At 45.0% G+C, this 110,105-nt stretch overlaps 6 protein-coding genes, 1 non-coding gene and 1 pseudogene across 13 annotated transcripts; 4 read left to right on the top strand and 4 right to left on the bottom strand.

Annotated features, from left to right (window-relative positions):
• Positions 1–10,437: 10,437 nt before the first annotated feature.
• Positions 10,438–10,544, top strand: LOC123825713. Its single transcript, XR_006786940.1, has one exon. It is a non-coding gene; the product is annotated as a U6 spliceosomal RNA (small nuclear RNA).
• A 1,207-nt stretch (positions 10,545–11,751) lies between these two features.
• On the top strand, positions 11,752–41,018 carry SGF29 (SAGA complex associated factor 29). 3 transcript variants are annotated; one of them, XM_045848976.1, is made up of 10 exons: positions 11,752–11,947; positions 23,215–23,303; positions 30,528–30,603; positions 31,307–31,379; positions 38,162–38,226; positions 39,216–39,345; positions 39,415–39,561; positions 39,706–39,741; positions 39,845–40,007; positions 40,815–41,018. In XM_045848976.1, the coding sequence occupies exons 2-10, from the start codon at positions 23,229–23,231 to the stop codon at positions 40,929–40,931; spliced, it is 882 nt and encodes a 293-aa protein (XP_045704932.1). In that variant the 5' UTR covers positions 11,752–11,947; positions 23,215–23,228; the 3' UTR covers positions 40,932–41,018. The 3 variants fall into 3 exon arrangements, with proteins under 3 accessions (XP_045704932.1, XP_045704933.1, XP_045704934.1); XM_045848977.1 differs by lacking the exon at positions 11,752–11,947 and adding an exon at positions 12,088–12,215; XM_045848978.1 differs by lacking the exon at positions 11,752–11,947 and adding an exon at positions 12,093–12,197.
• Positions 41,019–41,147: 129 nt separating this feature from the next.
• LOC123825516 (sulfotransferase 1A1) lies at positions 41,148–44,323 on the bottom strand. 2 transcript variants are annotated; one of them, XM_045848975.1, is made up of 8 exons: positions 44,227–44,323; positions 43,387–43,535; positions 43,166–43,291; positions 42,979–43,076; positions 42,328–42,454; positions 42,130–42,224; positions 41,482–41,662; positions 41,148–41,346 (listed from the first exon to the last, which is right to left on the bottom strand). In XM_045848975.1, exons 2-8 carry the CDS (start codon positions 43,532–43,534, stop codon positions 41,234–41,236), a joined length of 888 nt encoding a protein of 295 aa, XP_045704931.1. In that variant the 5' UTR covers position 43,535; positions 44,227–44,323; the 3' UTR covers positions 41,148–41,233. The 2 variants fall into 2 exon arrangements, with proteins under 2 accessions (XP_045704931.1, XP_045704930.1); XM_045848974.1 differs by having other exon boundaries at positions 43,387–43,570; positions 44,227–44,317.
• Positions 44,324–45,651: 1,328 nt separating this feature from the next.
• SLX1A (SLX1 homolog A, structure-specific endonuclease subunit) lies at positions 45,652–49,331 on the bottom strand. Of its 2 annotated transcripts, XM_045849007.1 has the most exons (6): positions 49,143–49,331; positions 48,092–48,143; positions 47,665–48,003; positions 46,109–46,236; positions 45,852–45,939; positions 45,652–45,778 (listed from the first exon to the last, which is right to left on the bottom strand). In XM_045849007.1, the coding sequence occupies exons 1-6, from the start codon at positions 49,328–49,330 to the stop codon at positions 45,749–45,751; spliced, it is 825 nt and encodes a 274-aa protein (XP_045704963.1). In that variant the 5' UTR covers position 49,331; the 3' UTR covers positions 45,652–45,748. The 2 variants fall into 2 exon arrangements, with proteins under 2 accessions (XP_045704963.1, XP_045704964.1); XM_045849008.1 differs by lacking the exon at positions 45,652–45,778 and having other exon boundaries at positions 45,864–46,004.
• Positions 49,332–49,723: 392 nt separating this feature from the next.
• On the top strand, positions 49,724–50,488 carry BOLA2B (bolA family member 2B). Of its 2 annotated transcripts, none has more exons than XM_045849009.1 (3): positions 49,724–49,859; positions 49,949–50,046; positions 50,346–50,488. In XM_045849009.1, exons 1-3 carry the CDS (start codon positions 49,797–49,799, stop codon positions 50,443–50,445), a joined length of 261 nt encoding a protein of 86 aa, XP_045704965.1. In that variant the 5' UTR covers positions 49,724–49,796; the 3' UTR covers positions 50,446–50,488. The 2 variants fall into 2 exon arrangements, with proteins under 2 accessions (XP_045704965.1, XP_045704967.1); XM_045849011.1 differs by having other exon boundaries at positions 49,794–49,859; positions 49,987–50,046; positions 50,346–50,396.
• A 2,013-nt stretch (positions 50,489–52,501) lies between these two features.
• CORO1A (coronin 1A) lies at positions 52,502–58,019 on the bottom strand. 2 transcript variants are annotated; one of them, XM_045849283.1, is made up of 11 exons: positions 57,863–58,019; positions 56,140–56,338; positions 54,844–54,966; positions 54,618–54,747; positions 54,347–54,531; positions 54,068–54,187; positions 53,780–53,884; positions 53,521–53,666; positions 53,353–53,410; positions 53,025–53,240; positions 52,502–52,722 (listed from the first exon to the last, which is right to left on the bottom strand). In XM_045849283.1, exons 2-11 carry the CDS (start codon positions 56,335–56,337, stop codon positions 52,618–52,620), a joined length of 1,386 nt encoding a protein of 461 aa, XP_045705239.1. In that variant the 5' UTR covers position 56,338; positions 57,863–58,019; the 3' UTR covers positions 52,502–52,617. The 2 variants fall into 2 exon arrangements, with proteins under 2 accessions (XP_045705239.1, XP_045705240.1); XM_045849284.1 differs by lacking the exon at positions 57,863–58,019 and adding an exon at positions 57,202–57,373.
• Positions 58,020–92,198: 34,179 nt separating this feature from the next.
• Positions 92,199–95,498, top strand: LOC123825452 (annotated as a pseudogene).
• Positions 95,499–99,281: 3,783 nt separating this feature from the next.
• On the bottom strand, positions 99,282–101,024 carry LOC123825451 (peptidyl-prolyl cis-trans isomerase A-like). Its single transcript, XM_045848822.1, has 2 exons — positions 101,007–101,024; positions 99,282–99,812 (listed from the first exon to the last, which is right to left on the bottom strand). The coding sequence occupies exons 1-2, from the start codon at positions 101,022–101,024 to the stop codon at positions 99,282–99,284; spliced, it is 549 nt and encodes a 182-aa protein (XP_045704778.1).
• Between the last annotated feature and the right edge of the window lie 9,081 nt (positions 101,025–110,105).

The following is a 110,105-nucleotide window of genomic DNA, read 5'->3' as shown; positions in this document are numbered from 1 at the left end:
TTAAATTACCTCCCATAAGAGAGCCAGTCCTGCTTGAATCCTGAAATAAATTCTCCTACAGAGATGCTGGTGGCCAAGGGAACATTTTCTAAACAAGGCTCCCTCTGAAAGGCTGGACTCCTGCCAAGACTGCATTGTCCTCCCCCACATTTGCCACGTCCTCCATGTCACAGCACTGCCGTGAGCCTTCTCTGGAGTTCTGCCATGGGACCAGGACCATTAGCCATGGGAGGATGTAGGGTACAAGAGTGTCAATGAAGAGGTTGAAGTGCCGAGAGCCACATGCAGGAGACCTCTAGGTGTGTGTATAATCAGCCATGAGGAATTTTGTTTCTTTCTGCTAGTGACTACTTTTGCCTCATTCCAGGAGATTGCTAGACACACCCAGTATGGTCAGCCTGGAGTAAACATAGGGGCTAGAGCAGCTCTCAGGAGGGCAACCTTCCCTGCAGGAGAGTTGGGATGGGGGAAGGGTTAGGGAGAGGATCAGGGCAAACTTCCTGGAGGCTATGAAATTTGAACAAGAATGACAGTGAGAAGGATAGCAAGACAGGCCCAACTCCAGGAGTTAAACCATCCAAGTCAGGAAAGCCTGGACAGCCTGAGGAATGTGCAGAAGTCTTTGGCCCAAAGGGTCAGGAACTTACCAGCTGAAGGCAGGATACATAACCAAGGCATCTTCTTGACTGCAGAGCTAGCAGATTCAAGAAGCCTGAATGAGGTGAAGCAAGATGTGACAGTATGACCCCCAGTCCAGAGAAACCCTCAAATCTGGCAGCAGCACTTGCAATTATTCTTGGTGTGATATCATCACCTTGAATATAAATGAATGTAGTCTTTCAATAGATGATTTGGCAATACTGATAAGAATATTCAATCCACATGCCCTCTGATATTGTGGTTCCACTTACAGGAATCTCCTACTGAAATGCTCCCCACCTGTTATTGCTGAGAAAACCAAAACAACCTACGTGTCTATCAGTAGGTAACTGATGATCAGCATCCTTCTGTGAAATACTCTGTAGCCATTAAAAAAAAAGCTATGTCTCTAGTTCTGATGAGAAAGTTGTTTATGATATATACTAGAATTTTTTAAAAGCAGATTGTAAAACATTATGTACACTATAATCCTAATTTCTGCGTTAAAATTATTGAACTAATATAGATTGTGAGCAACACATTGTTTTCAGCATAATATAAAGGCCATATATGTATCTTGTTCACTAAAGAAGATAGATGTCCAGATGAAACAATAGTAAAAGAATCTGGAATACTAAATTTTATTAATAGAAGTCTCCCTAGAAATCAGAAAACCCACCTCCATTTAACAGACAAGGAAATAAGAACCACAGAGGGTAACATTGGCCACTCTACTAATGTTTAGGGCATTAACCATGAGGCAGACACTTGCTTGGTGCTGGGATATAAAAGTAAGCAGAACGTGGTACATGTACTAAGGGCTCATTGACAGTTAGTGGGTGATAGTGCATATTCAAGTTTCAAAGTGCACCTAATACAGGATTGTGAGTAATTCCCAGAGAAGGTCATGTGTGAGCTGTCCTGAGGAGGATGAGCAGAAGTCAGGTAGACTGGAAGGTCACATAACAGTGTTCTATGAAGGCCAAAGTTGGAGAAAGCATAGTGCATGTAGTTAACCAAAAGAGTTGGAGGATGCCCTGGCTGGTGTGGCTCAGTGCATTGAGCACCGGCCTGCGAACCAAAAGGGTCACCAGTTCGATTCCCAGTCAGGGCATGTTGCGAGCCAGGTCCCCAGTGTGGGGCACCTCCAGTGAAAGTCAATCATGCACTGTTACTCTTCCTCTCTTTCTCCCTCCCTTCCCCTCTCTCTAAAAATAAATAAATACAATCTTTTAAAAAAAGAGTTGGAGGATAAGGGAATTCTGGTCCTGGGTTTAAGGCAATAGTCTCCTGTCCCCCAGTTCAGTGTGATTATTAAAATACTACCTGTCTCTCTAGGTCTATAGACAAGTATGTGATGATTCAGCATATATATCAATTAAGAGTCTTATCTTCTCAAGTCTTGAATCCATCTCCAGCTTGTACCACTGGCATCTGGGTGCCCAATGCTGTCACTTCTGTGTTTACAGGCTCACCAGGAGCAGTCCTCACTCACTTTCCCTGCTGGGCAGTCCGGCATGTGCTCAGTGGAGTAAACATGAAGAGGTTGTTGATGTCCTGCTCTATGTCAAGAAAATGAGTGGACAACATCTCATTAATTTTTTAATTTTTAATTGAGTTTATTGGGGTGACATTATTACCAGATGGGGTCTGGCCCTGAAGTGGGTTAGCTCTGGGCCAGCCAAGTGTTTGTGGGTTCTTAATTTCATGTACGAAGGAGTTCACAACATGAGTCTAGGTGATTTTGAGAATACATTTATTAAAACTGGGGACAGTGGAATTCAGGAAGTGCTTAAGGTAGAAGAAGCAACAGGAGAGAGTGTAGGTGGGGCTGCTTTTAGCTCACTGGAAAGTCAGAGGAAACAAGGGACCTTGGAGACAGGCTCTAGAAAGAGCACTTTGAGTCCTGTGTCTTGAGGTGTTTTATCTTTCTCTGGCCACCAGGAATCCTAGGGGAGGTATCAGGGGAGGGTCTTAGCAGAACACTCATTAGCTTTCCAGGTGTGTCCTTTATTATGTTGATTAATCAAAATGTGGGTATTGAGGGGTCAGGGTTATTTACTGGTTAATTTTATTTCTTTTTATTTTTTATTTTATTAATTATGCTATTACAGTTGTCCCATTTTCCCCCCTTCATTCCCCTCCACCCTGCACACCTCCTCCAACCTACATTCCCCCCTTTAGTTCATGTCCATGTGTCATAAGTTCTTTTTTTAATATATTTTATTGATTATGCTATTACAGTTGTCCCATTTCCCTCTTCACTCCCCTCCACCCTGTACACCCTGTCCCACCCACATCCCCCCCTTTAGTCATGTCCATGTGTCATACTTATAAGTTCTTTAGTTTCTACATTTCCCATACTACTCTTACCCTCTCCCTGTCTATTTTCTACCTACCATCTCTGCTACTTATTCTCTGTACCATTTTCCCCTCTCTCCTCCTTCTCCTCCCCTGTTGATAACCCTCCATGTGATCTCCATTTCTGTGGTTCTGTTCCTGTTCTAGTTGTTTGCTTAGTTTGTTTTTGGTTTTGTTTTAGGTGTGGTTGTTAATAATTGTGAGTTTGCTGTCATTTTACTCTACATGTTTTTTATCTTCTTTTTCTTAGATAAGTCCCTTTAACATTTCATATAATAAGGGCTTGCTTGGTGATGATGAACTCCTTTAACTTGACCTTATCTGGGAAGCACTTTATCTGCCCTTCCATTCTAAATGAAAGCTTTGCTGGATAGAGCAATCTGGGATGTAGGTCCTTGCCTTTCATGACTTGGAATACTTCTTTCCAGCCCCTTCTTGCCTGTAAGGTCTCTTTTGAGAAATCAGCTGACGGCCTGATGGGAACTCCTTTGTAGGTTACTGTCCCCATATCTCTTGCTGCTTCTAGGATTCTCTCCTTCATTTTTACCTTGGCTAATGGAATTATGATGTGCCTTGGTGTGTTTCTCCTTGAATCCAACTTCTTTGGGACTCTCTGAGCTCTCTGGACTTCCCGGAAGTCTATATCCTTGGCCAAATTGGGGAAGTTCTCCTTTATTATTTGTTCAAATAAGTTTTCCACTTGTTGGTCTTCCTCTTCTCCTTCTGGTACCCCTATAATTCAGATGTTGGAACATTTCAAGATGATCTGGAGGTTCCTAAGCCTCTCCTCATTTTTTTGAATTCTTGTTTCTTCATTCTTTTCTGGTTGGATGTTTCTTTCTTCCTTCTGGTCCAAATCATTGATTTGAGTCCCAGTTTCCTTCCCATCACTGTTGGTTCCCTGTATATTTTCCTTTATTTCACATAGCATAGCCTTCATTTTTTTTATCTAATTTGCAACCAAATTCAACCAATTCTGTGAGCATCCTGATCACTAGTGTTTTGAACTCTGCATCTGATAGGCTGGGTATCTCTTGGCCACTTAGTTGTATTTGCTGTGGAGCTCTGATCTGTTCTTCCATTTGGACCTTTTTGTCTTGTCATGCCTGTTTGTATGAGGGGCAGAGCCTTAGGTGTTCACCAGGGCTGGGCAACCCAGTCGCTGGGTTGTGATATTGTATGTGGGGGCAGGGTCTGAGAGGAAACAATGGTGCTTGCTCCACTCTCTGTTGGACTTCAGTCCCACCACTTCCCCCAAGGAAACTGGGACTTTCTGGTGCTAATTCCCATGTGGGTGGGCTTGTGCACATTCTAGGACCCTATGGGTCTCTCCAACAAACTCTCCTGTGAGGCTGAGAGTCTCTCCCTGTGCCTCAACCCCCACAGGTGTTTTCAATCGGTGTTTTGAGGATTCATTTCCGAGAGCTGGGGCCCTGGGCTGCATGGTCTGTCTCGTTCCCCAACTTCACCTGGTTTGTCTGTGCACTAATGTGGGACTGCTCGGTCAGCCAGCAGCCCTGGGCGCCTTACTGTGTCTGCCTGCTGCCACCCCGCGCCCGGGGTCTGTCGGCCACTGCCTTGTGCACCAGGGTCCACAAGCCTTTGCTGCGACCCCTCTCTGCCTGGCACCCAACTCCGCCCCTCTACCAGACTGGACGAACGTGTCTAACTTCTTGATTATTGGACTTGTATACAGTTCAATTTTCTGTCATTTCTGCTTTTTTTTTTGTTTCTAAATTTTTGTTGTCCTTAATTTGGTTGTGTGCTGATGCACAGTGTGTCTACCTATGCCTCCATCTTGGTTAGTTTTATTTTTAAGGAACGTCATCAAAGAGGGCCCAGAGGGCAGTCTACCCCAGGACAGTCTGGAATTTGTAAAACATTTGCTCCTAAGTGTCCTTGCTTAGGGAAGATAAAACCTTGTGGTTCATTAGCTGGATGTAAATTGTTCAAATTGTTTGGCATTGCTTGATTATTTTGTCTGTTCTCCTTATTCCACTTGTCAAGAAAATCCCCTAGCTTCTTACTATCCTGCCTCAACATTGGTTGATAAAATTATAATGTTTCAGGCATACAATTCTATAGTACATCATCTGTATTTGTATTGTGTGGTCACCACCCCAAGTCAAGTCTCCTTCCATCACCATTTATCCCCCCTTTACCCTCTTCTACCTCCCCCCATCCCCTTTCCCTCTGGTAATCACCATACTGATGCCTGTTACGATGAGGTTTTCTTTCTTTCTTTCTTTCTTTCTTTCTTTCTTTCTTTCTTTCTTTCCTTCATCCCTTCGCCTTTTGCTCACTAATTGTTTAATTTATTGATTTTAGAGAGAGGAGAATAGGGAAGAGAGAGAGAAAGAAATGTCGACTTGTTGTTCTACCTATTTTTGCATTCATTGGTTGATTCTTGACTGGGGATCAAACCCGCAACCTTGGAGTATCAGGATGATGCTCTAACCAACTGAGCAGCAGGGCTTTTTTATCACTAATTTTTTATGAAGATTTCCTGGATAATCTTTGACTGTATAAATGCCAATCCAGGTTTCATATGCTCTAGTTGATTTCAGTAGACCACACCTGGATGGTGATATGCTCCTGGAGCCCCCTATGGAGGACTGGTCTTCAAAGGTGTTATCCTGAGGAATTTCAAGAGGATTGTTGGGATCTGTCAGGGTGATCTTTGAGTGCTTCTTCATGGCTTATTCAATCTGAAAATTACTTCATCCTTACAGAGGAAAATCCATTGAAATAATCTCTTGCTAGGGATGACTAGCTCCTTGCAGGCTAAGTGGGTGGTGGGAGAGTGGGGTGCAGCTGTGAGGGGAGAGCAATGGGATGTGTACCAAAACTCTCACTAAACATCTGTGGAGAATTCTGGTTATATCCTAGAATAGGGTTGTAAAGAACTTTGACTTTCTCCATTACAGATGTTAGATCTCTGCAATGTTTGACTTTTTCACAGTGTATACCTATTTTAGAAGTAGGTGGAAAAGGCAATTTTTAAGTATATTTTATTGACTATGCTCTTACAATTGTCCCACTTTTTTCTCCTTTATCCCCCTCCACCCTGCATTCACCCCCTCCAACATCCGCCCCCCACCTTAGTTCATGTGCATGGGTCATACATATATAAGTTCCTTGGCTTCTCCATTTCCTATACTATTCTTTTTTTAAAGATTTTATTATTTATTTTTAGAGAGAGAAAGGGAGGGAGAAAGACAGGGAGAGAAATACCAATGTGTGGTTGCCTCTCACTTGGCCCCCCCTGGGGACCTGGCCCACAACCTAGGCATGTGCCCTGACTGGGAATCGAACTGGCAACCTTTGGTTTGCAGCCCATGCTCAATCTACTGAGCTACACCAGCCAGGGCTCCTATACTATTCTTAACCTCCACCTGTCCATTTTGTGCCTACCAAATATGCTTATTCCCTGTGCCTTTTCCCCTATTGCTCCCCCTCCACCTCCCCACTGATAACCCTCCATGTGATCTCCATTTCTGTGATTCTGTTCCTGTTCTAGTTGTTTGCTTAGTTTTTGTTTTTAGGTTCAGTTCTTGATAGTTGTGAGTTTGTTGTTATTTTACTGTTCATAGTTTTGGTCTTCTTTTTCTTAGATAAGTCCCTTTAACATTTCATGTAATAATGGGTTGGCAGTGATGAACTCATTTAACTTGACCTTATCTGGGAAGAACTTTATCTGCCCTTCCGTTCTAAATGATAGTTTTGCTGGATAGAGTAATCTAGGTTGTAGGTCCTCACTTTTCATGACTTGGAATACTTCTTTCCAGCCCCTTCTTGCCTTCAAGATTTCTTTTGAGAAATCAGCTGATAGTCTTATGGGAACTCCTTTGTAGGTAACTGTCTCCTTTTCTCTCTCACTGCTTTTAAGATTCACTCATCTTCAATCTTGGGTCATTTAATTGTGATGTATCTTGGTGTGTTTCTCCTTGAATCCAACTTCTTTGGGACTCCCTGAACTTCCTGGACTTGCATGTCTAGTTCCTTCGCAAAATTGGGAAAGTCTTCCTTCATTATTTTTTCAAATAAGTTTTTAATTGTTTGCTCTTCCTTTTTTCTTCTTCTAGTACCCCTATGATTCAGCTATTGGAACATTTAAAGTTGCCCCAGAGGTTCCTAAGACTCTCATCATTTTTTTTGAATTCTTGTTTCTTCATTCTATTCCAGTTGAGTGTTTACTTCTTCCTTCTGTTCAAAATCGTTGATCTGAGTCCCGATTTCCTTCCCTTCACTGTTCATTCCCTGTATGTTTTGCTTTATTTCATTTTGAGTAGCCTTCACTTCTTCCTTTATTTTGAAACTGTACTCAATAATTTCTGTGAGCACCCTGATTACCAGCATTTTGAATTCTGCATCTGACAGGTTGACTATTTCCTGGTCTCTTAGTTTTTTCTGGAATTTTAATCTGTTCTTTCATTTGGGCCATATTTCTTTGTCTTAGTGTACCTGTTACATTGTCAGGGGCAGAGCCTTAAGTATTCTCAGGGTGGGCAACCCACTTCACTGTGCTGTGGTGCTATATATGGGGGAGGAGTCAGAGAGGGAACAATGTCACTTGCTTGGCTCTTGCCCCATTCTCAGTCACTTCCCTTGCTTCCCACAAGCCAACTGTGCACTTGCAGGTGCTGATTCCTGAGTGGGTGGCTTTGTGTACATTCTAGGATACTATAGGCCCTTCTAATAGACTCTCCTGTGATTGGGAGTTTCTCCCACCACTGTAACTCCCTGAGGTTTTTAAAGCCAGATTTTTGAGGCTTTAGTTTTCCATGCTGGAACCCTGGGTTATGTGGTCTGTCTTGCTCCCCAGTTGTTTCTTCCAGCTTATTGATACACAAATGTGGGATATCCTGGTGTGCCAGCCACTTCCTTGTTGCACATCCTCACCACTCCAGGTTCCCATCTCTGCCCCTCCTATCAGTCTGGATGAATGTTTCTTTAACTCCTTGGTTGTCAGACTTCCATAGAGTTTGATTTTTTGGCAGTTCTGGTTAGTTTTTTGCTTTTAAATTTGCTGCTATCCTTCTTTTGGTTGTGCAAGGAAGCGAAGCATATCTACCAATGCCTCCATCTTGGCTGGAAGCTGCAATTTTTAAGAGTTAATTTATTTCATCCCCTTCCTCTACTGGGTTCCATGCATACTATGCCACCTTCTGATATGGCTTCTGCTGAGTGTGTTAGGGACAATACCATTAAATGTAAATAGTTACAATTTTCCCCACCTACCTTCCATGGGAGGTCAGATCCTAAAAGAGAGCCTTCTTTGTTTTCCTCAAGTGGATGATTGGTGGGCATGAACAGGGACACGCTGAGAGAAGTGTAGCTGGCTTTGTGAAGATGGTGCCTGAAGCCACTATGCAAAAAGCCAATTCTGAAGAGAGAGAAAGTAAAGAGGAGGGAGTGATGTGAGCACTGCCCTCAGCAGCAGAAGTCTGTGAAGGGAAGGATTTGTAAAGGGATTGTTAGGAAGTTATGTAACATCCTCCTCATATTCTCAAAAAAACTTCAGTGGAGATCCCTGTGACTTTTCAAGGCTCTTCAGGAAAGCATTTCAAGTGTGATGATCTGAAGCAATGAAACTTAATAGACTAGGAAGTCCCATATTTCTTTGCTGGTCTGTGGCTCTCTCTCAGGAAAGGACTGCTGCCCAGACCAAGGAAGTTCTGGTCAGCACTAAAGTTCTAACTCTTCCCATATGACTAAACAGGCTCCTGGTTTATACCTCAGTCTCCGGTGAGCAGCATCAGGAGTCATCCATCCTGAGATGTTGCTGACAAAATGGAATTTCTGGTCCTGCAGAGCTGTGGACCAAATTCTATAGCAGTCACTCTACCAAGACACTCTCCCCTCAATAGCCCTCCCTGGGCAAAGATTACATCTTCATTTACTCTTTCATTTAAAAAATATTTATATTATCTTCTGGGCACTAGGCTAAGTACTAAAGGTACAAAAGTACTAAAAAATACTAAAGTACTGAAGATACTTCATCGAGTTTATAATGTAACATAAGAGGTAGGACAGACATAAATCAGATTATGTCACAAATGTAAATTGTCACAATTGCAGGAAATCTACACTTGCTTTGAAAGATTATAACAGAGGGTTTGGCCCAGGCAGGAGGCTCTGAAGATGAGAAGGAGATATGGAGGGAAAGTGCAAGGAAATGTGCTCCAGGCTGCCTTTGCAGAAGCCATGTAGGAGAGGAGGGACGTGGCGGGTAGGAGAGACCTGAAGAAGACTGGAAAGGGAAAATGGATAAGAGGAGGCTTTGGGGAAGGATGAACATGAACACACTTGCATTTTAAGATTTCCCTAGGCAGAATAGATGAGGGGAGACAATTTAAGAGACTATTATTCAGTCCTCTTAGTGGAGATATTGCAATACATCCTAGAAAAATCTCCACACGGGCCACAAGGGAGCATGCACGGGGTGTTCACTGTCACAAGTCCATCATCATGGGTCTGAATAACTAAAATGTTATGAAATATTACACAGGTGTTCCAAGTAACAGACTAAATATACACACAGCAACAAGGACAGGTCTTAAAAGCATGGTGCTGAGTGGAAAGAGTAAGCAATAGAGTGAGGTTCATAGCACAATACCACTTAGGTACATTAAAAATACATGCACACTAAACAACACACATGTTTTCCAAAGACACTCCCACATACCACTGGGGAAGCTGGCAAGAGTAGAAAAAAAAAGAAATAAAAGACCATAAACATATAAATCAAGAGAGAAGCAATTGCAGAATGATACTGTGCCATAAAGTGAGAAATGACCCTTGGCCAGGTGGCTTAGTTGGTTGGAGCTTGCCTTACACCAAAAGGTTGCAGGTTTGATTCCCTACTTGGTCAGGGCACATACCTAGGACCTAGGCTGTGGGTTTGACCCCTGGTTTGTGCACATGCAGGAGGCAATCAATTGATCTCTCGATCTCTCTCAAAAAAAAAATCCTCGGGTGAGGGTCTCTTTAAAAATGAGTAACTCAATCTCTGCATCCAGGATTTTAAAAAATGAAAAGATTCTGTACTTCTTTTGCCAAGAGGGAAGGCACCTTGTCCTAGGGTGGATGTGGTAGAGATGAAAAGTGGATCTGCTATGGTATACAAATGAATACATGTAATGCATTTCAGCAGTGCCTGATAAGTACATAGTAAGTGTCCAACAAACTCAAGCTGTTCTTATTTTTATATTGCAGACACTTAGTGATGAATTGAATATGTAAAGGGAGGGAAAGGGTGTTTTCAAGAATTAACTCCGGGTACTGGATTGGACCATTGTTGCCGAGTGGGAGGTGAGAAAATGAAAAGTGACGACCCACAATTCTTTTTGAGGAATTTGGATGTGAAGGTGAGGACAGAGCTATCCCTAACATACGGACAATACTCTAAAACATTTTTTAAAAACTAATCAAGTAGTGCTCACTTTGGCAGCACACATACTAAAATTGGAATGATACAGAGAAGATTAGCATGGCCCCTGCACAAGGACGACATGCAAATTTGTGGAGCTTCCACATTTTTAATAGAACCAGAGGTGTGGAAACAAGGAACAGACTGACAGGGACCAGAGGGGAGGAAAGAAGCAGAAGGGCCTAGTTAAAAACAAGTATACATGACCCTTGGACATGGACAACAGGGTGGGGATTGACTGTGGGAGCAAGGGTGAAAGGGGTGGGCAGGGCAGGGCAGAGCAACCGGGGAAAATTGGGGCACCTGTAATAGAACAACAAATAAATAAACAAACAAACAAATAAATAATAAATATTAATCAAGTAATACAGTTTTATTGTAGGAACAACAGAAATTACAGAAAGATTCAAACAAATTATTTTGAGTTCCAAATATATCCTGTGGAGCAACTAAGGTCCATATTTGACATTGAGGGAAAATAGCTCCTGAGGCCTTTACAAATGCAAACTTTGCGAAATTGCTGGTGGCATAAATCTCATAAAATGCAGAATATAGAGCTGAGGCTAAGTAAATGGTCATCCCATTCATTGAGATAGACACCACAGAAGGAAAAGAAAGTTTGATGGATGAAAATGATGTGTGAAATTTTGGGCTGAAACAGTTTGTGTTGAAGTCTCAGATTCTTCTAATAAATACAAAAATATGGAGGGGATATTATGTGCCAGACACTATACCAGGTACTGGGAACACACAGGTGAACAAAACAGATGATCCTAACCTCACTGAGTTGGCCAGTGTATCAAATAACCAAACTGATAAATATGTCGTCATAACTTCGGTAGGGGTTATGTAAGAAACTATAAGATATTATCACACAAACTATTATAGTTAAATGTTTGCTCATATCCTTAATATGTTCCTGCGGAGGTTCACTAAAAGCACGATTTCTGGGTATACGGATTTGCTTGGTTTTTTAAAAATTATTTTAAAAATTTAATAAATGGACTTCTTTTTAGAGCAGTTTTAGGTTTGCAGCAAAGTTGAAGGAGAAAACAGAGTTCTCATACACCCATTGCTCTTCCTCAATTAACAATATTCTTTTTTAGTTTTTAAAAAAAGTATTCTTTTTAACCAGTGTTACCCCAAGAAATTTAATAACAAAGAAAAATCATTCTCTTACAGAAGTTTTGAGGAATAGGAAAGAATACTGAAAATCTACAAGGACCCTGGTTTGTTAAAATAAGAGTCGGCTTTAGAGTGTGAAAGTGTGTAAAGCAAAAACTACATTTCCCAAGGGGCAGCGCGGCACGTCACGGAAAAAGAACGGCGCGCGTAGAGGGGTCGTCCGCGCAGCGACTCTGCTAGTAAAAGGGAAAAAAGCGCGGTTCTCGACGTGCCGGGAATCTTCGAAAGCCAGCGCGTTATTATCCACAGGCTTTGGAAAGCATTCCAGGGGCAAGCCGACGCGTGCCCTCGCAGTTTCCATCGCAACGAGCTTGTTCAGCCTGTGGTTCGGTAGGTGGGGATGGGTCGCTTTGTGAGACCCTGGGGGAATGGGGGGGAGAGGAGGGCTAGGGTCCTCCCACTGCGCCCCCACTCCTCCACTCCTGTAAAGGCAGTGCGCGCGCTCGCCCGTCTCCCTGAAGAGAGGCGGGGCTCGGGGAAGGAGGGCCCGCTCGGGCCTTTGGGGTCAACCCGTGCGCCGGCAGGTTTCGCGAACTTGGGAAGCAGCCACAGGCGGAGATTTCTGCGGAGGCCAGCGAAGGTGGGGTACTCAGCCCAGGTGCGAGACGACGAGGGCTGAGGATGGGCTCTAAATTCTGACAGTTTTTATCCTGTTCTCAAGATGTGCCCCTTTTAACAAAATAACCTCATTCTCCCTCATGATACCTCCAGTTGCCTTTTCTCAACTCTGTCCCCATTTGCAGCCAAAGCTTCAATCTGTTCATTAGTATCTTTTCTCCAACGAGTCTCTTTCGGCCCCAGTCCAGTCAAGCCTTGGCCCACACCGCTCCACTGAAATAGGTCTTTGTCAAAGCAACCAGTGAACTCCAGGTCGCCAAATTCACTGTTTGATGCAGCCGATCACTGCTCCTTCTTGAAACACCTTGTTCGGATGCCGTGGAGAACATTCACGCCCTTAGCCTCAGCTCTCTCTGGCCTCTCCTTTGCTGGTCCTTGCCCCTCTTCCTTGAATGATTGTACTGTCCCAAGGTCTCATACTAATCTCTTCCCTGCTTTCACTTCCCAGGAGTTATATATTTCAAGGTTTTATATATAAATACCATCTGTTTTGACAACTCTCAAGTTCCCATTTTCAAACCTAGTGCTCTTTCTTGAACTCCAGGCTTTTATTATTGTATATCCAGCTCTCACTGTGCATCTCTTAAATGACTGACATTTTGAGTTTTACCCTTCACCTTCCCCAGTCTTCTCGTTCTTCCTGTTTCTTAGGCCAGAGACCTAGAGTTATCCTTGGTGTCTTTTGCTTCTCCTCTTTCCTCATCCTCCAGCAATCTGTTAGCACATATTTATCCCTGAAGCTTTGAAGTTTCACTACTGGGTGTTTAATTGTAGATTTTCTCTTTGACACTTGGTTGGTCTTTTTTGCCTGAGAATTTGTGTTTTCAGTTCTTTGACACTCTGTCATTATTGAGATTTATCTATTTATCTGTATTCTGTCCTATATGTCCCTTTTAAGAGTTTATTTCACCTACAGATAAGTATGGAACTGTTTAATGTCTCTATCTTTCTAGTTTCCTAAGAGCAAGGCAGAGAATGTCTCTCTCACTGCTATCCCACATACCTGCCATCAAGTAGGTACTTCATAAATATTGTTAAATGAATGGATTTATAAAGGGGAAGTAACTCTTTTCCAGAGGTGGAAGTAGACAATCCCTCTTAGAATATGTTGGTAACAGCTAATTTTTTTTTCCTGAATTTAGGAAGAAGATATTGAATAGCCCAGCCTCACAGTTGTTGCTGTGTTTATAGTTTGAAAGACTGTTTAGGAGGTTTGCAGGATTCAGTTCAGTACTCTGTTTTGAGGACTTAGTAGGTGCCAGGTCCTGTTCTAGTTGCTGGAAATATAAAATAAGTAAAACTGCATCCCACTCTGCTGAGAGCTCAGAGTCTGGCAGAAGAGACAAGCAAGTGAAACAGTCTTTCAGTATATATGTGACAAGTGCAAGAATGAAAGTTTGTGTGTGGTACTTTGGAAGTTTGTTTGTTTGAAATATTTTATTTATTTTTAGAGAGAGGGGAAGGGAGGGAGAAAGAGAGGGAGAGAAACATCAGATGTGTGAGAGATATATCAATTGCCTCATGTATGCCCCCAGCTTGGGACCTGGCCTGCAACCCAGACATAATGCCCTGACTGGGAATCGAAGCAGTGACCTTTTGGTTCGCAGGCAGAGCTCAGTCGGCTGAGCCACATGAGCCAGGGCTGCTTTGGAAGTTTTGATTGCCCTTGGCATTGGGGCAGATGAGAGGAGCCTGGGTGGCTATAAGCAGCTTTGTTCTTTACCCCAGTGTACCATACAAATATTATGTTCTCTGTGTGTCATGGTATGAAAAAGTTGGCAAATACTGCTATAAAAGTGTTAACATTGTTGCCATTTGATTTGGACCCTTAAAGATGAGTAAATTTGCAAACTTCATGGGGGAGAAGAGGAACGATTAAAGGGCATTTCAGGCATTAGTTTTTTGTTTGTTTTTAAGATTTTATTTATTTGTTTTTTGAGAGAGGGAAAGGTAGGGAGAAAGAGAGGGAGAGAAACATCAATGTGTGGTTACCTTTTGCACACACCCACACTGGGGAGTTGGATTGTAGCCCAGGCACATGCCCTGACCGAGAATCAAACCAGTGACCCTTTGGTTCACAGGCTGGTGCTCAATCCACTGAGCCAGCCACACCAGCCAGGGCTCAGTCCATAGGAGTTTTTTGTTTTTGGTTTTAAGATTTTATTTATTTATTTTTATAGAGAGGAAGGGAAGGAGAAAGAGAGGTAGAGAAACATCAATGTGTAGTTGCCTCTCGTGTACCCCCTACTGAGGACCTGGCCTGCAACCCAGGCATGTGCCCTGACTGGGAATCCAACAACTCGTTGGTTCACAGGCCTACGCTCAAGCCACTGTTAGTCCATAGGTTTTTTAGTGACCAACTTTCTGGAGCTGGCAGCTGAGACATGTGGTAGTCACGGACCTTGTTTTTTTTCCTAATTTCCAAATTTGTATATAAAGATTCTTACAAAGGTTTAAAAAATGAATCTCATTTAGATTTTTGATGAATCATTTGCATTGGAAAAAATATTTTATGTCAGTCAGGATTTGTGTTTACTATATCCATGGAGTAGAAGGTAGTATGGTGAACAAAAACCAAGAGAGTTGGGTGTTGTTGATAATAAGGGCAGTTAGAATCCTTTGAGACTTAGGTTGTACAGTCAGAGAACTCTGAATTTGAATCCCACTTCTGCCACTTTTTACTTGCATTGCCTTGATAAAGTCATTCATCTCTCCGAGATGTAAGCTTCCATAGCACTAAGTGAACAGTATGTACTTTGCAGGATTGTTAGGAGGGTTACATAGGATAATCCACATAAAAGTGCTTAGCATATGGTAGATACTTAGTAAGGAATAGCTGTCATTATTTTTATTTTTCTACCTCTTTTTTTCAGGTGCCACAATAAATCACCATCAGTATAATCTAATAACCTAACTGGTAATTGGCAGCTTACTGTAGACAAATGCTTCTATTTGCTCACTATATCCTTGACCTCTTTTGCTATTGAATATGTGAAATTGTGACAAAACTTGAAATTGGCCCTGGCTGGTGTGGATTGAGTGCCAGCCTAAAACCAAAGGGTGGCCAGTTCCATTCCTGGTCAGAGCACATGCTTGGGTCGTGGGCCTTGTCAGAACGTGAGAGGCAACCACACATTGATGTCTCTCTCCCTCCTTCTACCTCCCTTCCCCTCTTTCTAAAATAAATAAATAAAATCTTTAAAAACAAACAAACAAACTGGAAATTGAAAGGAAGAGTGTAGATTTTAGAGTTTTCAGTCGTGGAATCCCAGCTTAAGTATCAGTATTTCAGGAATTACCCAGCATAACTTAACCTATCTGAACTTCAGTTCTCCCAGATACAAAAAGGGTGTGCGTATGGAATTGCTCAAAGGTATTTATTTATTTATTTATTTATTTATTTGAGAGAGAGAGAGAGAGAGAGAGAGAGACGTTGATTTGTCGTTCCATCCTTTCATTCATTCATTGGTTGATTCTTATGTATGCCCTGACTGGGGATCAAACCTGCAACCTTGGCATATTGGGATCACACTCTAATTGACTGAGCTACCTGGCCAGGACAGAATGGCTATAAGGTTTAAATGGGAATCACCTGTGTAAGCTCCAGTAAGAAGCATGGTAGGTACTAGGGGAAACAAGTGTCATTTTCTCCTTTACTTTTTAAAAACCCGAGTGATAAATGTAGATGCTTATTGACAGTGGCTGGATTGATGGTATGGGAGCTGAGTGTAGGGTTTTAGACACCTTGCTCCCCTTTGATTCAGAACAAAGCTCGTGTTGTCTTAAGCCCTATGGAATTAGTTTTAAACTGTTAAGTATAGGATGTTTGGATTTGTATGAGACCTAGGCTGCTAGTAGGGACCAGAGTGCTATTTTAGGCAGGGTGTTTAGCAATTAATATGTGCTTTCATTCTGCAACCTTTGTTCCTAAGTATTACCTCTTAGTAGTCAAACTTCTCGGTTGCAGCTATGAAAAAGCGAACCCAAACACCAGCCTAAGTGAAAAAAGGTACTTATTGACTCTGATTTGAGAGTCCTGGGTATACCAGCTTCAGACATGGCTATCTCCAGAAGACTAAACTATGTCAGCAGTGTTTTCTGTCCTCCACGTTGGTTTCTCTCTCAGGCAGGCAAAAGCCTCTATCAGTTCCAGGCTTTCAGGCTACTCTCTTAACCAACAACTGAAAGAGGGTATCTCTTTGCAGATAGCTCCAGCAAAAGATCTGAAATTGATTTTGGCCAGACTTGGGCCACATATTTCTTCCTGAACTAGTCCTGGTGGTCAGGGAGAATGTAATACTTTCAATTGCTTGCTTCAAAAAAATATATAATAGTACTCTTAAGAAGAACAAAATAGAATCCAGAGTCTGTAGTACATCATTCACAATGTGCAGAACACAATCCAAAATTACTAGTATACTCCTCCTTGGAGCCAAGGTAAGGGACAGTTTCCCAAAAGGAAATTACAGCGCTGTTACCAAAATCCAGAAAAGGTGCCAGGCAAGAAGCTCAGGTTGCTCCAGTAATGATGTCAGGCCAGCTTTCCTGCAGATACTGAGTATAAACTCTGCACAAGATATTGGGTGAAAACCCCACTGTTTGAAGGCACTGGAGAGTAGTCAGAACAGGCAGTAACTGAGCAGGAGATCCAGAAGAAGGAAATGACACTGGTGATTTCCTGTTTGTTTATTGTCGGTTTTAATGCCTTGTAGGCAATATGACAAAGGTGCGTTTTAGAAAAAAGATAGCCATAGAAAAGGAGTTCCAAATCTTTGTATAAAAGTAGTTTTGCCCAAATGTCCGTTTTTGGGGGGTGCTCTGCCCACAGGGCCCCCCTGCACCACCCCCCGCCAGCCACTATGGATGGGAATAAGTCTGCTAAGACATGATCTGCTTGGGGAGGAAAGATGGCTGATCTCTCAAAGGAGAAGGGCCAGGAGCCTGTTCCTCAGTGGGCTTTTATTGGGTTCAGTTTGCACAGGAATACAGGTAAAGCTCATCAGTTATTGTCAGGCAGTAAGGCTCAAACAATAGATACCATACAGAGAACTACAAGGGCTTATTTTCAGTCAGGTCTGTTACCTAAAGGGCTACAAAACTTTGGAAAGCAAACTCATTTCCTGCTCAGATCCTTATCAGAAAATTGAGAGCATTCTTAGCAAAGCAGGTGTCACAGGATTTTATATATTCTTTCTCAGGCCTGATCTTGGGGGCAACCTGCCCTTTCCAGCCCAGGGCTGTACCACCCTCTCACTGTTTCAGGCTTAAATCAGGCAGGGGAAGTAAGGCAGCCAAGAGATTAGGAGACTTCTTACAGACAGAATGAGGACTCAGGCTATGTCAAAGCTGAGGGGCGAGGATCCATCACCCGCTTTTGCTGTAGCCCCCCAAGTCCTTCTCCGAGGGCATCTTAGGTCATCCCTCCCTTGAGGAATCATACCTGTCATTGGCTAACCAGTCATGCACTGGGGCCCAGGCAGGGTGAAGTAAAGGGGACAGAGGCAGCACCCCTGCCAGGGAGATAAGCTGTCTCCTTAGTGGCTTATGGTCCCAAGGTCTCTCACTCAGCCTTACCCATGGGCAGTTACAGCTCCTGAAACCAGGAGTGGCAGTTCCCAACATCCGTCAACTAATGAAGGGATGAACAAAGTGGCATATGTCCATACAATGGAATTTTATTCATTTGTAAAAGGAATGAAGTACTGATACATTCCACAACATGGATGAACCTTGAAAACATGATGCTGAGTGAAAGAAGGTAGTCACAAAAGCCTGCATATTGTATGATTCTGTATGTGAACTGTCTAGAATAGGTAAGACCATAGAGACGGAAAGTAGAACAATGGTTGCCAGTGATTGAGGGGCAGAGGAACAGGGAGTGACTGCTGATGGGTACAAAGTTTTTTCTTGGGGTGATGAAAATATCCTAAGATAGTGGTGATGGTTACACAATCTTGTGAATACACTTAAAAAACAACAACAACAACACTGAATTAAACCCTCTAAGAGTGAATTAGCCCTGGCTGGGTTGCTCAGTTGGTTACAGCCATCCCCCAATGCACCAAGGCTGCAGGGTCCATCCCCCATCAGGGCATGTACAAGAATCAACTGCTGAATCCGTGGGTGAGTGGGATAACAAGTTATTGTCTGTGTCTGTCTGTCTCTCTCTCTCTCCCCACCCCTGCTCACTCCCCTCTCCCTTTTTCTTTCTAAAATAATTCTTTTAAAGAAATACCAGTTTCTAAAAAATAAATAAAATAAAACCCTGTTAATCAAAAGATACCACTAAGATGAATAGGCAAGGCACAGGCTAGGAGAAATAATTTTAAAAATTCACATTTGACAAAAGACTTACATCCAGAATATATAACTAACTCTTAAAAATCAGTAATAAAAAGATAACCTAATTAAAAAAAGAGGCAAAAGACCTGGACAGGTGTGCCATAAAGGAAGCCAAATAAGCACTACAGAAGGCACTCAACGTCGTTAGTCACCAGAGAAGTACACATTAAAACCACAATGAAACACTACTTCACACTGGCTAGGATGGCTAAAATTGTTTAAACTAAATAAAAATGACAACACTGTATGTTGGCAAGAATACAGAACAAGTGGAAATTCATACATTGTTGTTGGGAGTGGAAAATTGTACAACTACTTAGTTTCTTATAACACTAAATGTATACCTCAGACCTAAGTATTTTTAAAAAGATTTTATTTATTTAATTTTAGAAGGGAAGGGAGGGAGAAAGAGAGGGAGAGAAAGAAACATCAGTGTGTGGTTGCCTGTCACATGCCCACTACTGAGGACCTGGCCCGCAACCCATGTGCCCTGACTGGGAATTGAACCGGCAACCCTTTGGTTCTCAGGCCCATGCTCAATCCACTGAACTGTACCAGTCAGGGCCAAATCTATGTATGTATTCAAGAAAAATTAACATCTGCCTCAAAAAAGACTCATATAACTGCTCAGAACCATTTCATATATAATAGCCCAAAACTGGAAAGAGCCCAGGCACCATTTAAAGAACTGGTTAAACAAACTACTTTGCTCATACAATAGGATGCTCCTTGGCCGTAGAAAGGAATCGATTCCTGATGCATACAACATAGGTGAATCTCAAAACATGTTAAGTGGAGGAATCCAGGCACTAAATAATTGGATGGCATGATTACATTTATATGAAGTTTTAGAACAGGCATAACTAATTTTAGCGAAAAATATCACAACAACCCTGGCTGGTGTGGCTCAGTGGATTGAGCACCGGCCTGCAAACCAAAGGGTTGACAGTTCAATTACCAGTCAGGGCACATGCCTGGGTTGCAGGCCAGGTCCCCAGTAGGGGCGCATGAACAGCAACCGCACATTGATGTTTCTCTCCCTCCCTTCCTTCACCTCTGTCTGAAAATAAATAAGTAGAAGCTTTAAAAAGAAAAATATCAGAACAATCGTTTCCTCTCTGGGTAAAGAGGAAATACAAGAAAATCTTGTATTGGCCTTCTAAGTCACTGGAAAGAGAGTGCTAGGAGCCAAAAAAAAGTTTAGAGCATTAACCCCTGTCTGAATGCCTGAAATCTTGCAGGAAATGCTGGCCTCTTGTGTTTTAAGGATAATAGTAAGATCAACCTGGGAACCTTGGACTCTGCTAATAGGCGGCTTGACTAGAAGCTGTCTTGCCATCTGGGAGCTGCTTGGCCTTTCTGTTGGGTGCACTTCAGGTCAAGAGTAGTTCCAGTCCCCAGTACCTTGTGCCTATGTGGCACCTCATTCCTACTTGGCTTTGTACCAGCAGACAAGGCGTTGTCAGAGTAGAGAGCCTGAAAAACCTTTGCCTCTACTTATGATATGTTTTCTGAGAAAATTAAAGTCGTAACTGACTGGATCTGGAAATAACCGTAGGTTAGTAGTTTGTTGTAAAGTCAAAAAATGAGATGGTTCTCCCAGGCAGGGCACTACCCAGTAGGCCAAGTGACCCTCCAGAATCTTGTAATTCATCTCAGCACTTCAGACTTATTTCACGTTGGACAGAAATGAGGGGAGATAAAAGCATGTTAAAAGTCACAAGTCACCATTTACGTGTGTGGGGAACCCAGTAACTGGTGTGGGGCTGAGTGTTAGAGGGCCTAGAAATGTCTCTTCAAAAACGGGGCCCTCCTTTCGCACTGCTGTCTGAGGGCTGCAGATTCAGCCCTGCACGGTTTGGTATATGACCCTCTTCCCCCCAGAACATGCAGGTCAGCTTTTTCACTTTGGTTTGCTGAATGTTTCAGCCTCAATCTCATGTGTCTATGTGTCTCTGCAGCTACCATTGACAAAAGGTTTTTCTTGTATTTACATGTGATATCACTGGAGAAATAAATACCAAAGAAACAACAGTGATTGCCTCTAGGGGTGGGAGGTATTGTACTTCTTGAATTGTTCAAATATTTTTTTACTATGTGCATCTGTTAATCTACTCAAAGGTTTTTTTCCCCTTAAGAGAATCAGGACTTTGTGTCCACCCACAATGAGACAGACTAAATTGAGATTTAGATTCTCAATGATGAGATTCTAAACTAAGACTGTGGCAGGTGTGGTGGAAGAGAGGGGACTGTACTTGAGATAAACTTATGAGGCAAAATCAGTAGAATTTGAATGGAGCTTGATCAGGGAGATGGGCAGTTGGAGATGAGCAAGAAGGAAGAATCGGTGACTCCGGGACTGCCCCTTGGGAAGCCGGCCTGACAGTGACGGACACCATTATCCCCCATCTAGAAGGCAGAGCAGTGCAGGGCGGAAAGTGTGAGATGTCTGAGGGGCCTCTTGGAAATGCGTAGAGAATGAGAAGAGGATCCCAGGGTGATCTTCCACTGGGGTGGGAGAAGAGGACAGCAGAAAGGTTACATGGGCGGTTAGAGAAATAGGGAAGATTGAAGATGTGGAACCGCAAACAGCAGAGCCTTGACAAGTGGCGTGTGGTCTGGTGTTCAGTGTAGAGGAAGGTTCCAGGAGCCAGCCGATCAGTGGGGACTGAGGGAGAGCCAGACTGTGATGAGTTGAAGAATGAATGGGAGTAGAAGGAAGAATGGTGGGTACTGTGTGCCAGCTCTGTGCTAGGTACAGAATGTAAAGTGATCCTTACCCTCAGAGATTGGACGAGGTAGGGGAAGAAACAAATATGCACAAAAGAATTTTAATGTCATTAGGTAGGCACAGAGGTAGAGAGATACGCAGGGTATTATGGGAACACAGATAATTTAACCCAGACTAGGACTAGTAGAATAGGTGAGTCAGTAGTAATCGCGTCTTAGAGAATAAGTAATTAAATCAGGCAGGGTATTGGGGGTGATCTGGTTGTGGGAAGGACATCCCAGACAGAGGGAGCAGCATGAACATAAGGCACGGAGATATGAAATTACATGGCATGTGGTCAAAAGCAGAACAGTTCAGTACTGCCAGAATATAAAGTGTGAGGCAGACAGTGATGAGAGGTGATGGGGTCACGGGAGAGACAGGGGTGGAAGCCCCGTCATGCATCCTGCAACCTTGCCACTCTAACCTTTTCATTAGTTCTAGTAGTCGTTCAGTGGATTCAGTGGGTTAGGGTTTTCTATTACAAGGTCATGTCATCTGCAAATACAGTTTTACTTCTTTCCTCCTATCTGTACTATTTTATTTCATTTTATTGCATATTTGCCCTGGCTAGAACCTCCAGAATAGTGTTGGCTTGTTCCTGATCATTGGAGGGTTGGGGTCAGGGGTGGGGTGGGGGGAAGATTTCAGTCTTTCACTGTTAAGTATGATGTTAGTTGTGGACGTCCTTAGATGCCCTGTGTCTGATTGAGGAAGTCCCCCTGTGTTCTTAGTTTGAATGTTACTTTTTTAATAAACAGAAGCATAGATTTTAAGATACGAACATTTAAATGCATGGAGTTCACAATTTATTATTGTGGAGGGGCTCACTCTGTTCAGTGTGACTCTGACCTTTGTGGGTAAGGAGATGTATTAACTGTATAACCTGTCTAAGAAGATAGGGTATCATACAAAATTTCAGCGCCCTAAAATTTTTCCTCTTACTGTTTTTCAACCTTTATTTTTAGGCATATGTCCATTTTTACCTAGTTATAGTAATTACTCTTTTATTACCTCTTACTATTCTTTTTCTAATTACCTTTTATTGCCTTTTACTTTCATCAATACATTTGTCTTTCCTTAAGTCAGATTTTATTTTTTGCTAGTTAATTTCTCTTCTCTCTATCATAAAAAAGGAACAGTGCTTTGTGACATAGAAAGTGTCCTTATATAAAATTTTACTTGAATCCCCATTTTATAGATTTTTTAAATTGGAGACCAGAATGCTTAAATCATTTGTCAGCAGAGCGGGGCTAGGGCATGCTGCTTTTCTAAGCAACCTAGTAAGCGCACCTTGATTTGGTTGAACATGTTGAATACAGACATCATTGGATTGGGGTAGAATTTCAGGACTACTGGCTACTACATTAGTTTCCTGGGGCTCCTATAACAATTATCCCAAACTGGGTAGCTTAAAACAGCAGAATGTATTCTCTCACAGTTCTAGAATTCCCAAATCAAGGGGTTGGCTTGGTTCCAAAACCAAGGGTGAGTTCCTTCTTGGGTGCTCAGAAGGAAGCTCTGTGCTGTGCCTCTCTCCCAGCTTCTAGTGGTGGCCCGCAGTCCTTGGCGGTCCTTGGTTTGCAGCTGCCTAACTCCCGTCTCTGCCTCTGTCCCATGGCTGTCTTCCCTCTGTATGTGTCTCTCTTTGTCTTTTCTCTTATAAGGACACCAGGCCTGTTGGATTAAGGCCCACCACTACTCTAGTATGACACACATCTTAATCACATCCACACAGACCCTATTGCCAAGTAAGGTCACATTCACAGGTACCAGGGGTTAGGACTTAGACATATCTTTTTTGAGGAAGCAGTTTAACCCATAACAGCAACTAATGAGGTTCTCTTCTCTTCCCCCTCTGTCCCAGGCGCCCCATATACCATGGCCCTTGTGTCTGCTGATTCCCGCATTGCAGAACTTCTCACAGAGCTCCATCAGCTGATCAAACAGACACAGGTAAAAGGCCACCGCCCTCCACTCCTGGAGGGGAAATGGCTGTGATGCTGACATGTGGAGAGCTGGGTGGGGTCGTGTCCAGAGAGATTGGACATGCAGGAACCAAGATGATGTCTAAAGGGCGGGGGGGGGTATGACTCCCGTTTCTGTTGGATTATTTATCATGTGGAGGATCTCGTGATTCTTTGTTTAATAACAACTATACAGTTAACCCATTTAAAGTATATAATTCAGTGGTTTTTAGAGTAGTCAGCGAGTTGTACAACTATCACCATGATCAATTTCAGAACATTTCATTGCTTGACAAATGTGCACTGCACCCAATAATAGTTACTCCTTTTCCTTACGCCCCTTTCTCAGACAAAGGAAGTCTTATCAGGCAATGTAATACAAGGATTTAAAGGTTCTCTCTCAGAAGTTGGCCAAGGTCCACGCCTTTTTTGGAATGTGCAGGGTTTGAAAACCCAGACCTGCTGAGTTAATCTTTTTATTTTTTTATTTTTTAAGATTTTATTTATTTATTTTTAGAGATAGGGGAAGGAAGGGAGAAAGAGAGGGAAAGAAACATATCATTTGTCTCTCTCACACACCCTGATGGGGGACTAAGTCCACTACCCAAGCAGGTGCCCTGACTAGGAATTGAACTGGTGACCTTTTGCTTTTCGGAATACCCCCTACCCCTAACCAACTGAGCCACACCGGCCAGGGCATGAGTTAATCTTTTAGTGTACAAGCCACCCTCTGGCCCTTGACCTAGACTCGCTTATAGCATATTTGAGCATTTACTTTTTTAATATTATCTAAGATTTTTCTTTTTTTTATTTTAATTGTTGTTCAATTCCAGTTGTCCCCATTTTCCCTCCATTACTCTCCCCTGCCCTGCCCACCCCCCACCTCCCACATTCAATCCTCCCCACCCCGTTGTCTTTGTCCGTGGATACTTTATACATGTTCCTTGACGAATCTTCCCCTTCTTTCCCCCATTTTCCCCCTCCCCACTCCCCTCTGGTCACTGTCAGTTTGTTCTTTATTTCCATGTCTGTACTTTTAATGTGCCATGTGTATCTCAGATACAGCAATATCAGTATGGATATGTCTAACATTTGGAGGAGCCAGTGTGGGGAAGAGATAGACTTAAAGAAACCACTAATCTGTACTTAGAGCTATTGCATACAATTTATATTGTTGAGCTAATTAGATTACTCATTTCCCTCCATCTACCACTATCTGTACATTGTGATAAATTTGTATAGAAATATCTAGTATAGGGCTCCAGCTGGTGTGGCTCAGTGGACTGAGTGCTGGCTGCAAACCAAAGGGTTGCCAGTTCAATTCCCAGTACGGGCACATGCCTGGGTTGCGAGCCAGGTCCCCAGTAGGGAGTGCCCAAGAAGCAACCACACATTGATATTTTTCTCCCTTTCTCCCTCCTTTCCCCTCTCTCTAAAAATAAATAAAATCTTTTTAAAAAATAAAAAAGAAAAAGAAATATCTAGCATAGAAATTAGCTGATGGTTAGTGAAGTCCAGTTCTTCCTCAGTACACTCATTTGCAATGAGTATTACATTTTGAGAAGGCTTGGGCTCAGTCTCCCAATACATTTGGTTATCAGTATCAGTGTTATCATCTCACTTATTGATGTAAGGTAATTGAATCTTACCAACAATGCCAGTATGTTACACCACATTGAAGAATGATCATGGTAAAACTCAGTTTCATTATAGAATAAATCAGTAGGAATTACAGAGCTATGTGTTATGTCTTCCCAACAGAATCAGCCCTGCCCATCCACCAGATATTGTTATGGACAGGCTTTATTAGAGTTGGCCATAATTCAGTCATTTCTGGATTCCATGTCAGCTGGGGATAAAGCCAATCACCCTGTCTTGGCTCAAAGGCTTGTGCTGAGACTGGTTTCCATTGTATGCTGTTGTGTATCAGCACAACAGCCTACCCCGTTCCTAAGGAAAGGACAGGTGATAGAGTGAAAGTCCTATCTCTGCCACCTATACTTTAGGATATTCTTATTTTGATCAATTCTTGGGTTGCATGTACTCATGGTACATCAATGTGACTTACAAGTGCCCCTAGAGGGCTTCCATAGATCTGGAGGTCCATAGCATCCCCTATTTGTGTCCCTTTAGGTTCAGCAAATAGCATAAAGAGCCATTGCCCTATGGCTACTCAGCCTCCATCTGTTTTAAAATAATCAGGAAGCCCAGGTGGGTAAGGGTGCAAGCCTTTTCCCAGCAACAGATGGGTCCTAGAATCATCCAGCATTTTTTGTTGAGTTAGCCTAAACCACTTCACTAAAGCTTCATCATCTTTCCAAGCTGATGAGAGAAATCATGTCAGTCTTTTTTTTTTTTTTTTCCTGACTAACACATCTTTCCCCCTTGAATGCTGCTTCTCATTAAAAATGCATTCAGCCCTGGCTCGTGTGGCTTGAGTACTGACTGCAAGCCAAAAGGTTGCCAGTTTGATTCCAAGTCAGGGCACATGTCTGAGATGTGGGACAGGTCCTCATTTGTGTACATGCGAGAGGCAGCTGATCTATATTTCTCTCATATATCAATGTCCCTCTCTTTCTCCTTCCCTTCCTCCATCTCTAAAAATGAATAAGTAAAATCATTTTTTTAAATGCATTTAGCTCGTCCCACAACACATACACCCTTTCCTTTCTGTAAGCTAGTGTTGCTTACTCCACTGTGTATTTTGTGGCCTAGGTGCAGTTAGGATACATAGTTTGTACCTGCAAATGTGGGGTACCCTCTACTAGGACCAAATGAGTAGTAGTTGAACCTGGGTGTAATCTAGCCCGAGTATACCATACAGCCTTTCAAAACCTTCCCTGTATCAGGGTGGGATGTTCCCCAAGTGAATTTGGACTCAGCATGTGGTGCCTAGTTCTTTAATCCTATCGAAAACCCATTTCCCCCCTCTTCTTTTAAATAGTTTTTTGTATACAAAAACAACAGTGATGTGTAATTGCGCATAGCGTGCTGCAGCATCTCATGCATACACTGCCATTATTTTATCCGTTCTGCCTTTCTCAGCATTCCATCACCCAAGCTGATAGTTGTACAGTGATCTGTCTGCTGAGAGCCGTACGCTGCACTGTCCGTTGCTCCGGGATGGAACAGTTCCCAGAAATTCCTTCCCAAATGATATCCTTTGTGGTGGGCTGTAACCTGAAAACCGAGAGTCAAAAAATACTGGGACACAGGACTTCCGGCCAAGATGGAGGTGTAGGTAGACACACTGTGCCTCCTCACAAAACCAAAAGAAGGACAACAACAATTTAAAAACAAAAAACAACCAGAACTGACAGAAAATCGAACTGTATGGAAGTCTGACAACCAAGGAGTTAAAGAAGAAACATTCATCCAGACCGATAGGAGGGGTGGAGACAGGCATCTGGGTGGAAAGGACTCACAGCAAGGTGGCAGCTAGAGGACCAGGGCAGGTGAGGCAGCGGCTGGTGGATTGGGTGGTACCACATTTGCAGGCAGATAAACCAGGAGGAACAACTGGGTAGTAAGACAGACCTTGCAACCCAGGGTCCCAGCATGGGGAAATAAAGCCTCAAAACTACTGATTGAAAACACCTCTGGGGGGGTTGAGGCGGCAGTGGGAGAAACTCCCATCCTCACAGGAGAGTTCATTGGAGAGACCCATAGGGTCCTAGAACATACACAAGCCCACCCACACAGGAATCTGCACCAGAAGGCCCAATTTGCTTGTGGGAAGCAGGGGAAGTGACTGAAATCCAGCAGAGAGCAGAGCAAGTGTCATTGTTTCCTCTCTGACCCACAAACAGCATCACATCCCAGGGACTGGGTTGCCCCACCCTGGTGAATACCTAAGGCTCTGCCCCTTGCTACATAACAGGTACACTGAGACAAAAAAAAAAAAAATGGCCCAAATGAAAGAACAGGTCAGCGCTCCAGAAAAAAATACAACTAAGCAACAAAGAGATAGCCAACCTATCAGATGCACAATTCAAAACACTGGTAATCAGGATGCTCACAGAATTGGTTGAATATGCTCACAAATTAGATGAAAAAATGAAGGCTATGCTAAGTGAAATAAAGGAAAATGTACAGGGAACCAACAGTGATGGGAAGGAAACTGGGACTCAAATCAATGGTGTGGACCAGAAGGAAGAAAGAAATATTCAACCAGAAAAGAATGAAAAAACAAGAATTCAAAAAAATGAGAGGCTTAGGAACCTCCAAGACATCTTTAAACTTTCCCACATCCGAATCATAGGGGTGCCAGAAGGAGAAGGGGAAGACCAGCAAGTGGAAAAGTTATTTGAACAAATAATGAAGGAGAACTTCCCCAATCTGGCAAAAGAAGTAGACTTCCAGAAGTCCAGGCAGCTCAGAGAGTCCCAAAGAAGTTGGTCCCAAGGAGGAACACACCAAGGCACATCTTAATTACATTAGCCAAGATGAAAGATAAGGAGAGAATCTTAAAAGCAGCAAGAGAAAAGGAGACAGTTACCTACAAAGGAGTGCCCATAAAGACTAGCAGCTGCTTTCTCAAAAGAGACCTTGCAGGCAAGAAGGGGATGGAAAGAAGTATTCCAGGTCATGAAAAGCAAGGACCTACATCCAAGATTATTCTATCCAGCAAAGCTTTCATTCAGAATGGAAGGGCAGATAAAGTGCTTTCCACATAAGGTCAAGTTAAAGGAGTTCATCATCACCGAGCGAGCCCTTATTTTATGAAATGTTAAAGGGATTTATCTAAGAAAAAGAAGATAAAAAATACTAACAGTGAAATGGCAGCAAACGCACAGTTATTAACAGCCACACCTAAAACAAAAATAAAAACTGAGCAAACAAGTAGAACAGGAACAGAATTACAGAAATGGAGATCACATGTAGGGTTATCAGGAGGGGAGTGGGAGGGAGAGAGAGGGGGAAAAGGTACAGAGAATAAGTAGCAGAGATGGTAGGTAGAAAATAGACAGGGGGAGGTTAAGAATAGTATAGGAAATGTAGAAGCCAAAGAACTTACATGTGTGACCCATGGACATGAACTAAAGGGGGAGCATGTAGGTGGGAGTGGGTGTGCAGGGTGGGGGGAAAATGGGACAACTGGAATAGCACAATCAATAAAATATATTAAAGAATAAATAAATAATACTATTTACAAAAAAAGAAAACATACTGGCACACAGCCCTGGCCAGGTGGCTCAGTTGGTTGAAGCATCATCCCATGTACCAAAAGGTCGTAGGTTCAATTCCCCATGGAACAGGAGGCAACCAGTGTTTCTCTCTCTCTCCCTCCCTCCCTCCCTCCCTTCCTCCTCCTTCCTCCTTCCATCCGTCTCTCCCCTCTCTCTAAAAAGCAATAAAATAATGTCCTCAGGTGAGGATTAAAAAAAAACAGATATTGGCACACATATTCCTAAGTGAAAGAACCCAGTGTGAAAGGTTATATACTATATGATTCCACCTATATGGCATTCTGGAAAAGGCAAAAGGGAGACAGTACAAAGATAAGGGGCCTAGAAGGATGGAGAGGTGAATAGAGGGAACACAGGAGTTTTAGAGTGGCGAAACTATTCTGTATGATTCTGTAATGGTGGGTACATGACGTTATGCATGTGTCAAAACTCATGGGATGTACAACACAGAAAGGGAACCTTAATGTAATCTGGGGCTTTAGTTAATAATTATCAGTGCACTGAGTACCTCGGTTCTCGACCTTAATTTGTTCTGGAAGGCTGTTCGAGCAGTAGTTTGTTCAAAAACCAAATCATACAGGTGATTGATCATACAGGCATCAGCATGAAAGGATTGTCGGGTCCAAAATTGAAGTTTTGTACGATAACCAAGACATTTTTTCTATGAACAACTTGTGAAGGAACCAAATTGTCTGAGTTCAAGAATTGCTGGTTAACCAGTGTAACAAAAGTATTGCACCAAATCGAGATGGCAATGAGGGGAAACTGCAGGGGAAAGCAGGTACATGGGAATGAACTGTACTGTCTGCTCGATTTTTCTGTAAACCTAACATCCTTATAGTTCATTAATAAAACTTTAAAGCTAAAGAAAAAGAGGGTGCTAGCACACTGCTAGGATTCCATTCAGTCGTCTGCAGTGTGTCCTGGTTATCATCATACCGTATGACCATGTGTCTGTCAGAGGGATACTGCTCGGGATTGCAGGCTCCCGTTCGACTTTGTCGGGTTCTGAAAGCAGGGGTGGTCTCGGCAGATGCGTGGCTTTACCTTCGGTGCATCTGGTATAACTGAGTTAAGAGCCAATAGTATTCTCTTACTCTGAACCTATCTTGTGGTATTAATATAATAGTGAATTTACAGCATTGCATAAGCCATTCATTCTTTTACCCTCGGCTACTGTTCTCCTTTTCTCCATTTGTCATTCATTTTTACCCAGACTTGACTATCCTTGAAAGAATGTTAGGATCACCCACTGTGCTGTCCCACATTGAGGCAACACCACTAGTCTAGTGAGAGTCGTTTTCTGCCTCCTCCCACCACCACCCCCAGCCATTCCCGTAGGGTCAGCTCACACAGGCACAGAACTAGTGGGCTATTGCCACAACTGGGCAGCATGGCGGTATTCACTATTGACTCCTTTTTGCCGGGCACTTAGAAATTCTGACTAAGAATCACCTCTGCTTATGGCATCTTCAGTCACAGCCCTGATCCCAGGACCACTGATGTGGGGAACAATTGCGCCAGCATCCTGCCCCACCCCTCTTTCCCCAGGTGAATTGATCGTAGGTGTATGTGTTAATTTCTGGACTCTCAATTCTAGTCCATTGCTCTATATGGACTAGATGCCCGTATCACACCATTTGACTACTATAGCTTTGTAGTAAATTTGGAAATCTGGAAAAATGTGTCCTTCCATGTTTTCTTCTTTTTCATAATCATTTTAATTATTCTGGGTTACTTGAATACAGTTTCTACAAAGAAGTCAGCTGGAATGTTTATGGGGATTGTATTGAATCTGTAGATCGATTTGTCTTTTCCAATAGTCATTAAATCTATAACTTGTGATTTAATTTGAATGTCTTTTGTAATACTTTTGCATTAGTGAGGGGGGAAATCCTTCTGAACTGGTCCTGAGTTTGGATCTGGAAGATGAGGGCCATATTTATGACGCCTCTGGCCTGGGGTGCTGGGACCACAGCAGAATGACGGGCCTCCCTCATGTCCTGTTGACCTGGCTCTTGCAGGAAGAGCGTTCAAGGAGTGAACACAACTTAGTGAACATCCAGAAGACCCATGAGCGGATGCAGACAGAGAACAAGAGTGAGTAGCTGGGCCCAAGAGAGAAAGGGGATTAGAAGAGGGTGTGGGCCAGGACTGGGAAATGGCTGCTATGTTCTTCTAAAGGGACTTTTGCATGTATCTGCATAATCCAAAACGAGCTACTTCTTAAGCAAGAGGGACAGTTGTCCCTTATGCTGGGTGACCTAAGGTGACGTAGGGGGCAGATAACAGACTGCCTGGCACTAAGGAACCTTAAAATCCCCCAACTGTAGGGACTGGCAAGTCAGTGAAATGAGGCTGCATCTAGGGGAACACCACAGAGCACAGGAGCACCTAGTTACTGGTGTCTCTAGAGAGCCCCCCCGCCCCGTGCTCCCTGCCCCGTGCCTGAGGCCCTCAGAAGGTCGGGTCCCTGGCCTTGTGCTTTCCAGCTCTTGAGCACCTTTGAGAATTGTTCTCTGTTTTCCCGTGCCAAGAAATATTTTCTGTGTGTATCATGCTATGGCAGAGGCAAGAAAGCCCTCCCTTAGATGTACTGATGGCATTGGTACTGTATTAAAATGTGAACTCATAGTACACAGAATTCAAGTGCCTCAAGGAGCACTTCTGAGCCAGTAAAGCGCATGCCTTGGCCTGTGGCTTCTCAGTGCCTCCCAAGGTCTGATCGTGGTGGACTAGAGGCAGAGCCACATGCATGCCAGCTGTGCCTCACCCACATCTCTCCCTGTGCTTGACTCCGCAGTCTCTCCCTATTACCGGACGAAGCTGCGTGGCCTCTATACAACCGCCAAAGCCGATGCAGAGGCCGAATGCAAGTGAGTACCATCCCACCCCCTGCCGTCGCCTCCCCTCCCTCGCCCAGATGCTGGACAGCAGGAACCTTTGGACCACAGCCTCAGCCTGTCATTCATTCTATGTGTGAGCCTCTCCTGTGGGGCGTGCCTGCCCTAGAGCCCACTTCTAGGCCCTCTCTCCCCTACCCCTGCTGTTTTATAGACGGCAGCAAGGCAGGAGTCAGATCCCAGCGGTGCCATTTACTAGTCATGTGACCTTGAGCAGTCACTTCCATGGAGACTCAGTTGTGCCATCATTAAAATAGGGATAATAACTACCTGTAGAATTGTCAACATAAAATGAGATAATGCATAAAAAGTGCCTAAGACTTGTGTTTTTCAAACTCTTTTGACCACAAGTCACATTAGGAAATATTCTATATCGTGGCGATAATAATAACAGTAAGAACTCTGTGGCCTTACTCTGTGCCAGGTACTAGTCCAAATACTTCATCTATTTATCTCATTTAATCCTCTGAGGGACCCTGAAATGGGGGTTGCCACATATAGCAGATGAGGAAATCGAAACAACAGGGGGTTGTATAATCTGACACAAGTCGCAACTAGTTAAGTGGAGGAGCCCAGTTTTAAACCCAAAATCCCTGTTCTTTAATACCATGCTAAAATGGTATAATGATGCCTTTCCACAACACACACACTTATTTCATATGTACATATATCCAGAATTAGAACAAGAAGTATAGTTTTTATAGTTATTAATGCATAGCCTGTTCTCTTTAATTTTTTTAAAATACTGAACGTTACCCAAGAAATTATTACATGATCCACTGATGCGTCATAACTTACAGTTTACATAACGCTGCCTTGCACGTGTGAGCGGTGGCTAACATGCCAGACCCTGGGGGGACTGCCATGCTCAAGGTCAGCACACTGAGCATTACAGGTAGCTCCAGGACTCTTCCTGTCCTCCCACCTGGCTATTCCCAAGTTCGTTCTTCCTGGTACTCACGAGCCCACATCTTTGCCTGCAGTCAATCACTCTGCAAGCCTCTGCTGGCGCTACCCTGCCTCTGGCACTGGGCAGTCCCCATATAGAGGCATAAGGATAGTAAGGATCCTGCCCTCAAGGACAAGCAGTCCAAAAAAGAAAGTTTAGTGGACTATGTAGTTAGTGGGCCTGCAGAGATGGGGCTCACTGTGACTTGGGATCTGGGACAGCCTCGGAGGAGGAGGAGAGGCTCGAGTTGGGGACCAGTAAGCAGACAAGGCAGAGAGGACAGAGAATGCAAAGGCCAGGGAGGAGGGCCTGCAGGACAAGTGCATTTGGGGAATGAGAACTAGTCCTGTGTGGCTGGGGAAGGAGGGCAGGAATGTGGAGGGCCTCCAATACCTGGACTTTATCCCGGAGTGACATGACAGGGAGCCAATGAAGATGTAAAGCAGGAGAAAAAAACCCTGGCTGCACGTGGGGAGTAGACTGGGTGAGTCAAAGGCCAGTTAGGAGACCAGGCAAGAGATCCTGATGGAGCTGAGATCAGACGGTGGCAGTGGGGGTGGAAAAGCAAGAGTGGAGGTTTCTGAGATCAAATTGGGGGCCGGTTGGGAGTGGAGAAGCTGAAGACTCCAAGATTTTTATCTTGGACAAATGGATTTGGTGGGGTTCCCTATGACAGTTTGGGGAGCAGAACAAAAGGGTGGGGCTGACTTGTGGGGAGGAGACAGTGAACTTTGACCGAAAGGATTACCTTCTTGGCTCTCCAGCCCACCAATCCCCACCCCCGTCTTTTCCCTGATTTGCAGTTTTCTTGTCTGGCCCTTTTCCCAGTCACCCGGGCTGGTGTTTGGCTTGCATGAGTCAGAGTAACTCATGCTTATCTGAGATTAGAAGGCAAACTGTCCCTTCTCAGCTTAACTGCTAACAAAGTGAGGTGACAGCTTTTGAAACCAGTTTGGTGAGGGCTCTTCTCTGGCATCGACTTCGCAGAGTTAAGCTCTCATAACTCCGGATCCCACCGCAGCTCTGCTGCCATTTACTTTTATAGAATCTCAAACATGAATATATTCCTTAGCTAAACCCTGAACAGGGAATCCTGAGCACCAAATGCCATGCTGGGTGCGGGAGAACAGGTGGGGCAGCAAAGATGCCAGCCCTGCCTGCAGGGAGCCCCAAGGCTGGGCCGGGAATACTCCTTATCCTACAGCACTGATCCAGGCGCTACAACACGCATCAGCTCACTTCCTAAAGAGGTGAGTTAAGACCATCTGGAACTGAAGAGGCGCCAAGTGCAGGCTTCAGGAACTAGCCCAGGTCCTGAGAGGCGTTGCTGTTCCTTCCACTGTGTGTACCACACTGCCTCCCAGCTGGTTTTCCTCCTCCTGCTTTACAGAAAATGGAAAGGAACCCCTGTGTCTTCATTTAACAATCATCTCTTTTTTAAAAAGGCCTTGAGGTAACACACTGGCAGCAGGAACCGCAGGAAAACAAGATAAAAAAATCTCACTTTCCATATTCCAGTGGAAGGCAGGTAGCCATTCCCAGGTGGGAACAAGTTATTTACTAACCTCAGTTCAAAAGGCACAGCGAACAGCCGGGAGGGATGGTATTTCACACTTTGACTACAAATAGTCGTTCGCAGCCTCACTCACTCAGAGTGCCAGCTAGGGAAGGTAGTTCTAGGAGTGGCAAAGCCGGTACAGGCAGAGCTACAGTTTAGCTTTCTAAGGGCTGAGTGGCTCACGGGCCAAGTGTCAAATGGCTGGAGGGCAGAGTGAATGCCTGGTCCATCTTTCTGAGCCTAGCACTGGGGCCTGGACAGCAGACCACTTGCTGGTGGGCGCCTTGCACTGTGGATATTGTCGCATGTGACTGACCAGAGGAGTGCCCTAGTCTTCACGGTCACAGGCTACATCGGCTCTCCCTCCTCACCCCAGACACAGACCACTTGGAGTTGGGCACAGAAGCCATGTGCCTGAGAAGCTGACATTTATTGCCTTTACGCTCCTGTCACAGCACCGCCCCAGCTGCAGCCTGGGCAGAGGGGTGTGGGCAGGCAGCTTCTGTCGGCTCCACCTGTATTGTACCCCTGGGCTTGGCTGCTTTGCATCTAGCTTCGCAGGCACAACTCAAGCTATCCCAGCAAGAGAAGAAGGCCTAAAAGGAATTATTTTTTCCCTTTCATATTTTTTAAATGTCACCCTAATCAAATAATTATACTGTGAATTTGTATGCAGCATTATTGGAGTATTTTAAAGGGCCCACACCATAATAGCCCCTTATACCATAATAGCCTCTGACCCATAGGTCAGAGGGGAAGTGCTGAGGTTGGGAGGAGGGAGGTTAGGACTTGGGGCTCATAACTGTGTTCAACAGAATGATTTATTTGGGGTGGAGCTCAGACACTGATACTGATTTAACATTTTATTTATATATAATTTCAGAGTTACGTAAATGTAGAATTTTGCCACATCTTCACCATTCTGTGTATATACATACATATTTTTCTGAACTGTTTACATTGCAGACATGATGTCCCTTGACTTCTAAATTTATCAGTCAGTATTTCCTAAAAACAAGGACAATTTTTTACCAGAATTTATTATGTAGCTAAATCACAACTTTACATTCAAGAGGAAATAAATGAAACATGTAGAATAGTTTAAATATAGAAATAGAAAAGAACATCCAGAATCAGTTCTGTTGGAATAGAAGCTTAGTAATCATTGAAGAGCAGTGTGTTCGCCCTGGCCAGGTAGCCCAGTTGGTCAGAGCATCGTCCCTATATGCCAAGGTTGTGGGTTTGATCTCCAGTCAGGGCACATAAAATGCATTGATGTCTCTCTGTCCCTCCCTCTGTCACCCTTCCTTCTTCTTTATAATCAATAAATAATTTTTTAAAAGAACACACTTTTTACAAAACAGCAAGAGTATTGTGTTCAAGCCGGTGTCCCAGGAAGGACTTGGCCATAGCAGAGCTATTCACGTGGACCAAGTGACAGTCAGAAGATAGTCCTTATCTGGAGCTGCCTTGATTTCACGTTTCTTGACCCGATCCTAAGAAAGGCAAGGTCATTCTGAGGATCAGTTTCACAGACTGTGCTCTTGGCCTGCATTGTCAGCTGAAGAAGAAGACCTGCATGTTGAATTGTTGAGTTGTCCGAGGTTGTTTGGGTTGGAATGTCTTCTGCATTTACAGCCACTGTCCCAGTAACCCCTTTACAGCTCTCTGTCCTCTTTAGGGTTTCCTCCACTCCTGCCAGTATTTTTGTTTCATCCATTAGGATCTTTCTTTTGCTGTCATCATTTGTCAAGAGTTCTGAGTCACTGAAAAGTTGTAGGCGGTAGTGGTGGAGGTTCTACAAAGTGCCCAAGGACATTTTTAGATAACCATGGTACATTTCTCAAAATCCGACCAATATAAAAAATATTAACTAATCTACAGATTTACTCAAATTTCATCTCTGTCCACTGATGTCCTTTGTAGCAAAAGAAGTTTTTTCCAGTACAGATTATTGTTGCATTTAGTTAGCATGTTTCTTTAGTCTTCTTCAGTCTGAGACAGTTCCCAGGCTATACTTTCCTTTCATGACCCTGACATTTTGAAGAGCATAGGCCAGTGATTTTGTTGAAGGCCCTACCATGTAGATTTGCCTGTTTCCGCATGATTAGATTCAGGTTTTACACTTTGGGCAGTAATACCATGGAAGTGATGTCCTCCATACATCATATGAGAAGATGCTGCCCCATTGGTTAAAGTGGTCTTTTCCAGGTTTCTCTTGTGTCAAGTTACTGCTATTTTCCACTGTGTGATTAATAATAAGTATCTTATGGGAGATACTCTGAGACTGTGTGAATATCCCTGATGCACTAGTTTTGGTATCTGTTTATGATTCTTACTTAAAACATTTGGGTGAGGTTTTTTTAAAAGCTTTTGGGGGGATTCTGGTATCCAGCTCGGATTGAGAACCACTCCATTAATATCTCACAGAACACAGCCAGGACGTGCCACATAGACCCGTGTCCTCCAGACAGGCCCTGCACCAGTGATCAGACTTCGCAGGTTCCCTTTGGCCTCCTGGCTTTTCCTCCTTGTCTGCTTTCCTGGGTGCCCGGTTGCTCCATATCCCAGTGCTCACAAGGCTGCGGTGGCTCTGGCCGAGTGCTTCCTGCGTCCTCCACCAGCCACACTTCGTGGACGCTCTAAGTGTACTGGGCAGGTGTTTGCTGCTCCCCTCTGCCGTTATGGGGCACGTATGAGATTGTGGCCACTTAATTTGGAGGTTCAGATTTGCAAACAATAAAAACCCCAAGTCAAAGGCGAATGTTTAAGCAATTTATTGAGCAAAGCAAAGAGAAAGCAAGAAGTAAAAGCATACATCACCAGATGGGAGAAACACCAGCACCTGAACACAGACACTGGGGAGTCCCGGAGGCAGCCATATTCGGGGTTTGTCTGGGAACAGTTCCGAGCGAAGTGTCCTTCCCTCAGGTCGGATTCCAAAGTCTCACTCTGGGGCCTCTGCTTAAATATGTTTTAAACTAAAGTAGCTACACACCAAGGACTTGTCATGACTCGATTGACTAAATAACTGCTCCCTCTGGGAGAATAGCCAATTCTTCCCCAAGGAAACGATCAGTGTTTACAGGTACTGAGTTAAAAATGGTGCTTAGTCTTCCATGGAGAAGGGCTAGTTCTCCCCAGGAGACAGCACACCTATATTTCATTTTTACAATAAAAGGTAACGGCTCGGCCATAAACAGGGAGGATTCTTAGTATTTCTTTAACCCGTCATCCCCTACCCCATCTTCTGGCCTCTGCACGGTGAACCCCACAAATCACACCCTGTGGGACACCCACTGGGACACCTGTAAAAGCATATTGTTCTGTGTTCTCATGTCTCCCTCCTACTGAACGAAGGCCTTCAGAATCGTGTGGGCATTTACTAAAGGTTTACTGAGGCGCACACTGGAGAATGACCTAAATATGCTGTGGAGTCTGTGCTGCTTATTGCTGTTGATAGATACTGTAGGGAAGAAGATTCCCCAAGGTCTAGAACACAGGTGGCAAACACAAGGCCCGTGGGCCGAATCCGCCCTCCACCTTGTTTTATCTGCCCAGCACCTTGTTTCTACCCAGCTGCAGCTCTGAGCTTCTTGCCCCTAGTTAATGCTTGCCCCAAACATTTATACAGTCCTAAAATTACAGTCGGCCCTTTGAAGGCAACCATGAGGCTGATGTGGCCCCCAGTGCAAATGAGTTGACACCCTTGGTCTAGAATGAAGAAGTCTTTCTCTGGCAAGGATTTGTGTTTGTTTCTGCTGGGTTGCTTGGGCTGCAGTCAGTCCGGAACCCCCATAAACTAACTCCAGAGGTTCTGGGGCTGCAGCCTTTCAGGGGTGAGTTCCCTCCACAGGAACTGCCCTGAGCCAGCCAGCCCCCCAGTCCTCTGGAGAGCCTCCTTTCACATGTCCCACCTTGAGCAGACCTCAAGTTTTTCTTCTGCCTTCCAGATCTCAAGAGGTTACTAGAGGTTGCCCATACTCAGCGACATTTCTTTGGGATTTATCAGATGCACTCAGGCAAATGCCACTCTCTGATTTGCTTACCTGTCTAGGATCCTCTTAGGTTTTTTGGCCTGTAACTTCCTCCTGCGTGGTCAGGATTTTTTATGCTTTTAAGATTACAAACCACCTCTGTTAGACTCGTAGTTTTTGGCAAGAAGGTTGATCTGAATTATTAACCAGAAAAGGAAGTCTGTGCTTTGTGCTTCATCCAGACGTCCTCTTTCTTTCTTCCCACCCTCAGCATCCTCCGGAAAGCCCTAGATAAGATTGCGGAAATCAAGTCTCTATTGGAAGAGAGGCGCATCGGTGAGTTAGAGACAAATTTGTTTGGGTTCCTTGGCCAGGGGCCGTGAGGGCTCCTGAGAGCGGCAGTCACATCTTCCTGTGGGGGAGCCCATAACCTCAGCCCAGTGTGACGGGTTGGTCCATGGGTGTTAGACAGAGGCACACCGGGGCAGCCTGGCACTGGGAAGGGAAGGGTCACTGTCATTCCCAGGGCTCAGAGGCAGGGCCTCCTCGTTCTCCCTCTGCACAGCAAGGTGATTTGCCCCAGTCCCTCAGGCTTCTCTCCCTCTTCCACTGCCTAGAGCAGTTCCCACTCACCTTCAGTATAATTTGTGTAATTTTCAGTGTACTTTCAGTATAATTCGTATGCCTGTGTCATTATTCTCTGTGTGTTTGAGAGTCACACCTGGATGTCTTGAAGCCAGCCTTTCAGACAGAGTGTACACAGGGCACTGGCTCCCACACCCCTTCAGACTGCTTTCCCGCCTCTTTCTTGCCCTTTAATTAACCCACAGTGGGCACTCTCCTTACCCATCAGAAATGTTGTCACATTTCCAGATGGGTTTGAAGTTGGGTGTTTTGAGCCATGCCTGAGGAGGTAAGGGGTCTGTTCACATTTGATAGTTCTTTTTTTTATTTAACTACAACATGTTAAAAGAAAATATATGCAAGTGTACATACAGCTCAATAAAATTTTCACTAACTGAACAAATGGATGTAACCAGCACTCAGACCAAGAAATGGAACTTGACCAGCACCTCAGAAGCCCCCTCTTGTCCTTTCTAGTTCCTTCCTCCAAAGGGTATCCGCTAAGCTGCCCTCTCACCCACCTGCTAGTGTAGCCTGACAGTCTCGCCGTGGCCATCTAGTGGAAGGGTCAGGGGTCACATTTGGGCCCTTGGTGCTAACTCGAGAGGTGGAGCCGAGCTCCTCTCACAGCTCAGTGTTAGGTGGGCCGGGGGGCAGGCACCCTATCCCTGGTGCCTCAGGGGCTCACTTCCTTCCCACAGCTGCCAAGATTGCAGGCCTGTACAATGACTCGGAGCCTCCTCGGAAGACCATGCGCAGGGGGGTGCTAATGACTCTGCTGCAGCAGTCAGCCATGACCCTGCCGTTATGGATCGGGAAGCCTGGTGACAAGTGAGGGCAGGCTCGGGGTGGGGAACTGGCCAGGGAGGGGCTGGGACTAACACTTGGTTCCACTCTCAGGCCACCCCCACTCTGTGGGGCCATTCCAGCCTCTGGGGACTATGTGGCCAAGCCTGGAGACAAGGTGGCTGCCCGGGTAAAGGCCGTGGATGGGGATGAGCAGTGGATCCTGGCCGAGGTGGTCAGCTACAGCCATGCCACCAACAAGTGAGTGGACACACCCAGTCCTGTGGGAACTGGCATGGGAACAACCCGCTCCTTGGGTTACTTTCCCTCTCCACCCTCCTCCTGGGTCTCCTACTGGACCGTGTACCTTCCTGTATCCACTGTTCCCCTTTTATTCGCCCGCAGGTATGAGGTAGACGACATTGATGAGGAAGGCAAAGAGTGAGTGTGCCGGCCGGGGAGGGGCGAGGGCAGCCTGGGGGCCAGCCACGCTGCTGGGAGGAGCCCCCTACCTAGCCATGGGCTGACCTAAGCCCCCCTCCAGGAGACACACCCTGAGCCGGCGGCGGATCATCCCGCTGCCTCAGTGGAAGGCCAACCCTGAGACAGACCCCGAAGCCTTATTCCAGAAGGAGCAGCTCGTGCTGGCCCTGTATCCCCAGACCACCTGCTTCTACCGGGCCCTGATCCACACCCCCCCACAACGGGTAAGGCGGCCCCATGGGAGAGGTCACCCATGACACCCGTACCGCTGTGCTGACCAGATGGGTCTTGGGTCATTTTTCCATCTCCTGCCCTGCTTGTCCTCATCTTGCAGCCTCTCTGAGCTGGGAGTGTCCTGTGAGCTGCCCTCCCTCTCCCGCTGACAGTCTGCCCTGTAACTCCCCTCCAGCCTTGTCCTAGGCAGTGCCAGCTGACCTTAGCAAGAGCCTTAGCAAGTCCTGAGTGGAGTGGACCTGACGTGTCCTGTAGCCTAACCTTGCTTTTGCACTGAGATGGGAAGTCTGAGCCCCGAGTTGGCAGTGCCGTGCCCAGGGCCTGTCTTCCAGTCCCCGACTCCTGCACCACTGTTCTTCTTTGCTTGAGGCTGCTTTTCCTTGAGTTTGTGATGCTGTTGCTGGCACCCTGGCCACCTACCACAGCTAGCCATCTAAAGGCTCTTCTCCGCTCCTCCTTCAGGATCCCCGCCTGCTGCCCCCAAGTTGTCCTCACTCCCTTTAACATAGAGTCCCTGAAAAGCACCGGTCCCTTCCATGGTGGCCTGTGTAGGTAGCGAGTCCCCTTTTCCGTGCTCTTCATCCCGTCCTTGGCCCTTTGATGCTGAGAGGAGTTCTGTAGTGAGGTTTGGGAGTTCTGCAGGGACTGGATTCAAATATCTAGACTTCTTGGGGGGAGATGAGGGCAGGAAGGGCTAGGAGCCCACGCACCAGAGGTTCCTGTCAGCCTAGGCTTGGGGGTGGGAAGCCTTGCCTGGGGGTTTCTGACCAGCCCCTCCTGTCTGCTTCCTGCCACAGCCCCAGGATGACTATTCGGTCCTGTTCGAAGACACTTCCTATGCAGATGGTTATTCCCCTCCCCTCAATGTGGCCCAGAGGTATGTGGTGGCTTGTAAGGAGCCCAAAAAGAAGTGAAACAGGCTGGCAGGCTCAGTCTCCTGCCACCCCCGCAAGGAGGAATGCAACAAAAGATTGTGATCAAATAAATATTCTTCCCCTCTACCTATGTCTCCTGAGTTTTACTTTTCCAGACTGTTCTTACCCTTCCCGACTTAGGGCAAGTTGGGGAACTGGAGGCTGCAGGGGCTTCATTTAGTTCAGGTTTGCTTGGCTTCCAACAGAGGCACTTCATGCAACACAAACTGTATTTTATTCTTGAGGCCATTGCCAGGCTGGTTTCACACCATTCACTGTGGAGTGGTTCCAATGAACACCACTCACTCCTCTGAGCGGAAGTTGAGGTTGCAGCCTGCCATCTTCTCAGCGTAGTCGACATCAAAGCGCTCATTCTGGGCCACAGTGAACATGGATTTCCAGTCCCCCATGATCCCTGGGGAGGTGGGGAGGGAAGGCGGGAGGCTCAAGGTCCTGGCTACAGGGGAAGGCCCCAAGGGGTTCAGGGCCAGCTGTGGCCGCTGTTCCCACCCTCCGCTCCCCAGACGGGGAGTGCCTGGCGGGCACTCACCTTTCCTCATGAAGGCGGAAATGTTGTGGTCCATTAAGTAAGTGGGTACGGTGCTGTAGTTAGCCATGGGGTTCTTCCTCATTTCCTTGAACGATGTGTGTTTCACAATGTGATCCACAGTCTCCTCTGACAGGGAGCGTCCCACAAACTCCAGAATCTTCTGAATCTCCCTCTTGGGGTTCTGGAGAAGCAGAGGGGGTCTTCAGTGGAGAGCTGGTGGTTCTTTGAACAAAAGAGACGCCCCTCTCTCACTTCCAACCCTGCTCCTTGACACTCTGGTACTCTGCCCCCGGGGCAGAGTTAACCGCCTTCTGTCCTATGATCTGTCAGTAAGCTGTGTCTGGTTCCTTGGGGAAGACAAGGACAGCCCTCTGTCATAGCCGTGGCCCCGAGAAGGAGCAGTAGCAGTAAGTGGGTGGTTGATGACTGCACGTGGCACTGACTCAGACGCTAGGAGTTAAGAGCTGTACAGAGTGCTACTGCCCAGGTGGCACAGAAGCTCTGGGCAGGGAAGGTGACTTGGAGGATCGAGTAGGACCAGTGTGGGGGCTGCCATAGGGGACGGGGGCTTAGATGACCTTGGCAGATTCCCATGAAGCTCCTCCCACCGCACGTGCAACATGGAGGGCAGTGGTAGCAGGTGCTCACCTCCAGCATGTCCTCATAGAATAGGTAGAGGACAGGGTGGGTGCGGCTCAGCTCCCACCACTCCTGCACGTGCTGGTACCAGGACCCATAGGACACTGGGGAAAAGAGCAGGACGGGGGGCACAGACAGAGGTTGGTATTAGTTTTAGCTGGCTGCCCCTCAGCTTTACCCCGCTCCTTCCTCCAGAGTCAGGCCCACCTTCCCCAGCCATGAACTTCTCCAGGAAGCTGTCCCAGGTGCCAGGGTCAGGGTGCACCTTGGCCATGCGGTAGAAGTGGTAATAGGAGACGACCACGTCCTTTGCGTTTCGGGCAACATAGATCACCTGGAGAAGCAGAAGACACACCCCCACATCACATAATCACACAGCGCACCACAGGCACTAGACATGTTTTTAAGTATAGCATTCCACCCTTCACAGCATCCCTGAAGGGAGGTTCTCTTGGTTTGGCCAGGAAGAAAACAGTTTTGGGGGCTGACTTGCTTGAGTTCCCATGGTATCAGTGTGACCGAGCTGGGGTGTGAACACTGGTCTGATGCCAAAGTCCTGGCTTTGGTCCCAGGAACTATTATATCAACCCAATCCCCTCAATGCTACTGTACCCAGATTTGGAACAAGGTGTGCCGAGTTCCTGCCAGCCCCCTTGTCCACAGGCCTGTGGGCACCCAGACCCTGCAAAGCATCTCACTTTCACTGGGCATCTGACCCCTCCAGAGTATGAGGTTCAGGACCTCTCCCCCTTTAAGACCATGCCAGGCTTGAGGAAGTAAGGAGACCTTATCAGAAGATAAGGCCAAAGCTGGGATGGTCCCAGCAAGCCTTTTTCTCTGGCTTCCTCTGCCACTTACCTTAACCTTCTGATCCAGCAGAGACTGGGGGATCAGAACCATGGGCAAGTGGGTCTTGAGGAGCCGTGGGTTTGGTGTATCTCTCAGAACCTCCATACCTAAGCCATGGGTAGGGAAAGGTCCAGCAAACTGGAGCCTGGGTCCTACCTCCCTCCACCTTACTTGCCTCCGGTACCCCACCACACACCTGTGGGTAACCCTGGAAAGTTGAACTCAAGGAAGGGCACCCGCATGAGGATGGGGGCCCTGCGACACTTCTCCAAGTCACCACCCTGGTATATCATGTCCAGGATCTCGCTCACCCAGGTGGTGCCTGGAGAGGAAAATGGGAGGTAAGCAGGGGCTGAGGGTGTGCCCCTGCTGGTCCAAAGGGGCCAGCAGAGGGGTGGATGGTCCTCCATCACTTACCAGATTTGGGGTAAGTGCTGATGAGCAGGTCATCAGGCCTGGCTCGGAAGCTCTGCAGTGGTCCCATTGCTTCTGCGAAGTACTTGATGAGAGGGACCCCCTTCACATACTCCAGAGGCCGGCGGGAGGTGTCCTGGACCAGCTCCATGCTGCCAAGTCAGGGGCCAGAGTGGGGCTCACCTCCCTTAACAACATCATAACAGTGCCATCTGTTGAACTGGGTGCTGGGGCTGGATTCCCAGCCAGATCTAACGCCGCAGACCACAACTCTAACTACACCTTGGATTTACCTGCAGAGCTTTTACAAATCCCACTGCCTGGGCTACACCCCAAACCCATTAAATTGCTTGGCGGTAGGGCTCAAATGCCTGTTTTTGGAAGCTCTCAAGGGGGTTCCAGTGTTCACTTGAGAAAATTCCCATTCTAGGGTCTGCCGAGTGTTCTTTCACCACTTCCTGCTGGGACTCTGGGCCTGATCCCCACGGGCTCTTCCCAGTCCTTCCCTCTTTGAGCTCTCTAGACCCCTCACATAGAAAAACCTCCCCAAAGCCAGCTGGGCCTGTGCCTCCACCTGCTCAGCCACATTCCACCTTGACTGAGAAATAAACAGGCAATTGAGCAACTGAGCTTGTGTGGGGGCCGGAGTCTAGCGTGTGAATGAACAAAACTGATGACTCAGCGGGAGAGGGTGTTGGAGGCCAAGCTAGAGCTGGTGGTAGACTGAGCTGAGATACTGGTGGGGCAAGGGTTGTGAGAGCCAGGAACAGAGAGACCAAACCACAGGAGCTCAGTGCTGGGTACGGGAGGACTGGCCCTCTCCACCCCCATCTTAGCACTTACCTGACCTCTCTATACCTTGGCCTTGTGACTGTCACCTGCTGTGGCTTAGCGTGAGTGCAAACTACTAAGTGCAGAACTGCTCAGAACTGAGTTTTATATCCAAAGTGGGAGGGATCTGGAGCCTCTCCCAGACTATCCTCCAAGAAGAAAAGGGTGGAGCTTGGGGTGAGAGGGCTCCTCTGCTGCCCTCCTTAGCACCCCAGCAGGAGCCAGTGCGAGACTGGCCTGAAAACCCAACATGTGGGATTAGTGTGTAGAAAATAAAAGACTGAATGTAGACAATAGAGCTTAATAGGTTTTGTTTTGTTGTGTTGTGGGGGGAGGGTGGCACAGAAGGGTGGGGTGGTGAGCTATAATCCTGGCTCCTGACCAGACAGCTGTCTTGTTTTTTATTTTGTCAGCTTTTTCTAATAAGCCTGGTCTAGAGGGGACAGAAGAGTGAGTGGAGGGGAAAGGTGGCTACACACCAGTCTGAAGACACCAAATGTTCAGGTCCTGGGCAACCTACAGCCCCCAGGCTGCCCAGACATTCCATAGTGATGTGGGCAGGCACAGGGTTGGGGGCCGGGCATTGCTCAGCAGGCTCTTCTTGAGGCAACAAAAGACGGGGAAAGCCCAAGAATGCTGCAGTTTCCTAACCCTAACCTGGAAGTGAGCCCAGTTCCACAGTTCCTGTGTGGCCTCGCTCAGATGGTGGAAGAACAGCCCCCCAGAAAATGCTTTTCTTTCCCTGGATTTGAAGGAGCCATGACCTTTATCCTTATGTTTGGATTAAGATCCAAAGTCAAGCTGGGCACTGGAGGTGGGTTGGTTCTGAGTCAAGGCTGTGAGTGACCTAAGCCCTCAAGAACTGTAACCTCAGAAGAAGGCTGGGGAATGCTGAGTCAGAGAGGCCTCCAGCAGAGAAGAGGCTGTTCCATGCTGCGGGATGGCCCCTCCTCATCCTCTGTTCTCACAGGCCTCTGCCCACTAGCTCCACACACACATCTTGGCACACACCAGAAGGTACCCTTAACTCAGATTTTGTTGTTTTTTAATTTTTTTTTAAAGATTTTATTCATTTACCTTTAAAGAGGGAAGGGAGGGAGAAAGAGAGAGAGAGAAACATCAATGTGCAGTTGCTGGGGGCCGTGGCCTGCAACCTAGGCATGTGCCCTGACTGGGAATCAAACCTGCGACACTTTGGTTCGCAGCCCGCGCTCAATCCACTGAGCTACGCCAGCCAGGGCTAAAATTTTTTTATAAAGATTTTTGTTTGTTTATTTTTAGAGAGAGGAGAAACAAAGGAGAGAGGAAGAGGAACATCAGTGTGTGGTTGCCTCTCACACGCCCCCTACTGGAGACACTGCCAGCAACCCAGGCATGTGCTCTGACCTGGAATCGAACTGGCCAGCACTCATCCCAGTCAGCCACACCAGCCAGGGCTTAACTCAGACTTTTTATTGTACTCAAGTAAAAACTGCCCAGACCAAAAGGAAGTGTTACAGAAAAGGAACAGACGGAGGGGCAGGGATGCTGATGATCAGATCTCCAGCATGTCTGTCCAGTGCTCCTGTGGAGACAAGAAGGGTGGTCAAAGGCAGCTTAGGGGATAGGGTGAGGTAGGGTCCCAAACCACCTCTTACCTCTTCTAATTCCAAGTCCTCCTCTTCCTCCTCGGTGCCCATCTGGCACAGCCAGACCAGGTCTCCCCACAGCAGTGAATTCTTACAGCTACCAAGGGGTACAGTTGGCAGGAGATATGGAGTCAGGGTCACAAGCCGCCTCCAGGCTAGGCCCTGGGTGCCAAGACGAGGACTCAGATTCCCTGGGCTTCGACTTGGACAACTGGGCACTGTCTTCCCAGAGGTACACCAGGCTGGGGTAGGGATGCTGGACTCACCCAGGGCACTGGCCCTCTAGGGGCAGAAGCTGCCCTGGCTCCTCTTGCAGGAACTCCTGTGCCAGGCAGATCATGTGGGCTCTTAGGGAACAGCCAGGGTGGGGGCAACACAGGGGGCCTTCTTCATCCTGTCAGAGGTGGCAGGCAGGTAAAGAAAATGGGGAGTAGTGGTGTAGCAATAACAAAGAATCTCCATGGACCACTTTTCCAAGGGCTTTGCATAAAACAACCCTGTGAGGCACACACTACTCCTATTTGTGTATGATAGGTGAGGAAACAGGCAAGGAGAGGTTAAATACCTATAGGGACTAAGCTGGCCATTTTTCCCTGAGTTTTGGCAATGATTCTAAAACAGCAGGGCCCCTGCAGCGAGACATAGATTAGAGTTCTTTACAGGCTAAGTGATAACAAGCAGGTCACTAAAGCTCTGAATGGTAAATACAGTCATGCACCGCATAACAACATTTCTATCAACAAGGAACCACATATATGACAGAGGTATGTCATAGAGCCTATGTGTAATAGACTGTACCATCCAGATATGCATAAGTGCACTCCATGATGTTCGAACCCAGAATTGCCCAAGGACACATTTCTCAGAATGTATTCCCCTAGTTAAGCAGCATGTGACTATACTCAGTTTACTTACATTTACTATGAGTGGAAGTCAGACCTACATCTCAGTTAACATACTAAATACTTATTTGCCACCTGCTCTGTACTAGACCGTGTTCTACAGTAGTGAATAAGAACTGTCCTTGTGGAGTTTAGTATGGGGGGGGGGAGAAACCCATAATAAAATAAATAAAATACAGTTGACTCTTGAAGAACACTGGTTTGAACTGCAGGGGTCCACTTACACACGACCTTTTTTCCAATAAATACACAGTGGACCCTCCATATCCCACTGGGGTTCTGCATCTGCAGATTCAACCCACCACAGATTAAAAATGGTATTTTTTATCCAGAGCTGGGAACCCACAAATGCAGAGGGCCAACTGTATGCACTGTTCTATACCATTTTATGTAAGGGATTAGAGAACCCGAGGGGGTGGAGGGGTACTGGACCAATCCTCTATGGATACCAAGGGAGGGCTGTTTGGGCGGAATAAAAAGTTACACGTGGCTTCTCAACTGCTCGTGGTCAGCGCCCCTAACCTCCATGTTGTTCGAGAGTAAACTGTACATGATACATGGGACAAGAAGTGGTAAGCCTTAAAAAAAAGAAAAAGGGAAAAAGGAATTGCATCTTCCTCTTGCTAAGAAATGCAATTTTAGATAGAGAACCAAGGAAGACCTCATGGAGAAGAGGTGGCATTTATCAAGACTGAAAGTCTACAGAAGAACATTCCAGTGAAAAGGAACGGGCAAAGGCCCCAAGTTGGAGGGTACTAATGTCGAGGAACGACCACAAGTAGTATCTTCCCCCTTTTTCAGATGGAGGCAGAGTTGCCAAAGGGTGTCAGTGGGCTGAGTGATCCCTCAATAAACAGTTTAATCTTAAATCGTCTAAGTGTAGACCTGCCCCAACCTGGAGACCAGGTGGGGCCTCTCACCTGGAGTGCACGCGCACAAAGGGTGCAGGGGGCCTCGGCGTCCTGGGCTGGCTGGGGCTCTGTGTCAGCAAAGAGATTGGTCCGGCGATTGGAGGCCAAAACTCGGGGTGACAGAGGCCCGAAGGCTAGTGGCACGTGTGGCGGCGGTGGTGGGCAGAGCTCCTGGCGGAAGTCAGCCCGCAGCCAGCGCAGGGTGAGCGGGAGGCGGGCCCAAGGCGGCACGCGGAGCATGTGGGCCAGCACGCGCAGGTGGAAAGCGAAGGCTCCCTCACTGCGCAGGCGTGGAGCCACGTGTGCCAGGCGGCGTGAGGCATGCGGGTGCTGCCAGGCCCACTCAAACTGTGGGCAGAAGCGAGGGCCTCAGGACCATCCAGGGAGGACCCAAAGCCCCAGCCCATCTTCCCGCCAGCCCTGTCTCCTGCCTTACCCGAAGGGCAGCCACAGAGGAAGGGAAGCCGTGCAGGATAAGCACCATCTCCCTAGGGAAGAGAATGATGGCAAGGCCTGTGAGCCCCCTGCCCCATGCTGGGTCCTACCTATTCCCCTCTTCACGGTTCTCTTGTCAGTCCTACTGATAGGGGGCTTAAGACTTGGAAAATTTTAGCTTAAGGTAAATAGCCATACATCTAGCAAGTAATGCATATGTTAAGCTTTTTGTTTCAGAAACTGCAGATAAGGCTCATCTGGCGCCTGAGAAAAAGCGGCTGACCTCCTGGGATGCTGGCTAGAGATTACCCCCTGGAAACATCCATGTAGGGAAGAAGCAGGCGACTACCCCTCCCACTTGGAGATAGCTAATTGCCCAGGATAGAAGTGCTGCAGCTGTGAACTTCAAGGACTCTCACTGACTCCTCTTTGTCTTCCCCAACCCCTTTATAAGGGATCTGGCCAGGAAAGAAAGGGGAAGATGGTTTGTTAGGGTATGAACCCGCCATCTTCTCAGATCACCTGCCATCTGAATAAAGTGCCTATAAAAGATTCAATCGCTGTCATTGCTTATTGGATTTGGTAGTGAGAGGCAGCCTGAACGCCTATATCTTTTCCAGTTACACTACCAGAGGGAGGAATCCTCACAAACCTCCTCGAACCTCGCCCATGAGACCCTGCCCTCTTCTTAGAGGTCGGACCCTCGCACCTGCCAACTTCAGGATCTGCCTCCAGTCACCAGGACTTAACTGTCCCTCCTCAGTTCTCTCCCTCCTAGGGTCTCTATCTTCCCTCCCAGCCAGTTCACCAACCCCCTATCGCGAAACCAAGCCTAAATCACTAGTCCCCTTCCTATGCAGCCCCGCCTGAGTCCCATAGCCTCGTCTCCCAGGGCTCCGCCTTTCACAGGCTCCTCCCCCGAGACAGGCCCATCTAAGTCTCTAGCCACCCCAGGCCCATCTCTCTGCCCCCGCCCACTGCCACTGGCCTCTACCCTGCGGGCCCCACCTCCTCCTTGACTCCCTCCTCCTAAGTGACCCGCCTCTTCTTACCAAGGCCCACGCCCGCTGGTCCGCCAAGCCCCGCCTTTTCTGCGGCCCCCGTTGTGCTGCTGGACCCGACGAGCAGGGTTGACAGTGAACCCCACGTAGACCCGGCCTCGGTGCCTAGGGTTCAGGCAATAGAGCAGGTAGACGCCGAAGAAGCGCCCGGGCCTCGTCGCGCCTCCCGCGGGGCCCATCAAGACTTGTGGGTTGATTGCTGTGGCTTGGGTTGCCACGGTCTCAATGTGTTTATCTAGGAAAAAGCGCTTGGGGGCGACTCCGAGGTATCCTAGAGGCTGCAGCAAGGTGGGTTCGTGCACCCTTTCCTGGCTGGAGTTAGGGTGTCCAAAACCGCCCACGGTACCCAGCCGTCAGTGTCGGCAGAGGATACCAATTAGCTTCGGCTGGGGAGGAGTCGGTCCGTGTGCCGACTCTGATTGGCTGACTAACAGTAGGCGCGGAAACGGAGGATGGTTGGAAAGCTGGGCCTGCGTGAAAGCGGAAGAGCTGAGTTTACGGACTCCTTAGTAAGGGCGGAAGTAGAGGCCTTAGCGGAAGTGACTCTAGTAAGGGTGGAAGTAGCGTGACCTGCGTCAGTGCTGGGGTTCCGCCCTCGCTGGGCCGCCGCCCCCTTTGGGCTGCCGCCCCCTTTGGGCTTCCACCATGGAACTCAGCGCCGAGTACCTCCGGGAGAAGCTCCAGCGGGACCTGGAGGCAGATCACGTGGTGAGTTGAGCGGCCTGGATTCACCCAGCGAGTGGAAAAGGGCTTCTAGGTGGGTGGTCTGTCACCATCCACACCATTCTGCCCCATAGGAAGTGGAGGACACGACTCCCAACCGTTGCGCGTCCAGCTTTCGAGTCCTGGTGGTGTCGGCCAAGTTCGAGGGGAAGCCGCTGCTTCAAAGACACCGGTGAGGCAGAGGGAAACGCCCCACTTAGCGCGGTCCCAGCTCGGGGAACAAAACCCGGGTCACTCCCCAATACCCAATTCCCTCACCCCAGCCAATGCGGCCCAGCACCGAGAACTTAGGACCCCAAGGATCCCGCCTTCTCATCCCCGAATCGAGTATTGAGACTTAGGTCCTCTACCTCTCTTGTTCCCAGGTCCTGAGGACTACAGCCTAGGGACACCTCCAGTCTCCCGGGTCAACTAGCTTCGGGGACTGTGACTTCAGGCGCCTGCCATTTCCTAACCCCATCTCTCCCCCAGGCTGGTGAACGCGTGCCTAGCAGAAGAGCTTCCGCATATCCATGCCTTTGAACAGAAAACCCTGACCCCAGAACAGTGGGCCCGTGAGCAGCAGAAATAAGGGACCAGGACCTGCACAGCCATTAAATTATGAATCAGGGCCAGTTTCTGTGTTGGTGTGTTGTGTGGGGGAGGGATGCTGAGACGGAGTGGGGCCTGGCTTCTCCCTGCCCTGCCGCTCTCCATTGTTTTCCCTTGGGCAAGTCCCTCTCCACACATAGGCCTATGTGTCCCCATTTATAAAGTGAAAGTTCAATTCTTAAAACCTCTTCTAGGGCAGGCCTCACAGGTCTTTTCTGTAATTCTTGGTAGACCCCTAGGTGTACCACCACTACCCAACAACCCCGCCCATTTATGGAGCATTGCTGGGTGTCACTGCTCTCTGCCAGCCTTCAGGGTGCGCAGATGGGAGAGTGCTTAGGGTTTCAGGGTGCTGGCCAATTTAACAGACCTGTCCCTCTCACCAACATCACCCCAATGTCAGAAGCATAAAAGAGGATTCTGCACTTCCCCTGCAGGTTCCCTCAGGGACATGGTACCCCAGCAGCAGCTCTCCGACAGCAGGAATGCTGATGTCTTGGGGCCCACTGGAGAAGGTCCAGTGACCTTTTCAGCCCTGGGCTTGACATGGCCACAGATGCCTGTGGGAAGACCATGAGGTTTTCAGCAATGGCGGTGTGGGCAGAAGATGGGAACAGGGGTAAAACAGGAAAATAAGGCCAACCTGCAGCTTAAACACAAGTACCAGGATTGGTAAGGCCTTGTGCAGATGAAATCCCTGCCACCCATTTTGGGCCAGGGCTCTTTGAGAGTACAAATTACCTGTTCCCCTGTGTTTTCAAGGCCAGTTTTTTGGCCCCTAAGTTATCTCCATCCCCACCTCCCTCTCTTGTTTCTGTCATAAGGAGAATGGGTTGGTAAAGCTGGAAGTCATGGTGATGACAGGTTAACCCTTCTGGGTTCCAGGGATCCTTCCCTGAACTTTTTTCCCACTGTCCTGGGCCAAGAGGAGAGCTAGCAACTGAGTCTACTCAGACAGCCTGTCCCCATTCTACAGGAGAGGTTCGGAGTGGAAACCTCACCTCTTTAGCAGGCCCAGGCTCCAGATTTTCTGATTCTCTCTTCACACCCCTGACTGGATCCACTCACTGTATTCTCAGAGTTGTGGTGGTCCTTTCCCCATTTTATAGATGGGCAACAGAAGCCTGGAAAGAAGTGACTTGCCCAGGGTAACGTGGCTTGCATAAAGGATGAGACCAAAATGAGCGGGCAGAGACCATCTTAGAGCTGCCTCAGCTCTCTACCCAGTGGTTTTCTCTGGCATGCTGAAGCGGGAGAAGGGGCCGGCAGACAGGGCATTAAGTCCTTGCTGTCCCTATGTGAACCAAACCCCGCTATGGCCAGGACATCCCGTCCTGATAGCCCTGTGTCCCAGCTCAGGCTCACCCACTAAGTTGGGTATCAGAAGCCCACTTCCAAATCCCCGCATGATAAGTCCTGGCAGGTCTATTCAGGTCCCTCTCTCACAGAGGCCAGGCTCAGGCAGAACCCACAGTGAGGGCTCAAGAGGCAGCAACACTGCCCAGGGAAGGCTCTGAACTAGAAGGGGATACTTAAGTCGTGACATGGGACCTGCCCTTCAGCGAGCCCCTCAACTATTCAATGCCTCAGTTTCCTAACCTGTAAACTAGGGATAGGCTGTTGCTTTCTTCTAAGCTTTCACCTTAAAAATGACCCCTGAGGCATACAGTTTGAAAGATGTCATGTAAGTGCTAGATTCTCATTTCCCCACAAGCAACGGTGTCAGTACAGCTGCATGTACCCTGATGTGGTTGGCTAGGAAAGGCAGATTTGGGGTAAACATGGGAGTTCCTCAGGCCCCACGCTAGGGCCTTAAAGAGTCAGACCTGCCCACTGGAAAACAGCAGGCCCCCAAACCACACCAGAAAGGGGTGGCTGCCAGCCACCAACACCGGTCCCTGTAGGCAGGGTATTCAGAGGCATCACTCAGTCCCTGCCATGGGTCGATTACATCGAGGCTACTGAGGGGGAAACTCAAGGGCATGTCAGTTCAGCAGACTCAGCATTCATGTGGCCAGTCATCAGAGTCTGAGAGGTACCAGAAAATAAAGCCATTTTATTATTGTATCTGCCATTGTGGCCTGAGGAGCGGAAGTATGAATGGAAAGGGAGGCAGGTGATGCCACGGGCCTCAGCTGAAGGCCCAAGTCTTCTACTTGGCTTGGACTGTCTCCTCCAGCCTATCCAAGCGCTTCTGTAGCTCCTGCACGGTGGCCTGGAGCTTCTTCATCTCCTCCTCCAGCCGGGATATGACATCCTGGAGAACCCAGGGCTGCATTAGGACCAGCTCCATCCTGGGCTCCCCTTAACCCTGGAGTCCACTAAGTCTTCTCCCAAGAACCCTAGGGCCTGGGCCCCTCTGTCACTCAGCCAGCTGTAGCCCAAAGAGCTGCAGGCCTATAAGCCTGAAGCCTCAGGATTACCCACTCCCAGCTCCCTATAATCTTGGGCTGCCTCAAAGGCCAGCTTCTCTCCACTGGGTCAATGACCACATCAATAGCAGCCCCTGTTCTACTCTGTCTTCCCACCCTAATTTCCAGCCTCCCATCCACCTCTCACCGAGCTAGGAGTGCCACTGGTCTCTGGTGCTGTCCTCCTACGCCCAGTGTCCAGGCCCCGATTGACCCTCAGCTCTCGGCTCTTTGGGGGCACGTAGCCATCCTTGAGGGAAATGAGGAGGGGCCCAGCATCCCGACCCCCCAGCCACTCCTCGGCCGTGAGGGCAGCGTCAGGCCCTGCGGTGGACGGGTACAGGTCCTCCTGGAACAGGTCCGACTGTGGGCAAGGCCAAGGCTGGTTAAGAGCATGCTTAGGCCACGCCACCACCCTGCAGCTCTGCAGGGTCAGTGCCCAGCCCACAGCCCAAGGAGGGACATGGAAGCATCACCTTTCTAGGCACTGTCATGGCAATGGGCTCACACCTCCGCTCGTGCAGCTTGTAGAATCTGTGGAAACAGAAAAGTGAGCAGTGTCCACAGCATAGTTGGGCTGGGACTGGAAGTCAGCATGAGGTCGGCACTGCCCTAAGAGCGTGCTCAGGTCGGGGATCAGTCACCTGGCGATCTCACACTTGTTCACCTCCAGGCCACGTTTGGGCATGTAGCCCATGCCACGCTGGGACTCCTTGGAACTGAACATGGAGAGATAGTGCAGGAACGGGGCCTCGGAAGTGATCTCAAAGTACCGGATGGAGCTGTCACCCTGTAGGCAGTGGGTGCAAGGGAAGATCAACACTGACAGATGCCTGCAGCTGTGGTCCTTTCCAAGCCCCTCTGCCCACCTTGCTTCCCTGACCCCCTTCCCAACTGGGCCACCTTGCCACAGAGGTAGACAATGTTGGTGTCAGGGTCAAAGAAGGGCAGCAGGACACCACTGCTTGTATCCAGCTCCTGCAGCGACAGTGGCTCCTCCAGGTGTTTCTGCAGAGACAGGTGGGAGGTAACAGTGAGCTGGGTGCATCAGGCCCCAGGGTGGTGCTCTTCGCTGGGCAGAGGGCAACCCCCTACACACTGACCAGTGGTCGGTAAATGGGCCCATGGGCATACAGCCATTCAGGTGTCAGGGCAGGGACTGAGCCTCCAGTCCTGATTCTCTGCACTCACCATGTCCCACAGTGCCACCTGACGCTCACTCATGCGGCTGAAGCCTGTGGTCAGGATCTTTCCATCAGACACAAACACAGCGCGCACAGGCCGGGTCCCCTCATGAGGACGGTCCTTCTCCTGGAAGGAAAGGAGGTGGTCAGTCAGGCACCCATACGCACGCCCCAAGGGCCAAACCCCCGTGAGGGGCAGGAGAGGGTAGCAACTAGGGGCATGGTTGGCAGTGGGTAGGAGGGATGAAGGTCTTTGGGTCAAGGGTTATGGTTCACGGCAACTCACGGCCACAATAGTGCCTTTGCGGGGCTCAATGATGCGCACGCGCTTGTCGCGGCAGGAGGTGCAGATGAGGCCGCCGTCTCGGCTCCAGTCCACGCTGTAGATTGTGTCCGGGTGCACATCCGTGCCCAGCGTCAGCACGGCCGCCCCAGTGCCCACGTCCCACACCAGGATCACGTTGTCACAACCTGGGCAATGCCCTCAGTGTCAGAAGCCATGAGCCTGCCCCCTCGCTGCCAGGCAACCAGCCCACCCCTCTTTTCCCCCCAGGCACCTGCACTGAGCAGTACGTTCTGGGCTGTGGGGTGCCAGGCCACGATGCCCACACGCTTGGTGTGGCCCTCCAGGGTGACAACGGGCTCCCGCAGGGGCAGCGTCAGGCCCCCATCAGGGATCTCCCATACCTGCAGAGAAGGGGCAAGTGAGTCTTGGGTGTTCCAAATGTCAGATCCTGTCTTGGAGCGCCCCCTCCTTGCCCCTGTGTCCCCACCACCACTCACCATGACTGTACAATCCTCAGAGCCACTGGCAATGACATTATCATTGTGTGGGCACCAGGCGATGTCCAGCACGGGGGCTGTGTGGCCGCAGACTGTGGGCACGTTCTTGTCCACGCGTCCAGTCTGGAAGGCACAACAGGGCCTCTGAGGGAGGTGCTTTTGCTCTCCAAACGCAATCCCGCCTCCCCACCCGCCTTCAGAGAGGCACAGAGAGGGAGGCTACGGGATCCCTGGGAGGCCAAGCAGGGCCTAGGGTGGGAGGTTTGGGTGTCTGTTTGCCCCAGGCCAGAGCTGTCAGAGTGACTCAGACGGGCCGGCCACGAGGAGCACAGGCCGGGGGTGTGGGGCTAGGCACCAGGGCCACGCCAGGTCCTGGTCCTGCCTCACTGTCAGATCTTGGCCAAGTTCCTGCCATCTCTGTCTCGTTTCTCATTTTTGCCCTGAGGGCCCCCAGCCCCACCCAGCTTCCAAGAGTGAGGCTTCCATGGCACACAGGCCAAGGGCCAGGGCAGGTGGTAGGGAAGGGGGGTCAATAGTATTGGGGGAAGCGTTCCCCACAGAAGTGTGTGTGAATGGTGGGGATGTGGGCATGGGTCCTTTCAAAAGGAGAGGTGCCAGGAAATCTGTCATAATTGGCCCCCAGACCGGAGCAGAGGTTTGGAAATGGCCACTTCCGGGGACAGCTACTGCAGAAGGGCTTCCTGTGTGAAGAGCAGGCCCAGCGCTCACCCTGACAACCACTTCCTCTTCTCTGCGCTTCCATCGGCCCTTTTAAGGTAACAACTTAGGGCCCATCTTCCCTTCCTGTCTCACCCCCCAAGAGCACAGTAGTGTGCTGGGAGTAGGGGTCAGCAGACGGCAGGGGAGTGGGAACAGGATCAGGAGGGCAGGGCTGGGCAGAGGAGAAGGCCCCCTTCCATCACCCCTGCCTGTGGGCTGGGGGCCTGAACTTGCTGGGTTCCCAAGGGCTCCGACAGGCCCAGACCTGGAGTACCCCCCATTCTGAGAACACTGCTGGGCCTGCGCAGAGCCCAGCCTGTCCTCTGTGCTCCTGAGAGGGGAAGGCCCCAGGCTGAGACTTGACAGACGCTGGGTCTCAGGACTCACTGTGTGATCCTTCTCCTGTCAGCTCCCCTCTGAGATTCAGTTTCCATATAAGGTTCAGTTTTATAGATGACAACACCCTGGCCCCAGAAGGCTTGGTGACAGTCACCTAATCAGGCCCCCTGGGGGCCATTGGAAGGCCAGAGGCCACCCTAGGTGGCAGGCTGCTGCCCCAGGGCTCCAGAGGCTCACCTTGCTCAGGGGCAGCACCAGGAAGGCCCCTCCCCCGCTGGCCTCACAGATCAGGGCCACAAACTTAGGGTTGACGGCGCAGAAGCCACTGTCCCAGGTGGTCTGTGAGACGCGTACATCCTCATAGCACTGGTCGGCCTTGGCCGGCTGTCCAAACACATGCCGGAACTTGCTGGAGCGCACCACCTGCCGGCTCATGCTGGGGCGGGGGTGGAGAGACACACGGGTTGAGAGCTTTTCTCCCTTTGGGTCAGCTCTGACCTCGTCTCCCCCAGGACACCCCTCAGTCCAGCATTTAAGGTCTCAGCTAACTTCCCCAGCAGCAGCGTCCAGGGCTCTGGGCCACTCACTCTCCTCTGCAGCTGACTTCCTGCTCCCCTCACACTCCTCTCGCCTTCCGCCCCCCTCCCCCCCAGCTCACCTGCGAGGCCCACCTTCTCCACTCCCCTCAGCCCTTGCTTCTGTGCTATAGCAGAGCCTGGTGTGGGGCAGCACCTAGCTCAATCTGCCGTCAACCGGCTGGCTGACAGGCACAGAGCCTTTCTCTGTGGTGGCTCATGCTGTGAAGGGGCTTCTCTTAGCCTCAGTGTCCAGACCTCACCCCCCACACACACACCTACAGGGCAATTTCCTAAAGTCGGGCAGGGCTGGCCGCCTAGCCTCGGGCACAGTGCGGGACACACGGGGAAATAGCACGTGGGCCTGCCCAGCAGGCACGTCATTCGGTGTCAGGATGGCTTCCTCAGTGGGTCTCTGGGCCCCACGAACGGGCAGATGGCCTAGTCCAGGTTTCTCCTCCTCCACACTCCTCTGCCCTCACCTCCACTTAAGCAGGTGCCCTAAGTGCCATCGCCACCCCCACTGGAACTCTGCACAGGGAGACGCTGGGCTGACTTCTCTGAGGTCCAGCTAGGATGGTTTTCGCCCACTGGCTTGGCAGACAGCTAGTGAAGCAGAGGGGCCTCCTCTGGCTCCCCAGGTACCAGGATCAGGGTGCCTGCTGGACGGACACCCTCCCCAGGGCCTCTATTCTACCTCCTCAGCTTCACCAGTTTGCCTCACCTTAGGGTCTGGTCCTTCTCACTGGGGGCTCCAACCCCCCTCAACCACCCTGCGAGTCTCCAGGAGGCTCACAGTGAGGAGCCTGCTCGGGTGTGTGCAGAGAGGCAGTCTGGGGGCAGGGGATCCGTCCCAGGTGAGAAGCCTGGGTTTGGGAAGCAGAGAGCCCCAAACTGGAGGTTGGAGGACAGGAAGCCGTCACCCCACCCTGCCTCCTCCCCCACCGCAGGTACCAGGCCCGGAAACCACGAAAAGGGGAACTTGGTCTTTTCTTGTTTTGCTCTCAACCCCTCCCTGTCTCCCAAGCTTAGGGCAGCTGCTCAGCTCACCGCACCCTGCCCCCGCCCCCACCCCCATCCCCAAAGATTCCCATTCTGGGGAGAGTCAGGGCCCCTCACCCCCCCACACACATCTTGGCTGCCATGGCCCCTCGCCCCCGCCTCTTCTCGGAGCTCTCAGACACACTGATGGACCCTCCCACGCTCACCCACACCTCAGGAGCATCCCCTCCACGCAGGGGCTCGCGGGCTCTGTCCTCATCTCAGCACTGGCCCCTCTGACAGCCTGTCCACCCCCACCGCTGGCTCTTACCAAGCTCACGCCCGCCCCACAGGTGGCCCAGGACAGCGATGCCCAGTCCGTTTTCCCAGGACCCGAGGCTTACCTGCTGCGGTGGGGGGGCCCCTAAATGGAGGAGGAAGAGGTGGTGGAGGAAGGCGCTGAAGGAGCCAGAGACTGCCCGCTGAGGATGCTCTTGTCAAGACAATGAATGAGAAGCCCAGCCACCCGCCTCCTTAGGCGTGGCAGCGCCCCTTTGGGCGGAGCTCTTAAAGGACAGAGCCCTTCCCTCCGCAGAGGCACCGCCTCACCCCACCAGCCCGCAGCCTGTTTCCCCTCCCTCCGTCCGGAAGCTCGGTGCCCTATGCTGCCAATTCCGAACCAAAACAGATGCCGCTGGCCAGTCTCTGACAATCTAATCTTCACTTTGTAATGTCAAAATGCAAAAATACTTTGTTCCTTCTTTCCCTCTTCGGTCTACTCCCAGCCTACTCGCCATCCTTTCCCTGGCATCGGGTCCAGCCCGCCTTTGCAGAGGCCCCCATGCCCACTCCCAGCTAAGGCTGTGCTGCCTTCTCCACCCCCACCCCGGCCCAGAGGCAAGGAACAGAGTGGAGGACCAGACGAGGAGGAGGGAGAGCCCTGCACCAGCCTGCACCCAGGAGATCCCTAGTCTTGTCCAGGCTCCTACATGTACAAATGGGTGGCCTTGGGGGAGACACTTAGCCTCCCAGTTCTCATGTCTTCATCTAGGAGCACCGCGGGCCAGCTGCCTCACGGGAACAAATGAATGAATCTGGCACATGGAGCATCTCTCTGTGCAGGGCTACAGAAGTGAGAGACTCAGGCTCCTGCCGACAGGGAGCTCTCAGCCTACTGGAAGGAGAGGAGCAAGGGAGCCAGGCAGGGGCAGAAGCCCAGACTCCAGACTCAGGAGGAAGGAGGAGCTTGTGCCCGTCCTTGGGTTCAGGGGCCGCAGCCAGTGGTCAAGGAAGGTGCTCTGGAAGCAGAGTGCTCTATGAGTTTGACTCCCGCTGTCCCACCTGCTGAGTGACCTTGGGCAGCCTTCTTAACCTCTCTGTGCCTCAGTTTCTCCCTCTGTGACAGGGTAACACTTACCTTATAAGATTATGGGGAAAGGAAAACCTCGAGCACCTCATCTGGAGTGGCGCAAGTGCTTAATGAATGTTAGCTCTTATCATTTTTGCTGTTTACAGATATTTGCCCTGGACAGGGAGGGATGAGAAAGAGCCAGCAGGCCCGACTACAGAAAGTCATCTGGGCTGAGGGGCAGCCTGAGCAAAGATCCCAAAATGTAATTTTGTAAGGGTCTGGTTCAAATCCTATCTCCACCACTGATGGGCTGAGTGGTCTTGCGCAAGAGGTCTCACCTCTCTGAACCTCAGTCTCTTCATCTGTAAATGGGGGAAAATACAATTTGCCCTGCCCATCCGACAAAGCTCTGACTTTTAAATGAGACAATGTGTGTGTGAGTATTCCACAGATTGTTCTGTTGTAAAAACCAGGGTGTTGTCTTGTACCCGGGGGGCCTGTCACTGAGCGGGACTGGACAGGGACTGACAGGGACCGTGATGCACAATCTCCAGCTGCAGTGAAAAAATATCAGCTGCTGCTCACTGAGTGCCTACTCTGTGTCGGACACTGCTCAAAACACTAAAAATAGGGTGCACTCGCTGAACCCTCATAACACCCTAGGGGCAGGTACCACCTCCACTGTACAGAGAGGAAGCTCAGGCACGCACTGTCTTCAGCCCTTGAGCACCGCATTTCCAAGAAGAGGAAAAGCATGTCAGTGAGGGACCTGAAAACCATGCCCCCAAAGGCAAGAACCTGACAGGCCCGGATAGGAAGGGTTGGGGGAGCACAGATGGTGCTCTCACCTTCCAGTTGGTCTGCAGCCTGGGGTGGGGGCAGACAGGTACAGGGCAGCCGCAGGGGACAGATGCAAGGCCAGCTGTGGAAATGATGTGGAAGCAATGTCCAATAAGCACAAGAGTGAAAGTTAGTTCAGTGGTGGGTGGTGAAGGCCCTGCATGAGGCTCTCCCTGTGTTTAGGAAGAGGTTGACGCCTCCCGATGAAGGGTGTAGGAGGGTGCTCCTGCAGTGCGCTGCTCACCCAGCTTCTTGCCATCCCCTCTTTACTGGTGGCTACATCTGTATTTTCCTTTGGGGAGCCGACCTTTCCTCACCAGCAATCCCTGAGCTGAGGTTCAAGAGGAGGTTCAGGGTAGGCACATGGCCCGTGCTTCTCCGGTCAAGGCAACCTTTATTGATTGCTTCAGGGATGAGCATTTGATTCAAGTCTATATAATGAGAAGCTGACTGATTGGAGCTGCTAGGACAAAGAAGCCCCTCTCTCCACTGGGGGTTAATAAGCTGATAGGCTATAAGTCCAGTACTAAGTAGTGACCATCTTGTCACCACGTCAGAAAAGCTAGTCAAAATGAGCTCACACAGAGGATTGCAGAGGCAAGCTATGGGTACAGACATAGTCATGACATCATTTGAGAATCTGGATCAAGCTGTGCCTGAACTCCTTGACTTTCCTGTTACATTATGTGTAAATTCTTCTTCCCACACAAGACAGCAAATTTGAGTTGGATTTCTGGCGCCTGCAACAGAAAGTTCTGACTGGTACCCACCTAGGAGAGAAACAGGACCAGGGGCCCCCCAAGGTGCCAGAGTTAAAATCCAAAATCCTTAGCAAGGCTCGCAAGATCTTCTCTGGTCTGCCCTGCCGTAAAGAGGCTGAGCGTGATGGAGTCAGACAGACCTGGAGAACTGTAGCTCCACGGTCTCCTGCAACCCCAGCCTAGTGTTGCTTCTTCATCTTACAAGGCAACAGAATTGCCCCATTTCTAGAGCAGGACCCCATCACCTGCTTTAGCGGTCACCAACGCATGACCAGCACTGATTCATTTCTTCTTCCACATTATTTTCTTGGAATCTAGTAAATGCCAAACATCACAGCATTTCCACTTAGATACTTCAGTATTTACCTCTCATAGACAAAGACTTTTAAAATAACTCTTAGAATTTTTAATAAAATTGCATTAACTTTATAGAGTAATTTGGGGAGGATATTAAGACTTCCATCCATAAATGTGTTGTATTTCTCTCAATATTTATATGTTCTTTAACATAATTTTTTAATTTTCTCTGTTAAGGTTTTGTATAACATTAGAGTATTTTTCCTTCTGGTTATATTATAGTTTCGTAGCTGTTTTGAATGGATTCTTTTTATTCTGTTTGTAATCTTATTTTATTTTCTCTTAAAATTAACTTTGTTTATATACAATAGAATACATTTTTATTTCCATACAATAAAACACTCATTTTAAGTGCATGGTCCAGTTAGTTTTGCAAATGTATATACCCATGTAATTACCAGTCTAATCACAATGTGAAGTATTTCTGTCACTCCTAAAAGTTCCCACATGCCCTTCTACAGTCAATCCCCACCAGGCACCAGGCAGCCACTGATAGGCTTTCTATCAGTATAGATTAGCTTTTCCTGTTCTAGAATGTTCCATACAAATAAAATAATACATAATGGGTCTGGCTTTTATCACTAGCATAATGTTTTAAGATTCATCCATGTTATATTGCATGTCAGATAAGGATTTTTATTTTACCTAAGCACAATACCATTATGTAACAGATAAATATGCCTAACAATTTTTGCAATGATTTCTTAACATCATCTAATACCCAAGTTATGTGCAAATTTCCATGATTGCCTAAAAAAAACACCCAGTGGTCAACCTTGATATCACCAAAAGTAGGACAACCAGACATTATGTGCCTCCAATAAAATGATGCAATAAGTATGCAACAGCACTTCTGCAGTGTTATCACCAATACCCCCATCATAGTCACCTTGAAGCATAAAAAGTCTAGAGGCATGATCTTGAATATGATCAAGCCTCTAGATCTTACCACTAGTTTATAGTAAATATGGAGATAGAAGAACAAGTTAAATAGTACCACAAGGAAGCAATTACCTATATCTAAATGTGGAAAATTTTATAAAACAAATGACCTAGCTTCAACAAATAAATGGCATTAAAAGAAAGGGAGGGAAAAGACCCTTATTAAAAGGGTCTATATTAAAAGACCCTTAAGTAATATGTCAACCAACTGTAATATGTGAATTTTTTTGGATCCTGCTTTAAGCAAATCAACTGTAAAAGAAGAATTTAAAAATTCAGTACTCCCACAGCTGAGTCCTGATTGCTCCAAGTAGCATTAGCTTCTGGGTACTGCCTGACGTATATTGTCCCTTTTTGCAGATGACAAAATTGAGGCTCAGAGGAGGAAAACAACCTATCCAAGGTCATGCAAAGTGGGATTCAAATACAGCCTGCCTAACTCAGAAACCCATGAGCCCACTGAAACTGTCCAGATGACCTCTCAAAGCAGAGGTGTGCACAAGGGTGGAGAGCAGGGGAGTCAGGGGAGCGAACCACGGCTGAAGCATGGTAGACACTCCATAGGTTAGCAGAATGAATGGATGATGTTACATTTAAATGACTTTTGAATAGGAGTTTGCCAAGCAGAGAAGGGAGTGGTGAGGGAGAAAAGCAATTCAGATAAAGATGAGGAAAAGACAATGACATTTTAGGGAATAGCATACTCCTCACCATGACTGGAGCTCTAGGTGCTTGGGATGAAGGAGGAGGTGACAAACTGGGAAGATCAGCAGGAGGCAGATCATGAAGGACCTCAACCTGTTTCTTCTAGAGGAGTTTGCTCCCATAGGTAAGGAAAAGCCTGTAAGTCTCTAAGTAAAGATGTGACAAGGCCCTGGCCAGGTGGCTCAGTTTATTGGAATGTTGTCCTGCACACCAAAAGGTTGTGGGTTTGATCCTCATTTGGGGAACATGTGAGAAGCAACCAATTCATTTTTCTCTATCACCTCTCTCTCTCTCTCTCTCTCTCTGCCTCTCTTGCCCTTCTGTTCTCTCTAAAATCAATAAACATATGCTCAGCTGAGTATTAAAAAAAAAGAAGTGACAAGGTCTCATTGCAAGAGGTTACAGGCCTCTCACAGCTTTGGTCTTCCATCCAGCCCACCTGCAGGCTTCCTCGGAAACCAACCCCAGCCTCAAACAGGAGGCACATAAGGCTGCCATGTCCACAGGCTCAGGCCTAAGTCAACCTTGCAAGCCACTTCTCACTAGCCACCTAACTCAGGCCGCCTTCCTCGCCTTTAGGAGATGACCATTTCTTCTGTTTTATGGGGAGAAAAAGTGAGAACTCTTTCAAGCCCTCTGCTCCTACCAGCAATAGCAACTCCATCTCCTATACACACCCATACCTTTTTTTTTTTACGCACATACACTTTTATTGCAGAGAAGGTGTCCTCCCTGGGCCCATCTCCGATTCCTCCTTCTTGGGACACACTCCTTCCCATTTCCTCAGTGAGCCCATTCTATCACTTAACCCCTTTCTCCTGTATGGCTAAGTTCTCCCCTCCACAGACCCCCTCTTCTGTCTATAAAAACAAGCTCAAGTCCCCTGTGTCTTTGGGAGAATCTCTCTCATCATGGCAACCTCAAACCACTTCCCTATCGCATTCTTACCGTTCACAATTGTTACTTGAAAGCTGTTTACATTCACTGTCTCCACTTCCTCATTTCCTACTTACTCTTCTACCTACATGAGTCTGGCTCCTGCTACTACATTCCACACACTTGCCCTTGAGGCAGGAGGTAGTCAGAAAGGAAGCTCCAGAGGCCCCGCAGGGCTGAGGTAGAAAACATCTATACATGACAAAGACCCCCTAAGACGGGTTGTTCCTGTTTTCTGGGAGAACTCTGAATCATAGAATGCGCCTGCCCTGCGCGCTAGCCCTGATTCATTATAATATCATTATAATGAAATAACATTGTGGGACTCCCTTCTCCAGTAGCCAATCAAGAAAGTCATGGGAAACCACGCATGCGCAGTAGCTTTGAAATCCAACTCCTCGTACCTGCGCAGGAAAAGCCCGCCAAAGACTAGCAGGCTTCTGCCCCTATAAGAATAGAATCCCCCAGCCCACGTGCCCTTTTTTTCCTCTGCTCAGAGCTGGCTCACTCCCGTGTCCTGTGATGTGTACTACCGCTTAATAAACCTCCCCTCTTTCTTTATGCTATAAACTTTGTGTGTTCGGTTCAATTCTTTGTTCTCGATCACTAAGAACCTGGTTACCTGTGCACACCTGTGCACACCTGTGACAGTTTTTGGCGAGCCAGCTTAGGAGAAGACACCGGAGTGGTAAGCCCCCTTTGCTGCTCTGACACCTGGGATGCCCTTTTCCGTTATCACCTATTCTGTTTCGGTGACTCTGATGTTCCGTGATGGAAGGTTGGCCACTAATTTGTGGGCACAGGTCGGGCAGTTAAAAGCCACAAGGGCGCCCACCGCTTGAAGACTCCTGTGATAGGATAACTTGGATGCGGAACGGGGTTAGCCTTAGTCCCCGCCAGGTACAAGAAAATGTCCGCACAACGGTCAGGCACACTGTGGAAAGCACAAAACACTGCCCCCACCCCTGCGGCCACTCCCCCAGTAGGCATAGTCGGACCTTCCAAGCGGGATATCAGTCACCACCTCACCTGCGCTATGACTTCCTTTTGCAGTCTCCTCATCAGGCCCACAGATAGTTTTTTTATGCTTTTCCTCCCCAACTGACTTCTGGTCTTTATACCTTCACTTACACCCCCACTTGCCTTTTTATGTATGAAGGGTTCCTGCTGTCTTTGTACTAAGATACCTACCTTGGGGTCATTGTTAGGCTAGCGCTAAGCACAGTTGCAGGAATGAGCCACTCCCATCTTTGCCACGTGTATACTATCATTGTAAGCAGCAACATCGCTCAGAACTGCACAAAACGTGCCTGCTGGTCGCTGGTTACTAGAATGGCTGCGTAGAGCCACTCTTACCTAATCAATTGAATTTGGAATTCTAAGGTGGTTTACTTGTTCCTATAAAGGTATTTTAATTTCCCCTCTCAGTTCATTGTCCTTCTACGAGATCCGCCTCCAGTATGAAGGGTGGTGTTTTAGACATCTCTTGAGGTCCCTTCTGGGAGATTTCAGACGCAGGTACAATTTCTTAAAGCTCTGGAAAGTTACATAGAATATTTAAGGGTCTTCTTTGTGATCTGGAAAAGATTCATTTTATAATAAGATCATCTTGGTGCTCCTCCTAATGGTTTACAGGGCCAGAAATTATTTTTCTAGTAAGACACTTCCTTTGCCCCAGATCTTAAAGCTTACAGGAAAATGAGGGTCCCCGTAGATGAAGAATACAGAAATGGAAATGTACTAGGGCCACATAGTGTCTGGGATTTTCAGGATTATAGGCAATTGCTCAAGAATGAAGGACTGGTTCCTTCCCAATAGTTAGAGACAAAAGTAGACTGTGGTGATTCTCTCAAGTCTTTTAAATTTCTGTCGGCCGACACTCACTAGGATTTCTTTCGCCAGAGACGTCTGGTAGTTCGGTGGGATCCCAGGGGACGCCCTGTGGCCCACTAGGAAGCTCCTGAGGCAAGAAAAGAGGGAACGCCTCTCGATTGCAAGGGAGTATTTTTCTCACTAGAATCTCTTTCGCCAGAGACGTCTGGTAGTTCGGTGGGATCCCAGGGGATGCCCATGGCCCACTAGGAATCTCCTAAGGGCAGCGAAGAGAGGGACGCCTCTAGTCTGCAAAGGAGTATCTTTGTGTTTTCTTCTCTCTTAGGATCACCGCAGTCGAGATGGGAACTACATCTTCCATCCCTTCCAAATCACCATTGGGTTGCATTCTTAGCAACTGGGATAAATTTGACCCCAAAAATTTAAAAAAGAAGAGATTAGTTTTCTTTTGTACCACTGTTTGGCCCCAGTATAAATTAGGGGGTGGAGAGATATGGCCTGAGAATGGGAGCACAGATTATAATACTATCCTACAGCTAGATCTATTCTGCCGGAGGGAAGGCAAATGGTCTGAAGTTCCTTACGTGCAGGCGTTTATGGCTCTGTACCAAGATCCCTCGTTTTGCTCCAGCCCCACCCTGACAAAACCTACAGGCCCAAGTGTTGATCAATTAGAAGATACCCTCCTTAGCTCCCCGCCTGTCTCTCAAGGGAGATTAAGGGAACCCCAGAGTTCTGAAGTCTCTGCCCCTACCTTAGAGGGAGCAACCTTTCCACCACCTTATGCTATGGGTAACCTAAAGCCACCAGCTGAGGAAAAACCCAGCCCTGCAGGACATACTAGAAGTGGCGCTTCTTATCTCCCTACCACTCGTGCATTCCTACCTTTGAGGGAGGTAGCAGGCCCTGAAGGTGCTATAAGGGTACAAGTGCCATTCTCTGTAACTGATTTACAACAATGTAAAGACAGGCTAGGGAGTTTTTCAGAGGACCCTTCACATTTCACTAGTAATTTCCAGACTCTTACTCTAGCATTTAGTATGTCGTGGAGGGATTTGTACATAATTCTGACCACCTGCTGTTCCCCAGACGAGAAATAGCGGATCTGGGAGGAGGCCCGTAAGTATGCAGATCAGCTGCATACCCAGAACCCTGGCACTAACCAGCCAGCTGCCCAAGCTGTCCCGGACCAGGAACCTAACTGGGAATACAATACTCAGGCAGGGATCCGGAGTAGGGATGCAATGATAGATTGCTTACTGGCAGGAATGAGAAACTGCATCAAGAAACCTGTGAATTATGAAAAGGTTATGGAAATCTTTCAGGGCAAGGAAGAGAACCCAGCTCTCTTCAGAAACACACTAGTAGAAGCCTTCCAAAACTATACGAATTTGGACCCTTCATCCCCAGAGGGTCGAATCTTGATAGGACAGCATTTTATAATTCAATCTGCCCCTGATATTCGCAGGAAGCTTCAGAAATTACAAATGGGCCCACAGACCCCCCTTAGATCAGCTCATGGATACAGCCTTTTCAGTCTTTAACAATAGGGATTTGGAGGAAAGAAAACAGGGAAAGAAGGAAAGGGAGAAGCAAGCAGAGCTCCATGCACTAGCCTTCAGTAGTGCCATTGGCGGAAACCAGCCCCATCAGGGGAGCTCGGGGAGGCCTCAAGAGAATCAGGGGCAAAAGGATCGGACCTGTTATAAGTGCAAGCGCCCTGGACACTGGTCAAAGAACTGCACTCAGCCACCTCCGAGGCCCTGTCCTCTAAGCAAGAACTTCAGTTCTGATCCCTGGCACTGGAAGGTAGACTGCCCCCGTTCCCATAGTGGAAAGGGGTCATCTCCCAAGGCCATGGCTACTCTTGAGGACTGAAGGTGTCCGGGGAACAGGTCGGCCCCAGGGAATACTCATATTCCCATCTCTACCGAGGAGCCCCAGATAACTCTAGATGTGGCAGGTAAGAAAATCGACTTTTTTGTTGATACAGGGGCCACTTACTCTGTCCTTAACTCTTACTCTGGACCTCTTTCCTCCAAATCAGTTAAGGTAATGGGGGTGGAAGGAAATCCTAAGGCATATTTCTATACATTCCCTATCACTTGCCAATTTGAGAGTCGAATATTCAAACACTCCTTTTTAATTGTTCCTCAGTGCCCTATTCCTCTGTTAGGCCGGGACCTTTTAGCTCAGATGGGAACCATCTTGTGGTCCCCTGAAGTGCCATTTGAGTTAAGTAAGGTGATGATAATCAGTAGTGTTCGAAATCAGGAAGAAATCCCAAGTTCAGTTCTGGATGCAGTAAACCCACTAGTTTGGGAGTCAGGGATTCCTGGAAGAGCAAAGACTGCATTACCGGTTAAAATCCAGTTAAAATGAAAATGTCTTTATTGTTTCTATTAACCATTCTCTACTCACCTGTACCCTGTATAACGGAATGGGATGAAAATTTTCTAGTGAATGCTTCTCGAACCTTAGCAGCAGGAGAAAACCTGGCCCAATGTTGGATATGTCATCCTAACCCGGAAACTCCTTCCAGATATAATACTCATATAAAAGCCTACCCAATAGCTAATGAATCCTTAATCAGTGCTTTGAATTCCTCTGCCAATTACACACGTTCCTCTTTTTCTTTAAGAGTCAGATGGGAGTGAAATCCTCCTTTGTGTTTCCGTATGACCCCACTAGAATTAAAGCCATTTAATTACTCCAGCACCTCTCTTAAGTGCGATAGTACAATGGGATGTACCCCATGTTATAATACTCATACAAGGGCCATTGACCCATTTAAAGCCCTGGCTTCTCTTTCAAGTTCCAGCTTTCTAGAGAATCTTTCTGAGGAAGAAATTTTCAAACCTTTAAATTGGTCACATATAGTATGCTACCCGAATTATGATTCTAACTGTATTCCTAATAGTACCCATTGTTGCTTTGACAAAACTCACAATGCAGATACAAACGATACTTCTAAATGTGTTACTTGGAAATTAAACCAATCTCTTCAAGGAGTATTAGCTAAATTTCTACCACCTCCTGCAGGGGGGAAAGATCAAGGAAATAACTTAGGCCCTTTTAAGGACTGCCTTTCCCCCTTGCCATATGCCCTCCTTAACAAATATAACTCCACTAATGCCACAGTTATTGCAGCACCCCCGGGGGCTCGTCTGGCTATGTGGGACTCCCAATAACTGGCTAACGGATCATTCAGAACTTCAAGAAGCTATTGCTTATACTCATCTCAGCAACTCTAAACATGGGGGTGACTGTACCTTAGGGACCTTGGCACCCCAAGACCTTACTGTTATAAATATAACCATGGGTCCTGGGAGTCCATCTCTCAGCAGAAAAAAAACGAGCTTTTGGTCTAGTAGTGGCTGGAGCTGCTGCCACTATAGCTGCTGCAGTCCACTGGGGAGGCTTCGCCTATCATGAGGTCACTCTAAGGGAACTCACTAAGATTATAGAAGAAATCTCCAAAGATACTGCTGGTACTCGAGCTGGACTCTCAAGATCAGTAGACTCATTGGCAAATGTAGTCATGGATAACCGCCTTGCCCTTGACTATCTTCTAGCAGAACAAGGAGGGGTATGTGCTGTTATCAATAAAACCTGCTGCACCTATGTAAATAACTCTGGAATGATCGAAACTAACATAAAGAAAATTTATGAACAGGCAAAATGGCTACATAAGTATAATCAACAGGGCCAAGGGATTAAGGAAGCCCTAACCTCCTTGTTCCCTGGCTTAACATGGTTATTACCCTTCTTAGGGCCCTTAATAACACTGCTGGTTTTACTACTTTTAGGACCTTGCTTATTTAATTTACTTGTTAAATTTGTTTCTTCTAGACTTAAGCAGTTCCACGTCAAACTGATGACGCTCCAAGGTTTCCAACCAATCCCTGAGAACGATGTCGAAGCTGACCAACATACAGCATCTGCGGTGGCCTCAGGAATTCCTCTTCAACCCCTAGATAGAATAGGGCGAGAGTTCCGTGGTTCTCAATAGGCAGGGTCTACTGTCCAACCTAAGCCTGAAGCAGCTATGGAAGACGGATCTTCATCCTTCAACAACCCCAAAAAGATTTTTTGAGAACCATGTCTCTCAGGGGGAAGTTGAGGCAGGAGGTAGTCAGGAAGGAAGCTCCAGAGGTCCCCGCAGGGCTGAGGTAGAAAACATCTATACATGACAAAGACCCCCTAAGACGGGTTGTTCCTGTTTTCTGGGAGAACTCTGAATCATAGAATGCGCCTGCGCGCTAGCCCTGATTCATTATAATATCATTATAATGAAATAACATTGTGGGACTCCCTTCTCCAGTAGCCAATCAAGAAAGTCATGGGAAACCACGCATGCGCAGTAGCTTTGAAATCCAACTCCTTGTACCTGTGCAGGAAAAGCCCGCCAAAGACTAGCAGGGGGGCTTCTGCCCCTATAAGAATAGAATCCCCCAGCCCACGTGCCCTTTTTTTCCTCTGCTCAGAGCTGGCTCACTCCTGTGTCCTGTGGTGTGTACTACCGCTTAATAAACCTCCCCTCTTTCTTTATGCTATAAACTTTGTGTGTTCGGTTCAATTCTTTGTTCTCGATCACTAAGAACCTGGTTACCTGTGCACACCTGTGCACACCTGTGACACCCTCACCAAGGTCACCAGTAACCTGATCATTAATCATACAAGCACATTTTGGTAATTATCAGATGCTACTGCCTACAGCCTCCCTGCGGAATTTTTCTCTTTTTTGGCATCTGGGCCCCACTCTCTCCTGTTTCTCTTCTCTGCAGCTTGCACATGCTCTCTCAGTCTCCTGCAGTGTTCTCCCTTTGCTTAACACAGTATGTATAGGGTGTTTCCCCAGACTCCACCCAAACTCCCCACACTATCTCATCCACATCCCCCAGCTTTAACTATACACTTTGAAAACCCCTAATCTGTCTCTGTGGCCCAAATCTGCTCCCATTGCTCCCTAGTTCTGACTGCCAGCTATAGGGCTTTACCTGCCTGTCCCTTTAGCACCTTGTGGAGGGCCTCATGGAGAAGGAAGTCTTGACCTCCAATCTTTCCCCTTTTTGCCATGCCCACCACCACTGCCTGAGTTGCCCTGTGGGACCCCAGCTCTAGATCCCTGACCTTCTTCTCATTCATCTTTTATGGCACTGCTAGAGTCACCTTCCTGGTCAGAATATGGCTATCTTACAAAATTCTACCAGCTCCTCTAGGGAAAAGTTCAAACTCCCTCAGCATGGCGTACAAAGCCCTTATGATCTTCCTCCTCCACCTTTCTGGCCTTGCTGCCCATCATCACCCAAGCTCAACATGCTCCCTCATTCCTCCAGATCAGAGGCTGAACCCTCAGATATCTGCAGGGAAAGAGTAGAGGTGGGTGTTCCAGTTACCTGTTGAGTAAACCACTCCAAAACTTAGTGACTTGAAAGGACAAACACTTCATTATCTCTCATTATCTTAGAGGACTAGGCAGGCAACATGAATAGTTGATGTGGACAGATGAAATATAATAGGGACTATGGCTGAACTAGCATTTGGTTGTCCTGTGGAAATGTGAACATTGCATAGTAAACTTGGTCTTTCAAGACAAGTTAGAAATATAGATTTGTTAATGCAAGTTCCGAGTCTTTAAATGTTGGCAACTAATTAAAAAATTTCTAGCCCTCACCAGTGTGTCTTGGTTGGAGGGTCACCTGTAAATGGAAAGGTCACAGGTTCGATTCCTGGTTGGGGCACACATTTAGGTTGCAGGTTCAGTCCCTGGTCGGGAACATATGAAAGGTAACTGATCTATGTTTCTCTCCCTCTTTCTCTCCTTTCCTTCCTCTCTCTCTGAAATCAATAAGCATGTCCTCGGGTGAGGATTAAAACAATTTTTTTTTCTGAAAGTGTTATATATGAGCGAAACTAAGTATGCCTTTGGTTTAGCTGTGGTTTTTCTGGCCAACAATTTTTTGGACTCTGTTCTTTGCCTTTGGCACAGGCTTAAAATTTCTTACTCCTTTTGCTACCAAACTCTTACATCCCCTATTTATCCTCTAAGATCCAGGTCAAAATTTTCCTCTCTGTGAAGTCCTCCCTGACACCCTCTCCCCCACACAGCTATCTTTAAATGGTTTTTTTTCTCCGCTGTGCTAGTGACCCCTGGTGCATCCCTCTCTCATGGTAATTAGTACACTGGACTGTGATTGTTTACAGTCCAGCTTCTCCACCACACGGAGCTTTATTTCCCTAGCACAGGGCCCAACACTTGGCATTCAATATGCATAAGTGCTTCTTCCCAACAACACTGCTAAGTAACCACCAACTCTTACACATTATACCTTCACCATTTTCTTTCCTGGCCAGTCCATCCTCAGTCCCCACCACCATTATCCTAGTTCAACCTCTTCTCACTTCTGCCAGAATGATTTCAAGAGCCTGCTATCAAGTCTCCCCAAGTCCAGTCTCCTCCACTGCCCCCAGTCCCTGTTCCTCACCGACTCTTGCCTAATGCCCGGATCTGACCATGTCAACCCCATTTAAGATTCTTCCTTTATTCCTCAGAACAAAATCCAAACTCATGAACTGTGTTAGCGGATCCTTTTTGTATACCTGAATGCTGTACATCTATTTTGGATAGTATATCATGTTTGTATATTTAGGCTTTGTTTCATAGCAACTTCTCATGTTATGGAATTGACTTGTATTAAGCACAAACTTTAAATAAAAAGAAATGGCTGAAAGGGCAAAAATAACATTAAAATAAAATAAAATAAACCAATTTGCCATAGATATATGAGTTCATTTGTGGACCCTAGATTCTATTCAATTGATCTATATGTCTATCCTCATGTCACTACCATGCTGTCTGATTACTGTAACTTGGTAGTAAGTTTTGAAATTGGAAAGCGTGAGGGAGTTGTAGCACTTGGAGAGAATTACCTGGGGTTGACAAGACTTTGGAATAAAATTCTCCCTCGAGTCATGTGTGGCGAGTTTAGCTTATCAGTTCCAAAATAGAAGTTGATCAGTGGTGAGTCCAGTGTTTGGAAAATGCAGCGTGGTGGAAATAAATGAAGCAGGGGCTTTCTCTGCTGAATGTCCTTTGTTTTATGGGCTTATCAATTCTGCTTTTAAGATCAGTCAAACCAGGCCTCTGAGACTACCCAGAGGGCTGTTCATCTCACCTTGACTCTGAGAGCTGGGAAAGCCTGCGATGTGCCTGGCTTCATGCACAACTAGATTGAGGGGCTCCACAAGGTAATCAACTCAATCTCCATCTCTCTTTCTCGGTTCCTCACTGCCCACTTTGTTTTGTTTGTTGATTTTATTCTCAGAAAGGTTTTTCCCAAATAGTGACAGGAGGAGCTCCAGAAAAGCAAATTGATTGGCCCTGCCTTCACCCTGGACCAGCTGTGCTGGACAGGCACAAGTCCTATTCCAGTGCCTCTGAGTTTCTGTATGAATTTTAGGACGCACTTGTCAGTTTCTACAAAGAAAAGCTATTGGGATTCTGACAGAGTTGTGTTTAACTTGTACAGCAATTTAACAATGTTGTGTCTTCTGATCCATGAGCATGCAGTGCCTTTCCACCTATTTAGACCGTCTTTATTTTTTATTATAAAATAAGTTTATTGATAACTTTATGTAAGTTACTCCTATATCTTTGAGATACATAGAATCCTTATATGTAACTGGCATGAACCTCATTATTTAAGCTTTCTTAATCACTTCTGTGATTTCTTGTTTCTTCCTCCGAAGACCTCTAACATGCCTTCTGTGAATGCATCCAGTAAATGGAGAGATAAACTTGGACAAAAGCTATACATTCTTATAACCTACAAGTTTCCTACACAAGATACATTTTGAAAAGAGGCTCCTTACAAGAATTTTCCATTGGGATGGGTAGGTCCTCAGTGCTGGTTACCTGTGTATATTGTGAACAACTCTACAACACCACATGGTACTGGGATTTGGGAAGCAAACAGCAGCTGTTAGGAAGTGCGTCAACTTTTTTCTCCCTATGGGTGGAAACAGCAACCATAGCTACCGTGGGTTCCTATTGCTCCTCCTACCTTCTTCAATTATTTAAAATTTGCAGAGCATACGGTTTGTACTTCTTTTGTTAAATTTTCTCTTAAGACTTCCAGTGAAGATGGTAAACATGGCTCACCTCCTGGCACAACATCAAAATAACAACTAAAATATAGAACAACCATCACTGAGAACCACAAAAAATCAAGCTGAATGGAAATCTGACAACTAAAGAATTAAAGAAACCACATCCATCCAGACTAGTAGGAGGCATGGAGACATAGAACAGGCTGGTTCCACATCCACTTGTGGTAGATAACAATTCAGGAGGGATATCTTGGGAGAGAGGAGTCTCAGCTCCACAGCCCAGGGTTCCAGTGTCAGGAAGATAAGCCCCCCAAAATCTGGCAGGGATTGAGTTGATGGAAGAAACTGTTGGAGGCCCAAGCAGTTCCTCTTAAAGAACCCATGCACAGACTTACTCAGACTCACTTCCTCTGACCTCAGCACCAGGGTAGCAGCTTGAAAGGTACCAGTGGCATACAGGAAAGAACTAAAGTATTTGGCATCAAGACAGGAGCTGAGGGAGAGCTTTCTCCAAGACAGAAAGCTGGGCAGAGGCCATTGTCCCTTTTCTGAACTCTCCCACAACAGAGTCACAGAGCCAGCCGATCAGTGTCATATCTGAGACTGTACCATCCTGGCTAACACTGTTTGTCCTGCCCTGAAGATACCCTGAGACTCTGTACCACCCAACTTACAGGACCACCTAAACTGTTAACCCTGACTTTTCCATATGAATGCTTGGTCTTAGCTCATGCTTCACAACTTCCTAAATTCTATGAAACATGCAATAACCTGCCTCAGTGAGCCCCCAACCACTTTACTAATTGGTCATCAGCAGGTCAAAAGCCCCAACTAGCCAAGGTTCCCAGCCTGGCTTTACCTGGGAATCTCCAAGCCCAGCACAAGTTGCAACCACCTCAGATTGCTTTGTAGCTCATACAGGGTGGTCCTGGGCAGAACACAGGTGGGGGCTGACCTTGGCCTGCACCATTCAGGAAATCCCAGAGTCTATGCACCCAGTGGACAGCTACAGATCATATTGGAGCACCACTACTCTGCCCCTGCAAAGCTGATTCTCCATGGTGGGCAGAGGTTGGCGTTCAGTGGTCACAGCCAGTCCTTGCAGATCCCTCCCATTTTCCTGCCAAAAGCAATCAAGGCTCAACTACAAAAGGAGGGTATACTCAGCCCATACAGAGGGTGCACCTTGAGTACCCAGCTTGGGTATAGAGGACACCTACTACCTTAGGCCACAGTACCAAGACAGAGAGTCATAGAAGCTCTACCTAATACATAGAAACAAACAGAGGCCACCAAAATGAGAAAACAAAGAAACATGGCTCAAAATGAAAGAACATATCAAAACTCCAGAAAAAGAACTAAACAAAAGGGAGAAAAGCAAACTATCAGATGCAAGGTTCAAAACACTGATTATAAGGATGTTCAAGAAATTTAGTGAGGACCTCAACAGCATAAAACAGATCCAGTCAGAAATGAAGGATACACTAGTTGAAATAAAGAACAATTTGCAGGGAAACAACAGTAGTGTGAATGAAGCTGAGAATCAAATCAATGATTTGGAATATAAGGAACCAAAAAACAACCAATCAGAACAACGAGAAGAAAGAAGAAAAAAAGAATAAAAGAAACACAAGAGGATAGTATAAGCAGTCTCTTGGACTACTTCAAGCATTCCAACATTCACATCATAGGGGTGCCAGAAGGAGAAGAACAAGAGCAAAAAAATTGGAAATCTATTTGAAAAAATAATGGAAGAAAAATTCCTTAATTTGGTGAAAGAAATAGACATGCAAGTCTAGGAAGCATAAAAAGTCCCAAACAAAATGGATGCAAAGAGGCCCACTCCAAGACACTTAATAACAAAAATGTTAAAGGTTAAAGATAAAGAGAGAATCTTAAAAGCAGCAAGAGAAAAGCAATTAGTTGCCTATAGGAACGTTCCCATAAGACTGTCAGCTGATTTCTCAAAAGAAACTTTGCAGGCTAAAAGGGATTGGCAAGAAATATTCAAAGTCATGAATGCAGCCAAGATTGCTCTACCCAGCAAAGCTATCATTTAGAATGGAAGGGCAGACAAAGAACTTTCCAGAAAAGGTAAAACTAAAGGAGTTCATCATCAACAAACCATTATTATATGAAACGTTAAAGGTACTTATTTAAGAAAAAGAAGATCAAAACTATCAACAGTAAAAATGGCAATAAATATATATCTATCAATAATTGAATCTAAAAAACAAACTAGCCCTGGCTGGTGTGGCTCATTGGATTGAGCATAGGCCTGTGAACTGAAAGGTTGCTGGTTCAATTCCCAGCCAGAGCACATGCCTGGGTTGTGGGCCAGGTCCCCAGTTCAGGGGGTGCAAGAGACAACAAATCGATGTTTCACACATTGATATTTCTCTCCCTCTCTTTCTCCCTCCCTCTCCTCTCTCAAAAAAAATAAATAAAATATTTTTTAAAAAAAGATTTTATTTTTATTTATTTTTAGAGAGGGAGGGGAGGGAGATAGAGAGAGAGAAACATCAATGTACGGCTGCTGGGGGTCATGGCCTGCAACCCAGGCACGTGCCCTGACTGGGAATTGAACCTGCGACATTTTGGTTTGCAGCCCGCGCTCAATCCACTGAGCTACGCCAGCCAGGGAAAATAAAATATTTTTTTTAAAAAAGAAGAAGAGATCCAGAATCATGGATACAGAGAGCATTTCAATGGTTGCCAGATGGGAGGGGGCTGTGAGGGAATGAGTGAAGAGGTGGAGGCGTTAAGAAGTACAAACAGGTAGTTATAGAATAGGCAGGGGGATGTAAAGTACAGTATGGGAAATAGAGTTACCAAAGAACTTATACACATGACCCATGGACATGAACAATGGTAGGGGGATTACCTGAGGGAGTAGGGGGCACTGGGTGGAGGGGGGCGAAGGAGGAAAAATTGGGACAACTGTAATAGAATAATTGATAAAATATAATTTAAAAATAAAGTGAATCTCTTGTACACAGCACAAAATAAATACACTTTCTCTAAAGTGTTTTATTCTTTTCGATACTATTGCAAATTGAATTGTTTTCTTAATTTCCTTTTTGGATTGTTCATTGCAAATATTATAATTTATATTTGCATATTGACCTTGTATCCTTCAACCTTGCTGAACTTATTAATTAGTTGCAATTTTTTGTTATCATGAAAATATACATGAGCTCTACTCAACAACTTTAAGTGTAGAGTACAGTATTATTAACTATAAGCACACTGTTGTACAGCAGATCTCTAGAACCTTTTCATCTTGCATGACTGAAACTCTATATCCATTGAATAATAACTCCCCCATTTCCTCCTTTCCCCAGCCCTTGGCAATCACCATTCTAATTTCTGTTCCTATGAATTCACTACTTTAGATATCTTATATAGTGGAATCATACAGTATTTATCCTTTTGTGACTGGTTTACTTTACTTAGCATATTGTCCTCAAGGTTTACCCATGTTGTAGCATATAATAGAATCTTTTCATTTTATGACTGAATAATATTCCATTGTATGTATATGCCACATTTTCCTTATTCATTCATCCATCATGAACATTCAGGTTGTTTCCATATCTTAGCTATTGTGAATAATGCTGCAGTGCATATGGATGCACCAATATCTCTTCAAGATCCCAATTTCAATTCTTTTGGATAAATACCCAGAAGTCAGATTGCAAAATTATACTTTTAATTTCTCAAGGAACTTCCATACCATTTTCATAGCAGCTGCACCATTTTACATTCTACCAACAGTGAGCAAGTGTTCTGATTTCTTCACATCCTCACCAACACTTTTTGTTTTCTGCTTTTTTAAAAAATCATGGCCATTCTAATGGGCATAGGGTAATTCCTCATTGTGGTTTTAATTTGCATTTCCCTGATGACTAGTGATATATTTCTAATTTTGTAGTGGATACCTTAAGATTTTGTAAATTAAAGATCATGTCATCAGTGAATAGAAGTAGTTGTACTGCTTACTTCCAATCTGGGTGCCTTTTATTTCATTTTATTGCTTAATTTTCCTGGCCAGAATCTCCAGTACTATGTTAAATAGAAGTGACAAGATTAGACTTCCTTGTCTCATTCCTGATCTTGCAAGAAATTTCACCATTATGTTTGATGTTAGCTGTGGGTTTTTCATAGATACTCTTTATAAGGTAGAGGAGGTTCCCTCATATTTCTAGTTTGTTGAATATTTTTATTATGAAAGGGTGTTAGATTTTTTCAAATATTTTTTGCATATGTTAAGATAATTATGTTTTTCCTTTATCCTAAATAATATGTTATATTACATTAACTTATTTTTATTTTTAATATATTTTATTGATTATGCTATTACAGTTGTCCCATTTTTTTCTCCCCTTATTACCCTCCACCCTGTACTACCCTTCCCACCACCATTCCTCCACCTTCATTCATGTCCATGGGTTGTACATACAAGTTCTTTGGCTTCTCCATTTCCTATACTATTCTTAATTTCCCCCTATTTTGTAGCTACCATTTTATACTTTATGTTCCCTGTACCTTTTCCCCCATTCTCTCCCCTCCCTGTCCCCTCTGATAACCCCCCATGTGATCTCCATTTCTGTGATTCTGTTCCTGTTCTAGTTGTTTGCCCAGTTTTTGTTTTTCTTTTTTAGGTTCAGTTATTGATAGTTGTGAGTTTGTTGTCATTTTACTGTTAGTGTTTTTGATCATCATCTATTTAAGGGATAAGTCCCTTTAATATTTCATATAATAAGTGCTTGGTGATGATAAACTCCTTTAATTTGACCTTATCTGAGAAGCACTTGGTCTGCCCTTCCATTCTAAATGATAGTTTTACTGGATAGAGTAATCTTGGATGTAGGTCCTCGCCTTTCATGATTTCGAATACTTCTTTTCAATCCCTTCTTGCCTACAAGGTTTCTTTTGAAAAATCAGTTAGTAGCCTTATGGGAACTCCTTTGTAGATAACTACAGTAGGAAAAAGCCTCCTTTTCTCTTGCTGCTTTTAAGATTTTCTCCTTTTTAATCTTGGATAACTTAATTATGATATGTCTTGGTGTGTGCCTCCTTGGGCCAATTTCTTTGGGACTCTCTGGGCTTCCTGGACTTTCTGGAAGTCTATTTCCTTCACCAGATTGGAGAAGTTTTCCTTCATTATTTGTTCAAATAAGTTTTCACTTTCTTGCTCTTGTTCTTCTCCTTCTGGCGCTCCTATGATTCAGATGTTGGAATGTTTAAAGTTGTCCCAGAGGTTCCTAAGCCTCTTCTCATTTTTTTAAAATTCTTGTTTCTTTATTCTGTTCTTGTGGGTGTTTATTTCTTCATTTTGTTTCAAATCCTTGGTTTGAGTCCCGGTTGCCTTCCTGTCACTTTTGGTTCCCTGTATATTTTCCTTTATTTCACTTTATATAGCCTTCACTTCTTCCTCTGTTTTGTGTTCATACTCAATCATTTCTGTGAGCATCCTGATTACCAGTGTTTTGAACACCGCATCTGATAGGTTGAATATCTCCTCGTCACTTAGTTCTTTTCCTGGAGTTTTGATCTGTTCCTTCATTTGGGCCATATTTCTTAGTCTTGGCACACCTATTACATCGTAAGGGGCAGAGCCTTAGGTATTTGCCAGGGTGAGGCAACCCTCTTTGCTGCGTTGTGGCACTGTCTGTGGGGCAGGGGTCAGAGAGAACAATGTCACTTGCTGGCTCTGCTCTAGCCCCACTTTCCCTCACTTCCCTCACTTCCCACAAGTAGATTGTGCCCTTTCAGATGCTAATTCACAGGTGGGTGGGTTTGTGTACATTCTAGGACCCTGTGGGCCTCTCACAAGGACTCTCCTGTGAGACTGAGAGTTTCTCCCACTGCCACAACTCCTGCAGATTTTTACATGCAGAGGTTTTGAGTCTTTAGTTTCCCAAACTGAAATCCTGGGTTTTGCAGTCTGTCTCACTTCCCAATTGTTCTTCTCACCTTATTGGCCCACAAATGTAGGACAGACCAGTTTACCAGCCCCCTCCTTGACTGTGCGTCCTGTTCACCCCAGCTGCCCATCTGCACCCCTACTGCAAGTCTGGATGAAAGTTCTTTAAGTCCTTGGTTGTCAGAATCCCATGAGGTTTGAATTTCTGGCATTATGGTTGTTTCTTTGTTTTTAAATTTGTTGTTGTTTTTCTTTTGTTTGTGCAAGGGAGTGAAGTGTTTCTACCTATGCCTCCACCTTGGCCGGAACTCATGGGCTGCTTTCTCCAAATCCTTGGCATATCAGTACATGAGCAGATGCACTGTTTTTAATGTAATTTTAAATAAGAATGTTTTCTTAATATCTCTTTCAATAGTTTGTTAGTGTTATATAAACATACAACCAATTTCTGAATATTAATTTTGTATCCCACTACTTTACTGAACTCATTAATCAGGTCTAATAGCTTCTCGATGAGGTCTTTAGGGTTCTTTCTATATAGTATATCATCTGCAAGTGACAGTTTTACTTATTCCTTTCCAGTTTGGATAATTTTTATTTCTTTTTCTTATCTGATTACTGTGGCTGGGACTTCCAATGCTATGTTGAATAAATGTGGTGAAAGTGGACATTCTTGACTTATTTGTGATTTTAAAGAAAATACTTCTACCTTTTCACCATTGAGTATGATGTTAGTTATGGGTTTATCATATATGGCCTTTATTATGTTGAAACATGTTCCCTTTATTCCCATTTTGCTGAGATTTTTTTCTTTATCATAAATGGATGCTGGATTTTGTCAAAGGCTTTGTATGCATCTATTGATATGGTCATTTGATTTTTATCCTTTATTTTGTTTATGTGCTGTATCACATTAATTGATTTGCAAATACTAAACCAACCTTGCATCCCAGGAATAAATCCCACTTGAATTTGCTGAATTTGATTTGCTAATATTTTGTTGAGAAATTTTGCATCTGTGGTCATAGGGAATTGGCATGTAACTTTCTTTTCTAATAATGTCTTTGTCTGGTTTTGGAAGCAGGGTAATGCTGGCCTCCTAAAATGAGCTTGAGAGCCATCCCTCCTCTTGAATTTTTAGAATACTTTGAGAAAAATAGGTGTTAATTCTTCTTTGAATGTTGAGGAAAATTCATCTGTGATGCATCCAGTCCAAGACATCTGTTGATTGGGAATTTTTTGATTACTGTTTTTTGTTTTTTAAAATATGTTTATTGTTTATGTTTTTAAATATATGTTTTGCTTGTTTAAATATATGTTTATTGATTATGCTATTACAGTTGTCCTATTTTTTCTCCCCTTTATTCCCCTCCACCCTGTACGCTCCCTCCCACCATCATTCCCCCACCTTAGTTCATGTCCATGAGTCATACATATAAGTTCTTTGGCTTCTCCATTTCCCATACTTTCCTTAACCTCCCCTTGTCTATTTTGTACCTACAATTTATGCTTCTTATTCCCTGTACGTTTTCCTCCATTCTCAGACCCCCCTTCCTGGCTGATAATGCTCCATGTTATCTCTATTTCTGTGATTCTGTTCCTGTTCTAGTCATTTGCTTAGTTTTTGTTTTTCAGTTTCAGTTGTTGACAGTTGTGAGTTTGTTGTCATTTTACTGTTAGTATTTTTCATCTTCTTATTTTTCTTAGATAAGTGCCTTTAACATTTCATATAGCAAGGGTGTGGCCATGATAAACTCCTTTAAGTTCACCTTATCTGGGAAGCACTTTATCTGCCCTTCCATTCTAAATGATAGCTTTGATGGATAGAGTAATCTTGGATGTAGGTCCTTGCCTTTCATGATTTTGAATACTTCTTTCTAGCCAGTTCTTGCTTGCAAGGAAGGTTTCTCTGGACAAATCAGCTGAGAGTCTTATGGCCACTCCATTGTAGGTAACTATCTCCTTATCTCTTGCTGCTTTTAAGATTTTCTCCTTATCTTTCATCTTGGGTAATGTAATTATGATGTGTCTTTTTGTGTCCTTCCTTGGGTCCAACGTCTTTGGAACTCTCTGAGCTTCCTGGACTTCCTGGAAGTCTATTTCCTTTGCCAAATTGGGGAAGTTCTCCTTCATTATTTGTTCAAGTAAGTTTTCAATTTCTTGCTGTTCCTCTTCTCCTTCTGGCACCCCTATGATTCGGATGTTGGAATGGTTAAAGTTGTCCTGGAGGTTCCCAAGCCTCTCCTCATTTTTCAAAATTCTTGTTTCTTCACTCTTTTCTGGTTGAATGTTTATTTCTTTCCTCTGCTCCAAACCATTGATTTGAGTCCCAGTTTCCTTCCCATCACTGTTGGTTCCCTGTACAATTTCCTTTATTTCACTTTTCATAGCCTTCACTTTTCCCTCTATTTTGCAACCATACTCAACCATTTCTGTGAGCATCCTGATTACAAGTGTTTTGAACTCTGCATCTGGTAGGTTGCCTATCACTTCATTACTTAGTTGTATTTTTTCTGGAGTTTTGATCTGTTCTTTCATATGGGCCATATTTTTTGTCTCAACATGCCTGTTACACAGTTAGGGGCAGAGCCTTAGGTATTCACCAGTATTGGACTACCCAAGTCACCGTGTTGTGGTGCTGTATGTGGGGGAAGGGTCCAAGAGGGAACAATGCCACTTGCTCAGCTCTGGGTTTGGATTTCAGTCACTTCCTCCTCTACCCACAAGCAAATTGATTCCTTCTGGTGCTGATTCCTGGGTAGGTGGGTTTGTGTACATTCTAGGACCCTGTGGGTCTCTCCAGTGAACTCTCCCGTGAGGCTGGGAGTTTCTCCTGCCACCTCAACCCCCACAGGTTTTTGCAGTCAGAGGTTTTGAGGCTTTATTTCCCAGCACTGGAACCTGGGTTGTGCGGCCTATCTTGCTCCCCAGTTGTTCCTCCTGGTTTATGCACATGCAAATATGGGACCATGAGTTCCACCAGCCACTGCCTCAGCTGCCCCCATTCTCCAGCTGCCACCTTCCTCTTCACCACAGCTGCCCATCTCTGCCCCTCCTACTGGTCTGGATGAATATCTTTTTTTTTAGATTTTATTTATTTATTTTTAGAGAGGGAAGGGAGGGAGAAAGAGAGAGAGAGAAACATCAATGTGCCGTTGCTGGGGGTCATGGCCTGCAACCCAGGCATGTGCCCTGACTGGGAATCGAACCTGTAATGCTTTGGTTTGCAGCCTGCAATCAATCCACTGAGCTATGCCAGCCAGGTGAATATGTCTTCTTTAATTCCTTGGTTGTTGGGCTTCCATACAGTTCAATTATCTGGCAGTTCTGGTTATTTTTTGTTTTTAAATTTTTTGTTGTCCTTCTTTGGGTTGTGCAAAGAGACAAAGTGTATCTATCTATGCTTCCATCTTGGCTGGAAGTCACATTAATTTATTTTTAGATGTTAAACCAATCTTGCATTCCTGACTTATCTCACTTGGTCATAGTCTATTGCTCTTTTTATAGTTTCTGGATTCCATTGCTAGTATTTGTTGGGATTTTTGCCTCTAAATTCATAAGAGACATTTACCTATAGTTTTTTTTTTCTTGTCATGTCTTCGTCTAATTTTGGTATCAGGGTAATGCTGACCTCATAGAAAGAATTGGCAAATGTTCCTTCCTATTTCTTGGAAGAGTTCATGAAGGACTGAAATTCATTCTTCTTTAAATATTTGGTAAAATTCAGCAGTGAAGCCATCTGGGCCTGGGCTTTTCTTTGTGGAAGGTTTTTGTTATTACACGTTCTATCTCTTTACCTCTCCTAGGTCTATTTAGATTTTCTATTTCTTCTTGAAATTTGGTAGTTTTTGTCTTTGAAGGGTTTTTTCCATTCCATCTAAGTTAACTAATTCACTGTCACACAATTGTTCATTATATTCCTTTAAATACAACAGAACACAACGGAATACAACAGAAATAATTCTTTTTGCTTCTGTAAGGTTGGTAGTAATGTCCCCCTGGTGTCTAATAAGAAGTTTGGCTTTAATTAATGGAAGCTGAAATAAATTATTTGAACATAAAATAACTTTGGGGAGTCAGGGACTATGTTTTATTTTTTAAAAAAAATTTTCTGCCCTGGCTGATGTGACTGAGTGGATTGAGTACCGGCCAGTAAACCAAAGGGTCGCCTGTTCAATTCCTAGTCAGGGCACATGCCTGGTTGCAGGCCAGGTCCCCAGTGGCAGGGTGGGGGACAGGTGCATGAGAGGCAACCACACATTGATGTTTCTCTCCCTCCCTTTCTCCCTCCCTTCCCCTCTGGCTAAAAATAAATAAGTAAAGCCTTTAAAAATTTTTTTCTGACAAGAAAAGCTGTCTGTAAAATAGAACCCAAAAATCCATCAGATTAAACAAAAACTTTACATGTGATCTATCCAGGGTAGGCAAATCCATAGAGACAAAAATTATTTTAGTATTTCCAGGGATTTGGGGTGTAGGGAGGAAATAGAAGTGACTGCTAATGAGTATGGGTTTTTTTTCCCTTGGGGTGATGGAAAACTTCTGGAATTAGACCATGGTGATTGATGCACAACTTTTTGAACATACCAAGGACTAAAACCAGTAAACTATACACCTTAAAAAGGTAAACTTAAGCCCTGGCTGGCATAGCCCCATCACCTGAGCCACAGCAGTCAAGGCTAAAGTTTACCTTTTTTTTTGAGATTTTATTTATTTATTTTTAGAGAAGAAAGGGAGGGAGAGAAAGAGAAACATCAATGTGTGGTTGCTGGGGGCGGTGGCCTGCAACCCAGGAATGTGCCCTGACTGGGATCAAACCTGCGATGTTTTGGTTCGCAGCCCATGCTCAATCCACTGAGATAGCCAACATACTTTCAAATACACAAACACTAACGAAAAGTGATGAGCAGGGGAAAAAAAGGTCCATGCATAATTGTGTTGATATCTACCACCACAGATAAGCAAAAAAGTTCTTACACAATAACCCTAATTATGCAGCAGCCCTTTCAATAAGCTTTTAAAATTGTCAAGCAGGTCCCAAGTTTGTGATCACTAATACAGAAAATGTACATATCTAAGTAATAAAATGTCATTGATTTCTTTACATTTTTTATTATAAAAGGAAAAAGAAAATAGGGCAACATCAAACTAGTGGGATGTTTGACATTGTGTTACAGAACAGAGCCAGGGCAAGTGTACAATACACTATTACCAAAAGGACTCCCCACTAGGTTCGCTATGCCCACTGCCAGAGGAAAGACATCTCTCAATGCCAGAGATTTGTGAAAAGGAAAGGAAATATTTATTTAAAGGTTATACAGACTTAGAGTAATGACTTAATGTCTTCATTAAAATACTAAAGTCCTTTAGAATACCCACAGATGCACACAGTCCTTCCTTCTCCCTCTGTCCTAGTCTAGGGTACCGTATCTCAAGAAAAGAAGTAGAAGTTCGTGATTTGGGTTCCCAGCATCATCAGCTGTGTCGCCACCATGATCTCCAGTAAACCCTAAGCAATATGGCACCTTCCCATGGCCCACCAGCAAAAGTCCTTTCACCCCTTTTCTTCCAGGAAAAGTCTCTCCTGCTTCCTAAGCCATGTGGCAAAAGGGAGCACCCCAAAGCCATGGGGTCCCCACTCTGCCAAAGCCGCATGATTCTCTACTCCTATGACTGCCGTGCCTGGGTTTAAATCCCCAAGCCGATCTTCCTCTGCAGCCCCATTTCCGACTCCTCCTACAATCAGTAACACCTGCCAGCATCCCCATATTCTTCCAGCTTTCCTGGGTTGCCATCATAAGTCTGGGCAGGTATGGCCCCATGGCATGGAGCCAATCTTCTCCAAGCTCTCACACAGGCACTGTAACCAGGGAAAGCTGCCTCCTACTTACATCTTGGGTGGAAGTCACTTCCATCCCCCTGGCTCAAAGCATGGCCACAGCTATTTAACATATCCGTGAAACCAGTTAAAGGTTATAGGTATGTTAAATGACCATGTCAGAGGTTAGCTGCAAAGCTGTTGCCATACAACACAGCTATGAATGGCCCTGCTCCATGTGTCCCATCCCCCAGCTCAGACTTGTTGAGGGGGTGAGGACATCCTATATATTTTTCTAATATTTCCTGGACACCTTGAGCTCTGGACCCCATTACAAACCCCTATTTGGGGGCCCCTCTCTTAGCTGCACCTTGTTACAATTGTATTTGAGAAACTAGTGCATTGATATCTGGTTTGATAGCAGTAGTTGCAATTCTCAGTGAGTTCTCAAGGTGCTCATCAGATATTTTTGGTTCTAATTTTACTCTTAATGTGTTTCATTCTTCAAAATAGTTGCTCCCAAATATAGGTGCTGCCAAAAAGTGAGGACGTGAATAAGGCATGACTGCGCACACATGTGTACAAATAGCAAGAGTGTACATACATTTATTTTACATGACATTGCAACACGTAATTACAAAAAAACTCATAATGTTTTAAATAAATTTACAATTTTGTTTTGGGCCACATTTATAACCATCCTGGGCTGCATGCAGCCCAAGGGCTGTGGGTTGGACACACCTGAACTAAAACAACAAAAACAGTACTTATGGCAGTTTCCAGACATAAACATTCTTGGAACTTTGTTAATATTTCACAGCTACTACATTGTGATATTTTGTATTGTCCTAGCCAGCATTCCCAATCCTGGTTTTCTCTTGAAAACTGAAATGAGACTATTTCAAAAACTCAACTGAGAAAACAGAGTGGGCCCTGAGTCTGGCCTCCCCATTGATGCCGTGACCCTGTGGTGCTAACACAGGAACTACCCCTTGGCATCAGGGCGGAGACCGGAGAAGTGAGAGAAGGGTGGTGGCCTTGGCATCTGTCTGGGTCTGCGGGGTCTTTCAGAAAACCCCCAGGTGATGCTCCTCTGCCTTGGCATTTGAAGCACCTCCTCTACTGTGCAGCCAGAATAGTAAAGAAAGAATTTCTTTTTGTTTTCAGAATTAAGAATTTTAATCTCAAAAGTGATCAATGTTCATTGTCTTTCAGATACATAAAGAAAAAGTTAATCATTTCCCCACTAACCCCCCATTTCATTGTCAGTGGGTAACCAATGTCAACCACTTGGTGTGCACTCCTGCACACCTGTAAAGGATATCCTGAATGTGGGCACCTCACAGAGAGCCCAAGAATGTCCTGGGCAATGTAAGCCTTCGAAAGGGAGATGAGCCTAAAAACAAGAATAAAAAAGACGCAGCCAATGGTCTGCAGTCAGGCCTGAGAAATCTTTTTGGAGTGATGGAAATGGTCTAAAACCAGATTGCGGTAATGGTTTCACACTGCTTACATTTACTAAAAGTCATTAAGTTGTGCACATAATATGCACGAATATAAATTATACCTCAATAAAACCATTAAAAATCAGTCAGGGAGGTAGAAGGAAAATGGGTGCTGGGGGCAGAGCCTGGCAGTGAGGGGACTCTGCTCTGTGAAAGCTGCCTAGACACCCGCAGCAAGCAGAGTAACACCTCCTTGACGATGTCCACACCTAATCCCCAGAACCTGTGAATACCTGATGTGGATGACAGGACTTTGCAGGTGTAAATAAGTTTATAGACTTTAAAACAGGGAGAGCATCCTGTCTTCTTCAGGTAAGCCCAACCTAATCACATAGGCCTGTTAGGGCACTTTCTCCAGCTGGAAGCAGGAGAGCTGTGGCAGAGGAAGAAGTCAGAGAGTGGCTCATTGCTGCTAGCTCTGGGACATAGGGGTCTTGTGGAAGCACAGGAGTGAGGCCTCTAGGAGCCCAGGGTGGCCCCCAGTTGACAGCAGCAAGGAAATGGGGACCTCACTTCTACCTAAAACTGGAAAGTATTAGTTTCTGCCAATGATCTGAACAGCATAAACTTCACAGTCTTCCTGTCAAAGTTCAGCCAGCTGACACCTTGATGCCTGGTGAATCCCAGAGCAGGGAAATCAACTGGGCCACCCTGGACTTCTGAACTACAGAACTATGAGATAATAAACTTGTGTTGTTTTAAGTGTCTACGTATGTTACAACATGTTAGGGCAGCAATAGAAAACTAATACAATATCTAACTATAAATCTGATGCCAGGCCCTCTTCAAACCTTTTAATGACTTTTTATTGCCTAAAACCAGGTAGAATCTAAACTTCTTAATGTAGCATGTACAACCCTCCATGACCCAACCCCTGACTCAGTCATTAGCCAGAGGGCTGCACACCCTGCTACCTCTCCCCTCCCTTCCTCTCCCTAGTATGCCTTTCTTCATTCTTTTGGACTAAGGTCAGACATCACCTGCTCCAGAAAGACTTTCCTGTCTGTGTTACATAGCACCCTCTGGATAATTCCAAATCTGTAATGCAATAGTATAATTATAATAATAAAGTGTAGAATTGCAATGATAAAGTATTACAATGAACCACTCATGTGCACAAATTCCCCTCTAAGGCTGTAACCTCCTTGAGCAGGAGCAAGTTTTTTCATCTTTGTTTCCCCAGTGGATGCTCAAGAAATACTATTTACATATGCCATTTGGAAGAAAAAGTTTTGGTAACTAATAAACAATCTTATTGATCTACAAACAGATTAGATCCCGAGGGGCTGTTCACATGTCCATTCATTTGTAAGAAAGTAAGTGGGGGTTAGGCTTGAAACAGGACTACGTGTTAGTCCTCAAGCCCTAAAACAAGCTCTCATCCTCCTGGTAAGTAATGGGTTTTTATTGTAACCCTTCCTCCACATCTCAGTATCAGTGAGAACTCCTCGCAAATAGCCATGTCTGCACTTGCCTCCTGGTTACTCACCTGGATGCTGTCTGTGTCAGAAGGGCCTTGAGAATGATCCCACCAGAGCCAGGTGACTACAGTGCCTTCACTAAGCTTACTTAGCCTATACCCTTTCCTAACTGACATCAAGCTAGTGGACATGGGAGGCATTTGCCAATTTGTTATCCTCTTCTCTTTTTTTTTTTTTTAGATTTTATTTATTTATTTTTAGAGAGGGAAGGAAGGGAGAGAGAGAGAGAGAGAGAGAGAAACATCAATGTGCGGTTGCTGGGGGTCATGGCCTGCAACCCAGGCATGTACCCTGACTGGGAATCGAACCTGAGACACTTTGGTTCCCAGCCCGAGCTCAGTCCACTGAGCTATGCCAGCCGGGGCTTATCCTCTTCTCTTGATGGTTAATGTCAATGACACTTTTTTGCAGGTTGCCAAATTAGATATTTGTTCTTCCGAATGGATTCTATTGGGGAAAAATGCATCTCATGTACACATGACCATTCACCATTTTCTTGTGACTTACAATTATTTAAGGCTAGTATCACACTTTGTAACTAGTACTTTAAACTCTGATGACGGATGGTGGGTTAACAGTGTTTGCAAAACACTTCAAACCAAGCTGAAGAGATAATGCTAATGTAGAGTAATGAGAAAGCATTTGCATACAACCACTTAATTCCATCTAGCAGAGGTGGCATATGCTGTTTTCCGGTACAGCTTTATTTTACAAGTTGAACAAGCAGAAAAAAATTATGTGTTTTTACTTGAAATTAAAATTGCATTGTAATATTAAAGTGCACATATTTATAGACAAATGTTCCAAGTGCCTACTATTAGCTTCCACAGATTGTTGAGAATGATGATCTGTGAACTGACAAGCATTTAGTTTTCTGTGCTTTCTCACTGATCTTCTCCTTTCAATAAACGAGTACCTAGATGAGCACTGTCCCCAATCTATCATGTAAACTAAAGGTGGCTGCAGGTGTTGCTAAATAGTTTCACAGTCATGTTCCAGCATTTTCTGAGCCCTTGATAGGACTTCTCTTTCCCCTAGTAGCCGCTTATGATGCGCAAACCTCTGGCACAGTCCCGACACCCTGAACTACTTTGTCACCCAAACTATAACGGGTGGAATCATATGATGTCACTAACACCAACCAGGAAATGGTACAAATTATCACATTTTACCTATATTTGTAAATGTCTTCATCAACATTCAAATGTGTAAATGTTTTCCTGCAATACCCTGAAGCTGAGAAGCATGGTAAAATACTCTCCTCTAACAGAAAATCTAATCTTCTTGTCCCAGCTTTTGGGGTTTCTGTATGATCTGCCCCTCATATTCCTCCCTACACAACCCTTCTGTTTCACCCTTCCATTCATTTTCTCCCACTTTTGGTGTTTCTCATCACTCCTTTCCCCTACCCAATCAAACCCAACCCATATTCCTGAAGTCCCAATTTTTTCACGAAGCTATTCCTTCCTCCTCTGAATTTCTAAACAATTATTATGAATCAGAAAATTTAATCATACTCCCGGCCAAGATGGAGGCATAGGTAGACACACACTGTGCCTCCTCGTACAATCATAAGAAGGACAACAACAAATTTAAAAACAAAAACAACCAGAATGGACAGAAAATTGAACTGTATGAAACTCCAACAACCAAGGAGTTAAAGAAGAAAGATTCATTCAGACCAGTAGAAGGGGTGGAGATGGGCAGTTGGGTGGAGAGGACTCATGGCAAGGTGGTGGCTGGCAGACCCAGCGAGGTGGCGGATTGCAGACTGGGAAGTCCCACATTTGTGTGCAGATAAACCAGGAGGAACAAGTGGGTAATGAGACAGACCTTGCAACCCAGGGTTCCAAGGCTGGGAAATAAAGCGTCAGACCTATGATTGAAAATACCTGTGGGGATTGAGGTGACAGTGGGAGAAACTCCTGGCCTCACAGGAGAGTTCACTGGAGAGACCCACAGGGTCCTATAACATACACAAAACCACCCATCCTGGAATCAGCACCAGAAGGGCCCAATTTGATTGTGGATGGCAGAGGAAGTGACTGAAAGCCAAGCCCAGAGCTGAGCAAGCTGCATTGTTCCCTCTCAGACCCTTCCCCCACATACAGCACCACAACACAGCAAAATAGGTTTCTCTGCCCTGGCAAATACCTAAGGTCCTGCCCCTTACTACATACCAGGTGAGACGAGACAAAAAAAAAAAAAATATATGGCCCAAAAGAACAGATCAAAGCTCCAGAAAAAATACAACTAAGTGATGAAGAGATAGGCAACCTACCAGATGCACAGTTCAAAACACTGGTAATCAGGATGCTCACAGAAATGGTTGAGTATGGTTGCAAAATAGAGGGAAAAGTGAGGGCTATGAAAAGTGAAATAAAGAAAAAATGTACAGGGAACCAACAGTGATGGGAAGGAAACCAGTGCCAAACTCAACGGTTTAGACCAGAAGAAAGAAACATTCAACCAGAACAGAATGAAGAAACAAGAATTTTAAAAAATGAGGAGAGGCTTAGGAACATCTGGGACAACTTTAAACATTCCAACATCTGAATCATAGGGTTCCTTCACCAGAAGGAGAAGAGGAAGAGCAAGAAATTGAAAACTTATTTGAACAAATAATGAAGGAGAACTTTCTTAATCTGGCAAAGGAAATAGACTTCCAGGAAGTCCAGGAAGCTCAGAGAGTCCCAGAGAAGTTGGACCCAAGGAGAAACACACCAAGGCACATCATAATTACATTAGCCAAGATGAGAGATAAGAGGAGAATCTTAAGAACAGCAAGAGAAAAGGAGATAGTTACCTACAAAGGAGTGCCCATAAGACTCTCAGCTGATTTGTCCCAAAGAAACCTTCCTTGCAAGCAAGAACTCTCATCCAAGATTACTCTATCCATCAAAGCTATCATTTAGAATGGAAGGGCAGATAAAGTGCTTCCCAGATAAGGTGAACTTAAAGAAGTTTATCATGGCCACACCCTTGTTATATGAAATGTTAAAGTCATTTATCTAAAAAAAAGAAGATGAAAAATACTAACAGTAAAATGCCAATAAATTCACAGTTATTAAAACCACACCTAAAAAAACAAAACCTAAGCAAACAACTAGAACAGGAGCAGAACCACAGAAATGGAGATCACATGGTGGGTTATCAGCAGGGGAGTGGGAAGGAGACAGAGGGGGAAAAGGTACAGGGAATAAGTGTCATGGATGGTAGATAGAAAATAGACAGGGGGAGGGTAAGAATAGTATGAGAAATATAGAAGCCAAAGAACTTATAAGTATGACTCATGGACATGAACTAAAGAGGGTGAATGTCAGTGTGACAGGGTGTGAAGGGTGGAGGGGAATAAAGGGGGGAAAATGGGACAACTGTAATAGCATAATCAATAAAATATATTTAAAAGAAAATTTAATCATAAATAAATCAGATCTCTCTACATTATACATCAAGAAAAGGTTTAATTTTAAAAATTGGAACTCTTCAGATTAAAGATGGTAAGTTAAACACATGTATTTACCTTGGTTGATGCCAGAACCAAAATGCAACAGCAGTAAGAAGATATTTCTAATGCCACAAGCCCAAAAAAAAAACAATAAAAAGGGAGAGAAAACCACAGGGGGAAAACTTTTAAAGACAGGTGATAAATGGACACATGGTAATTGATTTACCAGAACTGAGAAAGCAGATCTTGAGCTGGCAGTAGGAAAAAATGAGAATTCAACAGATTTTCTTCACAGAAACCACAAAAGACACAGAAGTTGGCACCTTTAGGCAGTATATTAGAAGAGCCTTCTGTAGAGAATCTAGCCGACCCTAGAAGAAAGACCTGAAAACACTGACATAAGGAGTTCCCTGATGGCCAACTGGATCTCCCTACTGTGAAGGCCACAGGATAGGCCTGTCCACATGTGCAGAGCTGTATAACAGTCCACATTTAGGTATGAGCAGAAACCCATGCTTCACCATGCATTTGAGGAAAACATCTACTGTTGGGAACCACCCTGCTTGGTTTCAGAAGCTGTAACCCCCCCATGGCTAAGGCTGAGTGAGCAAACTTCAGATCATAAGCCACTAAGGAGACAGAGCCTATCTTCCTGGCAGGAGCACCACTTCTGCTCCTTTTACGTCACCCTGTCTGGCCCCCAATGCTTGATCGGTTAGCCAATGACGGGTAAGGTACCCCAAGGGGGGACGACTTAAGACAGGCATGATCACACGGAGGCTCCAGGGAAGGACTTGGCGGGCTATAGCAAAAGGGGGTGATGGACCCTGGCCCCTCAGCTTTGACATAGCCTGAGTCCTCATTCTGTTTGCAAGAAGTCTCCTAATCTCTTGGCTGCCTTACTTCCCCTGCCTGACTTAAGCCTGAAACAATGCCTTAAGCCTGAAACAATGCTGGTGGTGGGTGTCACCCTGTGCTAGAAAGGGCAGGTTCCCTAGGGCTATCAGACCTAAGAAAGAATATGTAAAATCCTGTGAAACCTGCTTTGTTTAGAATGCTCTCGATTAAATGATAAGGGTCCGAGTGAGAAGTGAGTTTGTTCTTCAAAGTTTTATGGCTCTTTAGCTATCTGACCCTGCCTCAAAATAGGCCCTCAGAATTCTTTGTATGTTTGATTCTTACTGCCTGATAATGATTAATGAGCTTTACCTGTATTCTTGGGCAAAATGAACCCAATAAAAACCTGTCAAGGCAAGGGTTGGGGCCCTCTCCCCTTGAGAGAGTAGCTGTGCCATCCCTTTTCCTCCACAGGACTCAGTAGTTCGTGTGAATTTCTCTCATGTCTCATCCATAACGCCACGGACACTATGGGCCAGTGTCTGCGTTAATCTACTATATAAAAAATAGAGGCCAGATTCATGAATGGATAAATAAAATGTGATACAGCCCTATTCTGGTAACTCAGTTGGTTGGAGCATTGTCCCTTACCCCAAAAAGTTGCGGGTTTGATCTTTGGTCAGGATACATACAGGAAGCAACCAATCAATGTTTCTCTCTCTCCCTCTCCCTCTCTCTCTCTCTCTCTCTCTCTCTCTCTCTCTCTCTCTCTCTCTCTCTCTCTCTCTCTCTCATCAATATACATGTCCTCAGCTGAGGATTAAAAAAGAAAAGAATAAATGTGATGCACACAAATAGAATATTATTCTGCCTTAAAAAAGAAATTCTTTTTTTAAAGATATTTATCTTTTAGAGAGAGGGGAAGGGAGGAAGAGAGAGAGAGAGAGAGAGAGAGAGACATCAATATGCAAGTGAAACATTGATCAGTTGCCTCTCTCATGCCCCCAGCTGGGGACCTGGCCCACAACCCAGGCATATGCCCCAACCGGGAATTGAACCTGTGACCTTTTAGTTAGCAGGTTGACATTTAACCCAATGAGCCACACCAGCCAGAGCAAAAAAGGAAATTCTGACATAATCCCACAACATGGATAAAACTTGAGGACATCATGCTAAGCAAAATAATTCAGTCACAAAAAAAGAAAAACTGTATGATTCCACTTCTCTGAGGCACCTACAACAGTCAAGCGCACAGAGACAGAGAGTAGAATACTGGGCGCCAGGGCCAGGGCACGAGGGTGGAGAGCTGGTGTGTGACGGGCTCAGGGTTTCAGTTGGGAAGATGAAAGGAGCTCTGGGGACGGAAACACAGCGTGTGAAGGTACTTAACACTCCTGAACTACTTAGAAACAGTGGAGATGGTAGATGTTATGCTATGCGTAGTCCATGTTCATAAAGTCCTAAACGGGTAGAACTACACTGGATTGCTTAGAGACTTAGACACGCAAGAAAAACTATAACGAAAGTCAAGAAGATGCTGATCACCAGTCACAGTGGTCACTGCACCTCCAGAGCAGGGGCCAGCCTGGGGTGGGGCCGGGCCCTAAGGATCCTGGCGATCTTTTATTCCTTGACCTGGATGATAGGTCTTTTAATATACATTTCTACAATAAAAGAGAAACAACACTTAGGAAATGACTTTCCAGACTGATGGGGCCCAACACAATGAATGAAAGAGATCCAGACCAAGAATTTCAAATCACTGGGGCCAGGGACGGTCCCCGCCTGCTTCCAGAGAGACAAATGCTTCCTGAGAGTCATGCCTCAGGACGGAACTGGGTTTCTCAGGGCTGTGAGAGCCAGAGAGATAGTGGTGCACACAAAATACTGAGAACAAATGACTTCCCATCTTGAATTCTCTATCCAAACTATAAGCAGGTGTGTCCAAACTTTTGGCATCACTGGGCCACACTGGAAGAAGAAGTTGTCTTGCGCCACACATTAAATCCATTGCAACATGTAATCACAAACAAATCTCATAATATTTTAAGTAAATTTATGATTTTGTGTTGGGCCACATTCATAGCTATTCTGGGACACATGCAGCTCATGGGCCACAGGTTGGACACCACAGGTGGGACACTTTGACAGTGTGAAAGTAAAATAAAGACATACTGAGACATAGCAAAGTCTCAGAAATGTACCTTTACTTATCTCAGTACTAGGGAATGACCCTAAGCAAGGGATAAAGCAAGAAAAAAGAAGGAACAGAATCCAGGAGGCTCAGGATCCAATTTGAGAGAGATGTGAGGGGGTCCCAGCGGATGGTGAAGGGGGTTCTCAAGGAGGCAGCTGTGCAGCAGGCCTGGGAATAATCACTCCCAGACACGGGCAGGTCAGAAAGCTACACAGAGGGGTCCCTAAGAAAATTTAGCCAAGGAGCAGAAAAGGGGGTGGGGGACTCGGCTTGTGTTGGTGTCCCAGAACCTGAGCCAGTCCAGCTATGGACAGGGCTTCTCCAGCCGCCCGACAGTGTCGACTCGTTTACTGGAGCAGCCGCCGTCCCTGCACCACAACAACTGCAATGACAGGGAGCAGTGTCTCCCCCGCCAGCCAGTGGCCTCAACAGTTCCTGGGTGGAGCTCCCCGTGAACAGCAGCAATGACAATGGTAATGGCAATGGGAAAAATGGGGGGCTGGGACACATCCCTTGCTCATCCTCTATCCACAATGGAGACATGGAAAAGATTCTTTGGGTTGCACAACATGAATCAGGACGGAGTAATTCAAGAGGCAGTTCTCCCTGTGACGGCCCTTCCCCACAAGAAGATGGACAAATTACATTTGATGTGGAAATGCACACCAACAGGGACCACAGCTCTCAGGCAGAAGAAGCAGCTGTAGAAGGAGGGAAAGAAGTTGACACTTTGAAGAAAAGCATAGACTGGGTGTCAGGCTCGTCCACTAGGCCTGAGAACATTCCACCTAAAGAGTTCTACCTCTGGCACCCAAAATGATCTGTTTCTTTAAGCATGAGTAAAAACAGAACCATGAAGAAAGGGAGTATTTTCTCTGCAGAATTTAAGGTGTTCATTCCATCTCTCTTCCTGTCTCATGTTTTGGCTTTGGGGCCAGGCATCTATAACGGGAAACAACTGTGCTCGCCTTCTGCCAGCACCTACTGAAGGAAAGAAGCGCCTGGGAAAGTGTGTGACCGGTAAAGCAGTGTATTGTCACAGTAGTGTATTTGAACTTGAGACCATTGTAAGCATGACCCAACCTACAACCCTATTTTTACATATCCAAGCTCCAGTAATTCTCAAATCCAGTATTTTACTCAAACTCTGTTGAGGCATTTTACTAACCTCATTCCCTTTTTGGCCTGTAAGACACTTTAGAATTTCCTAACAGAGTTTACTGTTGTTCGGAAATTTGTAAGAGCTTCTTTTCTGCAAATGCCACCAGCAGATAATAGCTTTGTCAATAATGCTGTTGTCTCCTTTTAGTACCACCAGACTGAGACCCGAATCATTCATGGTATAAATTTTACTCTTGTAAGATGATTCCCATCTCTCTCTAAAAACAATATCAGGTTGGCAAGTGATATAAAAGCTTTGTTGTTTTGTTTTGTTTTTCAAGATAAAGGCAAGCTTCCCTAAGCTTGAACTTATTAGTTATTAAAAAGAAAGCAAGAAAAAAACACAAGACACAAGAAAAAAAAATATCCTGGGTGGTAAAAAATTATTTTAAGCCAGCTTTGGAGCCGATCTTTGTCTAAGCTCCTGATGGTGCCTTTTCACTTTTAGGAGGCGATCTGTTTAAATACAGCTATGAAATGGAATAGGGACCAAAGTACATCAGCAGATCTTATTACTAATATATTGTAATGCTGTCTTTTCCATGGTGTAGAATCTTTATTTCTGATAAGGAATGTCTCAGGCCTAGAAATATATGAAATTGCTTTTTTGGGGGTGGGGGGGGAAGAAAAAGAAAATTAAGCCATTAAAAAATCTAATGTGTTTGAATGTAATGAGATATTTAAATGTCAAGGCAGAGTTTAGGCTTGAATTAATGTTATACACACAAAGCAAACATAACAACAAAAACCAGACACAATATTAACTCAGTGTGGGAGGGAGGGAGGAAACAAAAAGTGCAGGAAAAATAGTCATAGTAACGACATTGTTTAGCTATGAATAGTGTGTAGTGACATAAACTCTGAACATCTTTGTAACCAAAACTGTGTGTGATACAGTAGCATGGGAGAAATAAAGACAGGAAGTGAATGAAAGATGAAAGAGTTCAAGCCTTGACTTCCAAAGTGATAATAGATAAGGCCTGCAACCAAAATATCAGGAAGTAGCAGTATGAGCATGCAATTTAGATGTCTGGAGAATGCAAAATAATTAGCCAAAGCAGTTGAATGCAGTGCCTCTAGCGAACAGGAAATGATGGGGGAACCCCAGCTTTTCATAATAAGTCTCACAGATCTTCTAAACATGTGCATACGTAACTTTGGAAATCAATCAATAAATAAATGAACACAGCTGAGATGGAAGAGAATTTTCCCATTTCAGTATGTGTGCATTTTTAGAAGAAGCATATATAGAGTCCAGCACAAATAATGCTGCTTTTTATTATAAAATCATCAGCATGCAATTCTGTAGCATAACAATATCATACTCAAAAGCACACTGTATGACAGTGAACATTTTAGGTGAAATGTTCACATTAGATCTATAAATTATTATACCCATATTATTACCCTACCAACCACACTCAAGCAGGTCTTACTTCTGCCAGACCTTGTATTTTATTTTTATGCAAAGATGTTTTAATAGATCAAAGGAAGAAATTGGTTGAAAATAAATATTTCTAGTTACTCATTTGTCAACCTTCTGGCCAGGGACATATACTTCTCCTCTATAAGTAATTATTTGTAAAACTGAAGCAGTTTTAAAATATGACCATCAATTCTTTTTTAATAGCTTAAAGCAATAACCATTTTATTAAGCTTATAATTCTGTGGGTTGGCTGAGCAGTTCTTCTGAGCCACAGATTCTTTGACACTGCTCCCATCAAGAGGTGGGGTCTTAACCTGGGCTGGCTGTGACTGCTTCAGTAAAGTGAGCAGTGGGAGTGATGCTATGGGACTTCCTAGGATGGGTCATTAAAGGCCATGCAATTTTCATCTTGCTCACTGGAAGTCTGGAACTCCCAAGAAAGAAGTCCAACCACCTTGCCACAACTATGCTAGTAAGGATACCTGTAGACACTATGATTGAACCTGTTCTTCAACTACCCTAACCCAAACTACAGTCATATAAGTGAAGAAGTATCCTGGAAGTGGATTCCCCAGTTCCCACTGTTCTAACCTCAAACATTAGAGTCACTCCCAGCTGTTCAGGTCATCCGAGCCGATGACCTGGAACAGAGTATAGCTTTCCTGATATGCCTTTTCCAAATTCCTGACCCACTGTGAACAAGACAATGCCTATAACTATTACAATGCTAAATTAATCACTGGATGCTAAACTGATGCATAAATTAATTACTGAATGCTAAATTAATGAACAATTATCTCATTGTATGTACTAAATATTTTTCTCTTCCTTTCCCAATTCTAAATTAATATGTGTAGTTTAAATTATCATTTCAAGAATATCCAACCAAAACCAAAAACCAGTCACTCCTTTGTCCCTTTTAGACCCTGACAAAGAAGCAATGGGAAGAGCATTTAAAGGAACAAAAGTGGCTGTTCAGGAAATCCTATGAGAGAGAATGGAAGAAGAGCTTCCTAGTCAGGGATAAACACAAAAGACTGATATAAACCTGTAAGAATAGTGTCAGAATGGCTGTAACCCGGAGTGGAACTGAGATTGTGAAACATTCTATCGACAACAAAAAGGGCTTTTGTATCTATATTTGGAGCAAGAAGAAGAAGGAAGAAACAGGCCCATTGCTTAGCGTAGATGGTGTAATATTAACAGATGACCAAGAGAAAGGAGAACCTCTCAACTTTCATTTGGTTTGTGTTCTACAAAGAGAATGATGATCAAAATTAAATTGGTTTAAAGGTATAGTTAGAAGGAAACTGAGGCCCCAAAGAAGTGAAGAATGATAAGATAGCACTATCTCAATTGAAATGTTTAAGACTGCAAATTTGGATGCAGCCCATCCCCAAAGATGCTGAAAGAAACTGGAGATATAGTTTTGGAACTACTGTAGACAAACCTTGAAAAGTTTTAGAAAATAGGAAAAATACTGGGGATAGGAAAACCCCATTCTGACTTTCAATAAATGTTAAAATGTAACTTATAAAACTATTCAATAATGACTTTGATGTTAGTCACCCTGACAAGGTTCTAGATTCTATACTCTTCAGATAACTTGTAAGTACCAAGTAGAGGGAGCAGAGAGAACTACTCATGCTAAATAAACCTCATTTCCCTTTTTCACAGTATTACAATAGAATTACAACACTGTTAGACAGTGGAAATTTTAGAACTTTATTTGCTTTCACTTGATTTCAAGAAAGAAACATAGTCTCCCAGGATATCTTTTTGGATCATATAAAGAAACCTGAGCATAGTATAGAAATTTGGTGGATGTACTGATGTTTGAACATTAATACTAATTAAATGTTGATTTGGGTGATGCCAGCAAAAATGCCAAAGACGGTAGCTATGAAAATTCACTCCTACATAAAAGCAATTTTTAAAAACCAGCAAAAATGGTCAGAATCAACTCTTTTTGACAATTTTGTTTAGTTTTTATTTCATAATCATAAACATAACTCTGCAAACCAGCTAGACTTGGAAGGAGTAGGGAAAACATGGAACCCAATGAACTGCATCAAGAACACGAAGACTATAGAACATTCCAAGCAGATGTAGCTCAGGGGAACACTCCTCCTGAGCTACAGAAGGAATGCTCAGGTGATGGAGATAAAACGGAAGTCAAATTTATTAGAGTTGTCTGCAGTCAGTAATGGTGATCTTCTCGCTGGTCTTGCCATTCCTGGACCCATGGTGCTCCATGGCTGTCACAGTATCCATGCTGCCTTTCACCTGGCCAGGGACCACATATTTGCCGTCTAGCCATTCGGTCTTGGCAGTGCAGATGAACAGCTGGGAACCATTTGTGTTGGGTCCAGCATTTGCCATGGACAAGAGGCCAGGACCTGTGTGCTTCAGGACAAAATTCTCACTATCAAATTTCTCCCCGGAGATGGACTTTCCACCTGTGCCATTGTGGCATGTGAAGTCACCACCCTGGCACATAAATCCTGGAATAATTCTGTGAAAGCAGGAGCCTTTATAACCAAATCCTTTTACCCCAGTGCTCAGACCATGAAAGTTTTCTGCTGTCTTTGGAAATTTGTCTGCAAACAGCTCAAAGGAGACATGGCCCAAAGGCTCACTATCGGCAGCAAGGTTGAAGAACACGGTGGGGTTGACCGTGGCTGGGCACAGGAAGTCCCAAGGTGGCAGTGGTGTCTGCAAGGCCAGAATCAACTTTTTAAAGAGTCTATAACTTAACCAAAGGCTTGCAGAAAATTGAGGAATGAATATTCAAGAAAGATAGCTGAAACTTGGTAAGATGAGGCAGCTTTGTGACTTTAACTTGCCCTAGTCCTGTTCCCAACTCTCCAGCTCTGTTGCAATGTTGAGAAATAGCCCCACATTTCCACTGAAACATGGCAGCCACCGAAGGGAATAGAATGGAGTCGGAGCTCTTTCCAAGTCTTACTCCCCAAAATAGTCATTAGTGGCACTGGCTTGTGGTTCCTTGAAAGACCCAACTTATAAGGCTGACTGTGTCTAGCTTCATTTGGAGCTTGCCAAGTGCAAAAAGCCAGCTTCTGAAGTCATTTGTCAAAAGTAGTTACAGACAAGTGTTTTAATTTTATAGCTGCCTGTGGTACTGGATAGCTGTTGAAGTAAATAAGACTAACCAAAAAGCTTAAAAAGAAAAACAGGAAACCCTGGCTGGTGTGGCTCAGTGGATTGAGCACTGGCCTGTGAACAAAAGGTTCGCTGGTTCAATTCCCTATCAAGGCACATGCCTGGGTTGTGGGCCAGGTCCCCAGCAGGAGGCACACAAGAGGCAACCACAATTGATATTTCTCTCCCTCCCTTCCTCTCTGTCTAAAAAAAAGAAAGAAAGAAAGAAAATATTTAAAAAAAAATTTAAAACATCAATGTACAGTTGCTGGGGGCCATGGGCCTGTAACCCAGGCATGTGCCCTGGCTGGGAATCGAACCTGCAATGCTTTGGTTCGCAGTCCACACTCAATCCACTGAGCTATGCCAGCCAGGGCCTATTTTTAAAATATTTTTAAATATTTTAAGGAGAGATAAAAGCTCTGACATGACAATGTGAGGATCTCTGTATACCCACTCACTCCTCAGAAAGACAATCAAAGCTGGTAGAAATTTTTAAAAAATCTCTGAAAATTGTTCTAATGGCAAATAGCCAATGAAGAAACATTAATTCAATAAAACCTACTAAAACTTAGTAAGAATCATCAGTGTCTGCAGCATTTGAGCCAAACCAATCCCCTTCTCCATCACTTCCACCACTTCCCTTTCACCAGCTCAACTTGAAGGAGACTCCACTCTAGGTAGGTATGGGCAAGAAGACAATGCTTCCTCTCCCTACACCTCCCAATCAAACCTTGCTTACCATACCTTGCCAGCATTTTTCATCCCCTTTAACTCCAACTTGAAGCTAAATTTCCAGTGAGTATGGCAGAGAAGTAGGGGCTCCCTTCCCCTGTGAAGCTACTACTCATAGAATGGAGTCTTTGTCCCAGTTGTGACAGTCCAAGCATACTGGGGCCCCACCTGCCCTCATTGCAGATTGCTAATAGAACATGCTAGGAGAAGCAAACCAAGAAGACCAGAGGCTACTGTCCTACCCAGTACCCAGAGTAGTGGCTGAGAGATTTTTTTCCCAGGCAAAAGCACTCAGTAGATAAGAGACTCAAGGCTCTCTCAAAGGCAGTAATTTTATTTGAAACCTAATATGAGAAAGTTCACCCTTAACAGCCCTCTTTAAAAAAAAAAAGTTCTTCTTAGTTAAGAACCACAAGGCTAAACCATAGGTAACTAAATTAACCAGAGAGAATCAGGAAGACAGAAAGCTAAGAACCCTAAGAACCCTACCGGGGTCAGAACATACCTCAAAGACCAGTCTCAAAATCTACTCCTGTTCACATTTAATTGGATCAGATTGCTGAGCAATATATGCCCCAGGGAACTGTAAAAAGAAGAAGACAAAGAGGAGAAGGAGAAGGAGAAGAAGAAGAATCCACCAGTAATTAGTGGAGCTTAATAGGTGGTGTGTAACACCAAATGAAGCAGACAGCTTAACAGAAATTGGGGGAAGAGAGTCAAAGAGAGTCTGCTACGACCCCTCTTATCCCAAGGTGATGGTGTGCATGCCCAAGGCAGTGTCCTCTGAGGAGCAACACCAAAGATTTTACAATGGGAGGAAATAGACTTAACTAAAATAGCTTAGTCAAGTCATGAAACAAGCAAAAAAAAAACAACAACAAAAACAATACCTAGAGAGGAAGAAAGGGAACAGTTGCTACAATACAATACAATATATTACCTAAAATGTCCAGATTTCAATAAAAATTATGAGACATAAGGCAATGAGACTTCCTGTGGGAGGGAACAGATGTCAAGTTTAACAAAGACCATGCTTAAAGAAATAAAAGAAGGTATGACAACAATGTCTCATCAAATAGAGAATATCAATAAAGAGGTAGAAGTTATTTAACAAAACAAAACAAAAAGAGCCAAAAAGAAACTCTGGAGCTGAAAAGTACATTAGCCCAAAGGAAATATTCATTATGGCACTCAACAGCAGATCTGAACAAACAGAAGAAAGAATTAGCAAACTTGAAGAGAAGTAGAAATTATGGAATCCAAAAAACAGAGAGAAAATAGAATCAAGAAAAATAAACAAAGCCCCAGAGAAATGTGGGGCATCTTTACACACACCAACATATCTGTAATAGGAGTACCAGAGGAGAGGAGAAAGAGAAGGGAGCAGGAAAAAAGAAAAAAGAAAACTTGGCTAAAGATTTCCCAAATGTGCTGAAAATTGTTAATCTATACATCCAAGAAGCTCGACAAATTCCAAAAGAGATCCAGACTCAGACACATTGTAAAAGTGTTGAAAGGCAAAGAGAAATCTTGTATATAGCAAGAGGGAAAAGATTCATCACATGCAAGGGGACTAAAATAAGACTGACTGTTTCTCATCCAAAACAATGGAAGCCAGAAGACAGTGGGATGACATATTCAAACTACAGTGGATTCTGATTACTTATGGTAGTTATATTCTATAAAGTCCCTGCAAACACTGAATTAACTAATACTGAGCCATTGCTCCTAGGGGTAAATACGGGGTTAAGTTCCTGCCAGCCTCTGGCCACAATATTGTTTCAACCAATCAATATATAAACTTGGTTTTCCCTGGCTGGTGTGGATCAGTGTATTGGGTGCCGACCTGCGAACCAAAGGCGGTCAGTTTGGTCCCTAGTCAGGGCACATGCCTGGGTTGCAGACCAGGCCCCCACTTGAGGGCCTGTGAGAGGAAACTTATCCATGTATCTCTTGTACATCAAGGTTTCTCTACCTCTTTTTCCATACCTTCCCCACTCTCTAAACATAAATAAATAAAATCTTTAAATAAATAAATAAATAAATTATATATATATATATATATATATATATATATAATCACATTTTATGGTGTTTCTGTTTAAAGAAGTTTTATTTAATATACATTATTGATAATTAACATTGCACTTCCAACCAACAGCACTATAACACATGTCTGAACAAAGTTCATCTAAAACATGTATTTTCTCTGTAAGGCACATCACAGCCTTCTTGCACTTAGGAAAACCTGACAGCACTTCAGCACTATGCCTGGGGGCCATTTTAAATAGCAAAAGCACCAAAAAACACCATGAAAATTCAAATCTGTGGCACTAAATAGATCATAACAAGGGCATTTGTTTGCAGTATAAGAGCCAAAAGAAGGCAGGGCATCACCTTGTTCAACTTCGGCTGGAAACAGGCATATCTGGTGACCTAAATTTCTGATACTTTTTGCACTTTTCTGCAAATGACTGTGAAAGCACCATGAGTATTGATTTGGGTATTACCAACAAAACCTAGCTAGTAAGCAAATTTGTAAATACAGAATCTATGAAAATGAAGATCAACTGTACTGAAAGAAAAAAATTGTCAACCAAGGAAATCTTATATCCAACAAAACTATCTTTTGTTTTTGTTTTTAGAGAGGGGAAGGCAAGGAGAGAAGGAGAGAAACATCAATGTGTGGTTGCTTCTCAAGCACTCCCTGCTGGGGGCACAACTTGGCTCACAACCCACACATGTGACCTGATTGGAAATTGAACCAGCAGCTCTTTGGTTCACAGGCCAGTGCTCAATCCGCTAAGCCACACCAGCCAGGGCCAGCAAAACTATCTTTAAAAAATGAAGGTGAAATAAAGGCATTCTCAGATAAACTAAATTAAATTTGTTTCTAGCAGATCTGCCTTAAAAGAAACACTAACAAATATGTCAAGCAAAGCTGAAGGGCATAAACCCAGATGAAAATTCAAATCCACACAAAAGACAAAGAGCACCAGTAAAGGTGACATGTCATTACATCAGTATAAATGTGTATATTTTTTCTCTTAAATGATTTTAAAAGAAATTATATAAAGCAATATGTATTTAAGTGCATTGTTGGGCCTATAACATATAAGAATGTAATATATTTGACAACAGCACAAAGAAAGTGAGTTAGACCAAAGTTGTATTGGTGTAAGGATATCACACCAGATTTGGATAACTTGAACCAACAAAAACAAATTAAGAGAATCAAAAAAGGTGAAATAAATATAAGAAAGTCTACAAAATATATACTTGCTCTCCTGTCTTTTCTCAGCTTCTTTAATAGATACAAAATTATATAAGGCATTGTATTGTATATATAAGGCACTGTATCATTGGGTTTGTAACATGTAGTGATATATATGACAATAATAGCACAAAAAGGGGAAAGACAAGTACAGCTATAAGAGTAACATCCTAAATCTCAATAGCATTAAATTAGTATGTATTTGAAGTAGATTCTGCTAATATGTATATGGTAAGCCCTGGAGCAATTATTAAGACAATAGCTCAAAAACACTAAAAAGTAATTAAAAGAAAATATTTCACAAAAAGTATTTACTTACTGCAAAAGAAAGCAGTAAAGGAAGAAGAGAGAAAAAAAGATATGAGACATATATGAAAATAAAATTTAAGTAGCAGATAAAAAATCCAACTATATTAATAATATTACATGTGCATGGATTGAAAACTCCAATAAGAAGGCAGAGATTATACCCTGGTTGGTATGGCTCAGTGGATTGAGAGCCAGACTATGAACCAAAAGGTTGCTGGTTCAATTCCCAGTTGAGGCACATGCCTAGGTTGTGGGCCAGGTTTGCAGTTGGGGATGTGTGAAAGGCAACCAAACGATGTTTCTCTCCCTCTCTTTCTCCCTCCTTTTCCCTCTCTCTAAAAATAAATAAGTTATTAAAAGGCAGAGATTATTACACTGCACGATCGACAGGAGACAACTTTAGATTAAAAGATACAAATAGGTTGAAAGCAACAGTATGGAAAAAATATATCATGCAAAAAGCATGATATAAGAAACTTGGAGTAGCAATACTAATATCATATAACATAGACCTTAAAACCAAAAACAGTTACTACAGATAAAGGAAGACATTTTAAAATAAAAAAGATCAACCCATCAGGAATATATAACAATTGTAATCATGTATGCACCTAAACAGAGCCCCAAAATATATGGAGCAAAGTCTAAAAGAATTGAGGGGGGAAGAGTAAATTTAACAATAATAGTTGGGTATTTCCATACCTCATTTTCAATAATGGATAGAATGACTAGGCAGAGTTCCGGCCTACACGGAGGCGTAGGTAGATACACTGTGCCTCCTCACACAACCAAAAGAAGGACAACAAAAAATTTAAAGATAAAAAATAACCAGACTTGACAGAAAATCCAACTGTATGGAAGTCTGACAACCAAGGAGTTAAAGAAGACACATTCATCCAGACCAGTAGGAAGGGCAGAGATGGGCAGCTGGGTGGAGAGGACTTGCGGCAAGGCAGTAGCTAGAGGATCAGGCAGTCCCACACTTGTGTGTGGATAAACTGGGAGGAACAACTGGGGAGTGAGATAGACCGTGCAACCCAAGGTCTCAGTGCAGTAAAATAAAGCCTCAAAACCTCTGACTGAAAAAACATGTAGGGGTTGCTGTGGCAGGAGAAACTCTCCCAGTCTCATAGCAGAGTTTGTTGGAGAGACCCACAGGGTCCCAGAACATACACAAAACCACCCATCCTGGAATCAGCACCAGAAGGGCCCAATTTGATTGTGGATGGCAGAGGAAGTGACTGAAAGCCAAGCCCAGAGCTGAGCAACCTGCACTGTTCCCTCTTGGACCCCTCCCCCACAGACAGCACCACAAAACAGCAAAGTAGGTTGCCCTGCCCTGGCAAATGCCTAAGGTTCTGCCCCTTACTACATACCAGGTGAGACAAGACAAAAGAATATGGCCCAAAAGAACAGATCAAAGCTCCAGAAAAAAATACAACTAAGTGATGAAGAGATAGGCAACCTACCAGATGCATAGTTCAAAACACTGGTAATCAGGATGCTCACAGAAATGGTTGAATTTGGTCACAAAATAGAGGGAAAAGTGAAGGCTATGAAAAGTGAAATTAAAAAAAAAATGTACAGGGAACCAACAGTGATGGGAAGGAAACCAGTGCCAAACTCAACGGTTTAGACCAGAAGAAAGAAGGAAACATTCAACCAGAACAGAATGAAGAAACAAGAATTTTTTTAAAATGAGGAGAGGCTTAGGAACATCTGGGACAACTTTAAACATTCCAACATCCGAATCATAGGGTTCCTTCACTGGAAGGAGAAGAGGAAGAGCAAGAAATTGAAAACTTATTTGAACAAATAATGAAGGAGAACTTCCCCAATCTGGCAAAGGAAATAGACTACCGAGAGTCCCAAAGAAGTTGGACCCAAGGAGGAATACAACAAGGCACATCATAATCACATTACCCAAGATGAAAGATAATGAGAGAATATTAAGAGCAACAAGAGAAAAGGAGACAGTTACCTACAAAGGAGTTCCCATCAGACTGTCAGCTGATTTCTCAAAAGAAACCTTGCAAGCAAGAAGGGACTGGAAAGAAGTATTCCAAGTCATGAAAGGCAAGGACCTACATCCAAAATTACTCTATCCAGCAAAGCTATCATTTAGAATGGAAGGGCAAGTAAAGTGCTTCCCAGATGAGGTCAAGTTAAGGGAGTCCATCATCACTGAGCCCTTATTCTATGAAATGTTAAAGGGACTTATCTAAGAAAAAGAAGATAAAAAATACGAACAGTAAAATGACAACAAACTCACAACTATCAACAACCAAACCTAAAAAAACAAAAGCAAACTAAGCAAACAACTAAAACAGGAACAGAATAACAGAAGTGGAGATCACATGGAGGGTTATCAACATGGTGGGGGAGAGGGGAAATGGGGGAAAAGGTACAGGGAATAAGTAGCATAGATGGTAGGTAGAAGATACACGGGGAAGGGGGGTGGTTAAGAATAGTATGGGAAATAGAGAATCCAAAGAACTTATATGTACGAATCATGGACATGAACTAAGGGTGGAGAGAACAGGTGTGGGAGGGAGTATGCAGGATAGAGGGGAATAAAGGGGGGGAATGGGACAACTGTAATAGCATAATCAATAAAATATATTTTAAAACAAAAGAATGACTAGGCAGCAGAACAACAAAGAGAAGACTTCAACAACACTAAATACCAAGTAAGCCTAACAGACATCTACAGAATGTGCAATCCAACAACAGCAGATACACATTTTTCTCAAATGCATGTGGGACATTCTCCAGGAGGGACCATATGCTAGGCCACAGAACAAGACTCATTTAAAAGGATTGAAATCATATAAAATATGTTCTCTGAGGGGGAAAAGGTACAGAGAATAAGGAGCATAGATGGTAGGTAGAAAATAGACAAGGGAAGGGTAAGAACAGTATGGGAAATATAGAAGCTAAGGAACTTGTAAGTATGACCCATGGACATGAACTAAAGGGAGGGAATGTGGGTGGGAGAGGGTGTGCAGGGTGGAGGGGAGTAAAGGGGAGGAAATGGGACAACTGTAATAGCACAATCAATAAAATATATTTTTAAAAATAAATAAATAAATAAATAAATCTTAAAAAAAATATGTTCTCTGATTGCTACTTAATAACAGAAAGAAATTTGGAAAATTCACAAATATGTGGAAGTTAAACAACACACTATTTAAATGATCAATGAGTAAAAGAAGAAATCACAAGGGAAACTAGAAAATGCTTTGGTTTGAATGAAAATGAAGATACAACATACCAAACTATGGGATGTAGCTAAGCATTGCTTAGAGGGGAAATTTATAGCTATAACAACTATAAATTTGAACTACAATAGCTATAAATTTGAGCCTGTATAAGAAATGACCATATTAGAAAAGAAGAAAAATTTTAAATCAGCAACCAAATTATCCATCCTAGGACACTGGGAAAATAAATGCAAGCTAAACCCAAAGCAAGCAGCAGAAAAAATAATAATAATTAGATTGACAAAATAGTATTGAGAGCCCCAAAATAAATCCATATATCTATGGTCAGTTGATTTTCAACAACAGTGCAAGACAATTCAACGGGGAAAGAATCGTCCTGTCAACGAATGGTGCTGGGATAATAACTGGAGATCCACACGCTACCTCACACTATATATACAAAGTAACTCAAAATGGATCAAAGGCCTAAATGTGAGAAATAAAACTATAAAGCTCTTAAAAAAAAATAGGCATAAATCTTCCTGACCCTGGAGTAAGCAGCAGCTTTTCTCAGACAGGAAACCTAAGCACGAGTAACCAAAGAAAAACAGATAAATTGGATTTCATTGTGCTTCAAGTAAGTGAAAAAGCAATCTACTGAACAGGAGGAAATATTTGCAAATCAGATCTCCATAAGGGCCTAATATCCAGAATATGTGAAGAACTTTCATAACTCCATAACAAAAAGATTAATATACCAATTTTAACATGGGAATGGACTTGAATAGATATTTCCCCAAAGAAGATATACAAGTGGCCAATAAACACATAACCACCAGAAAAATGCAAATAAAAACCACAAGATACCACATCACACACACCTACTAGATTGGGTATACAGTTTTTAAAAAGGACAGATAATGACAAGTGTTGGTGAGGATGTAGAGAAACTGGAACCCTCATACACTGTTGGTGGGATGTAAAATGGTGCAGCCACCATGAAAAAGTCTGGAAGTTCCTCAAAAGATTAAACAGAGTTACCATATAAATCCATGAATTCCACTCCTAGGTATATACCCAAGACAATAGAAGACATATGTTCACACAGAAACTTGTTTTGAAAGTTCATAGCAGCATTATTCATGAGTCAAAAAGTGGAAACAACCTAAATCACCACCAGCTGATAGGTCTGTATGTCCATGTGGTATCTCCACACAGTCAAATAGTCCGGCACAAAAAGGAATGAAATACTGACACACGCTACAACCTGGGCAGATCTTGAAAACGTGCTAACTAAAAGAAGCCCAATGCAAAAGGCCACATATTATATGATTCCATTTATATGAAATATCCAAAACAGGCAAATTCATGGAGACAGAAAGCAGATTAATGGTTGCCAGGAATTGAAAGATGGGAGAATGGGGAGGGGAGTGACTGATAATGGGATTTCTTTTTAGGGTAATGAAAATTTTCTGGAATTAGTGGTGGTGGTGGCACAACCTTGTGAATATACTAAAAAATTACTGAACTGTACACTTCAAAATGGTGAATTCTATGTTATGTGAATTATATCTTAATTAAAAAGTTGATTTCAGCCTTGGCTGGTGTGGCTCAATGGATTGAGCTCTGGCCTGAGAACCAAGGGGTCACTGGTTCAATTCCCAGTCAGGACACATGCCTGGGTTGCAGGCCGGGTCCCTTGTTGAGGGTGTGCAAGAGGCAATCAATCGATGTATCCCTCACACATTGATGTTTTTCTCTTCCTCTCTTTTCCCTCCCTTCTCATATAAATAAATAAAAATCTTTTTTAAAAAAAGTTGATTTCAAAGAATAAAGTATTAATATACACAAATTAATCTCAGAAATATTATACTAAGTGTTAAAAAGTCAAACACTAACACCACACACTGTATAATTTTGTGTATATGAAATCCTAGAAAAGGCAAAACTGGAGTGACTGAAGTAGGTCACCACCGCCTGGAAGGCGGAGTTGCTGGAAGGGGCTTTTCGGTTTGAAGAAACCGTTCTATATAATAACTGAGATCATTGTTACGCGATTGTATTCGGTTACCGAAACCCATCAAGCTGTGCACTTAAAATGGATGGGTTTTTATTGGTAATTAATACCTTAATTTTAAAGACAGTAATAATCTGATGTCAACTTAGGGAGAGGCCTCTAATGATAAGAGACAGGGAACATCTGTGTATCTTTTGCAGTTTCAGTCTTGCAAGTACAAAAATCTCCAAAACCTTACTACACCTACCAACTTTGTGAAGTAGACAGAATCAGTTTTATTATCACAAATTTGCATTTAATAAAACTAT

Source organism: Phyllostomus hastatus, unplaced genomic scaffold, assembly GCF_019186645.2.
Source record: "Phyllostomus hastatus isolate PE091 unplaced genomic scaffold, TTU_PhHast_1.1 phas_contig_64, whole genome shotgun sequence".
NCBI lineage: Eukaryota > Metazoa > Chordata > Mammalia > Chiroptera > Phyllostomidae > Phyllostomus > Phyllostomus hastatus.
The sequence above is the reverse complement of the archived record's forward strand: the minus strand, read 5'-3'. Positions and strand labels throughout refer to the sequence as shown.

What these genes read in the sequence shown, in the direction of transcription:
- SGF29 (XM_045848976.1), top strand. Translation starts at nt 23,229, where the DNA reads ATGGCCCTTGTGTCTGCTGATTCCCGCATTGCAGAACTTCTCACAGAG. An exon ending in AGCTGATCAAACAGACACAG is followed by an intron (nt 23,304 to 30,527) that starts GTAAAAGGCCAC and finishes TGGCTCTTGCAG; the next exon opens with GAAGAGCGTTCAAGGAGTGA. An exon ending in ATTGGAAGAGAGGCGCATCG is followed by an intron (nt 38,227 to 39,215) that starts GTGAGTTAGAGA and finishes TCCTTCCCACAG; the next exon opens with CTGCCAAGATTGCAGGCCTG.
- LOC123825516 (XM_045848975.1), bottom strand. Translation starts at nt 43,534, where the DNA reads ATGGAGCTGGTCCAGGACACCTCCCGCCGGCCTCTGGAGTATGTGAAG. An exon ending in TGCTGGATCAGAAGGTTAAG is followed by an intron (nt 42,455 to 42,978) that starts GTAAGTGGCAGA and finishes CTGCTTCTCCAG; the next exon opens with GTGATCTATGTTGCCCGAAA. An exon ending in TCTATGAGGACATGCTGGAG is followed by an intron (nt 41,663 to 42,129) that starts GTGAGCACCTGC and finishes CTGCTTCTCCAG; the next exon opens with AACCCCAAGAGGGAGATTCA.
- SLX1A (XM_045849007.1), bottom strand. Translation starts at nt 49,330, where the DNA reads ATGGGCCCCGCGGGAGGCGCGACGAGGCCCGGGCGCTTCTTCGGCGTC. An exon ending in CCTCTGTGGCTGCCCTTCGG is followed by an intron (nt 48,004 to 48,091) that starts GTAAGGCAGGAG and finishes TTCTGCCCACAG; the next exon opens with TTTGAGTGGGCCTGGCAGCA. An exon ending in AGGACTTGGAATTAGAAGAG is followed by an intron (nt 45,779 to 45,851) that starts GTAAGAGGTGGT and finishes TTGTCTCCACAG; the next exon opens with GAGCACTGGACAGACATGCT.
- BOLA2B (XM_045849009.1), top strand. Translation starts at nt 49,797, where the DNA reads ATGGAACTCAGCGCCGAGTACCTCCGGGAGAAGCTCCAGCGGGACCTG. An exon ending in ACCTGGAGGCAGATCACGTG is followed by an intron (nt 49,860 to 49,948) that starts GTGAGTTGAGCG and finishes TCTGCCCCATAG; the next exon opens with GAAGTGGAGGACACGACTCC. An exon ending in CCGCTGCTTCAAAGACACCG is followed by an intron (nt 50,047 to 50,345) that starts GTGAGGCAGAGG and finishes TCTCTCCCCCAG; the next exon opens with GCTGGTGAACGCGTGCCTAG.
- CORO1A (XM_045849283.1), bottom strand. Translation starts at nt 56,337, where the DNA reads ATGAGCCGGCAGGTGGTGCGCTCCAGCAAGTTCCGGCATGTGTTTGGA. An exon ending in CTGAGGATTGTACAGTCATG is followed by an intron (nt 54,748 to 54,843) that starts GTGAGTGGTGGT and finishes CCTTCTCTGCAG; the next exon opens with GTATGGGAGATCCCTGATGG. An exon ending in GCAAAGGCACTATTGTGGCC is followed by an intron (nt 54,188 to 54,346) that starts GTGAGTTGCCGT and finishes CTTTCCTTCCAG; the next exon opens with GAGAAGGACCGTCCTCATGA.